General features: G+C 40.8%; 1 protein-coding gene across 1 annotated transcript; it reads left to right on the top strand.

The window, feature by feature from the left end:
• The first annotated feature begins 40096 nt into the window (after positions 1–40096).
• On the top strand, positions 40097–92093 carry atp8b3 (ATPase phospholipid transporting 8B3). Its single transcript, XM_061887788.1, has 27 exons — positions 40097–40127; positions 40306–40397; positions 40477–40590; positions 52925–53023; positions 53522–53583; positions 62220–62292; positions 62376–62446; positions 62519–62610; positions 62676–62834; positions 66276–66364; positions 69599–69792; positions 69885–70093; positions 74025–74056; positions 74143–74299; positions 76778–76966; positions 77046–77158; positions 78591–78758; positions 78910–79021; positions 79101–79176; positions 79259–79382; positions 82594–82780; positions 82853–83076; positions 83213–83296; positions 85971–86195; positions 86275–86413; positions 91700–91830; positions 91905–92093. The coding sequence occupies exons 1-27, from the start codon at positions 40097–40099 to the stop codon at positions 92091–92093; spliced, it is 3435 nt and encodes a 1144-aa protein (XP_061743772.1).
• The last annotated feature ends 52086 nt before the right edge of the window (positions 92094–144179 follow it).

Below are 144179 nucleotides of genomic sequence, written 5' to 3'. Positions count from 1 at the left end.
TTTTTACTAAATCTTTTCAGCAAAGGATTTAGTAGAGAACATCCACAATAAAGTTTGCAACTTTTGGTCGCTAATAAAAAAGCCTTGCCTGTACTGGATGCAGCAGACGATGTACGCGTGACGTCACGGGTTGTAGGGCTCCTCACATCCTCACATTATTTACAATCATAGCCACCAGCAGCTAGAGCAATTCGGACCGAGAAAGCGACAATTTCCCCATTAATTTGAGCGAGGATGAAAGATTTGTGGATGAGGATAATGAGAGTGTGTCACACCGCGATCACGGGTCCTTCCTCTTGTGTCACCAGTCTGACGTCTTCCTTGATTCCTGATTGTTTCCACCTGTTCTCCATCACTCCCTCATTCTATTTAAGCTCACTCCTCCGTTTGTCCTTTGCCAGATCGTCTCGTCTATCGTGCCTTCAAGCGTCCATGTTCATGTCCACGTCCATGTCCTTGATTCCCTCCTTGCCTTGCTCCTGTTTTTTCTTGTTCTCCCTAATTTTTGATCATAGCAGTTATTTTTTGCTAAAATTTTGAGTTTACTTTTTTCCTCCTTCGAGCGTCCTTAGTTTTCCTACGTCGACCTAATTGGTGAGTTTTTTGTTATTCCAAATTTCGTTTTATTTCCTCATTGATTGAGTGATGTTTTGTTTATTCACAGATATTGTATTTGTATATATTATTAGAGTTTATTTTTCCTCCTGTTGGAGCGCTTTTTGTTAATTCTTCTTGATATTCTATTTTTGTTAGGTTATTTTCTTAAAGTAGTATTCCTCCTTATTTTTTGGAGTGATTTTTTTGAGTTAAGTGTTTATCCTCGGGATTATTTTCCGTACGTTGTATATATTTTGTGAAATACTTTTTTACCGGAAGTTAAAAAGTTATTTCAAAATAAAAGCTGTTATTTTTGGAAACTTCCTCTCTGCATCTGGATCCTCTCATTTTCAAGTCTTAACAGAGTGAAGGACTAGAAAAAAAAAAAAGTAAAAAAAAAAATGGCGAGGGCAGTGAGAGCGATTCAGTTGTTCTTAGACACATTTACTAGGATAATTCTGGAAAATTCCTTATCTGCCTATTGTGTTACTAGTGTTTTAATGAGATTATAAAGTACCAGAAAGTCGGAGGGGTGAGGCCACGGGTGTGGTGACCGCCAGTGTCTCTGAGGGAAGCCACGCAGCTGCAGCAGGACGCAAGCTCCGCTGATGTCTACGGTAAGAGCCGACTTATTACCACAATTTTCTCACCGAAACCTGCCGGGATCCACGTTCACTTGACCGCTCCGTTCCATAGTAAAGCTTCACCTTCGGGAATTTTAAACAAGGAATCACCGTGTGTTTGTGTGGCTAAAGGCTAAAGCTTCCCACCTCCATCTTTCGACTAAGTTTGACACCCCTTAGCTAGAGCGATTCGGACCGAGAACGCGACAATTTCCCCATCAATTTGAGCGAGGATGAAAGATTCGTGGATGAGGATAATGAGAGTGAAGGACTAGAAAAAAAATAAGTAAAAAAAAGAAAAAGAAAAAAAAGGCGAGGGCAGTGAGAGCGATTCAGATGTTATTAGACACATTTACTAGGATAATTCTAGGAAATCCCTTATCTGCCAATTGTGTTACTAGTGTTTTAGTGGGATTAAATAGTACCTGAAAGTCGGAGGGGTGTGGCCACGGGTGTGGTGACCGCCAGTGTCTCTGAGGGAAGCCACGCAGCTGCAGCAGGACGCAAGCTCCGCTGATGTCTACGGTAAGAGCCGACTTATTACCACAATTTTCTCACCGAAACCTGCCGGGATCCATGTTCACTTGACCGCTCCGTTCCATAGTAAAGCTTCACCTTCGGGAATTTTAAACAAGGAATCACCGTGTGTTTGTGTGGCTAAAGGCTAAAGTTTCCCACCTCCATCTTTCTACTTTGACTCCTCCATTATTAATTGAACAAATTGCAAAAGATTCAGCAACACAGATGTCCAGAATACTCTGTAATTATGCGCTTTAAGCAGACTACTTATAGCTTGGATCGGGCTGGAAAAAAAATGTCCGCTACAACCCGAGACGTCACACTCACGCGTCATCATTCCGCGTCGTTTTCAACAAGATACCTCGCGGGAAATTTTAAATTGCAATTTAGTAAACTAAAAAGGCCGTATTGGCATGTGTTGCAATGTTAATATTTCATTATTGGTATATAAACTATCAGACTACGTGGTCGGTAGTAGTGGGTTTCAGTAGGCCTTTAATGATTATTTGCAACAACAAAAAAATTAGTTCCTCAGTTCAAACGTTAAATACTTTGTCTTTGCAGTCTATGCAATTGAATTTTAGTTGTAAAGGATTTGCAAATAGTAGTATTCTCTTTTTACACAACGTGCCAACTTCAGTGGTTTTGGGTTTTGTAAATGGTTTTTGCAAGGGTCTGTTATGTCATACAGTATGCAAGTCATACTGGGGGTGATAATATAGCTTTAATGTAGCAAGCTACTTTTGTTGTGTCGCTTGCAACAAATCTCTATGGATAGTTACATTTAATCAAGAGTAACTTGTAGCTTGCTTACTACATTCTCCAATCCAAACCAATCCACTTTATTTATATAGCACATTTAAACACCAATAACGTTTCCAAAGTGCTGCACAGCCATGTTAAAAACAATATTAAAAAAACAATACTATGCTCCACCAATGACTGAATAAAAACAAAATATAAATAAATATAAAACCAATAAAAAAAAAACAACAATATAAAAACAAATTTGATTAAAAACTATTTTAAAGGTTAAAATCAATTAAAAGAGTAGCTACGAGCGAGCAGGCTCTCAACGAAGTAGCCCAATGCATTTTTAGCTTCTCGATCGACTATTTGCGGTACAATGAGAAAATTTCACACCAGCACAATGTCAGAGTGAGGACAAACACACCTTCCGGCGGAACCTTTGCGATTAAATAACAGTAGCGTTATAATTACTCTAAATTGTTAAACCGGTTAATAGTTGCATCCCTGTTTACACATATTGCGGTTCATCACAGCGCCACCATGTGGTGTATATTTCAGCAAAAAATAATATCACAGGCAAAACAGTACATGTTTTGACAAAATGTTCACCCTTTTGTGTGATTTACTAGCTTTCACTGAAAAATGCATACAGCGGGCATTTCAAAAGTGCGGCCATGTATGGACAGCAGCTAATTTTTCAACGGCCCACGGCACATTCTAAAAATACTAATACCAAAAACAGGTATTACAGGTGCCGCCGGCAGCTCTACATTCTTTTTGAATAACCCTGTATTAGGGTTGTGCAGTCTACCGGTATTAGTACAGTACCGCGACACTAATGAAGCATATTCGGTACTATACCGCCTCTGAAAAGTACAGGACCACCACCCGCCCCCCGACCCCACGGGTCCCCGTCATCATCACGTCGTGTCATTGCTGGTTTACGTGCAGACGAGCATGTTCGGCAGTGCACAATCACGGAGTACTTATAAAGAGGCAATGTGTGTGGACAGAAAAGGGAGAATGGACACATTTTAGCTCAAAAACTAATGATAAAGGTGAAGTTATAACACTGAAAAGCCCTCAGGAAGAGGTGCTTTAAAATTTTGCTGGCTAGCTAGCGGCTAAGTCCACCTGCAGTCGGCAGTGTCGTACCTACTTTTAAATCACTAATCCTCGGATTGAAAACTAAAGACGAAGGTGAAGTTATAACACTGAAACTGTGTGGGGGGTCGCATCTTTCTGCGGGGATTGTTCTCCCGGGATGCAGACGGACTACTACGGACAAGGTGTGCAGGTAGGAACATAATTTAGTTTTCGAAAATCAAACACAAAACAGAAAACAAGCAGAAGGAAAACGTGCCGATCGCACAGGAAGCTAAGGTTAAGTCTTAGCACAGGAAGCATAAACTTGGAGACAAGAAATACTAACACAACTGTTGCATGAAGCAAACAATGAAGCCAGACTGAGCGTGGCGAGAAGGTTGAATAAATAGGTGTCCGATTAGTGAACCCAATTAATCCCCATGGAAACTAAAACAAACCCGGAGGTGCACAAACAGGAACTAAGGGAGTCCAAAACTAACAGAAAATAACAAAACATGATCCGGGCCATGGATCATGACAAAAACGCCCTCAGGGAGAGATGCTTTAAGACTTGGCTTGCTAAAGTCCAGCAGCAGTGTTTTAGCTACTTCTAAATCACTAATCCTCGCCTCCAAATAAAGTAAGTTTCTTACAAGTATCATCCCTGCAGGGCGAGGAATAGCTGAACATGCTTCACTTCACACCATAGCTCACCGGCTTCAAAATGTAACTAAACGCCATGGGTGGATTTACACCTAAAATCCACTGTAATGATACCAAGTACAGGCACGGATCTAGTTATACTTCTATGATTACGTCGATATTTCTTGGCATCACAATATCTTCATTTTTTTTTTATTTATATTTTATTTGTAAACTCAGGAAATACATTTCTGGACACATGAGGACTTTGAATATGACCAATGTATGATCCTGTATCGACTTGGTATCGGATTGATACCAACATTTGTGGTATCATCCAAAACTAATGTTAAGTATCAAACAACAGAACAATAAATGTGTAGATCATATATTATTTGGATTTTGAGTTTGTTTGTGCACTTCCTGGTTTGTTCTGTCACCATGGTTGCCTATTAGTTTCACCTGTCGCTTGATTTTGACGCGCACCTGCCTTGTAATTACGTTCCTTATTTAAGCCTGCCTTTTCCGTTCACTCTGCCTCGCGTCCTAGCTTTTGTTTGCACGCAACTAGTGACGACGCTGCTTCTGTATTTTGGTAAAACATGTTTAATACTTTCTAGCTTCCACGCTATCCTCTTGTATTTTTCTAGCTCCCATGCTAGCTCTTTGTTTTTGCCTTTTTGTGCCTTGAGCAAGTTTTCTATTCTTAGTCTGTTTTTAGTTTTAATAAATCAGTATTTCTTACCTCACGCTGTGTCCGAGCCCAAACTGCATCTTGGAAGAACGCACCATCACCACCATGCCCAGCAATCGTCACAGAAGTTGCCCTCTAGTGGGTTCCTCAACACACACTGCCAGGGGAGCCCGGAATTCTGCGTATAACACTGTTTTATTTTCATCCAATGGTGCAAAGTCTTTTTCTTTTCAACACAGTGTCTTTTCTGCCTCTGTGTCTCTCAGCAGCACCCTCAACTACCTCACGGCTGCTGCTAATAAAAGGCGACAGGTGATCATATCAAAATTCCCACCTGGGCCATCTACGCACCTGTCGCTGTCTTTGAGGCCGGTCCTGACACACCCCGTTTCGCGGCAGCCCCGCAGGCCACGTCCCCCTCCACAAAATGAGTATTACTTTTAAACAGAAGTGTAGATAGAACATGTTAAAAGAGAAAGTTAGCAGATATTAATAGTAAATTAACAAGTACTGTGCGTTTGTAGATTAATAATTCATTTTCTACCACTCGTCCTTAATAATTTTAACAAAATAATGGAATGGAAAATGACACAATATGTTACTGCATATGTCAGCAGACTAATTTAGGAGCCTTTGTTTGTTTACTTCCTAATAAAAGACAATTTGTCTTGTATGTTCACTATTTTGGTTAAGGCCAAAATGCAATAAGAAACATATGTTTAATGCACCCTAAGATTTTTTGGTAAAATAAATTCAATTATGCAATTTTTGTGGTCCCCTTTATTTAGAAAAGTATCAAAAAGTACCAAAATATTGGTATCGGGATAACACTCTATGTATGTTGTATAGGTTTTGATCATGAAAAATATCAAAATGGCCAGTCTTTGTTTCAGTGTGTGCGACCCTCGGTAGAAAAAGTTTGGACGCCCCTGTCTTGGGAAAATAACAAGATTAAGTATGTCAGAAAGTATTTCAAAGTTGGCTCTGAGTTCTGCTTCGAAAAAACTATCTGTCCTTTTTCATTTGAAATGATGTTCATGAAACTAGATCATCCAACCACCTCTTAACCCAAAGTATTGAGAAGACATGGGATGACCACATTAAAGTGTGAAAAAAACACACAAAAATGTGTATACAATCGTTCTTCCGAGGTTTGAGTGGAAGATTTTCTTCTGTGTGTACGGTGTGGGAGGCTGCCCAGGTTAGGAGCGGGGGGGGAGTCTCGGTTCTCCTGCTTCAACCGATGTTTCTTGTTCTTGTTTGACTCACTCTAACCACAGAGCCCACATTCTTAGTAAGTTCCAACAGTCTACGAGCTCATGCATTGCATTTGTTTTCTTAATGTTATGCCATGTTTTTTTATCTTTTTTTATTTGTCCGTCCAGGGCTTGTTTTGATGGTGCTATTTAACTTCTTAAGGCCCAAGCTGTTTGTTTATTTCTCTTTGCTATTTGGGCTTATTGTTCCCTAATTAGAGTAAAATCCAAAAATCATCTTTTGATATGATGTACTTAGTCCATAAGTACACAAACGTGTACTTCATGTGTAGTGGCATTCTCATTTTTATTTTTACACTTTTTTTTTCTCCAAATTCCTTTGTATGTTATACTCTTCTGACACCACCAGATGGCAGTATAAGTGTCCATATGTTGGCATAAGACCCCAATTCAGTAGTGTAAACAATTTTGGAAATAAAAGCTAACTTTATCGTCAGTTTTTCACATGTACAAGACATATAAGGAATCAAAATTATGTTCAACTCAAGCGCATACAAACTTTACAGGGAGGCAGAACAAGACCGTTGACGGGTCAGCCAACTTCCAGCGCACCTTAAAAAGTTGGGAAACAGGTAAACATTGGGGGTGAGGGGATGAGTAAAAACAAAAAAAAATCAGTCTGAGGCTGGACTATCAGGGAGTGGGCCAGGGAAAGAAATTTCAATAGCCACAGCACACATAAACAAGTTACAAAGAATTCACAAGACTTGCAACAGAGGACACTTATTTATTTGTTCGCTGTTCTGTTACAGAGAACCAAAAAATTGGATAAAATTGCTAAGGTGTGAAAAAGGGGTAGGATTAAATAAGCTTGGCTTCTTCCTACTCCTTTTCGGACGTGCTGTAAAGAAACAACTGGAATTGTGTGATGCATTACATTGTATCGTATGCATGTTCCAAATAAACTGAAACTGAACTGAACTAAACTGAAGACATAAGTAAAGGACATTAAATGAGCTCAAATATACCTACTAATGAAATATGTATATACAGCTAGTGAGTCATGCACTCACCAAATATGCCTGATTGTCACTCCACACAAGTCAATAACATCAACAAAGCTCACCTTTGTGCGTTCACGCACAGATTAAAATGTTTGCTTGACAAAATGAGACAAAGAAGAAGTGGCATGAAACACGTCTTTCTGAGGCAGCATTGAAGAATGTTGTACATGTAAACAAACTACGGTGCGTCCAAGGACCGCCGCAATTAGTAAGCTAAAACGGTTTGCTGTTCTGTTACAGAGAACCAAAAAATTGGATAAAATTGCTATGGTGTGAAAAAGGGGTAGGATTAAATGAGCTTGGCTTCTTCCTACTCCTTTTCGGACGTGTTGTAAAGAAACAACTGGAATTGTGTGATGCATGTTCCAAATAAACTGAAACTGAACTGAACTAAACTGAGGACATAAGTAAAGGACATTAAAAGAGCTCAAATATACCTACAAACGAAATATGTATATACAGCTAGCCTAAATAGCATTTTAGCATCGATTAGTTGTAGTCATGCACTCACCAAATATGTCTGATTATCACTCCACACAAGTCAATGACATCAACAAAGCTCACCTTTGTGCGTTCACGCACAGATTAAAATGTTTGCTTGACAAAATGAGACAAAGAAGAAGTGGCATAAAACACGTCTTTCTGAGGCAGCATTGAAGAATCAATCAATCAATGTTTATTTATACAGCCCCAAATCACAAATGTCTCAAAGGACTGCACAAATCATTACGACTACAACATCCTCGGAAGAACCCACAAAAGGGCAAGGAAAACTCACACCCAGTGGGCAGGGAGAATTCACATCCAGTGGGACGCCAGTGACAATGCTGACTATGAGAAACCTTGGAGAGGACCTCAGATGTGGGCAACCCACCCCCCTCTAGGGACCGAAAGCAATGGATGTCGAGCGGGTCTAACATGATACTGTGAAAGTTCAATCCATAGTGGCTCCAACACAGCCGCGAGAGTTCAGTTCAAAGCGGATCCAAGACAGCAGCGAGAGTCCCCGTCCACAGGAGACCATCTCAAGCGGAGGCGGATCAGCAGCATAGAGATGTCCCCAACCGATACAGGCGAGCGGTCCATCCTGGGTCCCGACGAGCGGTCCATCCTGGGTCCCGACTCTGGACAGCCAGTACTTCATCCATGGTCATCGGACCGGACCCCCTCCACAAGGGAGGGGGGGACATAGGAGAAAGAAAAGAAGCGGCAGATCAACTGGTCTAAAAAGGAGGTCTATTTAAAGGCTAGAGTATACAGATGAGTTTTAAGGTGAGGACTTAAATGTTTCTACTGAGGTAGCATCTCGAGTACTGGAGCCCGAATGGAAAACGCTCTATAGCCTGCAGACTTTTTTTGGGCTGTAGGAATCACTAATAAGCCGGAGTCTTTTGAACGCCGGTTTCTTGCCGGGACATTACAATCGGCAAGATAGGATGGAGCTAGACCGTGTAGTATTTTATACGTAAGTAGTAAAACCTTAAAGTCACATCTTAAGTGCACAGGAAGAATGTTGTACATGTAAACAAACTACGGTGCGTCCAAGGACCGCCCGCAATTAGTAGGCCAAAAGGCGCTCGCAAGCTTAAAATATACAATGGGATTTCTAACAATTAGAAGGTTTGTGTCAAGTTTATCCTCCTACAGAAAGCATATTAAAACAAAAATAGATTTGTTTCTCTCATCTTTTTTCCTATTTGCATACATTTTTGAAAAAGCTCCATGGAGCCACTAGGGCGGCGCCAAAGATGGGTACCAGTTTGACAACCCCTGCTCTATAACACGAGTGCTTTACTAGTCAAAGATGGTCCGTAGGACAGGATTTCTCTGCTGGTTTTAGGAAAATGATGACGACAAAACACAGGTCAAATTATACTAGATACAATATTGTGCAAGTGTACCTAATATTGTGCATCCACACTTTCAAAGAGAATGCTGTTTTGTGTTTTCTGCTGACGTTGCGGTGATACAGTGATAGTGTGTGTGTTCAGTTAAAGTTTAACTGTTAAACCATGTCTGGCCTAGAAAAGACCACCACACACCATCTTTATAACCAGCAACCACTCAGAGAGCTACCATCAACTCATATATTCTCTATTTAGGTCTGATAATGAACACACACACACACACACACACACACACACACACAACACACGCACACACACAACACACACACACACACACACAACACACACACACACACACACACACACACACACGCGCACACACACACACACACACACACACACACACAAACACACACACACACACACACACACACACGCACAAACACGCACACACACGCGCACACACACGCACATACACGCACACACACACTTGTACTTCTTGCCTTCTTGAGACTGACGAAAAATGCCTAACTCTTTAGGACCACCCTTTCTAGACATATACATTAATATTTAATAATATATACATTCTATGCAAATATAAAAAAGCTTGTTGTAAAACATTCATAGAAAAAGGTCGCAATTTCATAAAAAAAAGGTCACAATTTCACAAGAACGACTTGTTATTTTGGCAGTATTATAATAAAAGTCGTAATTTTACTCAACGCAAGTCAAAATCATACGAGAAAAACTGAACATTTGTCCAATAGTATGATAAAAGTTGTAATTTTACTCAACAACAGTTGCAATTTTACGAGAAAAGCTTTCAAATTTGGGCAAATTTATGAAGAAGAGTCCTAATTTTACTTAACAAAAGTCACAATTTTATAAGAAAACTTTAAAATGTTGGCAATATTAGAAAAATAATCAGAACTTTACATTGCAAAAGTCCTAATTTTACAAAAAAAAAATGCCACTATTTTACGAAAACAACAATAAATGTGGTAATATCGTGATAAAAGTCAAACTTTGGAAACATTTATGAAAAATAGTCCTAATTTTAATTGACAAAAGTCACAATTTTATAAGAAAACTTTAAAATGTTGGCAATATTAGGAAAATAATCAGAACTTTACATGGCAAAACTATGACAAAAGTCCTAATTTTACTCAAAAAAAAATGCCACTATTTTACGAAAACAACAATAAATGTGGTAATATCGTGATAAAAGTCCAAATTTCGGCAAATTTATGAAAAAGAGTCCTAATTTTACTTGACAAAAGTCACAGTTTTATCAGAAAACTTTAAAATGTTGGCAATATTAAGAAAATAATCAGAACTTTACATGGCAAAACTTTGACAAAAGTCATAATTTTACTCAAAAAAATTTCACTATTTTTCGAAAACAACAATAAATGTGGTAATATCGTGATAAAAGGCCAAATTTGGGCAAATTTTTGAAAAATAGTCCTATTTTTACTTGACAAAAGTCACAGTTTTATGAGAAAACTTTAAAATGTTGGCAATATTAGAAAAATACTCAAAACTTTACATGGCAAAACTTTGACAAAAGTCATAATTTTACTCAAAAAAATTTCACTATTTTTTGAAAACAACAATACATGTGGTAATATTGTGATAAAAGGCCACATTTGGGCACATTTATGAAAAAGAGTCCTCATTTTACTTGACAAAAGTCACAGTTTTATAAGAAAACTTTAAAATGTTGGCAATATTACAAAAATAATCAGAACTTTACATGGCAAAATTATGACAAAAGTCATAATTCTACTCAAAAAAACGCCACTATTTTACGAAAACAACAATAAATGTGGTAATATCATGATAAAAGTCAAAATTTGGGCAAATTTATGAAAAAGAGTCCTAATTTTACTTGACAAAAGTCACAGTTTTATAAGAAAACTTTAAAATGTTGGCAATATAACAAAAATAATCAGAACTTTACATGGCAAAACTATGACAAAAGTCATAATTTTATTCAAAGAAATGCCACTATTTTAGGAAAACAACAATAAATGTGGTAATATCGTGATAAAAGTAAAAATTTTGGCAAATTCATGAAAAAGAGTCCTAATTTTACTTGACAAAAGTCACAATTTTATTTGAAAACTTTAAAATGTTGGCAATGTTAGGAAAATAATCAGAACTTTACATGGCAAAACTATGACAAAAGTCATAATTTTACTAAAAAAAAATGCCACTATTTTACGAAAACAACATTAAATGTGGTAATATCATGATAAAAGTCAAAATTTGGGCAAATTTATGAAAAAGAGTCCTAATTTTACTTGACAAAAGTCACAATTTTATGAGAAAACTTTAAAATGTTGGCAATATTAGAAAAATACTCAAAACTTTTCATGGCAAAACTTTGACAAAAGTCATAATTTTACTCAAAAAAATTTCACTATTTTTCGAAAACAACAATAAATGTGGTAATATCGTGATAAAAGGCCAAATTTGGGCAAATTTTTGAAAAAGAGTCCTATTTACTTGACAAATGTCACAGTTTTATAAGAAAACTTTAAAATGTTGGCAATATTACAAAAATAATCAGAACTTTACATGGCAAAACTATGACAAAAGTCATAATTTTATTCAAAGAAATGCCACTATTTTAGGAAAACAACAATAAATGTGGTAATATCGTGATAAAAGTAAACATTTTGGCAAATTTATGAAAAAGAGTCCTAATTTTACTTGACAAAAGTCACAATTTTATCAGAAAACTTTAAAATGTTGGCAATGTTAGGAAAATAATCAGAACTTTACATGGCAAAACTATGACAAAAGTCATAATTTTACTCAAAAAAAATGCCACTAGTTTACGAAAACAACAATAAATGTGGTAATATCATGATAAAAGTCAAAATTTGGGCAAATTTATGAAAAAGAGTCCTAATTTTACTTGACAAAAGTCACAATTTTATGAGAAAACTTTAAAATGTTGGCAATATTAGAAAAATACTCAAAACTTTTCATGGCAAAACTTTGACAAAAGTCATAATTTTACTCAAAAAAATTTCACTATTTTTCGAAAACAACAATAAATGTGGTAATATCGTGATAAAAGGCCAAATTTGGGCAAATTTTTGAAAAAGAGTCCTATTTACTTGACAAATGTCACAGTTTTATAAGAAAACTTTAAAATGTTGGCAATATTACAAAAATAATCAGAACTTTACATGCCAAAACTATGACAAAAGTCATAATTTTACTCAAAGAAATGCCACTATTTTAGGAAAACAACAATTAATGTGGTAATATCGTGATAAAAGTCAAAATTTGGGGAAATTTATGAAAAAGAGTCCTAATTTTACTTGACAAAAGTCACAATTTTATCAGAAAACTTTAAAATGCTGGCAATATTAGGAAAATAATCAGAACTTTACATGGCAAAACTATGACAAAAGTCATAATTTTACTCAAAAAAATGCCACTATTTTAGGAAAACAACAATGAAAGTGGCAATATTGTGATACAAGTCAAAATGTCATATGACAAATGTCATCATTTTGCATTACAAAGTAGTAATTTTACATAAAAAGTAATACTTTTACAAGAAAACAATTACAGAAACAGAAATAATGAGAAATTGTTCCCAATGTTATACAAAAAAAGTCAACACATTGTGAGAAAAATACTGCTTTGAGCAATTTTTATTTATTTTAAATGTTTTTGTTTATAATTGTTTTTCAATCTTCATTATTTACTTCAAGTTATTACAGTATGCCTCTATCTCCATCTACATATTTTTTTTAATTAATTTTGGCCAAAGCATTTCAATTTCTTACACACACTTGTTATATCATATGTTGACCAGAGAAGAGCACTTTTAAAACCGACACAGTCAATTTGAAAAATCCCTTCTTTTTGGGACCACCCTTATTTTGATAGATTTCACCACCAGGGGTGCAAATGAGACATTCTCTATAAGATGCAATGGTTTTCTGTATTTGGGACCATGATGCCCTGTGATGAGGTGGCGACTTGTCCAGGGTGTACAATGCCTACCGCCCGAATGCAGCTGAGATAGGCGCCGGCGACTCCCCACGAGCCCAAAAGGGACAAGTGGTACAAAATGGATGGATGGATGGATGGGACCATGATTTCGGTCCTATCTTGTTCACCGGTCCTCATATGGAAGGTCCTTTTCTTTGTTGATGTCTCAAAAAGGGTAAAAATACAAGCACACACACACAAAAGAGTGTCTTCAACCTCACTTGAAGAGCAGGAATGACACCTAAAAACCACAAGTGACCTGTTTGACTGGCACTGACAAAAGACATAAATTGGGGCATACATATTTATTTTTTCCCCCACAAGCCATTGTTATACATTGTAGTGGCAGCTTATGTCCACTAGAGGACGCTAAATATCAAAGACAAACATGAGAATGTACTGTACTGCTATAACAGGTAGATAACCGATGATGGACAGAGATAGAGACAAAAATAGAAGTTCATGTTTAGATGTAAATAAACAATATTTCATCTTAAAAATATGTACTTTAAAAAAATTTTAAATTTAATTTTAGCTGAACTTTTAATTGTATTTTTTTTTTAGTAAATGCACATTTTTAGTTAGACGGCATCTTGATATGATCAAAGTTAATATACAAAGACAAAAAAATATATATATATATATTGAATAATGTACAAATTTGCCATTTGAAAATGATAATAATAATAACAATAATAATAGATACATAGATAGATAGATAGATAGATAGATGGATAGATAGATAGTACTTTATTGCTCTATTTATCTGTCTATAATTATTATTATTATTATTATTTAGATAGATATATAGATAGATAGTACTTTATTGATATATCCATACATATTTTGTTATTATTGTTATTATTATTATTATTATTATTATTTTTGTTATGATTATTATTTTCCAATTGCATGGTAATAATAATAACAATAATAATAACATAGCTGAGATAGGCGCCAGCGCCCCCCGCGACCCCGAAAGGGAATAAGCGGTAGAAAATGGATGGATGGATAACAGTGTTTTTATTTTATTTGGAAAAACTAGAAAAATATTTGATACTTTAAAGTTGATGTTTTGGACAAAAAAGAAAGGGGAAAAGCGATAGAAAATGTTGAGATGTTATTATTTTATTGGGAAAAACTGGAAAAAAATATTTGATACTTTAAAATACATTTTTTTGGGAGTAAAAAGAAAGAGGATAAGCGGTGGGGAATGGACGGATGGATGGACAATAATAATAACAGGGCTTTTATTTTATCTGGAAAAACTCGACAAATATTTGATACTTTACAGTTGATTTTTTTGGAGTAAAAAGAAAGAGGATAAGTGGTAGAAAATGGACGGATGGATGGACAATAATAATAACAGGGCTTTTATTTTATCTGGAAAAACTCGACAAATATTTGATACTTTAAAGTTGATTTTTTTGGAGTAAAAAGAAAGAGGATAAGTGGTAGAAAATGGACAGGTGGATGGACAATAATAATAGTTTTTTTATTTTATTGGCAAAACTGGAAAAAATATTTGATACTTTAAAGTAAATTTTTTGGGAGTAAAAAGAAAGGGAATAAGTGGTAGGAAAATGGACGGATGGATGGACAATAATAATAACAGGGCTTTTATTTTATCTGGAAAAACTCGACAAATATTTGATACTTTACAGTTGATTTTTTTGGAGTAAAAAGAAAGAGGATAAGTGGTAGAAAATGGACGGATGGATGGACAATAATAATAACAGGGCTTTTATTTTATCTGGAAAAACTCGACAAATATTTGATACTTTAAAGTTGATTTTTTTGGAGTAAAAAGAAAGAGGATAAGTGGTAGAAAATGGACAGGTGGATGGACAATAATAATAGTTTTTTTATTTTATTGGCAAAACTGGAAAAAATATTTGATACTTTAAAGTAAATTTTTGGGGAGTAAAAAGAAAGGGAATAAGTGGTAGGAAAATGGATGGATGGATGGACAATAATAATAACAGTGCTTTTATTTTATTTGGAAAAACTCAACAAATATTTGATACTTTAAAGTAGATTTTTTGGGAGTAAAAATAAAGAGGATAAGCGGTAGAAAATGGACGGGTGGATGGATAATTATAATAACAGTGTTTTTATTTTATTGGGAAAAACTGGAAAAAATATTTGATACTTTAAAATACATTTTTTGGGGGTAAAAAGAAAGGGGATAAGTGTTAGAAAAATGGACGGATGGATGGACAATAATAATAACAGTGTTTTCATTTTATTTGGAAAAACTCGAAAAATATTTGATACTTTAAAGTTGATGTTTTGGACTAAAAATAAATAAAGAAATGCGGTGTAGCCCGCCTTCCGCCCGAATGCAGCTGAACATGTTAAAAGGGACAAGCGGTAGAAAATGGATGGATGGATTGATATACATGCTTTTTGTGTATCCACTTTGTATGTGTTCTGAAAAAAAAATACAATCTAAAATCTCTATACCCTATAAAATTAAAACTAGTATCTTAGTTTTTTTTGGGATAAAAACAAAAAAAAAAAAAAATACTGAGGCGGCATAGCTCGGTTGGTAGAGTGGCTGTGCCAGGAAACTTGAGGGTTACAGGTTCGATTCCCGCTTCCACCATCCTAGTCACTGCCATTGTGCTTTGGGCAAGACACTTTACCCACCTGCTCCCAGTGCTACCCACACTGGTTTAAATATAACATAGATATTGGTTTCACTATGTAAAGCGCTTTGAGTCACTCGAGAAAGGCGCTATATAAATATAATTCACTTCACTTTAAAACCGATTTTGTTTTATTATTTTCCATCCATCCATTTCCTACCGCTTGTCCCTTTTGGGGTGGCGGGGGTCACTGGAGCCTATCTCAGATGCTTTCGGGCGGAAGGCGGCGTACACCCTGGACAAGTCGCCACCTCATCACAGTGTGTTATTATTGCGTATGTTAAAAATATAGAGAAAAATGAGAGATCTTATTTTATTGTCCAATAAAAACTGTAATCCTTTTTTACTTTTGATATGAAAAAAAAGAGTGTGGAAGCTCCTGCATGTTTTATTTGAGACATTTTCATTGTTTGATTTCAAAGCATGAAAAGAATGATATTTTCCAGCCACTCCTGCACACCTGTAAGCTGACACTTACTCCCACCGATGTGCTGTGATCCTCTGCACATGCCCACGACACTCCCTAAAAACTGCTTCCAGCTGGCTGAAAACGGACGACATTTTTGGAATGCCCGCTTTGGAGTCTGCTTGGCGCTGGATAACATTATCTTTGTGTGTGTGCATGCCACTGGCGCTCCAGGGCGATGTGCATGGGGAGTAAGGCAGTGTTACCAGAGTCCTCACCTGGGAGCTGAGACGGAAGGCGGGGTCAGGGGGCCATGTTGCACCAGCCTGAGCCGAGAGAGGGAAGCGGGTTGAAAAGCCGTGCAGGTGGTGGAAAAACATGTCAACAATGCTCGTGGTTGAGCAAACACAGCTTTGCGGTGCTTTGTGAGCATCTGCTTGCACGATGGCACTCTGCTGAGGAAGGCCTGAGGCAATCACTGCAGGTAAATTAATGCACAACTTGTTATTGTTATCCATGTTTTTGCACAATTTACACCGGTTTGCTCACATGTGGTGCATGTTCTGTATTTCTCGTGTTTTGTTAATTGCTGGTGCACATAGTGTTTAAGCGTCTGTGGTGAGATGTAAACACAGCGTGCATGCAGCAATGTGTCGGCATGGCAACGCAATGTAATGAGTTACAATATAACTGAGTAAGCAGCCGCGTCTCCTTCCAGCAGGCATTGGACGTCTCATCAACACCATGGACGCAGAAAGTGCCGAATCAGGTATGTTTGCTTTGGAATGAACTAACTTATGAAGGAATCATGAGCCCCTTTCACACAACGAGCCTGCAAAATAGCTGCTATCAGTGATCAGAACATCTGATATTTATCCATTTTTGCCTTTCACACAGACACCATATATCCGCCTTTTTTCTGAGTGACTGATTTGTTTAAAAGGCACAATGGCTCTTTTCCACAGAGACTAGGGTTGTCCAAATACCAGTATTTTGGTGCCGTTTTTTTTTTTTTTTTTTAATTGATTGCACAGTTCAATACATATTCCGTACAATCGACCACTAAATGGTAACACCCCAATAAGTTTTTCAACTTGTTTAAGTCGGGGTCCATGTTAAACAATTCATGGTACCAATATATACTATCAGCATAATACAGTCATCACAAAAGTTAATCATCATAGTATATACATTGAATTATTTACATTATTTACAATCCGGGGGGTGGGATGAGGAGTTTTGGTTGATATCAGAACTTCAGTCATCAACAATCGCATCAACAGAGAAATGGAGATTGAAACAGTGTAGGTCTTATTTAGTAGGATATGTACAGCCAGCAGAGAACATAGAGAGTTCACATAGCATAAGAACAAGTATATACATTAGAAGTACATTTGAGTTGTTTATAATCCGGGGAGATGGGATGTGAATGGAGGAGGGTATTAGTAAAGTGTTGAAGTTGCCTGGAGGTGTTGTTTTAGAGCGGTTTTGAAGGTCTGGTCCGCATTGCTGGCAGTAAGTCGGACACGTTTCCAGTGAGGGTTGGACTCCGCCAAGGTTGCCCTTTGTCACCGATTCTGTTCATAACTTCTATGGACAGAATTTCTAGGCGCAGTCAAGGCATTGAGGGGTTCCGGTTTGGTGGCCGCGGGATTAGGTCTCTGCTTTTTGCAGACGATGTGGTCCTGTTGGCTTCATCTGACCGGGATCTTCAGCTCTCACTGGATCGGTTCGCAGCCGAGTGTGAAGCGGCCGGAATGAGAATCAGCACCTCCAAATCCGAGTCCATGGTTCTCTCCCGGAAAAGGGTGCAGTGCCATTTCCGGGTTGGGGAGGAGACCCTGCCCCAAGTGGAGGAGTTCAAGTACCTAGGAGTCTTGTTCACGAGTGGGGGAAGAGTGGATCGTGAGATCGACAGGTGGATCGGTGCGGCGTCTTCAGTAATGCGGATGTTGTACCGATCCGTTGTGGTGAAGAAGGAGCTGAGCCGGAAGGCAAAGCTCTCAATTTACCGGTCGATCTACGTTCCCATCCTCACCTATGGTCATGAGCTTTGGGTCATGACCGAAAGGATAAGATCACGGGTACAAGCGGCCGAAATGAGTTTCCTCCGCCGTGTGGCGGGGCTCTCCCTTAGAGATAGGGTGAGAAGCTCTGTCATCCGGGAGGAACTCAAAGTAAAGCCGCTGCTCCTCCACGTCGAGAGGAGCCAGATGAGGTGGTTCGGGCATCTGGTCAGGATGCCACCCGAACGCCTCCCTAGGGAGGTGTTTAGGGCACGTCCAGCTGGTAGGAGGCCACGGGGAAGACCCAGGACACGTTGGGAAGACTATGTCTCCCGGCTGGCCTGGGAACGCCTCGGGATCCCCCGGGTAGAGCTAGACGAAGTGGCTGGGGAGAGGGAAGTCTGGGCTTCCCTGCTTAGGCTGCTGCCCCCGCGACCCGACCTCGGATAAGCGGAAGAAGATGGATGGATGGATGGACGGTTTTGAAGGAATATAGAGATGCACTTACTTTTATATTTATTGGGAGTGCATTCTACATTGATGTGGCATAGAGAGAGAATGAGTTAAAACCTTTGGTAGATTGGAATCTGGGTTTAACGTGGTTTGTGGAGCTCCCCCTGGTGTTGTGGTTATTGCGGTCATTTACATTAATGAAGTAGTTTGACATGTACTTTGATGTATTTCTAAATTATACGTTTTTCTAAATGAAGGTGTCCACAAAAAATTGCATTATTGGCTTTGTTTGAACAAAAAATCTTGGGGTACATTAAACATATGTTTCTTATTACAAGTGTGTCCTTAAATCCCTGCCATGAGGTGCCGATTCGTCCAGGGTGTACGCCGCCTCCCGCCCGATTGTAGCTGAGATAGGCACCAGCGCCCCCCGCGACCCTAAAGGGAATAAGCGATAGAAAAGGGATGGATGGGTGTCCTTAAATAAAATAGTCAACATACTGGAAAACTTGTCTTTTAGTAGTAAGTAAACAAACAAAGGCTCCTAATTTAGTCTGCTGACGTATGTAGTAACATGTGTCATTTATCATTTTATTATTTTGTCAACATTATTAAGGACAAATGGTAGAAAATGGATTATTAATCTGCTTTTTCACTTACTGTTAATATCTGCTTACTTTTCTCTTTCAACATGTTCTATTTACACTTCTGTTAAAATGTAATAATCTCTTATTCTTCTGTGGTTTGGTACTTTACATTAGTTTTGGATGATACCACAAATTTAGGTATCAATCCGATACCAAGTAGTCACAGGGTCATACATTGCTCATATTCAAATTCCTCATGTTGTCATGATCCGCTACTTGGATCATGTCATGTTCTGGTTTAGTTCTGTTTTTGTATCACATCTGGTTAGTTTGTCTTCTTTAGTTCCTGGTGGCACTTCTTGTTTGATCCGTTTCCTTAGCAACGCATTTGTGTCACCTGCCTTCTGTTTGTCACGCGCACCTGCTTTTTGATTATCCCCTGTATTTAAGCCTGCCCTTTTTGTTCCTTCGGTCTCGCAATGTAATTTGCTCTTGATGCAACAGGTGACGTCACGATCCCGCATTGTGGTAAATACCCTTTTGAACTCGATCAGCTTCCACGCTATTTGTTTGTTTATTTCCCTAGCTCACATGCTAGCGTCTTTTGTTCCTTCTAGCTCACATGCTAGTTCTGGTGGTTTTGTCCATAGTGCCTTTGTGCAAGTGTTTTGTTCTTAGTTTGTTCTTTAGCATAAATAAATCATTTCTTACCTTTACGCTGTGCATAATTGAGAGAACGCAACCGCATCACCACAATGCCAGCAAAACGTCACACATGTGTCCAGGGAAATATTTCCTGAGTTAATAACATAATATAAATAAAAATAAAACATTTTGTGATGGCAAAAAAATATTGATGTAATCATAGTACTATCGGACTAGGTACGCTCCTGTACTTGGTATCATTACAGTGGATGTTAGGTGTAGATCCACCCATGGCATTTGTTGTCATTAGCTTAGCTTAGTCTTTATTTGAAGGGACAATGCATAGAAACATTAAGCTCAAAGACAAATATGTTCTGTACCAGATATAATAATTATAATAATAATGGATTAGATTTATATCGCGCTTTTCTATTGTTATATACTCAAAGCGCTCACAGAGAAGTGGGAACCCATATTCATTCACACAAAGGTGGTGGTAAGCTACATCAGTAGCCACAGCAGCCCTGGGGTAGACTGACGGAAGCATGGCTGCCAGTTTGCGCCTACGGCCCCTCCGACCACCACCAATCATTCATTCACCGGTGTGAGCGGCACCGGGGGCAAAGGGTGAAGTGTCCTGCCCAAGGACACAACGGCAGCGACTTTGATGTCCATAGGTGGGAAGCGAACCTGCAACCCTCAGGTTTCTGGCACGGCCGCTCTACCCACTACGCCATACCGTATGTAGGTATAGCTTGGTTGGTAGAGTGGCCGTGCCAGCAACTTGAGGGTTGCAGGTTCGATTCCCACTTCCGCCATCCTAGTCACTGCCGTTGTGTCCTTGGGCAAGACACTTTACCCACCTGCTCCCAGTGCCACCCACACTGGTTTAAATGTAACTTAGATATTGGGTTTCACTATGTAAAGCGCTTTGAGTCACTAGAGAAAAGTGCTATATAAATTTAATTCACTAAATATAATTCACATTAGAGCTAAATAGCTAATTTCCATCTTCAGTCCCTGGCTACCTAAATTATAGGGATACAAAAACCATGCAATAAAATTATGACAATAAAATCGTACTATAGCATGTAATCAAATTAATAAAAGTCATAAAATGCCCTTTTTTGGACACGTACTTAATAAACAGCACAACCACACCTCATTTACATTACCACGCAAAGACAATACATGCTCTTGTTCACATCTGTCATCATTTGTAAAAACAACCATGATTTTAACACACTCACCTCACAATTTACAACAAAAATGCTCTCATGGATAAATATAGTACACTTTGAGTTGATGTGTCAAACATAGTGTCCACCTTAGTGACCGTGTGAGCAGCTCTGAATGCTCCAAAGCCACTTTTTAACTTCAATTATGAATGAAGAGTAATCTATCTTCTTTTCAAGTTTGTTGTGAGGTCGTTCCATTCCTTTATGGTTTTATATTAAAAAGGCTGATTGTGCAAAAGATGTTTTACATCTGGGTACGATACACTGCCCTCTGGTGGAGGCCCGTGTGTTTCTAGTTATCACAGCAGATGTAAACTGGACAAAGTGCTTAAGTGGCGCTGATGCAGTGTCATTAAGGATTCGCATTGTTGCTAATCTTTAATCGTTAGCTAAATTTAATAAACTATATTTTTTGGAGAACTAAACAGTGATGGTGGTGTTGTGGTTCTCAGTCAAGTATTTGGAGCGATTGTTTGTGCAAAATTTCCAATGGCCTCAGTGTCATCTTGCTTGCCTGCGACCAACATGTTATACAATAATAAAAACGAGACATAATCATTGCATTAAAATAAGTTTGAGCTGCCACCTGGTCATTAGCGGCGTGCGGGTGAGCTACGGTGTGTAGTGAAGCATGTTTAGCTATTCCTCATCCTGCAGGGATGATACTTGTAAGAATCTTACTTTATTTGTCGCCGTGGAGGTGAGAATTAGTTATTCAGAAGTAGCCGTAGTCAACACTGCTGATTGCGGGTGGACTTAGCCGCTAGCTAGCTAGCCGTGTTTTAAAGCACCTCTTTCTGAAGACTTATCAGTAATATAACTTCACCTTTATTGCTAGTTTTTAAGCCAAAATGTGTCCGTTCTCCCTTTTCCGCATACACACATTGCCTCTTTGTAAGTACTCCGTGATTGTGCACTGCCGAACATGCTCGTATGCTCGTAAAACCTGCAATGACACGGTTTGATGACGAGGGGCCGGGGATATGGTGGACCGTTAATTTTTAGAGGCGGTATAGAACCGGATATGATTCAATAGCGTCGCGGTACTATACTAATGCCGGTATACCGTACAACCCTAACTGAGACCTCGAACAAATTGTCAAATGTCCACTGCAACTATAAGTCGATCCACTACACCACCTTTTCAATTTCCCATTTTTCCACCATGGGAATTATCATCTCCTTTGCCACAGAAAAAATTGCTTCAACGGCTTTTTGCAACGTTGTTTCAAAGTCAGTTTTAGAGGAGACGTATGAAAAATCAACATTGTATCAATGTCCGGTGCCTACTGGGAAAAACAATTGTTCGAAAAGTATTTCCTTTTTTAAAGGGCACCTATGATGATTTGCCAAGGCGTGAGCGTGAACACACTTTTGGATGTTTCTATTAGTGCATTGCAAAAAGTCAGTGTTCAAAAACAAGAAAAAAAAAAAAATACAAACATTTGTGGTATTTTATTTAAACTAAGCAAAATTATCTGCCAATAGAACAAGAAAATTTGGCTTGTCAAGACTTTCCAAAACAAGTAAAACTAGCTAACTTCAATGAACCCAAAAATACATTAAAATAAGTATATTCTCACTAATAACAAGTGCACTTTTCTTGGTTGAAAAAAAAATGAGACCTTTTTGATCAATATGTTGAAAAATATTCTTAAAAAAAGTAAATGCTGGTGCCATTATCTCGACATTACATTTCTTGAAACCAGCAAACTCATACTAAAAACAAATTTATTTTTCTTAATGGAAAGGCAACAAGGCAACCGCTTGTTACTCTCGGGGTCTCCTAGCCGCTTAGGCGAATCATATAGTCTAAAAATGTATTTTTCCATCCATAACATACATCATTTCACCAAGTGCTCGCACATTCAGTCAATTAGTGCGCATATTTACAGCCCAGCCCCTGGCCAAAATTGTAATTTTGAAGAATTAATCCGAATGTGCATGGACTATTTCTGTACAAATTGTTAGAAATGTCACATGTTAAATGTTAACTGTCAGTTTACTGGACTGTGCCAACTGTACTAATATGAGTACGTATTTTCTATTGTTACATTGAAAATAAAACAGAAAAGTCCATTTGGTTGTCATCTGTTTTAACTCTGACACACAATTGTGTCAAAGTCATGATTTTGTTTATCAATCAATCAATCAATGTTTCCTTATATAGCCCTAAATCACTAATGTCTCAAAGGGCTGCACAAACCACAACACAAACCACTACGACATCCTCGGTAGGCCCACATAAGGACAAGGAAACTCACACCCAGTGGGACGTCGGTGACAATGATGACTAAGAACCTTGGAGACGACGAAATCAATGGATGTCGAGCGGGTCTAACACGATACTGTGAAAGTTCAATTCATAATGAATCCAACACAGTCGCAAGAGTCCAGTCCAAAGCGGATCCAACACCGCAGCGAGTCCCGTTCACAGCGGGGCCAGCAGGAAACCATCCCAAGCGGAGGCGGATCAGCAGCGCAGAAATGTCCCCAGCCGATACACAGGCAAGCAGTACATGGCCACCGGACCGGACCAGACCCCCTCCACAAAGGAGAGTGGGACATAGAAGAAAAAGAAAAGAAACGGCAGATCAACTGGTCTAAAAAGGGAGTCTATTTAAAGGCTAGAGTATACAAATGAGTTTTAAGGTGAGACTTAAATGCTTCTACTTATGCTTCAAATAAGAAATTATTACTTTAAAAAAGTAGTTTTATACTAGTGAGTGTTGATGACACAGCTTTGCAACAGTTGATATTGTAGTTTCAAGCATGTTTTACTCAATGTAGTGTCAGTGCGTGGGCTTTGTTTTCCCGGAATGCAAAGGGAAAAGTTGGAGCGGGCAAGGCATAAAGGTAAGGACATATTTATTCATTACTATAATAAAGGAACAAAGGTGCGCACAAGGCGGAAGCACAAAAACTTGACCAATGAATCAAAAACTTGCACAAAGGCAAGCAAAACTCGTTAACTGTGACATGAAAAAACAAAACTTACGTGGCATGGCGGGAAGCATAACTATGAAAAGGCATGAGTATCAGAAGAAGCATGGCATGAAATGAGCACAGGTAGTGTCGCCAGGCTGACTTCCTGGCAAGTATTGGTTTAAATAATAGTGACATGATTAGTGAAAACAGGTGCGTGACTCAAAATGGGAAACAGGTGAAACTAATGGTTGCTGTGGTGACAAAACAAGAGAGTGAAAAAGCAGGAAGTGAGTGACCAAAAACCAAACAGAACATGACTTAAACAAAACATGTGTTATTATCTTATTCCCGGATCATATTATGTTTAGGTTCTTGAGTCTTTGTGTATTATGTTCTGTTAGTGTTTGACTTCTTTAGTTCCTGGTTGCACTTCCTTGTTTATTTTGTCACCATAGTTACGTATTACTTTCACCTGCCGCTTGCTTTAGACGCGCACCTGCCTTGTGATTACTGTCTTGATTTAAGCCTGCCTTCTTCGTTCATTCATTCTGGCTTCGTAATTTGTCTTCGCACAAGTAACAACGTTTTGTTTGCTGCCATCTACCTGCTAGCTTCCACGCTAGGCTATCTTGTTTTCTAGCTCTCATGCTAGCTGTTTTGTTTTGCCTTTTATGCCTTGTGCAAGGTTTTTTTTTTTTCATAGTCTGATTTAATTTTAAATAAATCATCTCTTATTACCTTCACGCTGTGTCCAAAGCCCGACTGCATCCTTGAGAGAACGAACCCGCATCACCATGCGACTCCTTCGTTACAACATGATCACAGACATGACATATAGGTCATTAAGCTGTTATATCTTACTAAGATAATTTAGGAGCAAAACCCTTAAAACAAGTAAAACTCTCGGATATAAATTCTGCTTAGTGAGAAGAATTATCCTATCAGAAAAAAAAATAAGCAAATGTCACGCCTATGGATTATGTTTTGTTTTGGTCATGTTATGTTTTGTTTTTTGGACACTCAGTTCTGTTTTTGCACTTCCTGGTTTGTTTTCGTCTCCATGCCAACTCATTGATTTTCACCTTACCCTCAAGTCACGCCCCTGTCTTCAGCCCTCACACCTGTTAGTAATCATTATAATCATTATTTAAGCCATTCTGTTTCTGTCTTCGTTTTGGCAACTTTACTTTACCTTCTGATACCTTTACCACATTTCAATGAATCGCCCTTCATGCCTTGCTGTTCGTTATCTGACCACGCCACGTAAGTTTTTGTATTCATGCCTCAGTGCAAGTTTTTGGTTTATTATTCATGGCGCAGCGCAAGTGTTTTTGTTTCACGTTTTTAGTTTACAGCCTTTATTCTAGTCATTTGTTTTTGTAGCCAAGTATTTGTTCTCCGCAACTGTGCACGTCCTTTGTTTGCCTTTTTGTGTTGTTTTGTTAGAATATCAATAAATATGTACTCACGTTCACGCCTGGCTCGTCCCAAATATTTTCTGCATCGAAAAAACAACCCAAGTCCAAGTCCTTGCCCGACACCAAATATCACTGTGGTGATATCCTTTTGATGATATTATGGACCGTAGATGTTGAAAGCCCTAAATCTCTTGCAATTGCACTTTGAGAAACGTTGTTCTTAAACTGTTTGACTATTTGCTCACGCAGTTGTGGACAAAGGGGTGTACCTCGCCCCATCCTTTCTTGTGAAAGACTGAGCATTTTTTGGGAAGCTGTTTTTATACCCAATCATGGCACCCACCTATTCCCAATTAGCCTGCACGCCTGTGGGATGTTCCAAATAAGTGTTTGATGAGCATTCCTCAACATTATCACTATTTATTGCCACTTTTTCCAACTTCTTTGTCACTTGTTGCTGGTATCAAATTCTAAAGTTAATGATTATTTGCAAAAAATATTTGTTTTATTAGTTTGAACATCAAATATGTTGTCTTTGTAGCATATTCAACTGAATATGGGTTGAAAATGATTCGAAATCATTTTATTCCGTTTATATTTACATCTAACACAATTTTCCAACTCATATGGAAACGGGGTTTGTAGATGCTACATATGTAAAAAAAATAAGTAAATAAACCACATGATGTTCGTCCACCAGTCAATGAAAATGAGCAAACTACATAAATATCCATCCATCCATTCATTTTCTGCCGCATATTCCCTTCGGGGTCACGGGGGGGCACTGGTGCCTCGCTCAGCTACAATCGGGTGGAAGGTGGCGTACACCCTGGACAAGTCGCCACCTATGTATGTTTATTGTTCTTCGGTCAATGGTCAACAAAGCAAACAAACAGTTGTACATTCATAGATTGAAAATAAAAAATGTTGCAGACCGAAAGGGTTTAGGCTGAAGTTAAACACTTATTGCGCCTAACCCTATAAACAATTTCAAGTACAAAATAAACTTCCGAAAATTATAAATTACCTCATCGCAGACTACATAAATAATATCCTGTAAGTTGATTTTGATATTATTTGTTTATTTTGATGAATTGAAAAATAAGACCAATGCGATGAGGCGGCAACTTGTCCAGAGTGCACACCTCCTTCCGCCCGAATGCGGCTGAGATAGGCTCCAGCGACCCCCCGCGACCCCGAAAGGGACAAGTAGTAGGAAATGGATAGATGAATGGATGGAGTTGACTGATGAACATGATCACATCATTTATTCAGAATGTATAAATAACCACAAGTAAAGATAGAATACTATTAACCACAACATGTAAGTGTAAGAAAACCTTAACAACATTATGATTTGAACATTTTCAGAATGTGCTTGTTCTATTTTTAAACAAAGAAAAACAATCCGAAACATCCATCCATCCATCCATTTTCTACCGCTTATTCCCTTTCGGGGTCGCGGGGGGCGCTGGCGCCTATCTCAGCTACAATCGGGCGGAAGGCAGGGTACACCCTGGACAAGTCGCCACCTCATCGCAGGGCCAACACAGATAGACAGACAACATTCACACTCACATTCACACACTAGGGCCAATTTAGTGTTGCCAATCAACCTATCGCCAGGTGCATGTCTTTGGAAGTGGGAGGAAGCCGGAGTACCCGGAGGGAACCCACGCATTCACGGAGAGAACATGCAAACTCCACACAGAAAGATCCCGAGCCTGGATTTGAACCCAGGACTGCAGGAACTTCGTATTGTGAGGCAGACGCATTAACCCCTCTGCCACCGTGAAGCCCAAATCCGAAACAATGTGCCGTAATTTTACCAGTCCGGCCCACTTGGGAGTAGATTTTTCTCCGTGTGGCCCCCGATCTAAAATGTATTCGACACCCCTGTTCTAATCAGTCACAGAGCTGGAACTGGCTAGGAAAATGTCTATGGTAAAATTTATTCTGAAGCGCTCTGTCATTCATAACTTTACATTTTACAGGACCCAACACAAATTACAGGGCCCTATGTATGACACCTGGTATGCTCGTTACGGGACAAGACAGGAAGGGTGTCACACTTCACCCCATACACACAAGTGTCATCTGGCCTTCGTTACGACTCTAATCCTAAAACCCTTCTGAGCTAAAAGCAAACATTAGTCCGCCTTTTTCTTGTTGCTATTCTCTTTAAACAGCACCAACATGGAACGGGGGTACGAAGTTGCCCCGACAATAGCCAACCGTCGGAGGTAGTATCAGACCCATAACAACTGATCTTGGTTTATAAACCAGCAACCAGGGGCCTATTTAGTCATTTGTAATATTGTCGTTCCTTTTCAACCTGAAGAAGAAGGCCTTGAAAGATGCTGACACACAGGAACTCACAGAACGAAGTAAGAGTTCATCTCAAGGAGGCAAAGGAGCGACACAAGAAGAAAATGATGCTGAACAACAACATGAGGAAGGTGTGGTGGGGGATGAAGTCCATCATTGAGGGGAATCTGGGGTAAGCAAACCAGTTGAACCAGTTTTTTAACAGGTTTGACCAACCCATCCCCTTTGTCCCTCTGAACCCAACAACTCTCACCCTGACAAGCCATCATCTATCCCCCCCACACACACCCACACGCACACACAATCCGCCATAACAGCTTAAGTGTCACCTCGACTCCTGAAGGCTTGCTAAAGGAATTAGAAGACCCCCCCCCCCCCCCTTCCCCCCCAGAGCGCCTTTTTGACGTTGTCTTAGATCTGGGGAGGGCCACGCCCATGGATGTTCCCTCTCCGCTGCGGGCGCACCTTCACACGGTTGCAATCAATTGGAAATCAGCACACCTGCCAGGGATGAACGAGCTGCCTTCTTAAGCCCGCACAACCCGCCATGCCATGCCGGATTATAGTCTTCTGTTCCTTTGTAAGCATCCCGTGTCTGGCTTCCATTCCCCGAACTCGCCCTTCCTCTGTGACTTCCGTGTTTTCGTTGTGTCTGACGTTCCGGTTGTCTACCCGCAGCGCTTCCCGTGTTTTCTCCCGCGATCCCTCGTTGTTCCCCTTGCCTCCCGGACTGGCCTTTTGGATTCGCGACCTTCCGGTTGGACACATTTCTCTCGACGCCTCTCGCTCGCCTTGGATCATCTGCCTGGCCCACAGACTTCCGTGTTCCTACGCTTTCGTTCAACATTTACGGTAACACTTAACAGCTAATCTACACACATAGTCTTACACTATACACACTCTTGGATTTTGTCACGCTCCATTTCCTTGGTTAGTTTAATTATCATTGGTTGTTTATTATATATAGTATACATATATATATATATATATATATATATATATATATAATAAATACTTAGAACTATAAAACTCTCTGGTGTCTGTTGCTGTCACCTCCCCTCAGTTCTTAGTAAAACACAACACCAGTCCCAATAAGACCACATCCTGGCGAGCCGAGGGCCGGTAGCCCTGACCTTGCTTGTGATGAAGACCATGGAACAACTGCTGCTCCATAACCTGGGATCACTGACTCTGCACCACACCCTCAACTTTGCAGTTTGCATACCAGGAGTAAGTGGAAGTTGAAGACGCCATCATTTTCTTGCTTCACTGATCTCTCGCTCTCACCTGGACAAAGGCGGTGGTGCTGTGAGGATTACATTCTTGGACTTCTCCAGCGCATTTAAAACCATCCTTCTATTGTTCCTCAGGGACAAACTGAAAAAGATGGGAGTAGGATCACAAATGTTGAAATACTAAAAAACACCAGTATGTGTGACTGGGGAACTGCAGGTCTGACACTGTGACCATCACCACGTTGTACTTTGCTCTCTCCACTTCTGTGTAGGGCAGCAAAGTAGAACAGGGGCTAGTGTGTATGCCTCACATTACAAAGGTCCTAAGTATTCCTGAGTTCAATCCCGGGCTCGGGATCTTTCTGTGTGGAGTTTGCATGTTCTCCCCGTGACTGCGTGGGTTCCGTCCGGGTACTCCGGCTTCCTCCCACCTCCAAAAACATGCACCTGGGGATAAGTTAAATGGCAACACTAAATAGTCCCTAGTGTGTGAATGTGAATGTGAATGTGTGAATCTATCTGTGTTGGCCCTGCGATGAGGTGGCGACTTGTCCAGGGTGTACGCCGCCTTCCGCCCGAGTGCAGCTGAGCTAGGCTCCAGCACCCCCCGTGACACCAAAAGAGAAAAGCGGTGGAAAATAGATGGATGGATGTTTGGAGGAGAAGAGTGGAAGCCTTTAATCCCGGGAACACCAATTCCTACCGTCAAGCATGGTTGTGGTAATAGTATGCTCTGGGCCTGTTTTGCTGCCAATGGAACTGGTCCTGTTTACCGTGAACACGTCTGACTACAACTCTGAGTTCTGTCACATACTTAAATTTGCATCGATCTTATATACAAGCTTTCAGCACATACACAATGTTGACATCCACAGTTGTATTTTGATAAAGACGGGCAAAAAAATGGTACTCGTAAGCGGCGCGTACAATATAAAAAAACAAACATGGCTGTAGACGTGACGCTATATCATGAAATGCAACCTTACCTGAGCAAAAATAATGCATGATTTATCCTGGAAAGTCTTGATAACGATTTCCTTGACCCAGCCACACATAAAGAAGTTGTAGACCTCCATGCTTTTCCACCTGTTGTGTTGTGTAGAATGATGTCTGGAGCACCAGATAGTCCGACATGTCTGGGAACGCGACTGACTGATGATCCTGGGGATAACTCAACAAATCTTGTTTTTTTTTTGATAACGTATAAGGATGGAGTCCATTGCATTGTTTGATTTTCTGCTCGTATCTGATTTTAATGGTAAGATCTAGGCCCTTTGCGTACACTTTTTTTTTTTTGATCTCAACTCTGTACACTGCTGCTGGAATTTTAATTTTCCTGAAGGAACTCTCCTGAAGGAATCAATAAAGTACTATCTATCTATCTATCTATCTACTCAGTTTTCACTGTAGCCATGTTGGTTTGGTGGCCCAGAGCTTCGTCTACTTCCTTTCAAAAGTCATGTGACGGAATACAACCTATAGTTTACCATTTCGAACGCTTTGATACTCGCATGTTTGTGATAAGAGTGTCACTCTTCCCTTGCATCTTACACTGACAGTAATTCTTGCTGTGTTGATCACATAAATTCGGTGTCCGTCACTGAGAAAAAGGTTGACACATCGGGTAGTCTTAATTCAGTTGTTTTGCTTTCTGCTCTTTTCCGCTCCACTTAGGCTCCACTTCATCTTTATAAAAAAAAAAAAAAACTCATTACCACGCCAACATGTTTGTTTTGGTCTCTCTTCTGCAGTCAAGTCTTAGCCTGGAACAGTCCAACAATTGTGGAAAGGGATCATGATCAGAAATTTTAATACAAAACCCAAAACCAGTGAAGTTGGCACGTTGTGCAAATGGTGAATAAAAACAGAATACATCCATCCATCCATTTTCTACCGCTTATTCCCTTTTGGGGTCGCGGGGGGCGCTGGCGCCTATCTCAGCTACAATCGGGCGGAAGGCGGGGTACACCCTGGACAAGTCGCCACCTCATCGCAGGGCCAACACAGATAGACAGACAACATTCACACTCACATTCACACACTAGGGCCAATTTAGTGTTGCCAATCAACCTATCCCCAGGTGCATGTCTTTGGAAGTGGGAGGAAGCCGGAGTACCCGGAGGGAACCCACGCATTCACGGGGAGAACATGCAAACTCCACACAGAAAGATCCCGAGCCTGGATTTGAACCCAGGACTGCAGGAACTTCGTATTGTGAGGCAGACGCACTAACCCCTCTGCCACCGTGAAGCCTAAAACAGAATACAATGATTTTATTTTCAACCTATACTCAATTGAATAGACTTCAAAGACAATATATTTAACATTCAAACTGGTAAACTTTGTATTTTTTTGCAAATATGAGCTCATTTGGAATTTGATCCCTGCAATATGTTTCAAAAAAGATGGCACAAGTGGCAAAAAAGACTGAGAAAGTTGAGAAATGCTCGTCAAACACTTATTTGGATCATCCCACAGGTGAACAAGCTAATTGGGAACAGGTGGCTACCATGATTGGGTATAGAAGTCTCTTCCATGAAATGCTCAGTCAGTCGGAAAGAGGGATGGGGCGAGGGTCACCACCTTGTGAACAAATGCGTGAGCAAATCGTCCAACAGTTTACGAACATTTTTCAATGAGCTATTGCAAGGAATTTAGGTATTTCACCATCTACGGTCTGTAATATCATGAAAAGGTTCAGAGAAGCTGGAAAAACCACGGCATGTAAGCGGCAATGCCCGTGACCTTCGATCCCTCAGGCGGGACTGCATCAAAAAGCGACATCAGTGTGTCAAGGATATCCCCATATGGGTTCAGGAACACTTCAGAAAACCACTGTCAGTAACAACAGTTTGTCGCTACATCTGTAAGTGCAAGTTAAAACACTACTATTAAAAAGCGAAAGCCATTTATCAACAACACCCAGAAACACAACCAGATTCCCTGGGCCCGAGGTCATCTAAGATGTACTGATGCAAATTGGAGAAGTGTTCTGTGGTCTTACGAGTCCACATTTAAAATTGTTTTTGGAAACTGTGGACGTCATGTCCTCCGGAACCATGCGGACTGTTATAGCAAAGTTCAAAAGCCAGCATCTGTGATGATATAGGGGTGCATTAGTGCCCAAGGCATGGGTAACCTACACATTTGTGAAGGCACCATTCACTAACAGCGTTACAAAAAAGAACATACAAACCCTTTATTTATTGAATCAAATATACTGAAATTCCACGACATAGTGGAATTGCAAACAGCTAAGATTATACACAAAGCAAACTATAACCTGCTTCCCAAGAATATACAACAATTCTTCTCAACAAAAGAAGAGAAATATAATCTTAGAGAAAAATGTAATTTAAAACATTTGTATGCACGTACAACACTTAAGACCTTTAGTATATCAGTATGTGGAATTAAATGATGGAATGGATTAAACAAAGCAATCAAACAATGTACTAATACGATCCACTTCAAGAAACTCTTCAAACTGGAAGTGTTTACAAAGTACAAAAATGAAGAACCATGATAAACATTCTGATTTTACTCACCCATTCATTCTCAAAATAATCCGACTTATCTCATCGTATGGAATAAAACTTACTTAAGCAATTATTTATTTATTTATTTATTTGTATTGTGATTACTTATTACTTATGGAGTATACATTGTGAATACATTGAGAACAGGAAGTGAACAAAAGTTTTAGCAACTGTTATATAAAGAAAAGGGGTAGGATTGAATAAACTCTGCTTCTTCCTCCTCATTTTCGAACATGTTGAAAAGAGAAACTGGAAATTGTGATGTATCATGTTGTATGCTTGCATGTTCGAAATAAACTCAAACTCAAACTCAAACTCAAACCATTAACGCTAAAAGGGACATACAGGTTTTGGAGAAACATATGTTGCCATCCAAGCAACGTCTTTTTCATGGACGCCCCTGCTTATTTCAGCAAGTCAATGCCAAGCCACATTCTGCATATGTTACAACAGCGTGGCTTCGTAGTAAAAGAGTGCGGGTACTAGACTGTAGTCCAGACCTGTGTCCCATTGTAAATGTGTGGTGCTTTATGAAACGTAAAATACCACAACGGAGACCCCAGACTGTCGAACAACTTAAGCTGTACATCAAGCAAGAATGGGAAAGAATTCCACCTGAAAAGCTCCAAAAATACGTTTCATCAGTTCCCAAACGTTTACTGAGTGTTGTTAAAAGGAAAGGCCATGTAACACAGTGGTACAATGCCAACTGTACCAAGTGTTTTGCAATGTGTTGCTGCCATTAAATTCCACATGAATGATTATTTGCAACAACAACAAAAAAATAAGTTTCTCAGATCGAAAATCAAATATCTTGTCTTTGCAGTCTATTCAATTGAATATAGGTTGAAAAGGATTTGCAAATCATTGTATTCTGTTTTTATTTACGATTTACACAACGTGCCAACTTCACTGGTTTTGGGCTTTTTTATATTTTGAAGAGCACAAATTAAGACAAAAAAAGAGAAAATATTCTTTGTTTTTTATGATACATTTTGAGGCTTCAGGCAACTGCCCCTTGTTTGCCTAATGACAGTGTTGGGCAAGTATTGCCGCTACTAGTTTAACTACATTTCTTAGTAGCCTGGTCGTTAAGTCGCTATTTTCAACATCAAATATCGTTTCAGTGTTGAAGTTACTTTTCTTGACCAAGTAGCGCCACATCAGGTGCATTTCCACAGGTATTTTCTAAGCTCTAAACGTATCGCTCCCTTGTGGTGTCACTTATCCTCCCGCTCATAACAACTGAGACTGAAGTGTGTAAAAATATTCCCGCAAATATCAAATATCCAACATCCAACATGAATTTGAGGACACACTTTCAGGTATTTTCCAAAGTTAACACAATAATCACTAGCTAAGCCAATCCTTACAAATTACTAAGGAAACAAACACAGCATTAGCATTGGCTGGCAACTTTTATTATGGAAGAAATATTTTAACTTAACATTAATCAGACGACAACAATGAGGTAGATAAAAAAAATCAATTACAACATGAGACTGAATTACAATGACTAACTCATACTAAAAACAACAATGGTAACTTTTATAGAGAAATATGACAAAATCATACAATAGTTATGTTGGTGAAACTTTAGTATGGGGAACATATTCACCATTAATAAGTTGCTTATTAACATCCAAATTAGAAACATATTGGCAGAGGTGGGTAGAGTAGCCAGAAATTGTACTCAAGTAAGAGTACTGTTACTTTAGAGATGTATTACTCAAATAAAAGAAAGGAGTAGTCAACCCAAATATTTACTTGAGTATACGTAAAAAGTGTGTTGTGAAAAAACTACTCAAGTACCTGTTCGTTTAAAGATGACGGCAACAAGTAATGCACAAAAACATAAAAATGGCAATGAACAAATTCAGAGCCAGGAATATCTCTTAAGCAACTAAAACAATAATATATATTAAATAATAAATATTTGGTGTTACACTGTATTGAAAAAAAAAAATTGAAAATGAATTTGACCTTTGCAACCTCATTATAATATTGGCTAAGTTTTATATTCATAAATGTAAGTTTCTCAATACCCGACCTGTTTTTTGTGCCTTAAAAACAGATTTAGAACTCTACATTAAAACACTCTATCTCTAACAACCAAAAGCTGTGAAAACGATGATGCTGTGTTCCAAATTTAAGTTATTTACTGAGATTGAGTGAGCCTATGACTTTGCACTTTGTTTATTTTATATATATATATGTATACATATATATATATATATATATATATTGTTTGCATTCTATTTTAGTTACTTTGAATTTACAACCCCCTGCCGCTGTTTTGTACGGTTTTTCTGCTGTTTTTGTACTTACTATGACTATTATTTTCAACTGTTTGTAAATGTTGAAATTTATAAATAAAGGTTTATAAAAAAAAAAGTGAGCAGTTAATCATGTGACCGCCTGGCTCTGTTTGATTGGTGAAACGGAGTCAAACTGTTGCGATCCGTGACTCGGATCTTCAAATATTATTGTTTATTTTTCCATCTTTGTTGTCATTCTGCGTCTGATCCGTTTATTTCCCGTTTAGTCCATCACCATGGTTACTTATTAGTTTCAGCTGTTACTCCCGGTTCCTGCACACCTGTTCACTGCTAATTACCTTCCCTTTATAAGCCAGCCTCTTCTGTTTATTCTTTCTGGGACTCTAATTTGCTCACATGCAACAAGTAACGTCAGGTATGTTTTTCTCGCTAGCTCATTAGCCAAGCCACTTTGTTGTCATCTTTAGCTCACATGCTAATCATCTTTGTTTTCATTTTTTGTGCCATCGTGCCAAATCTTAGTTCTTTATATTTCCTAGCTTTCACGCTAGCGTCTTTTGTTTCCCTTTTTATTAGCTCCAGTGTTTTTGTTCAGAGCTCACTTTTTGTTAATAAATTTGTTAGATATTACCTTTGTTGTGTTCTTCGTTTGACGCATCCTCGAGGGAATCGAACCCGGTACCACGATGCCGAACCGGCGTTACACAAACTTCACCAATGACTGCATTTGATTGGTGAATCGGAGTCAAACGTCACCAGTGACTGCATTTGATTGGTGAAACAGAGTCAAACGTCACCAGTGACTGCATTTGATTGGTGAAACGCAGGCATGTTATAGATCCTACTTTGAAGGTCTGTCTGACAAACCAAAACAAACAAAGCGTGCATTAACAGATCGATAAAAATCAGTAGCGAGTAGCGAGCTGAATGTAGATAAATGGAGCGGAGTAAAAGTAGCGTTTCTTCTCTATAAATATACTCAAGTAAAAGTAAACGTGCATTAAAACTACTCTTAGAAGTACAATTTATCCCAAAAGTTACTCAAGTAGATGTAACGGAGTAAATGTAGCGCGTTACTACCCACCTCTGCATATTGGCTCTTAATTAGTAATTATTAAATACTTATTAATGCTTATTCTGCATGGCCTTATTACACAACCAGTAAGCCATTAACCTCAATAACCTCAGAATTATTGCTTATTAGTAACCCTAACCCTTATATGTTCCCCCACTGTCCAAATAACTCTAAATTAAGTATTTTTTACTTTAATAAGCAACTACTTAATGGTTAATATGTTCCCCATACTAAAGTGTTACCGTTATGTTTAATATTTATTCAGTAGTAATGTTCATAATGTGACAGTAACTCACTGTCAATTGCTGTATTAGTCCAGAAATGTTGCAGTGTCGGTAAGAAATGTTATCCAGATAATTGTGTCTTCATTTATAACTGAATGATACAGCTACAAAAATTGGAAAATAAATTAAACTGACTTGATCTGTTTGTATCAGGCTTCACGGTGGAAGAGGGGTTAGTGCGTCTGCCTCACAGTACGAAGCTCCTGCAGTTCTGGGTTCAAATCCAGGCTCGGGATCTTTCTGTGTGGAGTTTGCATGTTCTCCCCGTGAATGCGTGGGTTCCCTCCGGGTACTCCGGCTTCCTCCCACCTCCAAAGACATGCACCTGGGGATAGGTTGATTGGCAACACTAAAATTGGCCCTGGTGTTTGAATGTGAGTGTGAATGTTGTCTGTCTATCTGTGTTGGCCCTGCGATGAGGTGGCGACTTGTCCAGGGTGTACCCCGCCTTCCGCCCGATTGTAGCTGAGATAGGCGCCAGCGCCCCCCGCGACCCCAAAAGGGAAAAAGCGGTAGAAAATGGATGGATGTTTGTATCAGCGTTTTATTAATCATATAGCAGATCTACTATCAGATCAGCCCCAGTTCAAAACCTGTGACAGACTGACATTCTGAGTTTCACTTTCATACTCGAAATATTCCACATGCACATTCAGTATCAGGCAGCTGAGTAGGAATGGGTATTGTTTACATTAGAACAGATACGGTACCAATTCCCGCTACCTGCGAATTGACAGTGCTTATTTGTTGGTACGTTTGTGTGTGTTAAAAAATGTTAAGGGCCTACTGAAACCCACTGCTACCGACCACGCAGTCTGATAGTTTATATATCCATCCATCCCATTTTCTACCGCTTATTCCCTTTTTCAATGATGAAATATTAACATTGCAACACATGCCAATAAGGCCTTTTTAGTTTACTAAATTACAATTTTAAATTTCCCGCGAAGTATCCTGTTGAAAACGTCGCGGAATGATGACGCGTGAGCGTGACATCTCGGGTTGTAGCGGACATTATTTTCCAGCCCGATCCAAGTTACAAGTAGTCTGCTTTAATCGCATAATTACACAGTATTCTGGATGCTTGTGTTACTGAATCTTTTGCAATTTGTTCAATTAATGATGGAGAAGTCAAAGTAGAAAGATGGAGGTGGGAAGCGGTGCACTGCAGCTGCCTTTAGCAACACAAACACAGCCGGTGTTTCCTTGTTTGAAATTCCAGAAGGTGAAGCTTTACTATGGAACAGAGCGGTCAAGCAAACATGGTGAGAAAATTGTACTAATAAGTCGGCTCTTACCGTAGACATCAGCGGAGCTTGCGTCCTCCTGCAGCTGCGTGGCTGCCTCCCCTCAAAGACACTGGCGGTCACCACACCCGTGGCCTCACCGCTCCGACTTTCAGGTACTATATAATCTCGCTAAACACTAGTAACACAATAGGCAGATAAGGGATTTCGTAGAATTATCCTAGTAAATGTGTCTAATAACATCTGAATCGCTCTCACTGCCCTCGCCTTTTTTTTCCCTTTTTTTTTCTAGTCCTTCACTCTCATTATCCTCATCCACAAATCTTTCATCCTCGCTCAAATTGATGGGGAAATTGTCGCTTTCTCGGTCGGAATCGCTCTAGCTCAGGCGTGTCAAACTCAAATACAGAGTGGGCCAAAATGTAAAACTTAACAAAGCCGCGGGCCGAGGTTGAACAAATTATTAATAGGGACCCAAACAAGTTTTGCATTGAATATTGAACAAAGCAAGGCTTATATAACTTTATAGTGACATGAAACATCTAGTTTAAAATAATAATAATAATAATAATAACAATTTAAAAATATCAATGGCATATCAAACTAAAATTAAATAAAAATTGTATGCCTCTTTTCTATTTGCAGCCTTCTGATGTACATATCAAAAATAAACTTTTTCCACAGGCTAACAATAAATTTGAAAATAAAATAACAACAATGAATCAAACATTGAAGCCTTGAAGTAGCAAGAGAGAGTGCATGAATAAAACCTTAATTATTGCTCAGTTTGCTACACTGATTTGCTTTAACACTGAATATGGAACAATCAACGCTTACATAACTTAATCATGCAAACGCAACTATCAAAAAACAAACGAAAAAACATCATTGTTACATTAAATTAAAAAATGAAAATAAAATAATAATGCCTCTTTTCCATTTGCAGCCGTCTGAGGTAAATATCAACATTAACGTTTTCACAGGCTAATGAATTCGAAAATAAAATAATGAGGTGGGCGGGGTTGGAGGGACGGGGTGTGTATATTGTAGCGACCCAGAAGAGTTAGTGCTGCAAGGGGGTCTGGGTATTTGTTCTGTATGTTGTGTTCGGTGCGGATGTGTCTGTCATTCTTGTTTGGTGTGGGTTCACAGTGTGGCGCATATTCGTAACAGTGTTAAAGTTGTTCAGACGGCCACCCTCAGTGTGACCTGTATAGCTGTTGACCAAGTATGCATTGCATTCAATTAAGTGTGTGTAAAAGCTGCATATATTACGTGGGTGCGCCGGCACACAGTTTGTATGGAGGAAAAGCGGACGTGACCACAGGTTGTAGAGGATGCTAAAGGCAGTGCCTTTAAGGCACGCCCCCAATATTGTTGTCGAAGTGGAAATCGGGAGAAATTTGGGAGAATGGTTGCCCCGGGCTTCACGGTGGCAGAGGGGATAGTGCGTCTGCCTCACAATACGAAGGTCCTGCAGTCCTGGGTTCAAATCCAGGCTCGGGATCTTTCTGTGTGGAGTTTGCATGTTCTACCCGTGAATGCGTGGGTTCCCCCCGGGTACTCCGGCTTCCTCCCACCTCCAAAGACATGCACCTGGGGTTAGGTTGATTGGCAACACTAAATTGGCCCTAGTGTGTGAATGTGAGTGTGAATGTTGTCTGCCTATCTGTGTTGGCCCTGCGATGAGGTGGCAACTTGTCCAGGGTGTACCCCGCCTTCCGCCCGATTGTAGCTGAGATAGGCGCCAGCGCCCCCCGCGACCCCGAAAGGGAATAAGCGGTAGAAAATGGATGGATGGATGGTTGCCCCGGGAGATTTTCGGGAGGGGCACTGAACTTCAGGAGTCTCCCGGGAAGTATTAGCGGTGAATGCGGTGTTACAGCGGCACTGCCGCTGTATAATACCGGCGGGCCAGCTCTAATGTTAATTTGATATTGCCTCAAGGGCCAAATTAAATCACACGACGGGCCAAATTTGGCCCGCGGGCCAGAGTTTGACACCCATGCTCTAGCTGCTGGTGGCTATGATTGTAAACAATGTGAGGATGTGAGGAGCCCTACAACCCGTGACGTCACACGCACATCGTCTGCTACTTCCGGTACAGGCAAAGCTTTTTTATTAGCGACCAAAAGTTGCGAACTTTATCGTCGATGTTCTCTACTACCAAGCATACCTGCTTTGTTGGTGTTGAAAATTGCAACATCACTTAAAGAAAGTTTTGCTGAGTTCGCCCGGAGTACTGCTTGAGTGATTGTTTCCTTGGGCTAGAGTTTAGTCTGCAACCGGACGTGATAAGCAACAAAGATATCGAAATATGGCACATTTCGATTTTACGTGACTCGATACCTGATAACAGAATTTGATCGTTGCCTAAAAAAGTTCTGAAATCAGTACCCCTCCCTACATGTGTTAATAATACTAATAGTTTTTAATCATATTTGTTTTTATATTGTTTTTATTGGTTTTATATGTATTTATTTTTTGTTTTTATTCAGTCATTGGTGGAGCATAATATTGTTTTTTTTTCTGTTTTTTTTTTTTATATTGTTTTTAACATGGCTGTGCGGCACTTTGGAAACGTTACTGTTGTTTAAATATGCTATATAAATACAGTGGATTGGATTAATAAGGGAGTTGGATGTGAAATCAACATATGACATTCATACCTCAATGTATTCTCAACATCACATCAAAATCTGTGTGAAAAAACCCACAATGCCGCAACGTCCCTCTGTGCCGGACACAGGTTGATACAAATAAACGACCCATTGCTTATGCAACCATTTTGCGGGATCCCTGTGTGACAGAGGTCAGTGTTGGGAAATTGCCAGGTGCCTTGCTGGAGCCCTTTTTATACAGAAAACGGCATGATGATGACAGTGTCGTGAGAAACTGAGAGCTGTTGTGTCAATATGTGGTCTCAGGCCTCACGTGGGAGGTGAGGGCCAACCAGCATCACTACCACAAACGACAGCAGAAGAAATCCTTCCTGTTCTTCCGTTGGGGACGATCATCGGTGAGTGACACCTCATTCCCGTCTATGGCGCTGACGGATTCGGCTTTTTAATCGTATGCTGTAATTTTCCTGTTGCCAGGACAACGTGGTGCGCAGCTACAAGTACTCCGTGCTCACTTTCCTGCCCCTGACGCTGTTTGAGCAGTTCCAGCAACCGGCCAATCTCTACTTCCTCTTCATGGTGGTGTTGCAGGTCGGTTCGGCGTCTCCTCCAGTGTCTGTCACCTCCTAACTATGGCAGGGGTGGGCAAACTACAGCCCGAGGGCCGCATACGGCTCGTTTGGTCCCTTTAATCCGGCCCCCAAAATTAAGCAAAGATCTGTTTTGAGAATTGCCACAACAAAACTGATACTAGACTTCAATGCACTGGCGAAAAAGGGTGATCAACAATCACTCAATCAATCAATCTATGTTTATTTATATAGCCCTAAATCACAAGTGTTTCTTCATATTCATTTTCAAGAATTTGAAGAAAACAAAAGTTATGACAAATTCCATGGTACCTCATGGACCTGTGACTGTTAATGGAAATGAAATTGATGAAGTTAATGAATACATCTATCTGGGACAGAGATTTAGCCTGAAAGAAAAGAGTCAAGAACAGGAGATAGGGAGGAGAATTAGATCGGGCTGGTGCCAATATGGAAAACTGAGCAACATCATGAGAGGAGGAATATCGTTAAGCCTAAAAAGAAAGGTCTTTAATCAATGCGTGTTACCAACCATGACATATGGAGCTGAAACCTGGGCATTGTCGAATAAAATGGAAAAGAAAATAGCAGCAGCACAACACAACATGGAAAGAAATATGCTCGGAATCACACATAAAGACAGAAAAACAAATGAATGGGTGAGAAAACAAACGCAAGTCCAAGACATTATGAAAACTATCAAATTAAATAAGTGGAAGTGGGCTGGGCGTATCAGTAGGAGAATAGATAATAGATGGACTTCCCTAATGACATCATGGAGACCCATGGATGGGAGCAGAAATAGAGGAAGACAGAGAGTGAGATGGCGAGATGAAATAGACAAATATTGGGGAACAGTGCAGTGGCAGGGAGCAGCTGGAGATCGTTCACTATGGCAGAAACATGCTGAGGCTTTCGTCCAGCAGTGGACTGACAACGGCTGATGATGAAGATGATGAAATCACAAGTGTCTCAAAGGGCTGCACAAGCCACAACGACATCTGCGGTACAGAGCCCACATAAGGGCAAAGAAAAACTCACCCCAGTGGGATGTCGGTGACAATGACTGAGAAACCTTGCCTGAAGGAACTCTCCTGAAGGAATCAATAAAGTACTATCTATTTATATGTGCATGAACACCCCACCTGTCTAGGGGAGACCGAAAGCAATGGATGTTGAGCGGGCCTAGCATGATATTGTGAAAGTCCAGTCAATAGTGGATCCAAGATAACAGTGAGAGTCCAGTCCATAGTGGATCCAGTATATTAGCGAGAGTCCCATCCATAGTGGAGCGAGCAGGAGACTATCCCAAGCGGAGACGGGTCACCAGCGCAGAGATGTCCCCAATCGATGCACAGGCAAGCGGTCCATCCCAGGTCCTGACTCTGGACAGCCAGAACGCCCACCCCCCCCCAGCCCACCTCCACAAGGGAGAGGGGGGCAGAGGAGAAAATAAAATAAACGGCAGATCAACTGGTCTAAAAAGGGGGTCGATTTAAAGCAGGGATGCCCATTACGTCGATCGCGAGCTACCGGTCGATCGTGGAGGGTGTGTCAGTCGATCGCAAAGCAAGCATTAAAAAAATAAACCTAAACATTTGTGATCACCAATCTTTACTACGACGTCACTTTCGTCACTTGATTGACATTCACGGCACCCGAGGGTCTTCTGAGATGACGCTGGCTGCTGCCAGATCATTATTAAGCAAACATGAGCGAGAGGAGGGCGAGAAACACTTTTTATTTCAACACTGTCGCGCCGTACCTGCTGTCAAAACCCCTAAAGACAGACTGCACAGTTGCTGTCTTCACGATAAAAGCCATGCTTCATCCTGCCTGGGCTAACTTAAAAAGAGTCTCAGAAAGCTAGCGTGCACAAGTTAGCAAGCTACGGAGTTGGCCGCCAATGTATTTCTTGCAAAACGTATAAAAAGGAGTATGGAAGCTGGACAAATAAGACGCCAAAGACTAACCACTTTCATGTGGTATTGGACAGAGAGGAGGAATTTTTTTCTCCTCCATTCGAAAACGTGGACGTTATCAGCACTACTGTCTGATTCCAAACAATGTGAGTCATCAGAATCAGGTACTACACCAACTTATATTCTTGTCTCCATAAAACAAAATAAATCTATATGTGTTAAACATGCTTGTGTTATCTTTAAACACCTTTAACGTGTTAACAAAAACGTCTCTTTCATAAATAATTTAATATAAATTGCATACATGAATGAGGTAGATTCCTTGGACTCGGTCAACTGAAAAGTAGCTCGCCTGCAGAAAAAGTGTGTGCACGCCTGATTTAAAGGCTAGAGTGAATGAGTTTTAAGATGGGACTTAAATGCTTCTACTGAGGTACCATCTCAAACTGTTACCGGGACGGCATTCCAGAGTACTGGATCCCGAATAGAAAGCGCTCTATAGCCTGGGCTATGGTAATCACTAATAAGTCGGAGTTCTTTGAACGCAGATTTCTTGCCGGGACATATGGTACAATACAATCGGCAAGATAGGATGGAGCTAGACCGTGTAGTACCGTATTTTTCGGACCATAAGTCGCTCCGGAGTATAAGTCGCACCTGCCGAAAATGCATAATAAAGAACGAAAAAAACATTTATGAGTCGCATTTTTGGGTAAATTTATTTGATAAAACCCAACACCAAGAATAGACATTTGAAAGGCAATTTAAAATAAATAAATAATGAACAACAGGCTGAATAAGTGTACGTTATATGACACATAAATAACCAACTGAGAAGGTGCCTGGTATGTTAACGTAACATATTATGGTAAGAGTCATTCAAATAACTATAATATATAGAACATGCTATACCTTTACCAAACAATCTGTCACTCCTAATTGCTAAATCCGATGAAATCTAATACGTCTAGTCTCTTACGTGAATGACCTAAATATTATTTGATATTTTATGGTAACATGTTAATAATTTCACACATAAGTCGCTCCTGAGTATAAGTCGCACCCCCGGCCAAACTATGAAAAAAACTGCGACTTATAGTCCGAAAAATACGGTATTTTATACGTAAGTAGTAAAACCTTAAAGTCACATCTTAAGTGATGAAACTTTCTTGTTCTGGTCAAAAGTCTAGCAGCCGCATTTTGTACCAACTGTAATCGTTTATTGCTAGACATAGGGAGTCCAGAAAATAATACAGGTTTCAACACTGCTCCCCTAAAAGAGAATGTAAGAGTTAACCCTTTAATACTATTTGTATGTTTATTTGATGTTCTGCCATCAGTGTGTGAATGTGTGTGTGAATGGGTGAATGTGGAAATAGTCTCAAAGTGCTTTGAGTACCATGAAGGTAGAAAAGCGCTATACAAGTATAAACCATTTACCATTTAAAATATATGGATTATGATTGAAATAGCCCATGTTTGAGAAGCTCGCTCTTAGTTTCAACAGATTTGATATGCTTTGAAATTGTCACATGCTTGCCTGGCCTGTCTGTCGAATTGCCAAAGCCAATGTGGCCCCCGAGCCAAAAAGTTTGCCCACCCAACCCTGAATTATGGTAATCAGTTAGGTTTATATCGAACATGCATACGGTTAAAATATGGTACATCACACATTTCCAGTTTCTGATTACAGTCGGTCCAATAAGGAGTAGGAAGAAGCAGAGCTTACTTAATCATAGCCCATTTCCATTTCAGAGCATATTTAAAAGATTTGTTGGTTCTCTTCCTGTGCTGAATTTGAATCAAACAAATTATATAATAAAAGTTAGTTAAAGTACCACTAAGTCACACACTAGGTATAGTGAAATTACCCTCTGCATTTGACCCATCCCCTTGTTCCACCCGCTGGGATGTGAGGGGAGTAGTGAGCAGCAGCAGTGGCCATGCTCGGAAATCATTTGTGGTGATTCAACCCCCAATTCCAACCCTTGATGCTGAGTGCCAAGCAGGGGGATTAATGTGTCCCATTTTTTGGTACGACTCGGCCGGAGTTTGAACTCACGACCCACTGATCTCAGGGCGGACACTCTAACCACCAGGCCACTGAGCAGCTATATTAAATGAGTAAATAAAAAAATACATGAATAAATAAATGACCATTGAATTACAATGGAAATGACAAAAAGGGGATTTGAAGAGATTTCTGAACCTGTACCATTGTTACGTTCCCTGATGGCTCTGAGTCTAGGGATCGTAGTATAACGCATCATAAAAGTGCATAAAGTAAATGAGGTGTACTGTATATTAAAGACAACGAAGCCAAGAAATGAAAACAAAAGTAGTGTTATGGAAAGGTAACCATGGGATGGGGGTTAAAACAAAACACAACACTAGCCTAGCTTGGGAATACATGTGCTGTCAAACGAATGAATAAAACATACCAAAAGACACCTCTGACAATGAAAGGTAAACTTACTAACTAAAGCTATTTAATATTTAATTAGAATTAACCAAAAAGCAACCTACCAACTATAGCCAGAGAGGGAATCCAAAACCTACAAGCTTCAATGTCTCTATACACAAACAAGGTCTACATGTGTAGTGTTTAGAGGCCTCTGTCTAACCTTTCCCAAAACTAGGCTGCACACTATACAGTAGTGATTGGTCCGGCAAGCAGGGGTGGGTAGAGTAGCCAGAAATTGTACTCAAGTAAGAGTACTGTTACTGTTACTTTAGAGATGTATTACTCAAGTAAAAGTAAGGACTAGTCACCCAAATATATACTTGAATAAAAGTAACAAGTATGTTGTGAAAAAACTACTCAAGTACTGAGTAACTGATGAGTAACTTGTTTGTTTTATGATGACGGCAACAAATAATGCACAAAAACATAAAAATAGCAATGAACAAATTCAGAGCCAGGAATATCTCTTAAGCAACTAAAACAATAATATATATATTAAATAATATATATTTAGTTTTACACTGCATTGGAAAAACATTTGAAAATGAATTTTATCTTTGCAACCTCATTATACTATTGGCTAACTTTTATATTCATAAATGTAAGTTCCTCAATACCCGACCTGTTTTTTGGGCCTTTAAAAAAGATTTGGAACTCTACATTAAAACACTTTACCTCTAACAACCAAAAACTTGTGAAAACAATGATGCTGTGTTCCAAATTTAAGTTATTTACTGAGATTGAGTGAGCCTGTGGCTTTGCAATTTGTTTATTTAATATATATGTATATTCTTTTCTGCATTCTATTTTAGTTACTTTGAATTTTTAACCACCTGGCGCTTTTTTGTACGTTTTTTGTACTGTTTTGTACTGTTTTTGTACTTACTTTGATTATTATTTTCAACTGGTTGTAAATGTCGAAATGTATAAATAAAGGTTTATTTAAAAAAAAAAGTGTGCAGTTAATCATGTGACCGCCTGGCTCAGTTTGATTGGTGAAACAGAGTCAAACCTCACCAGTGACTGCATTTGATTGGTTAAACGGAGCCAAACGTCACCAGTGACTGCATTTGATTGGTGAAACAGAGTCAAACGTCACCAGTGACTCCGTTTGATTGGTGAAACGCAGGCATGTGGTAGATCCTACTTTGAAGGTCTGTCTGACAAACCAAAACAAAAAAAATTTGCATTAACAGATCGATAAAAATCAGTAGCGAGTAGCGAGCTGAATGTAGATAAATGGAGCGGAGTAAAAGTAAAGGTTCTTCTCTATAAATATACTCAAGTAAAAGTAAAAGTATATTACATTAGAATTACTCTTAGAAGTACAATTTACCCCAAAAGTTACTCAAGTAGATGTAACGGAGTAAATGTAGCGCGTTTCTACCCACCTCTGCCGGCAACACCTATGCATCGGCGCATGCGTCCAGCTCATAAAGCAAAACCCTGTGTCGGTGCGCGTACCGCTTCTAGAAAGTCACGTGACCGATCATGAGCTGTTTCGGTCACGTGACCGATACGCGAACTGTGTCGAACTGACGCCTGCTCGCCAAACTATGTTTATAAGGAAGCGCATCTGTCAACGAGATGCTGCTGCCAACAGAATCGACGCACTTCTGTCGTTGGTCATTTGTAATTTATTGTCGTCGTCGATCATGGAGCAACCTCAAGCAAAAAGAAAGATATATGCCGTGAAATAATAACTAAGAAGAGAAATCGTCTCAAATGTAATACGTTGGAAAAACTATTTTTTTAAATAAAATGTTATGATACGTGTTCACATTATTTATTAACTGTATCTAAAAAAAATTAAAAATATTTTAATTTAAATGAATAGGCCCTGCGATGAGATAGCGACTTGTCCAGGGTGTACCCCGCCTTCCGCCCGATTGTAGCTGAGATAGGCGCCAGCGCCCCCCGCGACCCCAAAAGGGAATAAGCGGTAGGAAATGGATGGATGGATGGATATGAAATAATCCTAAATGAAATACATATATTATTGTACATACTAGGTCAATGGTTCTCAACCTTTTTTCAGTGATGTACCCCCGGTGAACTTTTTTTTTTATTCAAGTACCCCCTAATCAGAGCAAAGCATTTTTGGTTGAAAAAAAGAGATAAAGAAGTAAAATACAGCACTATGTCATCTGTTTCTGATTTATTAAATTGTATAACAGTGCAAATTATTGCTCATTTGTAGTAGTCTTTCTAGAACTATTTGGAAAAATGATATAAAAATAACTAAAAACTTTTTGAAAAATAAACAAGTGATTCAATTATAAATAAAGATTTCTACACATAAAAGTAATCATCAACTTAAAGTGCCCTCTTTGGGGATTGTAATAGAGATCCTTCTGGATACATGAACTTAATTTTAAACATTTCTTCACAAAAAAAGAAATCTTTAACATCAATATTTATGGAACATGTCCACAAAAAATCTAGCTGTCAACACTGAATATTGCATTGTTGCATTTCTTTTCACAGTTTATGAACTTACATTCATATTTTGTTGAAGTATTATTCAATAAATATATTTATCAAGGATTTTGCAACTGTTGCTATTTTTAGAATATTTAAAAAAAATCTCATGTACCCCTTGACATACCGTCAAGTACCCCCAGGGGTACGCGCCCCCCCATTTGAGAACCACTATACTAGGTCATAAAATCAGTTTCAGTTGAGCCGGTCCATAGGTTGCCTGTAGGGATTTTTAATTTCCAGCAGATTTCAGTATTTAGTGACACAGTATTGACACAGTATCAATACAGTTTTGCAATGTGTCGAAACGCTTCATGACACCTCATCAACCCATCGCTTTACAGATATTTACAACACACAGACCGTTGAAAGGTAAAAATAAAAGCAGACAAAAAAAAAACGGGTGACACAGGTTAAGCAAAGAGCTTAACAAAAACAAAGTGACGTCAAAGACAAAGTAGATCCCACAATAGCAAAGTCAAGTAAAGTCTATCAAGGCCACAACATAGCATGGCAGGAAAAGAATCAACCTGATCCAGTGGTGAGCAGGTGGTTTTAAGCAGGATGGGAGGTTGAATGTTGGACCGGGATTGGCTGGCTGATTAACAGGTGAAATCAGGAGCAGCTGGGAACAGAAACCAGTTGATTGGCACCAGAGGCAGTGAATGAGTGTGACCTGTAGAAAGAATAGGGGAAGAAACACAAACAAACCAGCACTACGTGGAACGTAACAACCAAACATTAGTAACCCATCAGTTCAAGCGAGTACATTTGCAAACAAAATGAAATATGCAAAAGTTGTACCATTTTGTAAGAATGGAGACAAACACCAACTTACAAACTACAGACCTGTTTCTGAACCTTCGCAATGTTAAAAAATGTATTAAAGAACTTTTTGATAACAAATTCGACAAATTCATAACCAGACAACCAATATGGAGACACAGCCAGCATTTCAATATCAATGGCATTAATGGTGTAGTGGCATAAAACACTGAAAGTGATTGTTCCTATAACCCCTTTGTTTCAAATGTTTGTTTCACTTGGGGCGCGGGCATCTTGTCTGACTCACACCTTTTACACAGCCTTCCTTGTCACGTATTCTTCCTTTTCCCGCTTTCCCTCCACTAATTCAAGCTGATCCAGCAGCGATATTGAAGATTGTTTTATTTACAATAATTAAGGAACAGAATACTCAGGAAACAAAATAAATGGTAGCTTATATAAAGCCGAGGTCTACAGACAGGTGAGGTCTACAGACAGGTGAGGTCAAAGACGGTATGCTGGTGCCCGACTGCCAATCACGCACCCAGCGCGCTCCTGCCCCTTATAGGCCTGCGTGGGAACTTTTCGCCACCTGCAAAGGGTGCACACTGACATACACGCATGAATCACTCAAAAACAATAAAATAAACATAAGTTCAAGTATGGCCCTCTATTTGGCTCCTACAAATGGCGATAACAGAATAGGAAATAACGGAAGAGGGCTTCACGGTGTCAGAGGGGTTAGTGCGCCTGCCTCACAATACGAAGTTCCTGCAGTCCTGGGTTCAAATCCAGGCTCGGGAACTTTCTGTGTGGAGTTTGCATGTTCTCCCCCTGAATGCGTGGGTTCCCTCCGGGTACTCCGGCTTCCTCCCACTTCCAAAGACATGCACCTGGGGATAGGTTGATTGGCAACACTAAATTGGCCCTAGAGTGTGAATGTGAGTGTGAATGTTGTCTGTCTATCTGTGTTGGCCCTGCGATGAGGTGGCGACTTGTCCAGGGTGTACCCCGCCTTCCACCCGATTGTAGCTGAGATAGGCACCAGCGCCCCCCGCGACCCCAAAAGGGAATAAGCGGTAGAAAATGGATGGGGATGGATGGAAATAACGGAAGATATTACCAATGCAAAAGATGGTAAACAGTGTGCAGCTGCTGTGTTTATAGGTCTAACAAAACACTTGACACAATTAACCATAATATCCATCCATCACACCCTGGACAAGTCGCCACCTCATCGCAGGGCCAACACAGATAGACGGACAACATTCACACTCACATTCACACACTTTGGCTAATTTAGTGTTGCCAATCAACCTATCCCCAGGTGCTTTGGGCGGTGGCAGGAAGCCGGAGTACCCGGAGGGAACCCCCGCAGTCACGGGGAGAACATGCAAACTCCACACAGGAATCCTGATATCTTGATTTACAAATCTACAAAATTTACAAATTTCCATCCATCCATCATCTTCCGCTTATCCGAGGTCGGGTCGCGGGGGCAACAGCCTAAGCAGGGAAACCCAGACTTCCCTCTCCCCAGCCACTTCGTCTAGCTCTTCCCGGGGGATCCCGAGGCGTTCCCAGGCCAGCCGGGAGACATAGTCTTCCCAACGTGTCCTGGGTCTTCCCCGTGGCCTCCTACCAGCTGGACGTGCCCTAAACACCTTCCTAGGGAGGCGTTTGGGTGGCATCCTGACCAGATGCCCAAACCACCTCATCTGGCTCCTCTCGATGTGAAGGAGCAGCGGATTTACTTTGAGTCCCTCCCGGATGGCAGAGCTTCTCACCCTATCTCTAAGGGAGAGCCCCGCCACACGGCGGAGGAAACTCATTTCGGCCGCTTGTACCCGTGATCTCATCCTTTCGGTCATGACCCAAAGCTCATGACCATAGGTGAGGATGGGAACGTAGATCGACCGGTAAATTGAGAGCTTTGCCTTCCGGCTCAGCTCCTTCTTCACCACAATTTTACAAATTTACAAAATAATAATAATACGACTCCTTTAATGCGCCCTATAGTCCGGTATGCTAATATAGTAATAAAAGATAAAGAATAGCCCATTCATCGGCAGGGCGCCTTTTAATCCGGTGCGCAACTGGCCTCCAGCGTATGTATCAGTGAGACTGCAAGTACGCGACTCTTACACCATTTCGTCACACCTAGTGTGACAAAATTATTCTCTGCCTTTAACCCATCGCTCTTGATCACCCCCTGGGAGGTGAGAGGAGCAGTGAGCAGCAGCTCTGCCCGCGCCCGGGAATCATTTTTGGTGATAAAACCCCCACGCTTGATGCGGAGTGTCAAGCGGGGGGGGGGGGGTATAAAGGATCCCATTTTTGTAGTCTTTGGTATGACTCGGCCGGGGTTTGAACTCACAACCTACCGATCTCAGGGCGGACACTAGCCACTAGGCCACTGAAAAGGTGGATAATTAAAAGGGATAGATTGAAATTGACACACCCATGGATCATGTTTTGTTTTGGTCATGTTCGGTTTGGTTTTTTGGACATTTGGTTCTGTCTTTTCACTTTCTGGTTTGTTTTGTTACCATAGCTACTCATTAGTTTCCCCTAGTCGCGCCCCGATCATCAGCCTCTCATTACCACTGCTACTATTTAAGGATTTTACTTTCTGTCCATCAGTCTGGGATTTTTGCATGTGCTTGCCTTCATGCCTTCACGATTACCTGCTACGCACCCTGCTATCCTAGTGTTTTTATTTTAGTTGTTCATAGTTCTGCCACAGTGCAAGTTTAAGTTTATAGTTTATCGTCTTTCATGCCATCGAGCAGGTGTTTTGTTTTCCTGTTTGTATTTTTGTAGCCAAGCTTTGTACCTCTTTGTGAGCGCCCTTAGTTCGATTATTTTTGTATTTAGTATTCAAATAAACCATGTACTTACACTCTCGTTTGGCTCGTCCCGTATCCTCTCTGCATCGAAGAAGCAAAAATAACCACAGTCCAGGCTTGACACAAATGTAGGGATGTCCGATAATATTGGACTGCCAATATTATCGGCCTATAAATGCTTTAAAATGTAATATCAGAAATTATCTGTATTGGTTTCAGAATTATCGGTATTGGTTTGAAGAAGTAAAATGTATGACTTTTTAAAACACCGCTGTGTACAAGGACATAAGGAGAGGTACAATAAACCTTAAAGGCACTTCCTTTGCATGCCGGCCCAGTCACATAATATCTACGGCTTTCCACACATACAAGTGAATGCATTGCATACTTGGTCAACAGCCATACAGGTCACACTGAGGGTGGCCGTATAAACAACTTTAACACCGTTAAAAATATGTGCCACACTGCGAACCCACACCAAAAACATTTCGGGAGAACATCCACACCGTAACACAACATAAACACAACAGAACAAATCCCCAGAACCCCTTTCAGCACTAACTCTTCTGGGATGCTACAATATACATCCCCCCCCGCCACTCCCAGGCTGCTGTTTTGAGGCATGTTAGAAAAAATTATGCACTTTGTGACTTCAATAATAAATATGGCAGTGCCATCTTAAAGTACCAATGATTGTCACACAGACACTAGGTGTGGCGAAATGTGTCCTCTGCATTTGACCCATCCCCTTGTTCACCCCCTGGGAGGTGAGGGGAGCAGTGGGCAGCAGCGGTGCCGCCCCCGGGAATCATTTGTGGTGATTTAACCCCCAATTCCAACCCTTGATGCTGAGTGCCAAGCAGGGAGGTAATGGGTCCCATTTTTATAGTCTTTGGTATGACTCGGCCGGGTTAGCATTTTTTTCCATAACTTGAGTTGAATTATTTTGGAAAAACCTCATTTCATTGTTTATTGCATCCAGCGGGGCATCACAACAATATCAGGCATAATAATATGTTGATATCGATATCGGTTAATATCGCAATCGGTAACTAAGAGTTGGACAATATCGGAATATCGGATACCAGCAAAAAAAAGTCATTATTGGACATCTTTATTAAAACGCATTCATTAAGATGCAGTCATCAAAAGATGGCGAGCCATATATTCCTTATACCTGTGCTCGATTGTGTTGGTTCAGTCCAGTATTTCGGTCAGGCTTTCCCCTGACAGTTTGTCCATGCTTTAATGTTTTCCTCTGCATTTGTCTGTTTCCTCTGTGTTTAGTATCTCCTGTCTTTAGTTCCTGTCTACTGCTCTTATTTTGTCAGCTTTCTGTCTTATTCCCTGAGTGCTGTGTTCCTCCTCAGCTGCGGCTGATTGGCACCTGGCCACACCTGTTGCCAATCAGCCTGCTCCTATTTGTACCTGCTTTGTCTTGTGTCAGTTGCTGGATCATTGTATTGTATTGTCATTTGTATTGTCGTTGCCTCATATCACTCTTGTGTCTTTGCTACTTGTCGTGTCTGGCATCATTTTAGCTATTACCTGTCGTGCTACATCTTCTTCTGGTCGTCGTAGCGGTAAGCTGTTTTTGTTAGCCATTAGCTATTCCCAGTTTTTCTGTTTGTTATCCTCTAGCTTCCATGCTAAAGTTCCGTTTTGTTTTCTAGCTTCCAGTGCTAGCTCCCTTAGTTTGTTATTCCGCCCACGTGCGTGCTTTTTGTTTGTTCTTGTGTAGTTTTAATTAAATCATGTTTTCCTGCTCAATGCCTGCCTCCTTCTCTGCATCTTGGGGTTCATCACCAACTAACTCTGACAATTTCACACTTTGCTTTGTTGTGTGTCTCCCAGTCTATTCCCATCATCTCGTCCATCGCGTGGTACATCTCCGTCGTGCCGGTGCTCATCATTCTCTCCGTGAAAGGCATGAAGGACCTCATTAACGACATGGTGAGACCGCCAGCTCTACTTGAATTCCCCTGGGCAGGTCCCTGAACACACCATCCAAAATATATGAGCACCGCCGTGCATGGGTTTACACACTCTTTTTTTTTTTTCCCTCTTCTCCCTCGTCCTCATTGACTCCTCGTCCTCTCCTCATTGACCAAACTAGTCATCCCAGTAGCATTACTTCCCTCCCCGCTCTCATTAAAGCTATTGCTCTTAAATGCAAGGGTGATGTTTTGCATGCAGAATTCTCCGGTTGAGTGCATCACTGAGTTACGGCCATTAGGAGCCCCGGCTGAAACGCTTGCTTGACCCCTCTCTATTGACTAATCATTTAGCAAGGGTGTAAATCTCCGGGCTGGTGTCACCGCCGGGCCGCCGTAATGGCGTCTCTACTTTCCCCTGTCCAGCCTCTTCTTTTCCCTCTGTGTCCATCACTACCTTTCCCCTCTGGTAATATCATCACCCTCTCTCACCTCACCTCTCCTCGGTGGTTTCCAGGCAAGGAGAGGCAGTGACTCTGCGATCAACTCCCGACCCTGTGACGTGCTCGTCTCCCAGAGGTGAGGACAAAGACGGAGGGGTGATCCTCCCAGGACTCGGCACTTTGAAACAGCCTTCTAATGAAGCTCTAATGAAGTGTGAATGAGTGAAACCGACGGTGGTCTCTCCAGAGCGCAGCGCCAAGCATTTTTCACGGAAAACAAGAGACGAGATCGAGCGATCTCTCGGCGTGACATTTGATCATTTGATTGATTCAGAGAGTGGTTCAGTGTCAATGCTGAACAAAAAAAAAAAAAAAATCACCTAATACAGGTGTCGGGAACCTTTTGGGCTGAGAGAGCCATGGAAGCCAAATACTTTAAATGTATTTCCGTGAGAGCCATATCATATTTTTTAACACTGAATCTAACTAAATCCCATCTTGTTATTTTTAATTACACTTTTGTTCTGAAACTAACCATCCATCCATCCATTTTTCTACCGCTTATTCCCTTTTGGGGCCGCGGGGGGCGCTGGCGCCTATCTCAGCTACAATCGGGCGGAAGGCGGGGTACACCCTGGACAAGTCGCCACCTCATCGCAGGGCCAACACAGATAGACAGACAACATTCACACTCACATTCACACACTAGGGCCAATTTAGTGTTGCCAATCAACCTATCCCCAGGTGCATGTCTTTGGAGGTGGGAGGAAGCCGGAGTACCCGGAGGGAACCCACGCATTCACGGGGAGAACATGCAAACTCCACACAGAAAGATCCCGAGCCTGGATTTGAACCCAGGACTGCAGGACCTTCGTATTGTGAGGCAGACGCACTAACCCCTCTGCCACCGTGAAGCCCCTGAAACTAACCAATAATAAATAAAATACTTCTTACCATGAATGCGACTTCTTGAACAGTAGATATTTTGACACTGTGATTACCAGCGTAATTAGGTAGGTAGGTAGGTATTGTTATTGGCCAAGTACAACTTTGTTGATTGACTGATTGACTTGATTAGACAAACAAACAGTGTTTAGGGTCACAGAACAGCTACGGGGGAAAAAAATCCAGAGCAAAGCATATATACGTATCACGACATACAACTCCAGACTTGCAACAGAGCGGGGGAGTGGGGGATACGGTGGCAGGCTGCAGCTCTTCAGGCACTGCCCAGCCATCCATCACCCCTAAGGGATTCGCATCAAGGGTGTTCAATGAATTATTCATTACTTATCGTGTTCAGGAATGTCAGCTAAGATTTATCTTGAGAGCCAGATGCAGTCATCAAAAGAGCCACACCTGGCTCGAGAACCATAGGTTGCCTACCCCTGACCTAATAAAACAACACAACACAATAAAACTACAACCCTGGCATTTAAGGATGGAACAAAACATGATATAATTGCAATCCTACTAATGCTACTTTGAATAAACAAAAAACGTGTAAAAGTCGAGACCACCACGTTATTGTGCCTTCCGGAAATAAAATACAAATATTTTGTGAATGCTGGGACACGGTTATGTAGAAATAGCGATGCATCAGCTCCACGCTCTTTTAATGTCTTCCATATCCTCTGTGTTCTTTCAATGTTTCCCTCTTGTTTTCATGTTGTTATGGTCTCCAAAAAAATAAGAATCCAAGTGCGGATCAGTAAAAAAACCTCTATTTAACAACCAAAAATCACTGGAGAAAATGCAAACCCCGTTTCCATATGAGTTGGGAAAATGTGTTAGATGTAAATATAAGCAGAATACAATGATTTGCAAATCATTTTCAACCCATACTCAGTTGAATATGCTACAAAGAAAACATATTTGATGTTCAAACTGATTAACATTTTATTTTTTTTGCAAACAATCATTAACTTTAGAATTTGATGCCAGCAACACGTGGCAAAGAAGTTTGGAAAGGTGACAAATACTGATAAAGTTGAGGAATGCTCATCAGACACTTATTTGGAACACCCCACAGGTGTGCAGGCTAATTGAGAACAGGTGGGTGCCATGATTGGGTATAAAAACAGCTTCTCAAAAAATCCAAAGTCTTTCATAAGAAAGGATGGGGCGAGGTACGCCCCTTTGTCCACAATTGCGTGAGCAAATAGTCAAACAGTTTAAGAACAACGTTTCTCAAAGTGCAATTGCAAGAGATTTTGTGATTTCAACATCTACGGCCCATAATATCATCAAAAGGTTCAGAGAATCTGGAGAAATCCCTTCACGTAAGCGGCGTGGCCGGAAACCAACATTGAATGACCGTGACCTTCGATCCCTCAGACGACACTGTATCAAAAACCGACATCAATCTCAAAAGGATATCAGGCTCAGGAACACTTCAGAAAACCACTGTCACTAAATACAGTTTGTCGCTATATCTGTTAGTGCAAGTTAAAGTTCAACTATGCAAAGCGAAAGCCATTTATCAACAACATCCAGAAACGCCGCTGGCTTCTCTGGGCCCGAGATCCCAACTCATATGGAAACGGAGTTTGTAACACAGTAGTAACGAAAAATCAGAAGTCTGTCCCCCACCTGAGGAAATACAAAAAACAGAAATCACACAGGGTTCAGGGCAAAGGTCAGAGTAAGTGAGCTCAGGCTGGATTGTACGGCAGGCAACTGGCTGGGTGGAGATCCAGGGTTTAAGTCAGGTGGTTGATTAGAAGCAGGTGGGCTTGGATGACTGGTAGCACACCTGCAACTGATGACGAGGTAGGGAATTTAGAGACACAAGAGGAGAAAAAAAAAGGCAGGAGAACTGCCCTCATGACGCATGAGTTTTTTTACTTTTTTTCTTGTGGACTTTTTGTTCCTGCACTGCAACCACGTCATGTGCCCATTGTGGCTTGAATAAAGTCCTTTCCTATTCTAAAATGCTACAGGACATCCACCCCTAATCTGTATTCCAGACCGCTATTGTACAAAAACAAAATATTTTTGTGCCAATGCTGACAGACAAATGTGCGTACTAATGCTGCATGAACTTAAAAAATGTGTGAATGTTGAAAGACGGCCACAACAAATATGAAGAGTAAAAAAATAAATAAATAAGTAGCTGTTTGACGAAAGATCAAGCATGTGTTAATGCTCAGAGTTAAGCATTTACAAAACCCCAAACCAGAGAAGTTGGCACGTTGTGTAATGAATAAAATAAAAACAGAATGCAATGATTTGCAAATCCTTTTCAGCTTATATTCAATTGAATAGACTGCAAATACAGGATATTTAATGTTCGAACTTTAATGGCAGCAACAAATTGCAAAAAAGTTGGCACAGGGGCATTTTCACCACTGTCTTACATGGCCTTTCCTTTTAACAACACTCAGTAAACCTTTGAGAACTGAAGAAACCAATTTTTGAAGCTTTATAGGTGGAATTATTTCCCATTCTTGCTTGATGTGCAGCTTAAGTTGTTCAAAAGTCTGAGTTCTATGTTGTCATATTTTAGGATTCATATTTTGTCCCCACATTTTCAATGGGAGACAGGTCTGGACTACAGGCAGGCCAATCTAGTACCTGCACTCTTTTACTATGAAGCCACGCTGTTGTAACACGTGGCTTGGCATTGTCTTGCTGAAATAAGCAGGGGCGTCCATGATAACATTGCTTGGATGGCAGCATATGTTACTCCAAAACCTGTATGTACCTTTCAGAACTAGTACACCCCCATACCATCACAGATGCTGGCTTTTGAACTTTGCACCTATAACAGTCCGGATGGTTCTTTTCCTCTTTGTTCTAGAGGACAATATGGCCACAGTTTCCCAAAAATATTTAAAATGTGTACTTGTCAGACCACAAACCACTTTTCCACTTTGCATCAGTCCATCTTCAATGAGCTCGGGCCCAGAGAAGCCGGCAGCGTTTCTGGGTGTTGTTGATAAATGGCTTTTGCTTTGCATAGTAGAGTTTTAACTTGCACTTACAAATGTAGTGACGAACTGTACTTACTGAAAGGTGTTTTCTGAAGTGTTCCTGAGCCCATGGGGTGATATCCTTTACACACTGATGTCGCTTTTTGATGTAGTACCACCTGAGGGATTAAAGGTCCGTAATATCATCGCTTACATGCAGTGATTTCTCCAGATCGTCTGAACCTTTTGATGATATTACAAACCGTAGATGGTGAAATCCCTAAATTCTTTGCAATAGCTCATTGAGAAATGTTGTTTCTAAACCTTTCCACAATTTGCTCAGTATTTGTTCACAAAGTGCTGACCATCGCCCCATCCTTGTTTGTGAATGACTGAGCATTTCATGGAAGCTGCTTTTATACCCAATCACGTCACCCAACTGTTCCCAATCCGCCTGTTCACCAGTGGGGTGTTCCAAATAAGTGTTTGATGAGCATTACTCAACTCTCTCAGTTTTTTTTTTTTTTTTTAATGTTGCAGGCATCAAATTCCAAATGAGCTAATATTTGCAGAAAATAACAAAGTTTTCCAGTTCAAAAGTTAAGTATCTTGTCTTTGCAGTCCATTCAGTTGAATATAGGTTAAAAACGTTTTACAAATCATTGTATTCTGTTTTTATTTACGATTTACACAAGGTGCCAACTTCACGGGGTTCGGGGGTTTGTATTATGTTGCATAAAAAAATAACTATTTAAAAAAAAGAAAATGCTGAAAGATGGTCACTCCAAAAAACAAACATAAACAAATATATACATCACGTATTGTGCTTAAACTAAATGTAATTGTGCCAATGCTGAGAGACAAACATTCCTACTAATGTGTGAATGCACAGAGACAAGCTTTATTAGTTATATATTTGTTCATAGATAATGGGGAAGAAAAGTAAATGTGGAGAGACGATAACAATAATCAAATACATAAAAAATAAATGGGCTTCACGGTGGCAGAGGGGTTAGTGCGTCTGCCTCACAATACAAAGTTCCTGCAGTCCTGGGTTCAAATCCAGGCTCGGGATCTTCCTGTGTGGAGTTTGCATGTTCTCCCCGTGAATGCGTGGGTTCCCTCCGGGTACTCCGGCTTCCTCCCACCTCCAAAGACATGCACCTGGGGATAGGTTGATTGGCAACACTTAATTGGCCCTAGTGTGTGAATGTGAGAGTGAATGTTGTCTGTCTATCTGTGTTGGCCCTGCGATGAGGTGGCGACTTGTCCAGGGTGTACCCCGCCTTCCGCCCGGTTGTAGCTGAGATAGGCGCCAGCGCCCACTCACGACCCCAAAAGGGAATAAGCGGTAGAAAATGGATGGATGGATGGTAACAATTTAACATGGGGGAACACAGATTAACTATTAATTAGTTGCTTATTAACATGCAAATTAATAACATATTTGCTCCTAATCAGTAATTAATGCCTTATTCTGCATGGCCGTATTAAACAACCAGTAAGCCATTAATTAAGAGTCTTCCCTCAATAACCTCAGAATTATTGCTTAATAGTAACCCTAACCCTTATTTGTTCCCCTAGTGTCCAAATAACCCTAAATTAAGTCTGTGTTACTTTAATAAGCAAGTAATAAATGGTGAATATGTTCCCCATACTAAAGTGTTACCAAAAATACACATTTTGCTGTTTGGCATGACTGCTGAGAGACAAACATTCTACTAATAACAATTGATGTAAACAATAGCAACTTTTTCTGTAAGAAAATCGTGTCCATTAGAGCAGGGGTCGGCAACCCGCGGCTCTTTAGCGCCGCCTAGTAGCTCTCTGGAGCTTTTTCAAAAATATATGAAAAATGGAAATGATGAGGGGGAAAAAATATATATATTTTTTTAATAACGGTTTCTTTAGGAGGATAAACATGACACAAATCTCCCTAATTGCTATAAAGCACACTGTTTATATTAAACATGCTTCACTGATTCGAGTATTTGGCGAGCGCCGTTTTGTCCTACTAATTTTGGCGGTCCTTGAACGCACCGTGATTTGTTTACATGTGTAACGTTCTCCGACTCTCTAAAACAGGGGTGCCCACACTTTTTCTGCAGGCGAGCTACTTTTCAATTGACCAACTCGAGGGGATCTACCTCATTTATATATATCATTTATATTTATTTATTTATGAAAGAGACATTTTTGTAAACAAGTTAAATGTGTTTAATGATAATACAAGCATGTGTAACACATATAGATGTCTTTCTTTCACAAAGACAAGAATATAAGTTGGTGTATTACCTGATTCTGATGACTTGCATTGATTGGAATCAGACAGTAATGATGATAATGCCCACATTTTCAAATGGAGGAGAAAAAAAGTTGTCCTTTCTGTACAATACCACATGAAAGTGGTTGGTTTTTGGCATCTAATTCATCCAGCTTCCATACACTTTATAAGAAAAACATTGGCGGCAAATTCCATAGCTTGCTTGATTGACATTCACGGCACCCGAGGGTCTTGTGAGATGACGCTGGCTGCTGCCAGTTCATTATTATGAAAAAATGACAGAGAGGAAGGCGAGAAACACTTTTTATTTCAACAGACTTTCGCGCCGTCCCTTCCGTCAAAACTCTAAAGGCCGACTGCACATTTCCTATCTTCACAATAAAAGCCCTGCTTCATGCTGCCTGCGCTAACAAAATAAGAGTCTCGGAAAGCACATCACTTGTGCACGCCAGCTTTCCGAGACTGTATTTAGTTAGCGCAGGCAGCATGAAGCAGGGCTTTTATTGTGAAGATAGGAAATGTGCAGTCGGCCTTTGGAGTTTTGACGGAAGGTACGGCGTGAGAGTCTGTTGAAATAAAAAGTGTTTCTCGCCTTCCTCTCGGTCATATTTTAATAATAATGATCTTGCAGCAGCCAGCGTCATCTCACAAGACCCTCTGGTACCGTGAATGTCATTTAAGTGATGTCTTGGTGAAGATTGATCATCACTAATTTTTAGGTCTATTTTTTTTAAAAGCCTGGCTCGAGATCAACTGACACACCCCCCGCGGTCGACTGGTAGCTCGCGATCGACGTAATGGGCACTCCTGCTCTAAGAGGTGTTTTATGCCACTTCTTTTTCTGTCTCATTTTGTCCACCAAACTTATAACGTGAGTTTTGTTGATGTTATCGACTTATGTGGAGTGTGCTAATCAGACATATTTGGTCACTGCATGACTGCAAGCTAATCGATTCTAAACATGCTAATTAGGCTAGCTGTATGTACACATTGCATCATTATGCCTCATTTGTAGGTATATTTGAGCTCATTTAGTTTCCTTTAAGTCCTCATAAAACTACACTGTCTGTATGTAATACTGATTTTAATGTTTTGCGGCTCCAGACGGATTTGTTTTTGTATTTTTTGGTCCAATATGGCTCTTTTAACATTTTGGGTTGCCGACCCCCGCATTAGAGGGATTTCAATGACATTTGTGATGTTTCATCCATGTTTTGTTTTTAAAGGCCTACTGAAACCCACTACTACCCACCACTCAGTCTGATAGTTTATATATCAATGATGAAATATCAAAATTGCAACACATGCCAATACGGCCAGTTTTTACGGGAGTTTTTTCTTGAATACGTCGTGTAATGATGACGTGTACGCTTGACGTCACAGGCTGTTAGAGAATATGAGCGCTGCACACACACACAGCTAAAAGTCGTCTGCTTTAACCGCATAATTACACAGTATTTTGGAGATCTGTGTTGCTGAATATTTTGCAATTTGGTAAATTAATATTGGAGAAGTCAAAGTAGAAAGCTTTAGCCTTTAGCCACGGTGATTCCTTGTTTAAAATTCACAGAGGTAAAACTTTACTATGGATCACAGCAAACATGGATCCCAACCGAATGTCAACCAGCAGGTTTCAGTGAGAAAATTGTGGTAAAAAGTCGCTTCTTACCGGATATCAGCTGAGCTTGTGCCGCCCATACAGCTGCCGTCGACTTCCCTGAGACACTGCGCGTCAACACACCCGTGGACACACCCCTCCGACTATCAGGTACTGTTAAACTCACTAAAACACTAGCAACACAATAGAAAGATAAGGGATTTCCCATAAATATCTTCGTAAATGTCTCTAAAAACATCAGAATTTGTCCCAATGCAATCGCGTTTTTTTTTTTTTACTTGTTTTTTTTTTCATTTTGTTTTTTTTTCTAGTCCGTCGCTATCAATATCCTCAAACACAAATCTTTCATCCTCGCTCAAATTAATGGGGAAATTGTCGTTTTCTCTGTCCGAATAGCTCTTTTTGTTGGAGGCTCCCATTAAAAACAATGTGAATATGTGAGGAGCCGTCAACATGTGACATCATCGTCTGCGACTCCCGGTAGAGGCAGGGCTTTTCTCTTAGCACCGAAAGTTGCGAACTTTATCGTGGATGTTCTCTACTAAATCCTTTCAGCAAAAATATGGCAATATCGCGAAATGATCAAGTATGACACATAGAATGGACCTGCTATCCCCGTTTAAATAAGAAAATCTCATTTCAGTAGGCCTTTAATACACCAATCAATTTTGGGGGCATGTTTCAGCATTCACACTAAATAGTCTTATAATAAAATATCTTTGATTGATTGAGTGATTGAAACTTTTATTAGTAGATTGCACAGTTCAGTACATATTCCGTACAATTGACCACTATACGTTTTTCAACTTGTTTAAGTCAGGGTCCATGTTAATGAAGCCATGGTAAAATTCATCTATAAACAATCACACCAGTGAGTTTTTCTATCACATTTTTGCCATTTTTTTCCGTTTTTTTTCTACCCATTTGTGTCTCATGTTTTTGCCGTCTGTTTGCAGTTTCATTACGGCACAGTGGAAGGATTTGTGTGTGGGAGACATTGTGCGCATCCACAAAAACCAAATCATTCCCGTGAGCTGCTCATTCCATAATAATAATTATTTCTAAAAAAAGACAGGACATAAGCACTGTTTGTTTATTATGTTGACTCTCAGGCAGACCTTCTGCTCCTGTGCAGTTCCGAGCATCAGAGTCTGTGTTATGTGGAGACAGCTGACATTGACGGGTAAGATTTGCATGCAAAATGTATTGAAAATAATAATAATGATAATTATATACATTATTTTTACTCACACAGCGAGACAAACCTGAAGTACAGACAAGCTCTGGATGGAACACACCACGTCTTAACCTCTCACCCTGCAGATGGAAGGCTGGCCAACTTCGACGGTAATAGACCATCCCCCCCTTTTATGGTTTAAAAAAAAAAAAAAAGTCATATTTTGAATTCCTAGGTGTCGTTCTCTGTGAGGAGCCCAACGATCGCTTGTACACCTTCAGGGGACAGCTCCACTGGCGGAGGCAATGTCTCCCGCTGGACAACGAGCACATCCTGCTGAGGGGGACGGTGCTGCGGAACACGCTGTACGCTTACGGCTTGGTCATATACACCGGTAAATGTACCCCGATTTCACCTCAAAGGACACAACATTAGGTACACCTCCCGCGGATCCCAGACGAAGGGCAACGCATCCTTAGTTCACCTCCAATCGCCTCAAAGGCAAATTTGAGTTGAATACATTACCCTGCTAATTATGCGGCCGACTGAAATCCGGGTCATCTAAACGTCTCGTACATCGCACACTTCTCCAGTCTTTTAAAGTGATCATTGATCGGATATTACCGCCCTGACCCTGTCACTTCTTCCATAGATGGCTTTTACACCATTTATTGCACACGTTACCTCTCCGTACGAAACCGGTTGTAAAAATGGATTGATTGTTGTGTATGAGTGGCAGGAAGAAAAGCTCACGCTCACTTGGGAGTGAAGTGATTTCACCCACCTGTTGGGTTACATGTATGCATGTTTAGACACAGTAGGAATGGAATTCATATGGCCCCATTGGTCACGGTTTACCTGACACATGAAACGTGACTGTGGAGGGGGGGCGTGGCCTGCTGACCAGCAGCGAAGCGGGGTGTGCCTGGACCGGCTGCGAGATCAGCGACAGGTGCGTAGATGGCCCTCCTGGGCCTGCTTGTCTGATCACCTGTCGCTCTGTTAAAAGGCAGCAGCCGGGGAGGAGAGTGTGGGGATGTTTGTTGGACCGAAGAACCCAGAGGAGGTAAACTTCTATGATGACGTAATTGGGGGAGGTGCACTATCCCCTTTAGCCGCCAGATGACAGTAGAGTGTTGGATATCTTGAAATGTGTTTTGCAGCATTCCCAACTATGACCAGAGTCAGTTGCTATGCAGTGTGGCTCTTTCCATCATTTTCAGTAGACTGTATTGCAAAATGACTACAGAGGAATGGAATTCATACGGCCCTATTCGTCAGGGTTTACCTGACGCACGAAACGTGACGTATTGGGAGTGGTGCACATTCCACTTTAGTCGCCAGATGGCAGTAGAGGGTTGGATATATTACAATGGGTTTTGCGGCATTCCTAACTTTGACCGCAGCGTCGGTTGCTATGTAGTGCGGCGCTTTCCATCATTTTCAATAGACTGTACTGCACAATGTTTACAGTAGGAAGGGAATTCATATGGCCTCATTGGTCACGGTTTACCTGACACATGAAAAGTGACGTAATAGGGGGTGGTCCACTATCCACTTTAGCCGCCAGATGGCAGTAGAGTGTTGGCTATCTTAAAATTGATTTTGTGGTAATTCCAACTCTGACCACAGAGTTGGTTGCTATGTAGAGTGGCGCTTTCCATCATTTTTAGTAGACTGTACTGCACAATGTTTACAGTAGGAAGGGAATTCATATGGCCTCATTGGTCACGGTTTACCTGACACATGAAAAGTGATGTAATAGGGGGTGGTCCACTATCCACTTAAGCCGCCAGATGGCAGTAGAGTGTTGGATATCTTAAAATGGGTTTTGCGGCCTTCCCAACTTTGACCACAGAGTCAGCTGCTATGTAGTGCGGCACTTTCCATCATTATCAGTAGACTGTATTGCAAAATGATTATAGTAGGAATGGAATTCATATTCATGTCAGGGTTTACCTGACACGCGGAACTTGACATAATTGGGAGTGGTCCACTATCCCCTTTAGCCGCCAGATGGCAGTAGTGTGTTGGATATCTTAAAATGGGTTTTGCGGCATTCCCAACTTTGACCACAGAGTCGGTTGCTATGTAGAGTGGTGCTTTCCATCATTTTCAGTAGACTGTATTGCAAAATAATTAACCCCTCCCACCCCATTTCTCTCACGCAAGATCCGCCCAGGAATGGGGTCAAATGAAATCCTTACCTATGAATAAGTACAAAACCCAAAACCAGTGAAGTTGGCCCGTTGTGTAAATTGTACATAAAAACAGAGTGGAATGTTTTGCAAATCCTTTTAAACCTATCTTCAATTGAATAGACTGCAAAGACAAGATACTTAATGTTCGAACTGGTAAACTTTGTTATTGAGAGCAAATATTAGCTCATTTAGAAATTTGATGCCTGCAACATGTTTCAAAAAAGCTGGCACAAGTGGCAAAAAAGACTGAGAAAGTTGAGGAATTCTCATCAAAAACTTATTTACAACATCCCACAGGTGAACATGCTAATTGGGAACAGGTGGGTGCCATGATTGGGTATTAAAGCAGCTTCCATGAAAAGCTCAGTCCTTCACAAACAAGGAAGGGGCGAGGGTCACCACTTTGTGAACAAATGCGAATTGTCCACCAATTTAAGAACAACATTTCTCAATAAGCTATTGCAAGGAATTTAGAGATTTCATCATCTACGGTCGGTCCGTACTATCATCAAAAGGTTCAGAAAATCTGGTCAATTCACTGCACGTAAGCGGGAACGCCCGTGACCTTCGATCCCTCAGGTAGTACTGCATCAAAAAGCAACATCACTGTGTAAAGGATATCACCACATGGGCTCAGGAACACTTCAGAAAATCATTGTCAGTAATTCTAGGTTTGTAGCTACATCTGTAAGAGCAAGTTTAAACTTTAATATGTAAAGCAAAAGCTATTTATCAACAACATCCAGAAACGCCGCTAGATTCGCTAGGCCCGAAATCATCTAAGATGGACTGATGCAAAAAGGAAATGTGTTCTGTGGTCTGACAAATTCACATTTCAAATTGTTTTTGGAAACTGTGGACGTCGTGTCCTCCGGACCAAAGAAAAAAAGAACCATCCGGACTGTTTTTTGGTGCAAATTTCAAAAGCCAGTTTCTGTGATGGTATGGGGGTGTATTAGTGCCAGAGGCATGGGTAGCTTACACATCCGTGAAGGTACCATTAATGCTGAAAGGTACATACAGGTTTTGGAGCAACATATGTTGCCATCCAAGCAACGTTATCATGGACGCCCCTGCTTATTTCAGCAAGACAATGCCATGCCATGTATTACAACAGCATCGTTTCATAGTAAAAGAGTGCGAGTACTAGACTGGCCTGCCTGTAGTCCAGTGTGTGGCACAATATTAAGCAATATTAAGCCTAAAATACCACAACAGAGACCCCGGACTGTTGAACAACTTAAGCTGTACATCAAGCAAGAATGGGAAAGAATTCAACCTGAAAAGCTTCAAAAATTGGTCTCCTCAATTCCCAAACGTTTATTGAGTGTTGTTAAAAGGAAAGACCATGTAACACAGTGGTAAAAATGCCCCTGTGCCAACTTTTTTTGCAATGTGTTGCCATTAAATTAAAAGTTAATGATTATTTGCAAAAAAACAAACAAGTTTCTGAGTTCGAACATTAAATATCTAGTCTTTGCAGTCTATTCAATTGAATATAAGTTGAAAAGGATTTGCAAATCATTGTATTCTGTTTTTATTTACGAATTACACAACATGCCGAACTTCACTGGTTTGGGGTTTTGTATTTTATTGGCTAGCGCTACATCAATATGTTTAATCCGTCCTCTCAGGTACAGACACAAAGATTCTGAGGAACTGCGGAAAACTGCGGAAAAAGGGAACTCGGGTGGAAAAAGTTCTCAACCGAGCGGTGATCGGGGTGAGTATCTTTTACCTGAAGGTAAACAATCGGGGTGGTGGAAAAATCGATTCGAATACGAATCGCGATTCTCACGTTGTGCGATTCAGAATCGATTCTCTTTTTTTTTTTTTTTATCTTTTTTTTTTTTTATCAATCCAACAAAGCAATACACAGCAATACCATAACAATGCAATCCAATTCCAAAACCAAACCTGACCCAGCAACACTCAGAACTGCAATAAACAGAGCAATTGAGAGGAGACACAAACACAACACAGAACAAACCAAAAGTAGTTAAACAAGAATTATTATCAACAACAGTATCAATATTAGTTATAATTTCAGCATAGCAGTGATTAAAAATCCCTCATTGACATTATTATTACACATTTATAAAAATTTAAAAAAAAGAACAATAGTGTCACAGTGGCTTACACTTGGATCACATCTCATAAGCTTGACAACACACTGTGTCCAATGTTTTCACAAAGATAAAATAAGTCTTGTTTTTCGTTTGTTTAATAGTTAAAACAAATTGACATTATTGCAATCAGTTGATAAAACATTGTCCTTTACAATTATAAAACCTTTTTTAAAATAATCTATTACTCTGCTAGCATGTCAGCAGACTGGGGTAGATCCTGCGGAAATCCTATGTATTGAATGAATACAGAATCCTTTTGAATCGGACAAATATCGTTTTAGAATCGAGAATCACATTGAATCAAAAAAATCAATTTATTATTGAATCGTGACCCCAAGAATTGATATTGAATCGAATCGTGGGACACCCAAAGATTCGCAGCCCTAGTAAACAACATTATGAATTATCTATTGAGATACTGTATGTACTGGGGCAGTCAAACGGGTGAAATATTTAATCACGTTTAATCACTTGTTTTACATTAACTCGAAATTAATCGCAGACAAATAGAAGTTTTGTGTCTTTAATGACCTTTTGAAGTTTTGACATGATCAACGTTGGACTCTACTCTATGCAAATGTATTAAACACAATACTTTTTTTAAACAGCGCAACACAAAATGGACACAAACACTCTCTATGTCCCACACTATGGTCGGAGTGGGACTCGTTTTCAGCCCTGGAATTTAATGCCTCACTTTGGATCATTAACTGACCTATTATAATAGGTCTGTCATATAATATAATATATTTGTCATGATCCGTGATCCGGATCATGTTTTGTTTAGTTATGTTCTGTTAGTTTTGGACTCCCTTAGTTCCTGTTTTGTGCACTTTGGGTGTTTGTTTTGGTTTTCATGGGTACTAATTGGTTTCACCTGCCTCTGATTAGTGCTGTGCATGTTCACCTGCTGCTGAGCACTAATCAAAGAGCTATTTATTCATATTGCTCGCCACAGTCGGTGTGGCTTCATTGTTTTGAAGGATGCAACTGTCACTTTGGTATATTCCTGTTCTTGATTCTGAGCTAAGTTGTTACCTTAGCTTCCCGTGCGATCGGCACGTTTCTCCTTTGTTTGATTCTGTCTTTTTGGTACCTCTATGATTAATAAATCATCTCCTACCTCACCCTGCCGCTCGGAGCCGTCCGTTTTGCATTCCGGTAGAACAAACCTCAACACAAAAAAACATGTCCAATTTAGAGAAAATGTGGTTTTCATCACATTGTAAATTTATTTCAACATGAGTTCAAGTGAAAATATTCAACATATCCAAAATAAAAGTTTCCCCAGACTTAACTGATTTTAGCACATTTGGTTGGTAAAGAATATTTTGCCAAGAAATTCAGATTGATTTAATGACGCAATGTGGAGGGAGTTATATCTCACAGTGTTGTCATCCTATTGCGCTTTATATTCTCTATCTACTTGTGTGCACCTATAGGCTGTAAACAATTCAGAATAAAATTAATTAAGTACTTAAAAAATTTGCATGAACTCGTTATTATTGCGTGAACTTGAACGGGCCTCTTATGTTCCAAAATATACCGCATAATCCACATGTGAATAATTTAAATACAGTCTATTATACAGCATTATTCACATGTGAATAATATAATTATAGTCTATTACTCAGCATTATTCACATGTGAATAATATAAATACAGTCTCTTTTACTATATATAGTCTATTTAAAGCAGGGGTGTCCAAAGTGCGGCCCGGGGGTCATTTGCAGCCCGCAGCTAATCGTTTACCGGCCCGCCACACATTCTGCAAAAATTGCAAAATTGATAGTATTGCAAAAATAAATAAAAGCACATTTAAAAAAAGTGGAATGAGGTGAAATCTAATTGGCAATGTTGACACAAAGCTGCTATGCAGGCATTTTTTTTTTTCCTTTTGCCTTTATTTTCCTTTTTTTTCCATTGCTCAAAAAAATAGTAATAAAAAGGACAAAAAAATCTATGTCATAATGAATTATTACTTAAAAATTGTCACTTTAAAATGTTTTATGTGGAAAAAATATGGCGTATGTTGTGTGGTTGCCATATAAAAACATCAAAGTTTTGACAAAAGAGCATAAAACACACAAAATAATAGTTCAAACTTAAAATCGACAGATATATCGGAAGTTTATCTTTAAATTTAAGTGTGCAAAGTAAAAAAAAAAAAAAAACGAATAAAAATGAATCACTTAATTAGTGGGGAACCTTTCGGATCTCAAATATATTTAGTAGGATTTTATTTAACTTTTCACTGTGATTACTCAAAAATATTAAATCATTAAAATCAATGGTGTCCTGCATTATTGATCTTTGAGGGCTTTGATTGCTAAATAAAGGAACTCTCCTGAAGGAATCGATAAATTACTATCTATCCATCTAAATAATATAAAAAAACAAAGTTGTCTTTGACAGAAAAGGCATAAAACCTTATTCGTTTTACTTTATATCAACCTCAAGTTTGATTGATTGATTGACTGATACTTTTATTAGTAGATTGCACAGTTCAGTACATATTCCGTACAATTGACCACTAAATGGTAACACCCGAATACGTTTTTCAACTTCTTTAAGTCGGGGTCCATGTTAATCAATTCATGGTAGTTGATAGAGTTTTACTGTAAGCATTAAAAAAAAATAATAACAATAATAATTTTACTTATTTTTAAAGCATAAGAATTAGCCGAGCGCCAAAACACTCTCACGTTGAGGTACCGCTGTATCTAATAGAATAGGAGGAACAAGCCTTACATGTTTAAAAAAATAATAATAAGAATCATTACGTTTATGACATCTAATGAAGTAGCCACTGTGTTTGGGATTCTCAGATAGTCGTGACCATGCTGCTGACTGCGCTCCTTATGGCCGTGGGGAACGGACTATTCGCCAGCCGGGTCATGACCCACACGGAGGTTCTGTCTTCTCTGGTCATCAACAACGACCCGGCCTACACAGGCTTCCTCACCTTCTGGAGCTACATCATCCTGTTCAGCCCGGCCATGCCTATTGCGCTCTTCTTCACGTCAGTAGTGACTGGTGTGGCGTCGCTTTGGTTTCATCTCGTCAGTGATCGGGTGTGTGTGTGTGTGTGTGTGTGTGTGTGTGTGTGTGCAGGTTTGAGATGATCCACACAATCCACAGCAAGTTCATCGGGTGGGATCTGGAGATGTACTGGGAGAAGACTGACAGCCCAGCACAGGCCCGCAACACCTCCTTGTGTGAGGAGCTGGGCCAGGTGGAATACCTGCTCAGTGACAAGACTGGGACCCTGACCCAAAATCGTCTTCTTTTCAGACAGTGCTGCATAGCTGGCAAGATTTATGGTAATTTCCATTTCCCCTCCTTCATTTCATTTATAATATATCAAGAGTTAATCTCTGAGGACTGCGTGGCATAACGATGCCAGATTTGTTCCTCCGGGGATGCGTCGAGCAAAAACACAGCTTGAGGTAAGAAATAAAGATTGAATACCTCAAAACAGGCTAAAACAAAACACTGGTGCTAAGCAGCAAGGCAAACAAATGGCGCTAGCATGGAAGCTAGGAATACAAACAAATAAACTAAACTTGGCACAAGGGCACAAAAAAGGGAAAACAAACCATTAGCATGAGAGCTAGAATAAACAAAACGCAGCGCGAGAGCTAGCGAGTATGGAAAGCAAGTTTTCGTCAGTTGCATGAAAGCAAACTAAGATTCCAGCCAGAAGAACGAAAAGGGGTGAGCTTAAATAAGGTAGCAATCAATAGTAACAGGTGTGCGGGAAGCGAGAGTAGCAGGTGGAACTAATAAACAACCATGGTGACAAAGCAAACAGGAAATAAGGACGTCAAACAACAGAGTGATACCAAAATGGAACAAAAACAATAATATGGGTATGATCCGGATATCGGCTCATAACAGAATCTGCAAAAATCAGCTGTTCTATAATTGTTTTCATCCCTTTCTGATCGGCATATATCAAAAGTGCAATAAATAAATACGTTTTAGTGCAATATAGAGTACAGGCCAAGAGTTTGGACACACCTATTCTAGGTGAAGTGAATTGTATTTATATAGCGCTTTCCTCGAGTGACTCAAAGCGCTTTAAATGGTGAAACCCAATATTTCAGTTACATTTAAACCAGTGTGGGTGGCACTGGGGGGAGGTGGGTAAAGTGTCTTGCCCAAGGACACAATGGCAGTGACAAGGATGGCAGAAGCGGGGATCGAACCTGGAACCCTCAAGTGTATGGCACCACCAATCGAGCAAAACCCCCTCATTTAATGCGTTTTTTTAATTTATATGACTATTTACATTGTAGATTGTCACTGAAGGCATCAAAACTATGAATGAACACATATGGAGTTATGTACTTAACTGAAAACATCTAGTTTCTTCAAAATAGCCACCCTTTGCTCTGATTACTGCTTTGCACACTCTTGGCATTCTCTCGATGAGCATCAAAGCACACCTGCGAAGGGAAACCCATTTCAGGTGTCTACCTCTTGAAGGTCATTAAGAGAATGCTAAGAGTGTGCAAAAAAGTAATCAGAGCAAATGGAGGCTACTTTGAAGAAACTAGAAAAATAAAACATGGTGTTACGTACGGCGGGGCAGGAGACGACACAACCACAGGGGTAAAGCTCAACAGGTTTATTTGAGCTTGATTATGCGGTGGAGTGTGTATGCTATTATGTGTGTGTGAAGTAGGGCGATGTGAATGATTAAACAATGAAAATGTTACCAGGGGTTTGTTGTATGTACTGTATATGTTGAATCAGAAGTCCAGTGGGGCCAGGCTGGAGGGAAGTCTGTGAAGCATGTGAGAGGTCCAGGGGCTAGAGAGAGGCATCAAGGTCCGTGTCCAAGCAGGGGTCGAGGATCCAGGGAGGCAGTCAAATTCTCGGGGGCTGAGAATTTGCGGGACAAAAGGGGCAAGTGAGGACAAGGGCAGAAGGAGTGTCTCACTGTGAGACAGATCGTTCTAGTACTGGATCTCAGGACACACTGGCTCTTAAGGTGTGTAGTCCCATCTGGAGCAGGTGCATTGATTTCTGATTGCCTGCAGCCGTATAGGGGGTGTGTCGAGCGGTGCCCTCAGCGGCGCTTGCAGAAGAATGAATGGCGGTATGCTCACGTGCTGTAACACATGTTTTCAGTTAGTTCACCGTTGTTTTGTCAAGTACATAACTCCACATGTGTTCTTTCATAGTTGTGCTGTCTTCAGTGACAATCTACAATGTAAATAGTTATGAAAATAAAGAAAACCCATCGAATGAGAAGGTGTGTCCAAATTTAGCCTGTACTGTATATTAATTTTTATCAGTTACATTTTCATATTTGTATTATCTGTGCAGCCATAGGGGAAATTAGCTGTATACATTGTGACTACAACAAATGTTCTATTCTTTATCAATTCAATTCAACTACTCTATTTATCCGTAGAGAATTTGAGGTGTGAAGCAGATTACCAAAGCACAACAACAAACATCCACTACACATTCAGATTAGGCAACACGGCACGGATCTCATAAAAATATCAAATATGCAATATGTCTGTTGGATAGCTAAAATGTCAAGAATGTGAGCCTTTGAATCCTTAATCAATTATACACTGGCGTCCACTGAGTCTACCGAGCTAAAATACTTGGAGTTAATCAATAACGCAATATATATATATATATATGTATATATATATATATATATATATATATATATATATATGTATATTTTATATCTATTCATTAGTAGTATTGGGGTGGTATAGCTCGGTTGGTCAGAGTGGCTGTGCCTGCAACTTGAGGGTTCCAGGTTCGATAAATGTTTCCGCCATCCTAGTCACTGTCAGTGTGTCCTTGAGCAAGACACTTTACCCACATACACCCAGTGCCACCCACACTGGTTTAAATCTAACTTAGATATTGGGTTTCACTATGTAAAAGCGCTTTGAGTCACTAGAGAAAAGCGCTATATAAATACAATTCACTTCACCAGCAATTGTAGTAGAAGTTATTATCGTTACAGTTATATTGTCATTTGTTACGTTTCGTGTTGTTCATGACCGCAGGCTGCAGAGACGGCAGGCGAAGTGCACAATAATGCATTGGGGACGTCCACAAAAAGGATAAACTTTCACAGGAAGTATAGAAAAAGAGGTACAAAGCTCTGTCCATAGGACATGGTGGGCATGAAAAGTGTCCACATTGGCAGCTAGGAACAGCTGTGTACTGGTTGCCAATCAGCATACTTGCCAACGTTGAGAGCTCCGATTTCAGGAGGTGGGGGGTGGTTGGTGGGGGGCGTGGTTGGGGGTGGAGTGGGTGGTGTGGTTGGGGGCTGGGGGCGTGGTTAAGAGGGGAAGAGTATATTTCTATTATTCATATATCATATATATATATATATATTGTATTATTTATTATTAGCATTGTTTATTGTGAGCGAACCGTGGTGCTGAATTCCCCCCAGGGATCAATAAAGTACATTCTATTCTATTCTATGTTTACCGCTAGATTCACCAAGTCAAGTATTTCACATATATATATATATATATATATATATATATATATATATATATATATATATATATATATATAAAATAAATACTTGAACTTACACACACATAACACTCATCTACTTATTGTTGAGTTAAGGGTTGAATTGTCCATCCTTGTTTTTCTAACCATATGCATGTACAGTAGATGGTAGTATTGTCCTGTTTAAGAGTGTCACAACATTGCTGTTAATGGCAGACAAACTGCTAAACGGACAGCTGTTGTTGTGTGTTGTTGCCACGTTGGTAGGACGTTAATGACACTGCCTAACAATAAACCCACATAAAAAAACAAAAACTCGCCCTTGATCATTCTACAGTTATAACATCATTGGGCAGACACGCTCTTTATACACGTCACTCAGGTCCGCATGAAGCTGGAGGGGGCGTGGCCTCCAGCTCCGCCTGAATTTCGGGAGATTTTCGGGAGAAAATTTGTCCCGGGAGGTTTTCGGGAGAGGCGCTGAATTTCGGGAGTCTCCCGGAAAATCCGGGAGGGTTGGCAAGTATGCCAATCAGGGATTGCGGAGGGGACCAGACCTCGGACAGGAGAAAAAGTGACGCAAATCTAAACCCAAATTAGAGCACTGAACAAGAAATAAAACAAAACAACAAAAACTAATAATAATTGTCACAAGAGATCATGATTCATTATTATATGCATTCTATTGGTGAGAACATGTGTGTTTTGTTTATTAATTTATCAATATCTTACCTCTAATAGGTGACGTTTCAATAAGGGCAGAGGACACAAAGGTACCTACAGTCACACCCTTAAGGAGTCAATATGATGCCATCTGCTGTATGTCTGTCATGTCAGTCGTGTTTTTTTTCTGGCATAGCCGATGGACCTCAGATGGAATCCTTTCTCCCGTGGGGGTCTGTTCATGTGGGCTCCCAGCTTGGTGAGGCGTCTCCGAGCACAGCAGTGTGAGACCACAAGACAATTCTTCACGGCATTGACCGTGTGTCACACCGTCATGGCCGAGTGGAAAAAAGGTGAGAGGTTTCTGTCAATGGAACACGGAGCGGCTTTTCTACAATAGTGTGCCGTCAGGGCCAGTAAGGCCTTTTTTTCTGGCCTAACATAACCAGAAATCCTGATCATAATTAAAATAAAAGTACTCTTTAATTTACTTTCCCTAAATATCTACAAGTATTCATATTCCATTCATGTAATAATATGCTCTTTCCAGTGCTGTTGTTTTTAGGTTAGAGTTTGTATCCAATCAGAATTCAGCTTGATATGTTGCCATGCTGTACGAAATCTGCCCGGGGCCTTCAGAATTAACAATGCAGGCATCTATGCACTGTAAGCGAACGGACACATACAGTTGATAGACAGTTGCGATAGCCAATCAGATCACGAGTTGTTGTCAGTAAGGCCTTCTAGCTGGCCTATGGTTGACCGTGACATGTACGCATTCTGTGATTAGATACTCACTAGGACCGTTGAATCGGTGAACACATACAGTTGATAGACAGTTGTGATGGCCAATAAGATCACAAGTTACCTATTCAGTTGCCTAGTGGTTAGGGTGTCCGCCCTGAGATCGGTAGGTCGTGAGTTCAAATCCCTGCCAAGTCATACCAAAGACTATAAAAATGGGACCTATTACCTCCCTGCTTAGCACTCAGCATTAAGGGTTGGTATTGGGGGTTAAATCACCATAAATGATTCCCGGGCGCGGTACGGCTGCTGCCCACTGCTCCCCTCACCTCCCATGGGGTGATCAAGGGTGATGGGTCAAATGCAGAGAATAATTTCGCCACATCTAGTTTGTGTGTGACAATCATTGGTACTTTAACTTTAAGTTGTAGACAGTAGCCTATCTACGTAGCCTGATGTTAACGTGACTGGGACGTTAGGGGACGGCATGGCGGGGTTGGGAGAGTGGCCACGTCAGCAACCTGAGAGTCCCTGATTCAATCCCTACCTTCTACCAACCTCGTCACATCCGTTGTGTCCTTGAGCAAGACATTTCACCCTTGCTCCTGATGGGTCTCGGCTAGGGCCTTGCATGGCAGCTCCCGTCATCAGTGTGTGAAGGTATGTGTGAATGGGTGAATGTGGAAATAGTGTCAAAGTACCGTGAAGGTAGAAAAGCGTTATACAGGTATAACGCATTTACCATTTACCATGACTGTGATTGGATACTCCCTCGTCATTCCAAAGTGAGTATCCAATCTCAAGTTGCAACTTAGCAGGAAGCAGGTAGTGTTGACCCACAAAAAAGGAGAACAGATATATATCAGTCAATCATCACCAATCAAAGTTTACTTATGTAGCCCTAAATCATGAGTGTCTCAAAGGGCTGCACGAACTACAATGACATCCTCGGCTCAGATCCCACATCAGGGCAAGAAAAAACTCAACCCAATGGGATGAGAATGAGAAACCTAGGAGGGGACCGCAGATGTGGGGGCCCACCCCTGGGCGACCGGCGTAGTGAATGCCGACTGGATACAGCATATTTGCAAGCCAATTTTCAAGAAGGATATTTAAAGAGAAACTACATCTTGTGAGATGATGTCGGAGATGAAATGGGGTACAAATATCTTATTTCTTAATGTTTTCACGTTTCATGTTATTTTGGCATTTTAATTTCGACAGTGCTACATAAGATATGTTTAAGTTGCTGATGCGGGTTTATTGATGCGGTTTTGTACACTGGTGAGTTGATTCAATGATTTCTCCAGCAATGGTCATGTTGTGACAAAAATGATGGTATTTTGAGAGGTAATCATTGAAGTCGGACATCACTGAAGGCCTAGGTGGGAAACGCACGACCCGTAACTGCTTTTCTAGGTCGTTTTTTGCCAAGCCTATGTAACGGTACAGCGGGAGAAGGAGACGCCACGGAGACAATGGCGTCGTTAGCTGGCAGCCTGTTTATTGGAATAAACAAAGGTGTGTGAAGTGTGTACATAATCCATATGAATATGATGTGACTATGTGAGGCAAGTATGTGAGGGTTGTTACCAGGGGGTGTTGAAGGGGCGTGTTGAAATCGAGGCGGAAGTCCAGAGACAGGCGGAAGGTCAAGGCCTGGAGCGAGGCATTGTGGTCAGAGGACAGGCGTGAAGTCGAGATCCAGAGAGGCAGCAGAGAGTCCAGAGGGGATCCGGGAAGACGAGACACACTGCTTGACAACGGGGAAGGAAGACTGGATGACGACACAACACAGGACGCAATGAGCATGACGGGGGGAAGAACAAAAATAGCGAGGAAGCACATAGGCAAGGAAATCTGGAGACGTAATAAGGCTTACTGTACGGGTATGAGGAGCTACGTTCTGGCCCGGAACGCAGGTTTGCACTCGCTTAAGAAGCGTGGCGTCTCATCAGCTTCAAGTGTGCAGATTGCAGATTGATTGCAGTCGCCTGCTGCAGCCGGAGTGGCGCGCGCAGATGAATGCGCATTGGAATCCGCCCAAGCCGTGACAGCCTATGCAGTGATCGCTCATCTACTTCCAGGCGCTCCAGTTTACCAAGTGGCATCTCCAGACGAAGAAGCTCTTGTTTGTGCCGCCAGGGAGTTGGGCTGGGTCTTCATGTCCAGGACCAGAGACATCATAGTTGTCTCCGAACTGGGAGTCACCCGTCACTATAAACTGCTGGCGTTGCTTGACTTCACCAGCCAGAGGAGAAGGATGTCCGTGCTGGGTGAGCGCAGCCAGCCATGTTTTATCATATCCACATTGGAGGTGGACCCTCATCCTGGTCCCGTTTCTGTTTGATCCAGTTCAGGAGCCAGGGGGAGCTTTGAAACTTTACTGCAAGGGAGCTGATATAGTGATACTGGAGAGGCTACAAAGGGGCTGTCCACATCAGGAGATGACTGAACAAGCCTTGGAGGTGATCAGGCTTTTCCTACACATTTAACACAACAACATTAGGCAAATAATGAAGGCCACAGTTGTAGCCGAGACCATTAGGTCTGAAAATCAACACATAGGGCTGGCTATATGAATACAAAATACCAGATTAGGCACACCTACACTATAAGCCAAAAGTTTGGACACACTTTCTCCTAAATCAATGCTTTATTTTTATGACTATTCACATTGTACATTGTCACTGAGGGCATCACAACTATGAATGAACACATGTGGAGTTATGTACTTAGCAAAAAAAAGGTGAAATAACTGAAAACGTAACGGCGCAAGAGCTTACCACCGTTCGTTCCTCATGCTTTTCCAGCCCTGCACGGCTGCAGACAATCAGTGATCAACGCACCTGTTCCTGATGAGACTCCACACCATAGGAGCCAGTGTGTTTTATATTCTAGTTTCTTTAAAACAGCCACTCTCTGCTCTGGTTACTTTTTTGCACACTCTTGGCATTCTCTTGATGAGCTTCAAGCACACCTGTGAAGTGAAAACCATTCCAGGTGACTCCCTCTGGAAACTCATCGAGAGAATGCCAAGATTGTGCGAAAAAGTAATCAGAGCAAAGGGTAGCTATTTTTGAAGAAACTAGAAACTGACATTGCTCATAAATAAGAATGAATTAAAATGAATGTTGATTTGAAAAATTGACCTATTTAAATATTCCAATTACTTCACGTCAAATATTTCACTTTGAACATTTTTCTGAAGAAAATATGCAATATTTTGTGGTTTTGCCATAGAAAAATAAGTTTTGACAAAAAGGGAATAAAACATAAAGAATTAAAAATAAACGTGTCGACAGATAAACCTTAAGTTGATGTGGAGATTTAAGCATTAAATAATAACATAACATTATATGTGACTTAATTTAAAAAAATTTATGACAGAGACCCTTCTGGGTCCCCAAGACCAAACTTGAGGTGAGCCCTAAATGTAAAAATATATAAATATTTATTAGTTTTCAAAATTGCCCCGCTATGCTTTAATTTTTCAGTGTGCGGCCCTCAATGGAAAAAGTTTGGACACCCCTGGTTTATCTAATCCTAGCGTCTCCTATCCGTTCCTATCGACGGAATATAGGACGATATTTTCCCCCCAAAAAAATGTTTGAAAATGACCATTCATGGTGAGAAAATTTTTACATGCAAAATTAAATGGGTGCCCTAAATCAGTTAACACACACATACAAAACATTTTTAAATTTGCGTCAAAATTGACGGTTTTCATTTAGAACGCTTGCTGGTTTTTTAGGTAGTTAGAAGTGTAACTCAAAACTACTCAACTGATAAAAAAAAAAAATGAGGTAACATTAATGCTGTCACAGTCCACGTGCACTGATCACATCCAACAGGACGAGGTCTGTGAGTCTCGACTGAGTGCTGTAGGTTTTCTTCCAGCTGTTTTCCCGGGCCTCTCTGAGAACTTTGTGTATTGCTGTCCGGTCGGTTGCTGAGGCGTCCTGGAAGCAGTGGCGCAAAACCCTGGCCAGGGCGGCGGCCATGGCGACCTGTGACCGCGGCAACCTGCTGGAGAAGCTTTATGAAGAGATGGAGCAAGAGCTTCAGGTAATTACGGGGCACTTAGGTCATTGGTGGATTATTATGAGCCTCTATTTTTTATTACACAAGGTGGCGGCTTTGACTAATGTGACGCTTGCATGTTTGTGTCATGGTCTGTTGGGAGTGAGCCCTAAAGCTTAATATTTATGATCTGTAGCTTCTGGGAGTTACAGGCATAGAGGACCGACTCCAAGAGGGCGTTCCAGAAACGATCGCTTTACTTACACAGGCTGGGATTAAAGTATGGGTGCTAACAGGGGACAAAAAAGGTATTTTGAAACACTTCATCCAATATAGCAGCCATGGGCAGTGTTTTCCCTAATTCCTTATTTGTTTCTGGCCTTGTAGAGACCGCAGTCAACATCGGCTATTCTTGTCAACTGCTGGACCCTGATACAAAATTACTTGAGTGGCAGGAGTTGAGGTTATCAGTGCTGGAAAATACCCACACACACAGTGGAACATGAATGCATCATATCAGTGATGTTTATTTGTTCGACCAACAGAAACATCCTGCAGTCCCCGGACCCTGAAGTCAGTTTCCTTAAGGCCCGTGAAACACAGCTGTGGGCTATTGAAAAGGACAAACCCGGATCAAAGACGGCGATGGTCCTGACCGGTCCCGAACTGGTAAACACAGTATCTCAACCAAAAATACTCTCCTTACATATCAGCAAGCCTTTTTTTCATATCTTCTCAAGGGATGATAGTAGAAAGCAAAGGAGTGTAGTAACGTGATCACTTAATTTGTGGGTTATTTAAAAGGACAAACCCGGATCAAAGACGGCGATGGTCCTGACTGGTCCCGAACTGGTAAACACAGTATCCCACCAAAAATACTCTCCTTACATATCAGCAAGCCTTTTTTTCATATCTTCTCAAGGGACAATAGTAGAAAGCAAAGGAGTGTAGTAACGTGATCACTTAATTTGTGGGTTATTTAAAAGGACAAACCCGGATCAAAGACGGCGATGGTCCTGACTGGTCCCGAACTGGTAAACACAGTATCCCACCAAAAATACTCTCCTTTCATTTCAGCAAGTCTTTTTTTCAAATCTTTTCAAGGGACAATAGTAGAAAGCAGAGGAGTGTAGTAGCGTGATCACTTAATTTGTGGGCTATTGAAAAGGACAAACCCGGATCAAAGACAGCGATGGTCCGGACCGGTCCCGAACTTGTAAACACAGTATCTCACCAAAAATACTCTCCTTACATATCAGCAAGTCTTTTTTTCATCTCTTCTCAAGGGACGATAGTAGAAAACAGAGGAGTGTAGTAGCGTGATCACTTAATTTATGGCTTATGTAAAAGGACAAACGCGGATCAAAGACAGCGATGGTCATGACCGGTCCCGAACTGGTAAACACAGTATCTCAACCAAAAATACTCTCCTTACATATCAGCAAGCCTTTTTTTCATATCTTCTCAAGGGACAATAGTAGAAAGCAGAGGAGTGTAGTAACGTGATAGTTTAATTTATGGGCTATTGAAAAGGACAAACCCGGATCAAAGACGGCGATGGTCCTGACCGGTCCCGAACTGGTAAACACAGTATCTCACCAAAAATACTCTCCTTACATTTCAGCAAGTCTTTTTTTCATATCTTTTCAAGGGACAATAGTAGAAATCAGAGGAGTGTAGTAGCGTGATCACTTTATTTATGGTTTATTTAAAAGGACAAACCCGGATCAAAGACGCCGATGGTCCTGACCGGTCCTGAACTGGTAAACACAGTATCTCACCCAAAATACTCTCCTTACATATAAGCAAGCCTTTTTTTCATATCTTCTCAAGGGACAATAGTAGAAAGCAGAGGAGTGTAGTAGCGTGATCCCTTAATTTGTGGGCTATTGAAAAGGACAAACCCGGATCAAAGACGGCGATGGTCCTGACCGGTCCCGAACTGGTAAACACAGTATCTCAACCAAAAATACTCTCCTTACATATCAGCAAGCCTTTTTTTCATATCTTCTCAAGGGATGATAGTAGAAAGCAAAGGAGTGTAGTAGCGTGATCACTTAATTTGTGGGTTATTTAAAAGGACAAACCCGGATCAAAGACGGCAATGGTCCTGACCGGTCCCGAACTGGTAAACACAGTATCTCAACCAAAAATACTCTCCTTACATATCAGCAAGTCTTTTTTTCATATCTTTTCAAGGGACAATAGTAGAAAGCAGAGGAGCGTAGTAGCGTGATCACTTAATTTGTGGGCCATTGAAAAGGACAAACCCGGATCAAAGACGGCGATGGTCCTGACCGGTCCCGAACTGGTAAACACAGTATCTCACCAAAAATACTCTCCTTACATATCAGCGGGTCTTTTTTTCATATCTCCTCAAGGGACAATAGTAGAAAGCAAAGGAGTGTAGTAGCGTGATCACTTAATTTGTGGGTTATTTAAAAGGACAAACCCAGATCAAAGACGGCGATGGTCCTGACCGGTCCCGAACTGGTAAACACATTAACTCAACCAAAAATACTCTCCTTACATATCAGCAAGCCTTTTTTCATATCTTCTCAAGGGACGATAGTAGAACGCAGAGGAGTGTAGTAGCGTGATCACTTAATTTGTGGGCTATTGAAAAGGACAAACCCGGATCAAAGACGGCGATGGTCTTGACCGGTCCCGAACTTGTAAACACAGTATCTCAACCAAAAATACTCTCCTTACATATCAGCAAGCCTTTTTCTCATATCTTCCCAAGGGACGATAGTAGTGAAGTGAAGTGAAGTGAATTATATTTATATAGCGCTTTTCTCAAGTGACTCAAAGCGCTTTACATAGTGACACCCAATATCTAAGTTACATTTAAACCAGTGTGGGTGGCACTGGGAGCAGGTGGGTAAAGTGTCTTGCCCAAGGACACAACGGCAGTAACTAGGCTGGCACAAGCGGGAATCGAACCTGCAACCCTCAAGTTGCTGACACGGCCACTCTACCAACCGAGCTATACCGCAGAGGAGTGTAGTAGCGTGATCACTTAATTTGTGGGCTATTGAAAAGGACAAACCCGGATAAAAGTCGGTGATGGTCCAAAAATAACGTTGCATGGATGGCAATTTGCTCCAAAACCTATATGTACCTTTCTGCATTAATGGTGCCTTCACAGATGTGTAAGTTACCCATGCCTTGGGCACTAATACACCCCCATACCATCACAGATGCCGGCTTTTGAACTTTGCGCCGGTCCAGATGGTTCTTTTCGTCTTTGTTCCGGAGGACACAATCTCCACAGTTTCCAAAAACTATCTGAAATATGGTCTCGACAGACCACAGAACACTTTTCCACTTTGCATCAGTCCATCTTGGGCCCAGTGAAGCCAGCAGCGTTTCTGGGTGTTGTTGATAAATGGCTTTCGCTTTGCATAGTAGTTTTAACTTGCACTCACAAATGTAGCGACAAACTGTAGTTACTGACAGTGGTTATCTGAAGAGTTCCTGAGCTCATGTGGCGATATCCTTTACACACTGATGTCGCTTTTTGATGCATTACCGCCTGACGGATCAAATGTCCATATTATCATCTCTTAAGTACAGGGAGTTCTTCAAATTCAGAGCTAATATTTGCAAAAAAATAAAGTTTTTCAGTTGGAACGTTAAGTATATTGTCTTTGCAGTCTATTCAATTGAATATATATTGAAACGGATTTGTAAATCATTGTATTCTGTTTTTATTTACGATTCACACAACGTGCCAACTTCACTGGTTTTGGGTTTTGTATATTCAGTGTAACAAGTGGCCCTCTGAGGGCAGCCAAAACTTCCATGTGGACCACAATGTGAACAAGTTTGACACCCCTACCTTAACGGTTGTAGTATAAAATATATTTCTCTTCAGACAGAGTTTGACCAGAAACCGGAATGGGGGTCCACGTTCATGAACCTGGCCAAACAGTGTCAGTCGGTGTTGTGTTGCCGGGTGACACCTGGGCAGAAGGCCAACATCGTCACTCTGGTCCAGAACCACACCAGCTCAATTACGCTGTCAATCGGGGACGGCACCAACGATGTCAACATGATCAAGAGTAAGTAAAATGTTAATATTGCAAAATGTTTTGATGGTGGTCCTGAATCTTGTTGTGCATTTGCAACATTAGCGGCTCAAGTTGGCGTGGGTCTGGTCGGAGTGGAGGGAGGCCAGGCTGTGCAGAACGCAGACTTTGCCTTGTCTCAGTTCAGGTTCCTGCAGAGGTTGCTCCTGGTCCATGGGCGCTGGTCTTACCGCCGCATCTCCCTTTTTTTGAGTTACTACTTGTTTAAGACATGCAGCTATACGCTTGTCCAAACATGGTTTGGCATCTTCAACGGCTTCAGTGCTCAGGTACGATATCCTTAACCCTTGGTTAACTTTTCCAGCGTAAAACAATGATATTATACCACCAGTAATAATTACGAGTCGGTTCCTATTTTTATTTTTTTTTGTATTGAAAATGCTTTTTAACTTTTCTCTCTTGCAGTCAGTGTATGAGGGATGGTTCATAACTTTGTACATTGTCTTCTACACGGCTTTCCATATTCTGTTTGTGGCCTTCTTTGAAAAGGTGAGAAAGTTCAAATGTTTTAATACAAGACTCAATTGAAAAAAGTAAGACGTAAAATCCAAACGAATACAGATTTCTACCAATTTAAACAGACGCGTTTGTGTCACGATGTGGTGGTGACGAACCCCAAGATGCAGAGATGACAGGCTTGGTACATGAAAACATTGTTTTAATTTTCAAATAAAAAAAGCAAGGAAAACACAAACCAGAAACCAGAAAACAGCAAACAGGGACAGGAGTCGGGATCCAGGGAATAGCTCACAGCATTAAAAAAAAATAAAAAAAACAGGCAATCCACAGCATACAGCAAACAATACTCCAGCACTGACTGGTGGGCAAGGCAGGTTTAAATAATGCCTCTGATTAGTGCTCGGGCAGCAGGTGAGCAGGCGAACACTAATCAGAGGCAGGTGGAAATAATAAGTAACCATGGTAACTAAAACAAACAAGAGTGGACAAAAAACAGGAACTAGTGGAGTCCAAAACTAACAGAACACAACAAAACATTAATATTAAGCATGTTGTTTAATATTAATAATTATAATCATTTTATTTTGTTAAATGTCATTTTGTGTATATATTTAAAAAAAAATTATATTTACAGTAATAATAATACTCAAGATGGGTCAATGAAGCTACTTGAAGAAACAAAATCATTGTAAATAGTATATTTTATATTATTATTATTGTATTATTTTAGTAACATAATGTGACTGTAAAACACATAATTTACTTATTTAAACCTGTTTAAAAATGTATGCGTTTGCTACAGTATAATTGTATTTTCATTAATATTTTAGTATATATTATTATATTTATTTATACAGTACTAATGATTATACACAATATTGCTAATTGTAGAAATACTAGAATGAACAAATAAATTGTATAAAATAATCAAAAAATAGTTAAAAAAATATATTATATTATATTAGTATCCATCCATCCATCCGTCCATTTTTCTACCGCTTATTCCTTTTGGAGTCGCGGGGAGCGCTTGTGCCTATCTCAGCTACCATCTGGCGGAAGGCGACGTACACCCTGGACAAGTCGCCAGCTCATTGCAGATTATATTGTTATGTTATAATAATTAACCATATTATTATATCATATTAATTATTATATTAATTATATAATTTATATAATTATAATAACAATTATTATACTATATAATATTTTTCTTATTTATGCCGGAAAACAAAAATGTTGTTAAATACAAAGAAAATGTACAAACCCCAAAACCAGTGAAGTTGGCACGTTCGGTAAATCATAAATAAAAACAAAATACAATGATTTGCAAATCCTTTTCAACTTACAAACGTATACTCAATTGAATAAACTGCAAAGACAAGATACTTAACATTCAAACTGGAAAACGTTTCTCATCAAACACTTATTTGGAACATCCCACAGGTGAACAAGCTAATTGGGAACAGGTGGATGCCATGATTGGGTATAAAAGCAGCTTTTATGAAATGCTCAGTCATTCACAAACAACAATAGGGTGAGGGTCACCACTTTGTGAACAAATGCATGAGCAAATTGTCGAACAGTTTAAGAACAACATTTCTCAACAAGCTATTGCAAGAAATTTAGGGATTTCACCATCTACGGTCCGTAATATCATCCAAAGGTTCAGAAAATCTGGAGAAATCACCGCACATAAGCGGTGGTATTACGGTCCTTCGATAGCTTAGGCAGTACTGCGTCAACAAGCGACATCAGTGTGTAGAGGATATCACCACATGAACTCAGGACCACTTAAGAAAACCACTGTCAGTAACTACAGTTCGTAGCTACATCTGTAAGTGGAAGTTAAGACTCTACTTGTGTGCTCCGGAACAAAGAAGAGAAGAACCATCCGGATTGTGGGTCTCTGTAGGTCGAAAAAGAGTACATTTGCAAAATTAATCATGAATGCAGCCCCAAGAAAAATACAGAGAAAAGAAGAATGTAAAACTTAAAAAGCAGTTAGTTAAGAATAAATAAACCCCATTTAGAAAAACATAAATACATGTACAAAACCAAACTCCCCTTGACACTGCAGACACTTCTCTGAACCTTTTGATGATATTACGGACCGTAGATGGCGAATTCCTAAATTCCTTGCAATAGCTCGCTGAGAAAAGTTGTTCTTAAACTGTTCGACAATTTGCTCACACATTTGTTCACAACGTAGTGACCCTCGCCCCATCCTTGTTTGTGAATGACTAAGCATTTAATGGAAGCTGCTTTTACACCCAATCATGGCACCCACCTGTTCCTAATTAGCCTGTCCACCTGCGGGATGTTCCAAATAAGTGTTTGATGAGTTCTCCTCAACATTCTCAGTAATTTTTGCCACTTGTGCCAGCTTTTGTGAAACATGTTGCAGGCATCAAATTCCCAATGAGCTAATATTTGCAAAAAATAACAAACTTTACCCATTCCAAGGTTAAGTAACTTGTATTTGCGGTCTATTCTATTGAATATAGGTTAGAAAGGATGTGCAAATCATTGTATTCTGTCTTTATTTACGATTTACACAATGTGCCAACTTCACTGGTTTTGGTTTTATGTTTGCATTATGAGAATGTTGAATTCCAAAATAAAGGTACATATGTCTTTCATTCATTAGCTTTGTGCCACTGCAGGTATTGCACTCTCAGTTACTTAAGGTTCTTCTTTCTTCTAGGATGTGAGTGCAGAAAACAGCCTAAAACAGCCCGAGCTCTACAAGTCTGGACAGAGGCAGCAGCTTTCCAGTCCACTGGTCATATTTGCGTCACTGGTGTACGCCATTTACGCTTCACTTGCTCTCTTCTTCATCCCGTATGGAGTCTTCTTCGACACATATTTCGACTACCAGACCATGGCGATCACTGTGTCCATGGCAGCTACTTTCACCGCCATCATTGAGGTCAGACTAGCGCACAATGCGATCCGATGAAAGACTATTTTACTTGTTGGCCCGAACTGTTTATTTTCTCTTCTATCAGAATGTGGTGATCAGCAGATATTGGACATTGTTGAACGTAGGAGCAGTGTGCTGTTCTTTGCTCATGTTCTTCATCGGCACCACGGTCACAAATTGCAAGTTCCTGTTTCTCAGAGCACCTCTGGACTACTTCTTTTACGGTACAATCTTTATTCAATTACATTTTTGAGTAATTTGTAGATACAGTTGAGCCACCAAAAGTTAAGATTATCGAGTGAAAAGTTAAGCCTGCTTCCAGCCAGATGGATTTGTTTTTAGTAGCGATCGGAGCCGATATTTGCTTTTTTCTTCACCGCAACTGTGCCCTAGATTTTACTGTTCATGGCTAAAGATTGTACTCATGTCAAAGATTCCTTCAAAAAGGAGACCCAGTTACATTTTCATATTCCTTGTTGCACATATGCAGGAGTTGCATAAATTCCAGTAGGGTGCATGTCTTGCCAGAACATGGACTAGAATTTGAAAGCAAGCTGCAACATTTTTTTTGTGTGTCTACAAAAATATGCATATACTGTACATTTTAAAAATACTATGCATCACTTAGTCCTAGTTTATCTTGCCATTTGAATGATTGGGTTGTTGGAGGTTACAGCGCGTGTATAGAAGCTGTTTTTAGTCTGTTTGGTTTGCTTTTTGCATACAGCGATTTTGATCCATTGTGATTGTCACGCTTGTCCCTGAAAGTTTTGTTTTGTTTTAGTTTTTCCTCTGTGTATGTCTTTGTTTCCTGTCAGCGCTTTTATTTTGGTCATTTCCTGCTTTTCTCCCTGAGCGCTGTTTCCCCTCAGCTGCGGCTGATTGACACCTGGCCACACCTGGTGTCAATCAGTCCGCTCTTATTTAAAACTGCTTTGTCCTCCAGTCAGTGCTGGATTATTGTCGTGTCAATGTCACCACTACCTGTCAACGTCATTATTACTTATCGTTGTAGCTGTGTCTACTTCTGTTCACTCTGTTCATGCCATAGGTCCTTCGTGTCACAGTAAGTGTTTTTGTTCATAGCCAAGTTTGTTATCCGCCTCGTGCGCGCCTTTTGTTAGTACCCTTTTGTTTGTTCTTGTTTTAGTGTTTAAATTAAATCATGTTTTCTTACTCAATGCCTGCCACCTTCTCTGCATCTTGGGGTTCATCACCAACAACACACCGTGACAGTGATGCTTTCTGGCCTTCTTTGTCAGGCAACCAGTATAAATGTCAGTATGAGCAGGGAGTGAATGCGATGCGTTCGGCAGTTTTCACCACCTTCTGCATGTGGTTCCTGTTCTCTTGAGTGCAGCAGTACAACAGCAGGCTTTCTATAACTGACCAGTAGATGTTTGTGAGCAGGGGTGGATGGAGATGGACCTGTTTCAGCCTCCTCAGGAAATACAGTCTCTGCTGGGCCTTCCCTAACTGACGTTTCATGTGCGTGTTCCACAAAAAGGTCTGCCGAAATATGCACTGCCAAGGAACCTGATATTGTCCACTCTCTAGACCTTCTGCCCCCAATTGCAGAGTTCAGAGTGTACACTCAGTTTGGATTTCCTAAAGTCTACTATCATCTCTTTTGTTTTAGTGATGTTGAGCTCCAAGTTACTTTCAATACATCAGTCTGGATCTCCTCTCTGTCGGCTGTCTTGTTGCTCTCTGAAATCAGTCCTGCAAAAGTGATAGCGTCAGCGTACTTAACAATGGTGTGAGTGGGGTGTGAGGGTAAACATTCATCCATCCATCCATCTTCTTCCGTTTATCTGTCGGGGCAGCAGCCTAAGCAGGGAAGCCAAGACTTTCCTCTCCCCAGCCACTTTGTCCAGCTCTTCCCAGGGGATCCCGAGGCGTTCCCAGGCCAGCCGGGAGACATAGTCTTCCCAATGTGTCCTGGGTCTTCCCTGTGGCCTCCTACCGATTGGACGTGCCCTAAACACCTCTCTAGGGAGACGTTCGGGTGGCATCCTGACCAGATGCCCAAACCACCTTATCTGGCTCCTCTCGATGTGGAGGAGCAGCGGCTTTACTTTGAGCTCGCCCCGGATGGCAGAGCCTCTTACCCTATCTCTAAGGGTGAGAAGGGTTTCCTCTGCCACTCGGCGGAGGAAACTAAATTTGGCCGCTTGTACCCGTGATCTTGTCCTTTCGGTCATAACAAAAAGCTCATGACCATAGGTGAGGATGGGAACGTAGAGCGACCGGTAAATTGAGAGCTTTGTCTTACGGCTCAGCTCCTTCTTCACCACAACGGATCGATACCGCGTCCGCATTATTGAAGACGCCGCACCAATCCGCCTGTCGATCTCGGGATCCACTCTTCCCTCATGCGTGAACAAGACTCCTAGGTACTTAAACTCCTCCACTTGGTGAAGGGTTTCCTCCCCACTCCAGAGATGGCACTCCACCCTTTTCCGGGCGAGAACTATGGACTCGGACTTGGAGTTGCTGATTCTCATCCCAGCCGCTTCAGACTCGGCTGCGAACCGATCCAGTGAGAGCTGAAGAGCCTGGCCAGATGAAGCAATCAGGACCACATCATCTACATAAAGCAGATCTAATCCTGCAGCCACCAAACCGGATCCCCTCAACGCCTTGATTTCACCTAGAAATTCTGTCCATAAAAGTCAAGAACAGAATCGGTGACAAAAGGCAGCCTTGGCGGAGTCCAACCCTCACTGGAAACGTGTACGACTTACTGCCGGCAATGCAGACCAAGCATTGAGGGTAAACAGTCATGGGTGAAATGGAGAGTATTGGACTCAGGACATATCTCTGTGGTGTGCCTGTGCAGAGAGTGAGGGTTGAGGAGGTATATTTTCCCACAGTGAACTGCCCAGGCCGAGGTCGATTTTCTGCACTAACTTACCACTCAATCAATCAATCAACGTTTATTAATACAGCCCTTAATCACAAGTATCTCAAAGCGCTGCAGAAGCCGTAACAACATCCTCGGCTTAGATCCCACATCAGGGCAAGAAAAAACTCAACCCAATGGGAGACAATGAGAAACCTTGGAGCGTTTGGGCTACCAGTGCAATGGATTTCGAGTGGATCTAGTTAATAGTGCAAGAGTCCAGTCCATAGTGGGGCCAGCAGGGGATCATCTTGAATGGAGAAAAGTTAGCAGCGCAGAGACGTCCCCGACTGATGCACAAATGAATATTCCACCCCAGGTCCTGACTTTGAACAGCTAGCGCTCATCTGTGGTCACCTAATAATCTCACCACGCAGGAGTGGTTGTATGAAATGACAGTACTGAAGGCTGATCTAAAGTCTACAAAAAAGCATTCTCACATATGTATTACGTCTGTACAGGTGTGTCAGTGCATGGCCGTTACTATAGCAGCCTCGGTTGCCCTTTTTGCTCCATCTGCAAAATAGTGAGTGCCATGGTTAGCAGGCAGAACAGATTTAATGTGGGTGACAATGAGTCTTTCCAACCATTCGGCGATCATTGGAGTTATCATTGGGGCTTCTCACTGCGTTCTTTGTGGGAACTGGAACTATTGTGGCAGCCTTCAAACAGGAAGTAAGAGTTCACAGAAACAGTGAAAACTAAAAATACAGGTGAACACCTCTGCCAGCTGGACAGCGCAGTCCCTCAGCATCCTCCCGGCGAAACCGTTGGGGCTAAGAGTGGGAGGAAGGGCTAAATATGTTCTTTTTCTTGACAGAAAATAATTGAGAAGCAGTTTATTGAACATATAAAACAGTACCGAAGTGTGCAAAATTTCTTCTTGGAACACACTGGATGGGACAGGAAGTATCATTGCCTCAGGATATTGACGCGATATTGTCTACTCCATTAGTAAATAGTGGCCCGCCCCAACTTTGGCGAAGGGGGGTCATGCCTAGCGACCGTGCAAAGGAAAAGCCACAGCCTGAAAAACCCTTCTTATTGTGAAAAGCCTTACAGGTAAAATACGTAAACGGACAAAGACAGGATTATTGTTCAGTCGAGATAGAGAACTAAGCTACAAGCTTAAACTTTTAATGAGGCACTTTGAGCAATAAGTTTCTTTATTCGACTTGTGCCTTCCGTCCAAGTGCTGCTGGGATAGGCTCCAGCGCACAAGCGGTGGCAAAGAGATGGATCGATAGAATTTCCTAATACAAATAGATCATTCACTGTTTAAACTGTTACTGTTGTACTTGTCTGCGTTGTTACACTTTCCTGAAAAGGAACCTTGTTTTTGAGCACAATCACTGGGAATTGCCAGCTACTGGTGTACAGTTTGTTTCATTTCAAACATTCTTAGAGTGGTATTACACTAAAGTTAAAGGCCTACTGAAATTAGATTTTCTTATTTAAACGGGGATAGCAGGTCCATTCTATGTGTCATACTTGATCATTTCGCGATATTGCCATTTTTTTGCTGAAAGGATTTAGTGGAGAACATCGACGATAAAGTTCACAACTTTTGGTCGCTAACAGAAAAGCCCTGCCTTTACCGGAAGTAGCAGACGATGACGTCACCCGTTGAGGGCTCCTCACATCCTCACATTGTTTTTAATGGGAGCCTCCAACAAAAAAAGCTATTCGGACCGAGAAAACGACAATTTCCCCATTAATTTGAGCGAGGATGAAAGATTTGTGTTTGAGGATATTGATAGCGACGGACTAGAAAAAAAATAAAAATAAAATCAAGTTAATAAAAAAAAAGGCGATTGCATTGTTTTTAGACACATTTACTAGGATAATTCTGGGAAATCCCTTATCTTTCTATTGTGTTGCTAGTGTTTTAGTGAGTTTGATATTACCTGATAGCCGGAAGGGTGTATCCACGGGTGTGTTGACGCCAGTGTCTGATGGAAGTTGACGGCAGCTGTACGGACGGCACAAGCTCAGCTGATCTCTGGTAAATGGCGACTTTTTACCACAATTTTTTTTACCGAAAACTGCTGGTTGACAAGTGGTCGAGATCCATGTTCGCCGGACCGCTCTGATCCATAATAAAGTTTCACCTCTGGGAATTTTAAACAAGGAATCGCGGTGTGTTTGTGTGGCTAAAGGCTAAAGCTTCCCAACTCCATCTTTCTACTTTGACTTCTCCATTATTAACTGAACAAATTGCAAAAGATTCAGCAAAACAGATGTCCAAAATACTGTGTAATTATGCGGTTAAAGCAGACGACTTTTAGCTGTGTGTGTTCAGCGCTAATATTTCCTAACAGTCCGTGACGTCACGCGTACACGTCAGCATTCTGCGACGTTTTCATTTTAAAATTGCAATTTAGTAAACTAAAAAGGCCGTATTGGCATGGGTTGCAATGTTAATATTTCATCATTGATTTATAAACTATCAGACTGCGTGGTGGGTAGTAGTGGGTTTCAGTAGGCCTTTAAGCAGTTTTATGTTTGTGTTCTTCTTCCTTACTGTACCCGAAAATGAACTGTAATGACAAATGTCAATTTAAGAAATAAGCAAACAACCTGATGTGTGCTGATTTTTCACCAGGTGCGTCCGACATGGCCTTCAGTGATCCAGTCGTATGGCTCACGGCTGTGCTCGCCGCCTGGACGGCCGTGTTGCCTTCAATGGTCTTCCATGCAGTCAGTGCCATCCGCCCCAACCAAGACAAACATAGGGTGAATAAATTGTACTTAATTTACATATATGGGTGACAGCCACTACTGATGTCTTACCTGGATGTGCGGTGCAGGTCCACAGCATGACTCCTCAGCCAGTAGAACTGAATTCAAGGTTCACACGGGGATCATCTCGGCGTCGTTCTTCATTTGCTGTCTCTCAAGGACCTGCGCCTGAACGCCTGATCTCTTCAGGCATCCAAAACACAGTTATGGATACCAACGGTGTGGACTCCAGCGATGCGATTTGGTCTCAAGTATAACACGAGTGTCATTTTTTCTGATTTTGGACTCATCTTGACAAAATCATGAAAGACTTGCAACTCGACTTGGACTTTTACAATAACTGACCCGGGACTTGACTCGGGCTTTAGCAATGCAACCTCATAGCACTTGAGAGATTAGGTAGGAGTGTTCAGCAAATGTGTCCTCAGCAGTTATACACAAAATGTAGTTTAAAGGGGAACATTATCACAATTTCAAAAGGGTTAAAAACAATAAAAATCAGTTCCCAGTGGCTTGTTGTATTTTTTTAAGTTTTTTTCAAAATTTTACCGGTCCCCTAATATCCCTAAAAAAAGCTTTAAAGTGCTTGATGTTCGCTATTTGCGATGCGACTATCCATTTCCCTGTGACGTCATACAGTGCTGCCAATGTAAACAAACAACGGCAAATACCACAGCAAGATATAGCGACATTAGCTCGGATTCAGACTCGGATTTCAGCGACTTAAGCGATGTATTGAAACGGATAGTTGGAGTATGAAAGTATTGAAGAAGAAACTGAAGCTATTGAGCGAATAGCTATTGACGCTATTCATAGCCATAGCATGGCCGAATAGCTGCGTTAGCATCGCCGGTAAAATGTGCGGACCAAACGATCAGGACTTTCGCATCTTGTGACACTGGAGCAACTTAAATCCGTCGATTGGTAAGTGTTTTTTTTCGCATTAAATGTGGGTGGAAGGAAACATAATATAGTTGCAAATGCATCTGCAGGTTATCCATACATCTCTGTGCCATGTCTGCTTTAGCACCGCCGGTAAATAGCATGTTAGCATCAATTAGCTGGCAGTCAACATCAACAAAACTCACCTTTGTGAATTCGTTGACTTTATAGTTGCAAATGCATCTGCAAGTTATCCATACATCTTTGTGCCATGTCTGCTTTAGCACCGCCGGTAAGTAGCTTGTTAGCATCGATTAGCGTAGCATGTTAGCATCAATTAGCTGGCAGTCAACATCAACAAAACTGACCTTTGTGAATTCGTTGACTTTATAGTTGCAAATGCATCTGCAGGTTATCCATACATCTCTGTGCCATGTCTGCTTTAGCACCGCCGGTAAATAGCATGTTAGCGTTGATTAGCATAGCATGTTAGCATCAATTAGCTGGCAGTCACGCCACAACCAAATTTGTCTGATTAGCACATAAGTCAACATCAACAAAACTCACCTTTGTGATTTCGTTGAATTTATCGTTGCAAATGCATCTGCAGGTTATCCATACATCTCTGTGCCATGTATGTCCTCGCCGGTAAAATGTGGAGACACTTTGGCACATTCAATGGGGGTCTGGCGGCAGACACTTTCGCATCTTCGGGCCAGTGGTGCAACTTGAATCCCTCCCTGTTAGTGTTGTTACACCCTCCGACAACACACCGACGAGGCATGATGTCTCCAAAGTTCCAAAAAATAGTCGAAAAAACGGAAAATAACAGAGCTGAGACCCGGTGTTTGTAATGTGTTGAATGTGTTGTTTTACCTCGGGGACGTCACGTTCTGACGTCATCGCAAAAAGAGCGAGAAACAGAAAGGTGTTTAATTCGCCAAAATTCACCCATTTAGAGTTCGGAAATTGGTTAAAAAAATATATGGTCTTTTTTCTGCAACATCAAGGTATATATTGACGCTTACATAGGTTTGGTGATAATGTTCCCCTTTAAAGACAAAATGGATGCAATTATGATTTTCTTGACCATGTGAAAAGTTTGCATTGCAGCTTATTCCCCGGGTTGTGTCCCAGCCACCGCATATCAATGTAAAAGGTGGCATGCCACTCAAATGTGCAAGTACTTCCTGTCACCATAATACGTTCTGTCTAGTAAGTATACTGAACAAAATATAAACACAACACTTGTTTTTGCTCTCATTTTTCATGAGTTGAACTGAAAGATCTAAAACTTTTACTGTATACACAAAATACCTATACCTCTCAAATGAGTGGGTCATTATGTTGGACCCACTCGACGTCCATTGCCTCCGGTCTCCCTTAGACGGGAGGTTAGAGGGGGTCACCCACATCTGCGGTCCTCTCCAAGGTTTCTCATAGTCAACCACATTGACGTCGCACTGGGTTGTGAGTTTTTGCTTGCCCTTTTTTGGGCTCTGAATCGAGGATGTCGTTGTGGCTTTTGCAGCCCTTTGAGGCACTTGTGATTTATGGCTGTGTACATAAACATTGATTGATTGATTGATGAAATATTCATCATTGGGAGTCTGGGGGGTCAGAAAAGCTTTCAATATCTGGTGTGACCACCATTGGCCTCACGCAGTTCAACACATCTTCTTGGCATAGAGTTGATCAGGTTGTTGATTTTGGCCTGCGGAATGTTGGTCCACTCTTCTTCAATGGCTGGGTGAAGTTGCTGGATATCGGCAGGAACTGGAACATGTTGTTGTGTACGTCGATCCCCAGCATTTCAAACATGCTCAATGGGTGACATGTACGGAGAATATGCTGGCCATGCAAAAACTGGGAAGTTTTCAACTTACAGATCCCTGCAACATGGGGCTGTGCATTCTCATGCTTCAACATGAGGTGATGGTCTCAGGTCAATGGCACAACAATGGGCCTTAGGATCTCGTCAAGGTATATCTGTGCATTTAAAATGCTATCAACAAAATGCACTTGAGCTTGTTTTCCATAACCTACACCTGCCCACACCATAACGACACCCCCACCATGGACAATTGATTCTTAACATCTCAGCAAACCCCTCTCCAACATGACACCCTACACGCTGTCTGCCATCTGCCCTAAACACTGAAAACCAGGATTCTTCCGTGCAGACAACACTTCTCCAAAGTGCCATACACCATGAAATGTGAATATTGGCCTACCCAAGTCAGTTACAAGATCAAGAGCAGTCAGGTTGGGACCGCGACGAGGACAACGAGCGTGCAGATGAGCTTCCCTGAGACGATTTCTCACAGTTTGTACAGAAATTATTTGGTTATGCAAACCAATTGTTGCAGCAGCTGTCTGAGTGGCCGGTCTCAGACAATCATGGTGGTGCATCGGCTGGATGGGGAGGTCCTGGGCTGATTAGATCACACATGGTCTGCGATTGTGAGCCCGGTTGGATGCGCTGCCAAATTCTCTGAAACGCCTTTGGAGACGGCTAATGATAGAGAAATGAACATACACTTCATGGGTCACAACTCTGGTGGACATTCTTGCAATCATCATGCCAACTGCACTCTCCCTCAAAACTTGTGGCATTGTGCTGTGTGATAAAACTGCACATTTCAAAATGTCCTTTTATAGTGGGCATCCTAAAGCACACCTGTGCAATAATTATGCTGTTTTATCAGCATCTCGATGTGCCACACCTGTGAGGTGAGATCAATTATCTTGGTAGAAGCATTTAAGTCTCACCTTAAAACTCATCTGTATACTCTAGCCTTTAAATAGACCTCCTTTTTAGACCAGTTGATCTGCCGCTTCTTTTCTTTCTCCTATGTCCCCCCCTCCCTTGTGGAGGGGGTCCGGTCTGATAACCATGGATGAAGTACTGGCTGTCCAGAGTCGAGACCCAGGATGGACCGCTCGTCGGGACCCAGGATGGACCGCTCGCCTGTATCGATTGGGGACATCTCTACGCTGCTGACCCGCCTCCGCTTGAGATGGTCTCCTGTGGACGGGACTCTCGCTGCTGTCTTGGATCCGCTTTGAACTGAACTCTCGCGGCTGTGTTGGAGCCACTATGGATTGAACTTTCACAGCATCATGTTAGACCCGCTCGACATCCATTGCTTTCGGTCCCCTAGAGGGGGGGGGGGGGGGGGGGTTGCCCACATCTGAGGTCCTCTCCAAGGTTTCTCATAGTCAGCATTGTCACTGGCGTCCCACTGGATGTGAATTCTCCCTGCCCACTGGGTGTGAGTTTTCCTTGCCCTTTTGTGGGTTCTTCCGAGGATGTTGTAGTCGTAATGATTTGTGCAGTCCTTTGAGACATTTGTGATTTGGGGCTATATAAATAAACATTGATTGATTGATTGATGGTAAAGAAAAAATCTCACTAACACAGATTTAGACAATTTTCTGAACAATATTTGTGATTATATGATAAAAGTTTTAGATCTTTGTAGATCTTTGAGTTCAACTCATGAAGAATGGGAGCAAAAACAAAAGTGTTGGGTTTATAATTTATGTTCAGTGTAAATCATTTGCAATCTTAGTTGACTTAACTTTTTCTCTTGCTGTTGAAAACCGGCAGGGAATTGACTAAAAAGCAAGCTTTAGAACCAAATTAGAACACCTAAAAACCAATTTAAGTAAGACACACTAACTACTGTATTTATAGCATTAATAACTGACAGCTAACTATAGTTTATGCTGCACTGGACTCAAGGAGAAAGTTTAATGTAAAACAAAAACCAAAGATGGCAGTAATGCAACATATATGGATGCAAACTGCAGTAAAACTGTAAAGGAGAAAAAGAAGCTCATGCTGCACGGTAGCATTAAGCCGGAGATTCCCTGTTTGCTGCCGTTCCTACTACTTCTGCATCGCATCAATTTTATTCTAGATTAGAAATCATGCCTCTTATATGTATATTAGGAGCATTTTGCCGAATGTCACTGATGACCAACTTTTAGATTTACGGCAAAATTCTCCTAAGGAAGATATAAACATTGTAACAGTTGTCATCCCAGTGAGAGCAGACATTGTACAGTAAGCAATTATTTTATCATGTTTGCAGTTTGTATTTATTTAGCACTTAGCTATACTGCCACATGATGCTTAGTGTTTTCACAAAAGCCTGGTTTCTAAAACATGTAGCTCACATTCCTTATATTCAGGATGAAAAAATTTAAGGTTCCGGACCATCATTTGTCCAAAAGTAGTCGCCACTGGCTCCCGCAAAGTCTGCATGATTTCTATTGTTGTTGGTAGGGAAGGCATACGCGGCCCCTACCAGTACGTCATGCCAAAGAATCTTAATGAGATTGATACTATTTTAATCATAACAAGCAGTTTTGTCTGTGTTTTCTTCCTGGAAGCAGTTTTTTCTGTGTTTTATTCAAAAATTGCTCTATAGCGCAATTTTGAGTTGTATTAATTTTTTTTTTCATTAGATCGCAATTTCTGCCAGTCCTGATGTGTCTGCCAAGTTTGGTGAGTTTTGAAGCATTTTAAGGGGGTCAAATTACAGCTCAGAGAGGCAAAAATGGCAATTTTTGCGAAAATTTTGCTTTGAAAGAGTTTTTGCAAAATTTCTGTTGATTTTAGGTATAGGAGTTTCTAATGGGGAATTTAGGTCTAAGTCAGTTCTACATAGAGGATTTCATTTCATGTCTCTACGACATTCCTAACGGAAGTTACAAGCAGTCCGTTTTTTGTGTCTTTTTAGGGGGCGCTAGCGCACAATTTTCATTTTTGGGGTTTGGTTGCTTAATAAGTTGGGAAGGTTTGCCGGACCGACGTGTGTGTCAAATTTGGTGAGTTTTGAAGCATGTTAAGGGGGTCAAATTGGGGTGCGAAGGAGCGGAATAATAATAAAGAATAAAGAATAATAAAACGCACGAGTTTCAATAGGGTCCTTGCCTATGGCAAAGGACTCCTGTGGAGTCCTTTGCCATAGGTAGGGCGGACCCTAACTATTATACTCGCAAGCTTGGTATGTCTTTCGGTGTAATATATCAAATATAGGGCTTAAACTTCCTTTTTATTGTCGTTCAAATTTGAACTTTACACTACAGATAAGAACAACATGTTGTTGCGTCAGCTCATTGTAGTGCAGGATAAAAGGGCAATAAGGTGCAGATATAAATAAATAGATTACTGTACAGATAAATGTATTGCACTTTTGCATATGCATCCACATTTATGGATGTATGTTGTATTGTCTTTATATTCCAGAGAGTTAATCCATTTTGGGGGGGGGGAATTGAGGGGATTATTATAATGCGTTCAAGAGTTTTATGGCCTGAGGGAAGAAGCTGTTACAGAACCTGAAGGTTCTTCTACGAAGGCTGCGGAACCTCTTATTTATATATGTATATATATATATATATATATATATATATATATATATATATATATATATATATACATACAGTATATATATAAAAAAAGTATTTAGTCAGCCACCGATTGTGCAAGTTCTCCCGCTTAAAATGATGACAGAGGTCTGTAATTTTCATCATAGGTACACTTCAACTGTGAGAAACAGAATGTGAAAAAAAAATCCAGGAATTCACATTGTAGGAATTTTAAAGAATTTAATTGTAGATTATGGTGGAAAATAAGTATTTGGTCAACCATTCAAAGCTCTCTTTGATGGAAGGACGTTTTGGCTCAAAATCTCACGATACATGGCCCCATTCATTCTTTCCTTAACACGGATCAATTGTCCTGTCCCCTTAGCAGAAAAACAGCCCCAAAGCATGATGTTTCCACCCCCATGCTTCACAGTAGGTATGGTGTTCTTGGGATGCAGCTTAGTATTCTTCTTCCTCCAAACACGACGAGTTGAGTTTATACCAAAATGGATACAAGGATGATACAGCAGAGGATTGGGAGAATGGCATGTGGTCAGATGAAACCAAAATAGAACTTGTTGGTATTAAGTGGGAGAACTTGCACAATCGGTGGCTGACTAAATACTTTATATATATATATATATATATATATATATATATATATATATATATATATATATATATATATGATAATAGCTTCAATATAGAGGCAACTTGTTTTTCCATTTACTGGTACTTTAAAGGAATGTTTCGGCACTTGGTTGTAGTGTCGCTTGAGTACTTCCTGTTGTAAATAATTGCTAAAATTATGGGTTTTTTTGGTCAACATATATGCTGTTGTTTGCATCTGGAAAGCATTTACACATTTTATGTTAGAGGCTTATTCCGAAATGTAATACATTCATTTTTCTTGCTCTAAATTCCACAGACATTAGCCCATACTGACAATGTGATTTTTTTATTTTATTTTTGCAAATTTATTATGGATGAAAAAGCTTAAAAAAAATACCATATATAAAAAAAGATTCACAGCATTTGCACCAAATATTTTGTTAATAAACTTTGGAAGCGATTACAGCCTCAAGTCTTTTTGAATATGATGCCACATTCTTGGCACACCTATCTTTAGGCAGTTTTGCCCATTCCTCTTTGCAACACCTCTCAAGCTCTATCAGGTTGCTTGGGAAGTGCCTGTTTTCAGCCAGGATGTTGCTGCATTCATCTTTCCTTGACTACCAGTTCCTGCTGCTGAAAAACATCCCCACAGCATGATGCTGCCACCACCATGCTTCGCTGCAGGGATGGTGTTGACCTGGTGGTGAACAGTACCTGGTTCCTCCAAACATGATGCTTGGCTTTCACACCAAAGCCTTCAATCATGGTAGTCTTAAGTTCTAGTGTATTGTTGTCTCTGTCCTCACACCTGTTCTCACTCTCTCTCCCTCACACACACAGCTGGCTCGAATCAGCAGGGCACACCTGATCGTAATTAAGGGTGGGCCGACCTGTCTGACAATCCTGTAAATGTGTTGGTCATGTATGACCCAGCCATTCCACGGGTAGACACAGCACCGGAGCCAAGCGTGCAGTTTTTGACCTAGTTTTAATGTACAAACCCCGTTTTCATATGAGTTAGGAAATTGTGTTAGATGTAAATATAAACAAAATACAATGATTTGCAAATCCTGTTCAACCCATATTCAGTTGAATGCACTACAAAGACAAGATATTTGATGTTCAAACTCATAAACTTTCTTTTTGTTTTGCAAATAATAATTAACTTGGAATATCATGGCCGCAACACGTGCCAAAGTAGTTGGGAAAGGGCATGTTCACCACTGTGTTACATTACCTTTTCTTTTAGCAACACTCAATAAACGTTTGGGAACTGAGGAAACTAATTGTTGAAGCTTTGAAAGTGGAATTCTTTCCCATTCTTGTTTTATGTAGAGCTTCAGTCGTTCAACAGTTCGGGGTCTCCGCTATCGTATTTTAAGCTTCATAATGCGCCACACAAAAAATGGTTATGTTTTCTAATATTTTTCTCAATTAGTTTACAATGGATAAACTTAAGATGTTTTTAGTTAAACTATTTTTTTTTCCAATGTGAAAAAGCATTGAAGGGATTGCATATACTTACAATGTATCTTGCCCATCTTATTTTCCTTCATGGCTTAGTGATTTTTTTTTTTTGTCCATATGGATGTGAAATGGTCTTAAATCATTTTCGATATGGTCTTAAAAAAGTATTTAAAACAGTGCTTCTTAACCTTATTGAAGGTACCGAACCCCCACCAGTTTCATATGCGCCGAACCCTTCTTTTGTGAAAAATAGAATGTTTTTTTTTTTTAAAATGGGTGTCCGCTAACTTTTTGCAACTCAACGCCAAAAAAACGGAAATGCTGATTATCGGTCCTGCTAGACACCGAACTCTATTTAATAATACAACTCTAACATTTGACAACCAAACAATTAAACAAGGCGACACAGCTTATTAGTGATTCCCAAAGCCCAAAAAAAGTCTGCGGGCTATAGAGCTTTTTCATTTCGGGCTCCAGTACTCTGGAATGCCCTCCCGGTAACAGTTCGAGATGCCACCTCAGTAGAAGCATTTAAGTCTCACCTTAAAACTCATTTGTATACTCTAGCCTTTAAATAGACTCCCTTTTTAGACCAGTTGATCTGCCGTTTCTTTTCTTTTTCTTCTATGTCCCACTCTACCTTGTCGAAGGGGTCCGGTCCGATCCAGTGGCCATGTACTGCTTGCCTGTGTATCGGCTGGGGACATCTCTGCGCTGCTGATCCGCCTCCGCTTGGGATGGTTTCCTGCTGGCTCCGCTGTGAACGGAATTCTCGCTGCTGTGTTGGATCCGCTTTGGACTGGACTCTCGCGACTGTGTTGGATCCATTATGGATTGAACTTTCACAGTATCATGTTAGACCCGCTCGACATCCATTACTTTCCTCCTCTCCAAGGTTCTCATAGTCATCATTGTCACCGACGTCCCACTGGGTCATTATTGTCACCGATGTCCCACTGGGTGTGAGTTTTCCTTGCCCTTATGTGGGTCTACCGAGGATGTCGTAGTGGTTTGTGCAGCCCTTTGAGACACTAGTGATTTAGGGCTATATAAGTAAACATTGATTGATTGATTGATTGAAGACAAAGTTATATGTTGGTTTTTTTTTACTGGTGCACAAAATGAACCGTGCATGAACATCACCTAGTTTGAAGAACCAAACCAACACAGTGCATGAACTCACAACAAATCACACACTTGCAAATGAGATGGAAAATTAGAGGGAACATCGTTTTTACACCGATAGGGAGAAGTTTTTATTTACACGATGAGTGGGGTTTGTCTTGACCTCCGCGGTGGAGGATCCGCTGAAACCCTGAGGCCGACTCACCGAACCCCTAGGGTTCGATCGAACCCAGGTTAAGAACCACTGCTTTAAAAGTATTAAATTAACTTGCTGAAACCTGCAGAGACTCTGGCTTGCAAAACTGTAAACGCCATGTTCAAAGGATCAACATTTGCAATAGAACATTTGTGTTGTAACGCATTGATTAGTTCCAATTTGTTCTTAGAAAAAGGAAGCCAACAAGCTAAATTGGCAGACGTTGTGGTTGCTTACTGAATAATTGGCACACCATGCATTCAACCCAGATGTAGGGCTCAACAAGCAGGGGTGTCCAAAGTGTGGGCAAGGGGCCGTTTGTGGCTTGGTTTTAATTGGACCATTGCAAATTGTAGTATTAAAATAAAAATAAAAAATAGCGAAAATGTACAAATAAACAAAAATACATTATATATAGCAAAAAATGTGTGTTTGTGTATATATATATATATATATATATATATACATACACAGTGTTTCCCCCAGGCCAGGCATCTATTTGTGGTGGTGTGGTCGGGGGGGATGGGTGGCAGCGGCGGCGGCGATGACCAAGAAGAACGCGGAGTTGTAATTATATTCCAACACTTTATGTACATATTTATAAATGATAAATGGGTTGTACTTGTATAGCGCTTTTCTACCTTCAAGGTACTCAAAGCGCTTTGACACTACTTCCACATTTACCCATTCACACACACATCCACACACTGATGGAGGGAGCTGCCATGCAAGGCGCCAACCAGCACCCATCAGGAGCAAGGGTGAAGTGTCTTGATCAAGGACACAACGGACGTGACGAGGTTGGTACTAGGTGGGATTTGAACCAGGGACCCTCGGGCTGCGCACAGCCACTCTTCCACTGCGCCACACCGTCCCTTATATACATATTTATAAAATATTTACATATTTATATAATATTTAACTACAAGCTCCATCCACAGACAGAGTCCCATTGCTTTTATGAGCGGTCGAGCGAGTTAAAAGCCAAAAATAAAATAATAAAAAATAAATATTTTTTTTTGTTTGTTTGTTTTTTTTGTATTTGTGGCGGCCGTAATTCTTTCGTGGCGGGCCGCCACAAATAAATTAATGTGTGGGAAACCCTGATACATACATACATACATACATACATACATACGTGAATGTACATATAAATGTGTGTGTGTGTTTGTCTGTGTATACATATCTATAAATATGTTACGTGTGTATGTATATGTGTGTATATGCGCATTTCCGAGCACAAGAAACCACAAGAGACAACTCTTATTTGTTTTTACAATCGTTTTATTTTCTTAATTTATTTCAAAACACGCAATTTGTACCCATATTATCCTTTTTCCAGATGTTATTTTTCTGTAACAGTTATTACTCAGATTTTTTTTTTTTTTTTGTTCCCTTCCTATTTAAAAAAGTTTCAGCTAGAGTGAAACTGCAAAGTCCTCCACAGGCTCTCCGGCTTCTGCAGTGGGTGGAGGTAGGGGGGTGGGGGCGGGCGGGAAGAGGCTCTCTGAGCGGACGTTGCGCGTGGGTGTATCCCTCGTCTATTGATGATGTGTTGTCTGTTTGTGTAAGTGCACGAGGTGGCTGCTATATATATATATATAATACATCACATGACCCGTAGAGCAGCCCTGGAGAGCTGAACATTGTCTTGGTTAGATTGCTAGCCAGATTGTCATACCTCTGATTTCTTTTTTTTTTATTATCTTTGGTTTCAAAGGGCAGACGTCGCCTTCTTTCTGTCCACGCATGTGTGTTTGTGGAATACTGTGTGAGTGTGCCTGTCAGTGCTGTAGAAGCCACCATCTCCAGACCACTTTGTAAACTTAAGAGTGCAATGTCAGCGTCTTTGCATTGATTGTGGCCCATCCTTGGCGCTTGGGGGTAAAGGGGGGAGGTGTCGCAAAGACGGTGAAACATTGCCAAACAATGGTTCGTCCATTTTTGGGTGGCAGTGGCATTTTTTTGAGCGGTGTCGTGCAGCCTCGCCCGGTGCATTGTACTCCTCCACGGCCACTCGCTACTTTCAACCCTGAGTGGCTCGACAGGCCCACTCCGGAGGGATGGATCATGTCCATGGAGGTCAAAATGAGGGAGATGAGGAGGGGTTCTGTACACTCTGACCCAGCAGCAACGATTAAGATTGAGTGGGGTCAGGTGTTTGCATAGTTTTGTGTGCAAAAGCCACCAACTGCAGCCTTTTTTTTTTTTTGGTTTTCTTTTTTGTTTTTCAGCAGGTAGTAGTGTGGGTGGAAAAAGATGCATGGCCTTTGTGCCACAGCAGTGTACTACACCTTGTACATTTGTTGATAGCCCTCAAATTTCACCAAACATTTGTATTACTGTATATCTCAAGGGACAATACTAGAGAAATGGAACTCAAGTACACTTTAGAGTAGTCAGGGTACAGCAGGGGTGCCCATTACGTCGATCGCGAGCTACCAGTCGACCGCGGGGGGGGGGTGTGTGTCAGTCGATCTCGAGCCAGGCTTTTAAAAAAAATAGACCTAAAAATTTGTGATCATCAATCTTCACCAAGACGTCACTTAAATGGCATTCACGGTACCGGAGGGTCTTGTGAGATGACGCTGGCTGCTGCAAGATCATTATTATTAAAATACGACCGAGAGGAAGGCGAGAAACACTTTTTATTTCAACAGACTCTCGCGCCGTACCTTCCGTCAAAACTGTAAAGGCCGACTGCACATTTCCTATCTTCACAATAAAAGCCCTGCTTCGTGCTGCCTGCGCTAACTAAATACAGAGTCTCGGAAAACTGGCGTGCACAAGCGATCCCTCAGAAAGCTGGCGTGCACAGCACTTGTGCACGCCAGCTTTCCGAGACTCTTATTTTGTTAGCGCAGGCAGCATGAAGCAGGGCTTTTATTGTGAAGATAGGAAATGTGCAGTCGGCCTTTAGAGTTTTGACGGAAGGGACGGCGCGAAAGTCTGTTGAAATAAAAAGTGTTTCTCGCCTTCCTCTCTGTCATTATTTCATAATAATGAACTGGCAGCAGCCAGCGTCATCCCACAAGACCCTCGGGTGCCGTGAATGTCAATCAAGCAAGCTACGGAATTTGCCGCCAATGTTTTTCTTGTAAAGTGTATGGAAACTGGATGAATTAGATGCCAAAAAACAACCACTTTCATGTGGTATTGTACAGAAAGGACAACTTTTGTTCTCCTCCATTTGAAAATGTGGGCGTTATCATCATTACTGTCTGATTCCAATCAATGCAAGTCATCAGAATCAGGTAATACACCAACTTATATTCTTGTCTTTGTGAAAGAAAGACATCTATATGTGTTACACATGCTTGTATTATCATTAAACACATTTAACTTGTCTACAAAAATGTCTCTTTCATAAATTAATAAATATAAATGATATATATATAAATGAGGTAGATCCCCTCGAGTTGGTCAATTGAAAAGTAGCTCGCCTGCAGAAAAAGTGTGGGCACCCCTGGTGTACAGCTTGTATAGATTTACAATACAATTAAAATGACTTAAAAACCATCAAGCTGGTAGCACATTTCGGTAGCAATTATTTTGGTTTCCTCTTGTCTGGCATTCGGATTCTGAGGGTAAACATGCGTTCCAACACACCCGGGACATTGTGTGTCAGACAAGATCGCCTCCCTTGGGAAACTAAGGTCACATTTTTCCAACATGATATCAAAGCCCCCAAAACACCTCCAAGAGGACAAGTGTGTCTTTTTGAGGACGGTGATGGTCTCGCCCAGACCTGAACCCGACTGAGAGTCTGTGGGGCATCCTCAAGCATGATAGGAGGACTGCAAGAGCACACCGATTACATGTGGCGCTCTAGTCAATTCCATGCCTAAAATGAATGAAGGCGGTGCTAGATAACAACAGAGGTGGGTAGAGTAGCCAGAAATCGTACTCAAGAAAGAGTACTGTTACTTTAGGGATGTATTACTCAAGTAAAAGTAAGGAGTAGTCACCCAAATATTTACTTGAGTAAAAGTAAAACGTATGTTCTGAAAAAACTACTCAAGTACTGAGTAACTGATGAGTAACCTGTTTGCTTAATGATGACGGCAACAAGTAATGCACAAAAACATAAAAATAGCAATGAACAAATTCAGAGCCAGGAATATCTCTTAAGCAACTAAAACAATAATATATATTAAATAATATATATTTAGTTTTACACTGCATTGAAATAAAATGTTGAAATTAATGTTACCTTTGCAACCTCATTATACTATTGGCTAAGTTTTATATTCATAAATGTAAGTTTCTCAATACCCGACCTGTTTTTTGTGCCTTTAAAAAAGATTTAGAACCCTACATTAAAACACTTTACCTCTAACAACCAAAAAGCTGTGAAAACGATGATGCTGTTTATTAAGTTATTAAGTTATTTACTGAGATTGAGTGAGCCTATGGCTTTACACTTAGTTGATTTCATATATATGTATTTTTGCATTCTATTTTAGTTACTTTGAATTTACAACCCCCTGTTGCTGTTTTGTACGGTTTTTATACTGTTTTGTACTGTTTTTGTACTTACTCTGACTATTATTTTCAACTGTTTGTAAATGTTGAAATTTAAAAATAAAGGTTTATAAAAAATAAAATAAAAAAACGTGCAGTTAATCAGGTGACCGCCTGGCTCTGTTTGATTGGTGAAACGGAGTCAAACGTCACCAGTGACTGCATTTGATTGGTGAAACTGAGTCAAACGTCACCAGTGACTGCATTTGATTGGTGAAACTGAGTCAAACGTCACCAGTGACTGCATTTGATTGGTGAAACTGAGTCAAACGTCACCAGTGACTGCATTTGATTGGTGAAACGCAGGCATGTGATAGATCCTACTTTGAAGGTCTGTCTGACAAAACAAAACAAAGCGTGCATTAACAGATCGATAAAAATCGGTAACGAGTAGCGAGCTAAATGTAGATAAATAGAGCGGAGTAAAAGTAGCGTTTCTTCTCTATAAATATACTCAAGTAAAAGTAAGTTGCATTAAAACTAATCTTAGAGGTACAATTTATCCCAAAAGGTACTCAAGTAGATGTAACGGAGTATATGTAGCGCGTTACTACCCACCTCTGGATAACAATGGTTCTCACAATAAAGTTTGACGATGTGGGCCTGATCTACTAAGATCCACACAACGTGCTAAACGGCATGTACAATTAGTGGCTGTATTGCGTGTGATCTACTGGGATTGCGTGTATAATTGACAACTAGTGCAGATCGCCTTATTTAAATGAGAGTTTTGGGTGTATTTTGATGCGTTCACCATGGAGACACTCATTTACTGCACATCTATGTTATCATGCTCCAACCTGTGGCGTTTTGCTATTAATAAATAAATAAATAAACTAGATTTATATCGCGCTTTTCTAAACACTTAAAGCGCTCACAGAGAAGTGGGACTCAACCTTCATTCACACCTGGTGGTGGTAAGCTACATCAGTAGCCACAGCTGCCCTGGGGTGGACTGACGGAAGCATGGCTGCCAGTTTGCGCCTACGGCCCCTCCGAGCACCACTTATCATTCATTCATCATTCATTCACCAGTGTGAGCGGCATGTTTTGAAACGTGCTGCAGACAATTCTAATAATAATATGCAACGCTCTAGCTAGGCATTTTAGAAGCAGTCTTGCAGTGCATCTACAATGGAGCCCACTTGTTTAGCCCTCTGAAGGTGCGCCCTGGATAATACTACCACTACCTGCAAGTGTGCCTTGAAATTTTCCAGTTGCAAGAAATAGCGTAATGCAAGAATGTTTTTAGATATTTTTCAAAAATAAACGCACCAATTTAATTTGTTTTAATAAGCCCCTTAAGTCATCAAGCAGCTATAAAATTATAAAATGATATTGCTGAATAGACGATATGTCTGATGTTTTCAATTTTGCCGGTTCAAACGAGACGGAGCTGCAGGGCGATCGCCTCCTTTGCACGTCTTTTCTAGACGTACTAAATATAGACGCAAAACAGCACCTGTAGAACACTTTCAGTCTTGAGGAATCACACGTCCATCCATCCATTTTCTACCATGTGTCCATTGTGGAGTTTGCATGTTCTCCCCGTGAATGCGTGGGTTCCCTCCGGGTACTCCGGCTTCCTCCCACTCCCAAAGACATGTACCTGGGGATTGGTTGATTGGCAACACTAAATTGGCCCTAGTGTGTGAATGTGAGTGTGAATGTTGTCTGTCTATCTGTGTTGGCCCTGCGATGAGGTGGCGACTTGTCCAGGGTGTACCCCGCCTTCCGCCGATTGTAGCTGAGATAGGCGCCAGCGCCCCCCGCGACCCCAAAAGGGAATAAGCGGTAGGAAATGGATGGATGGATGTCCATTTTGGGGTGGCGGGGGGTGCTGGAGCCTATCTCAGCTGCATTCGGGCAGAAGGCGGTGTACACCCTGGACAAGTCGCCACCTCATCGCAGGGCCAACACAAACAGACAACATTCACACTCACGTTCACACACTAGGGCCAATTTAGTGTTTCCAATCAATCTATCTCCAGGTGCATGTCTTAGGAGGTGGGAGGAACCCGGAGAACCCGAAGGGAACCCACGCAGTCACGCTGGGAACAGGATTGAACCCAGGACATTCGTATCGGTGAGGCACACGTACTCACCACTGTTCCACTTTGCTGCCCGTATTGCAGGAATGTTTTTAGATATTTAAAAAAATAAACAATCAGCAGGCACCAAAACGCATCAATTTAATTTGTTTTAATAAGCCCCTTGAGTCATCCAGCAGCTTAAAAAAATTATAAAATGATATTGCTGAATAAAAGATATGCCGGTTTAAACAAGACGGAGCTGCAGGGCGGTCGCCTCCTTTGTCACGGCCATTTCAGTTTGCACGTAATTCTAGGCGTACTAAATATAGACGCAAAACAGCACCTGTAGAACAGGGTTAGTCTTGATGAATCACACTGCGTGTGCTAAATGGTTGCATTTGCATTTACCCTCCCAGTATTGTGGATGTAAAGTTTGCATATTCATGAAGACGTACCTATTTAATCAGGGGTGCACAAACTTTTTGACTGGGTGGGGCCGCATTGTGTTAAAAAAAATTGGCTGGGGGCCAGGTTGTGTAAATGTGTGTGTTCTTGTATTGCAACCCTTCTTGAGACATCAACAAGGAAAAGTACCTACCCTGTGGTGAACAAGTTAGGAAATCATGGTCCCAATACGGAAAACCATTGCATCTAATAGGGAATGTCTCATTTGCACCCCTGGTGGTGAAATGTTTAAAATAATGGTGGGATTAAAATAAAGGAGGGATTTTTCAAATTGACTGTGTATCCCTTTTAAAAGTGCTCCCCCTCTGGTCAGCATATGAAATAACAAGTGTGCGTAAACATTTGAAGTGCTCCCTCTCTGGCCAACATATGTAATGAAAGTGTAAAAAATGTAAAAGGGCCCTCTTCGGACAAAATTAATAAAAAAAAAAAAAAAAATTATGAAAATAAAATAATTATATATATATATATATATATATATATATATATATATATATATATATATATATATATATAGACATATTGTAATAACTTAAATTAATAATGAAAATCAAAAACCAATTACAAACAAAAAAATAAAAATTAACGACAATCTTACCTTTTTAATATGTGCATAGTATGTATATATTATTAATGTTGTAAATACTAATCTTTATATATCCAAAAAGGGTGGTCCTAAAGAGGGAGGCATTTTTCGAAGGTCTCAAGAAGGTTACACATACAAGATTGTGTGTGTCTTTGTGTGCGCGCATATATATATATATATACCGTATTTCCTTGAAATGCCGCAGAACATATATTATGCGCCTGCCTTGTATTACTGCCGGGTCAAACTCGCGTCACAAAATAATTAGCGCATTCTTAGTATTACCGCCTGGTCAAACTCGTGACGTCACGAGTGACACTTCCCCTGTCATCATTTTCAAAATGTAGGAGGCTGATTTCAATACCGGTAATTTGAAATCGCATAAAGGGAAGAATATTAAGAGCTATTCAGTAGGATTTAAGGTACAAGCTTACATCACACTCAAATTTTTACTGCATACCTTTGGTAAGTGCTGGAGTGAGAAGAGGTTTTTAAATAATTAGCGCATGCTTACTTTTACCGCATGCCTTTGGTAAGCGCAGGAGTGAGAAGAGGTTTTAAATTAATTAGAACGCCGGCGGCAATTCAAGGGAATACGGTATATGTTATTCCTCACGCACTAATTGCCTAAAAGAGTGCACACTTGCTGCACGCTCGCCCAACACTGCGGCGCAAGCGCGATGATGTCACGTTTGATGGGAAAATGCATTTTTGGACAATATGATTTGCCTGAGATTACAAGTGTAACAAGCGGTATAAAATAAATTAGAAAGGACACATTTACAAAAAAAAAATTGAGACTTCCCGCGAGCCGTAGTTTGGGGACCCCTGTATTAGGAGTCTTGTTCACGAGTGGGGGAAGAGTGGATCGTGAGATCGACAGGCGGATCGGTGCGGCGTCTTCAGTAATGCGGACGTTGTACCGATCCGTTGTGGTGAAGAAGGAGCTGAGCCGGAAGGCAAAGCCCTCAATTTACCGATCGATCTACGTTCCCATCCTCACCATTGGTCATGAGCTTTCCTCCGCCGTGTGGCGGGACTCTCCCTTAGAGATAGGGTGAGAAGCTCTGCCATCCGGGAGGAACTCAAAGTAAAGCCGCTGCTCCTTCACATCGAGAGGAGCCAGATGAGGTGGTTCAGGCATCTGGTCAGGATGCCACCCGAACGCCTCCCGAGGGAGGTGTTTAGGGCACGTCCAACCGGTAGGAGGTCACGGGGAAGACCCAGGACACGTTGGGAAGACTATGTCTCCCAGCTGGCCTGGGAACACCTCGGGATCCCCCGGGAAGAGCTAGACGAAGTGGCTGGGGAGAGGGAAGTCTGGGTTTCCCTGCTTAGGCTGCTGCCCCCGCGACCCGACCTCGGATAAGCGGAAGATGATGGATGGATGGATGGATGCATTAAACGGCTTGTACTTCTCATTTAGGAGACGCAATCCTCCACAAAGTGGATCAGCTTTGCGTGTGCAATCACATGCCAACATTTAGTCGATCAGGCCCATAGAGGTGAGCTGGGGTGATGGTACTGTAAATCCATGTTGCTATACAAGCTGTGCACTGACTACTCTAAAGTACATGCGAGATAAAATCAAAGTGTTGTCCCTTGAGAAGATAACAAAAATGGTCGCTGCAATGTAAGGTGTACTCTCTTTTGTCACTGTCGATGGTATGAAGAGGGATGCATCACCTTTTTTTTAAAATTTTTTTGGCAGTTCGGGGCACAGCATCGCGTCACGACTCAGACAGCCTCGTTTGCCCCCCCTGGCCCCTCCCCCACGCCCGTTGTGTCCTCCCCACTGGCCTGCCCCTCGCTCTACCTTCATTTCCTTGTTTTGAAACTGATTGTCTTCTACCATCACAAAGACACTTGGTTCTGATTGATCAACAGGTAACAGAAGAGGGAGAGCACAGTGTGACTGGGGGTGTCTACATCAAGAGGGCGGGGGCCCCCTCCGGCTGCCCCTCCTATCGACCAACCGCCCGTACCACCTAGGGGCTGAACGACGCACACATATAAGACTGTTTGACAGGAAAAATGCCGAATGTCGTTCTGCAGCAGGGGCCTCGGGGTGGGGGGGGGGGGGGGGGGTACTGTCACGGGTTGTTTTTGGTCAATCGTAATGGTCAAATATTGCAACTCATAGCCAAAAGAACAAACTTTCTTCCACAAAAGGTTCAAAAGCAAAACACTCACATGTAGATCGAAGAGAAGCAGGTGGACAGACGTTTGGCTGCGTGGAAGGCCGGCCCGGGCCTGTGCACGTCCCTCTGATTAACTCCAAGTAAACAGCCTTGTCTTTGGAAAAGCAAGACGCGCGTTTTCCAGGACCCGAGCCAGGCCAGCTAGCTGAGGAATGAATGATAATTGATTGAGAGGAGTTTTGACCTCCCCCCCAGCGCACACTGCCCCCTACTGTCTGGAGTTATATACATCAAAGAAACATGGGGAAGGGTCGGTTGGTTTGGGGACGGGGGACGGGGGGGTTGCAATAGCACATGCACACAACCAGTGACGCAAAGTCTTAAAAACGAGGACCCTTCTGTTGAAAACTCAAATAATCCTCCTTTTTTTTTTTTTCTTTTTTTTTTTTTTAAAGTTAAGCAAAATATTCCCACCCGCTCCCAGGTCAATTTCTTCCTTTTTCCCCCCCAAAGCCCCCCTCCCCCACAAAAAATCACAGGTCATTCCTGTTGGTTTCTATACAGTTATACAATATCCATGCACAAAAGAAAAACAAAAAAACCCAAACAAAAGACAGCGCACCTTCTTTTCAACAAAAGGTGCACATCACGTCATTATTCGAAGAACATCGGGAGCACTTGAACGCTCACCGTAATTTTGCCCCGCCCCCTTCCCTCTCAAGAAAAGACAACTTAAGGGACAGAAGAACGCTAACAGTGAGTAAAAGGTTGTCCTTTGGTTTTGTCGTGTTTGTGGTTTGCTAACGACCCTATCAGGCTACTTCCTGGTGTGCTGCGTCCCGTGGAATAAGACATGAACAAATAACGGTGTGTAGAGTAAGAAAAAAAGAGGTAGTTTCGATGAGAAAGTGCGCATGGTAACGCCGGCTAAGATGCTAGCATGCTAATGGCTAAATTATCTTGTCAAATAGTCGCCATTCTGCTTGAATTTTTTTTTTTTTTTAGCCAGTTACAGGTACCTAGGTATCTTTTATAATACAGTAAAAAAAAGGGATTCGTCACACATGTGGATTATGTTGGGTTTTTGTTATGTTTGGTCATGTTATGTTTTGTTTTTTGAACATTCAGTTCTGTTTTTGCACTTCCTGGTTTGTTTTCGTCTCCATGCCAACCCATTACTTTCCACCTGGTCTCCAAAGCACGCCCCTGTCCTCAGTCTCACACCTGTTAGTAATCATCATCATAGTCATTATTTAAACCATTCTGTTTCTGTCCTCGTCCTGGCAACTTTACCTACCGACCTACCCTAATGACCACGCACCTACCTGTCCCTCATCTACCTTCATGCCTTGCCACGCTGTTTGTTATTCGGTCCATACTACATAAGTTTTTGGTTTGTTTTGTGCCACAGCTAGTATCTTTTGTTCGTTTGTATATAGTCATGCCATTGTGCTGTTTTGTTTGAGTATAGTCTAGTTTGTTATCCGCCACTGTGCGCGCCCTTTGTTTTCCTGTTTTGAATTATAGTGTTTAAAAAAATCAAAAATGTACTCAGACTCTCGTCTGGCTCGTGCCAATCATCCTTTGCGTGGAAGAAGCAAAACAAATCCAAGTCCATGTTTGACAGGATTCATATTGGTCTCGGTTTGCCTGATACAAATTGGATCAGGGGTGAACTAGCCACTTTAGCTTTCAGACAGCAGAAGACTGTTGAATATCTTAAAATGCGTTTTGTGGCAATTCTAAACGTGTCAAACGTACGAATAGGTTTTGTCCGGCCCGCGAGATGAGTTGGCTAAGTATAAAAACGAGATTACATTTTCGAATTAAAATAAACTGCTGTTCTAAATGTGTCCACTGGATGTCACAATAGCAATTCTCAGTACCCGCAGAGAGGGCGGCGCTATGTGCTGTGTTAAGATAGAGATAGTGTTTGGACATTACGTATTTACGCTGCTTATTAGTGATAATATTCAAAGTATAAATTGTTACGTTCATGCCTTGATTTTCAAAGTTGTTGTTGTGACATTTCTACCCAAATCAATGTTTTTGATTATCTGTACATTACGTGTTGTACTTACGACTATGGAAACATTATCTTGGCGCACATGAATATGTATCCCCTTTTTAACTTCATGTGTGTATAATGAAATTAGTTAGAATCCAATTTGTATTAGACGGTGCTACATATTGATATTATTAATAATGTTATCTTCCGATACATTAAAATATAATACTTTTGGGAGCATTTTAAAACTATGTCAGACTCATTTCCACCTACTTGACTGATGAATATTATCATTTATTCAGAAAGTATAAATAACGACGAATAATGATAGAATAGTATTATTCGCAACATGATTTTTATATATTCAGAATGTGATTGTTCTATTTTTAAATAAGAAACCCTTTATTTGTAAGTCATCACGCCATGATTTTACCGCTACCATTTGTAGAAGTTTTCTTTTTGTCACCAGTGTTTGAATAGATAATTCATTACCTTCTAAATTGAGTTATTCCGTTACATCCGTCCTTCGTTTATTGCTTTTAATTGGTTCCGGAGGTGACATGATTTTCCGCGAAGTAGAAAATTTGAATTACCGTATTTCCTTGAATTGCCGCAGGGCATACGGTATGCGCCTGCCTTGCTTCCCAAAATAATTAGTGCATGCTTAGTATTACCGCCTGGTCAAACTCATGACGTCACGAGTGACACTCCGCCTGTCATCATTTTCAAAATGAAAGAGGCTGATTTCAATACCGGTAATTTGCAATCGCATAAAGGGAAGAAGATCAAGAGCTATTCAGTAGGATTTAAGGTCCAAGCTTACATCACACTCAAATTTTTACTGCATGCCTTTGCAAAGTGCCGGAGTGAGAAGAGGTTTTAAAATAATTAGCGCATGCTTACTTTTACCGCATGCCTTTGGTAAGCGCAGGAGTGAGAAGAGGTTTTAAATTAATTAGCGCCCCTGGCGGCAATTCAAGGAAATACGGTATGAATCAAATATTTTAATAGCGAGGGCAAAACATATTGTTTACTACCTTCTAGATACATTATTCAATATAATTACAGAGGGCTACAATCACGTAATAACACTCCTTATGGGGGCGGTATAGCTCGGTTGGTAGAGCGACTGTGCCAGCAACTTCAGGGTTGCAGGTTCGATCCCCGCTTCCGCCACCCTAGTAACTGCTCTCCCGTCCAAAGGCAAAACCTAGTAACTCACTTTTAGCTGATTTTGAGAAAACAAAGGAAAACCAATCTATATTGATGCTGTCTTACAAAGATCTACAAAGTCATCAAACGTCTAGATGTTTTCTTGAGCTTTCATTTTCTTGCCGATTGAGCCATGGATTGAATCTGCTCTCATGAACGTGTGCCCTTTCTCCAGATATTTTATCACAATCTCGGGTGGGCCCCATTCTGCGTTTGCACATTGGGCAAGAGCCGTGTACAGCGTCCAGTTTTTATTTTGACCTCCACAGTTATCTGCCCAAAAGAGTATGGAAGGGGAAGAATCAAGAACAATACATTTAATGAAGGTGCTTGCAACGTCCTGGGCCAATCTTCCAAATATCCCCTCGTGCCATAATATCACATAATCAGGTTGACCGTCGGCCCCCATTCGTGCAAATGTCTCATTAAAGACAATAAGGCGACTGACAAAGAAGCTCCGATTGGTCCCTTGAGATACTAGGTTTTTCTGTTGTATCTACGCGGTTTATGTGGTAGTTGCTAGGTCCTGCCATGCGCGTAACAGCTTACTTACGGAACAAATTACAATATCGCATACACTAATGTAAAGCATATCACCTAGGAACTCCAAAATTATTATCAGCTCAGTTTTGACCTACATTGAGTTACTGGGTTTTACCTTTGGACGGGAGTGCCGTTGTGTCCTTGGGCAAAACACTTTACCCACACTCGTTTAAACGTAACTTAGATATTGGGTTTCACAATGTAAAGCACTTTGAACTCACTAGAGAAAAGTGCTATATAAATATAATTCACTTCACTTTAGTCGCCTTTACGCTCTTTTAATCCAATAAAGTAATGCTGCCTTAGGCTGAGCCAATCAGTGAAAATGCTGTTTTTGAGAATGCTTAAATTAGGACAATATGCTCAAAGGGGAACTTCCAAAATGTCTTGGAATGATGCCAATCATTCACAATCCTGCTATACGACAAGAACACGTGTTTTTCGTTTTTTTTTATGCATTTTAGTCAGTAAATTAATGTGAGCAAAATTTGTTTGCAATGGAGCCTAGGAGAATCGCTCAATTCTGCATAAAAAAACACGCTTCAAAAACATACCAACTCTATTCAGGTTTTATAGACGAGCTGTAAATATATATGTAATGCAGGTACGTTATTTATAATAACATGTAATATCCACACATTTTGCACAGCTTAAGCACATTAGTTTCATAAACACATCACAACGTTGTTGTTTTTTTTGACATCGCTGATTACTGCTCACTGCAAACTTCATGAGAGCCAACAAACATAGATAAAACATCACTTACTGTACAATGTTTGCTCTCACTGGGATTCCGACTGGTATTCTCGTTTAGACGAAGAATGACTCGTAATCTACGCGGGAAAAAAGGGGGGGTTGGAACCCAGCGTATTGTTGCCTTTCTTAAGGGGACGGCGTGGCTCGGTTGGGAGAGTGACCGTGCCAGCAACCTGAGGGTTCCTGGTTCAATCCCCACCTTCCACCAACCTCGTCACATCTGTTGTGTCCTTGAGCAAGACACTTCACCCTTGCTCCTGATGGGTCGTGGTTAGCCCCTTGCATGGCAACTCCCGCCCTCAGTGTGTGAATGTGTGTGTGAACGGGTGAATATGGAAATAGTGTCAAAGCGCTTTGAGTACATTGAAGGTACATGATTTAACATCTCTGGGTCTGAATTGTGAAGTGAATTATATTTATATAGCACTTTCTTCTAGTGACTCTAAGTACTTTTACATAGTGAAACCCAATATCTAAGTTACATTTAAACCAGTGTGGGTGGCACTGGGAGCAGGTGGGTTAAGTGTCTTGCCCAAGGACACAATGGCATTGACTAGGATGGCGGAAGCAGGTATCGAATCTCTACCAATCGAGCTATATCACTTGATTGTTTGGCTGTCAAAGTTGATCACCTTGTGGGATTACGTCCTCATCCTTCTACTATCCAGGTGAGGGACATTATTTATGATATAGAATAAACTATCACAGGCTCCAAGGCGAGAAAGCAGCTCACTTGATGATGTCATAGCCATATCACTAATAATTGGTTGATATTCAGGTCAAAAAAATGTAAACGGAGTATTTTGGGAGGTTTGGGGATGGTTAGAGGACTGTATAGGCAGAATAGAGGTTCTCCCATTGACTCTATTGTACAAATTTGAATTTATGTTTATTTACGTGTTCGAATGCATTTTTTTTTAAACTAAAAAAAACGTGTGTTCCTGTTTCTCATTAGCAAAATTCCCAAAAAGTACAGTTCCTCTTTAAAAAATAAACTATTTAATTCATGATAATGTGAAGCAGCAATGTTTTTTAGCGCCATGTGGCGAGGGACGAAAGTACTTTGTTCACGTCTTATTTCGTCACAGGGAACCAAATGAACTACACAAAAGAAGATAGTCTGATATCTAACTTGAATAGTCTCAACTTAGTCTCTCAGCATTGTCTTCTGTCTCTTGTCTTGTGTCGCCCCCCACAGAAACATTCACAATGTCTTTTTCCTTTATGGAAAACGGTTAAGTACATGCCGTAGCAAAACAACAAAACACAGGAGAGGAAAAAAAAAAAAAAAACCAACAAAAATGAGCAAAAAGAAAGAAAAGAGGATTTTTTTTTTTTTTTTAACAGTATAAAGCTTCAAGTCACAAGTTCCAAAACTAACTATCATAGTATCATAGTTTCATAATCATCATCGTTAGCAGTTATTTTCACTTTTAAATTACATAAAGTTTACATGAAAGGTTTTTGAGGTATTTCAGAATTAATTGTCAAACACACGCCTACCGGCTCTTAGCACTATAGCCAGGAGTGGGGGTGGATGGACAGACAAGGTCAAAAAGGGGGGGAGGAGAGGTTTTTGTGTTTATAACCAGTCTTCCACACTTTTAATAGCGCAGCCTCTGTGCTTGCACAAGTGGAGAGCGATGCTAAGAAAACGACTACAATGCAACCCCTCTGGGCGCCCGGCACCTCTTTGCCTTTTTGCCTCCCTCTTTCACTGTTACACAAAAATATCTCTGATGCGAGAGAGGCAAAAAAAAAAAAACAAAAAAAAAAAACTGAGAGGGACCGGGCGGGGAGTGGGATGGGATTCTTCTTTAAAAAAAAAAAAAAAGCTACAATAAGAGACCGTGAAAGATAACATATCATTTAGATTGAAATAAATAGCGTACAGCGATTGTTTTATAGACTTTCTACATGATAAAGTGCTTGTATTCTAGTGTATCAAGATGGAAAGTCAATATAGGGAGAAAACGCTGACACAGCCTGTGTCCCTCTCCCACCTCCCCCTTTACTGTCCATCCAATTATGGGAGCATTGTTTGGGGGAAAGGGCGTGCTGCTCTGTTCATGCACCCTCTTGCATGTGTGTGTATGTGTATATATATATGTATATATATATATGTGTCCAGTGCAGTCCCACCCGTGGTTGAAGGGAAAAGGCACTCAACTCTGTCCTGCGAGCTGGCCACCCTCCTATGTGGCCAACTGCAGTCTGACTGCGCTGTTATTATTATTATTATTATTAATACCGTAAATGCTCCAAATAATATTTCGAATCAACAATTTCCCTACAGCAGTGAGTGTCAAACTGTGCTACGGTACACAGGCTCCATCTAAAGCACGGGTGTCAAACTCCAGTTCTGGCCCGTGACATCATTCTACGTGGCCCGCAAAAGCCTGGAAAAAATGGGGTTTTAATAAAAAATAATATTTCTTTTTTTAACTACATGCATTCATTCTTTCAATTTTGACAGAAAAAAAATGCACATTATAAACTTTAATATCCGATCAAGCCAATTATATACTGTATTGCGACACTATTTGTGTGAGATAAAAACTGTTAAATATCCGCTTGTCGCCTTCATGATTTTAAAGCAAGTTATACATTAAAAAAAAAAAATATTTCGATTAATCATGATTATTCTCATGGTGTAATTTTTTTTTTTTTTTAAATCGGGCTTTAGAAAGCAGTCATTACTACTGAAAATTATCTATAGCAGGGGTCGGGAACTTTTTCGGCTGAGAGAGACCATCCATCCAACCATTTTCTACCGCTTTTTCCCTTTGGTGCCTATCTCAGCTACAATCGGGCGGAAGGCGGTGTACACCCTGGACAAGTCGCCAGCTCATCGCGGGGCTGAGAGAGCCCTGAAAGCCAAATATTTCAAAATGTATTTCCGTGAGAGCCATAGAATATTTTTTTCAACACTGAATACAACTAAATGTGTGCATTTTTAAGTCAGACCAACATTTTTAGAGTATAATAAGTCTCTCATTCTTTTTAATAACATTGTCATTCTATAGTTAACCAATAATAAATTAAATATTTCTTACCATTAATGTGACATTTTGAACCGGTGCGATAGAAAACGGATGGTTGGATTAAAATGCATGAGAATGTTTTATAATTTGAATGTTATTTTTAATTAATTATTAATGTGGGTTCTTCCAAGGATGTCAGTGGTTTGTGCAGCCCTTTGAGACACTTGTGATTTAGGGTTATATAAATAAACATTGATTGATTGACTTATCGTGTTAAGCAATGTCAGCTTAGATTTATCTGAGAGCCAGATGCAGTCATCAAAAGAGTCACATCTGTCTCTAGAACCATAGGTTCCCTACCCCTGAGCTAAAGGTACATCAAAGAATCACTTAATTGAATATTCAAACACAGCGTTACCGTTCAAACTGTGTGTAGTGTTAGTGGCCAAATATACTTCTTCAAATGAAACATCTGCCTTGTTTTTAATGAATACTTAAGCCCACTACGCTACTGTGTTTTACTGTTGGTCATTAGTGTGGTACTTGGATAGCCAAGTGTTTTCTGGGGTGGTACTTGAGAGCCTATGTAAGCAAATAAAGATTGGCATTAACAAAAACATACTTTATTTATACTTTACGTGCTGTCAATGTTTACAATTTGGAATTTTATATTAATCACGATTAATTGCAGGTTATTATGTGCTTGCATAATTTAAATCAGCTTTAAAAGAAAACACAATATTTAAGTTAAAGTACCACTGATAGTCACACACACACACTGGATGTGGTAAAATGTGTCTCTTTGCATATAGAGCCATCCCCATGTTCAACCCCTGGGAGGTGAGGGGAGCAGTGAGCAGCAATGTGCGCCGCACTCAGAAATCATTTTGGGTGATTTAACCCCCAATTCCAACCCCTGACGTTAAGTGCCAAGCAGGGAGGCAATGGTTCCCATTTTTTGTAGTCTTTGGTATGACTCCGCCGGGGTTTGAACTCACAACCTTCCAGTCCAACCACAAGGCCACAGAGCAATATTTGGACCCAAATGCAATTTTTCTGTCAAAATGTCACATTAATATTTTACAAATGGTGTGATTAATCTACATTTATACATGGTTTATGCAATTTTGGATTTTTCTGTGATTAGTCGTATGAGTTAATGAAGTATAGGAAGTGGTCTGCATCTTGCAGATTTATTTACCTTTCAAATCCTGGTTGCTGTTGGCGTGAAACTCATGCATTGTCATGTCTGGAATCATGTTTTGTTTAAGTTATGTTCTGTTTGGTTTTTGGACTCTTTTTAGTTCCTGCTTTTTCACTCCCTTGTCTTGTTTCCACGGTCACCCATTAGTTTCACCTGTTCCACAATTGGACTCACACACCTGTAACCAATCATGTCACTGTCATTGAAAGCCTGTCTTTTTCTGTTGGTCGGGGTGCCGACATTAACTCTGTTGGACTTCTGCTACCGATGTTACCCATGCTACCATAGTTCCATGCCAGGTGAGTTTTGTCTGTAGTTTCATGTCACAGTAAGTGTTTTCGTTTTCACGTCCATAGTTTTTGCCCAAGTGCTAGTTTATTGTTTTCAAAGCCAAGTTTGTTCTCCGCCTTGTGCGCGCCATTTGTTTGCACCCTTTGTTCCTTTATTTATAGAAAAATTCAATTATGTTCTTACCTTCACGTCATGTCCACTCCAATTTCTTTGCATCTCGGGAAAACAAATCTTGCCATAGTCCACGTCTTGACAGATTGTCGCCACCCCGACCAACAGAAAAAGACAGGCTTTAAATAACAGTGACATGATTGGTGACAGGTGTGTGAGTTCAAACGTGGAACAGGTGAAACTACGCACCTGTCACCAATCATGTCACTGTTATTGAAAGCCTGTCTTTTTCTGTTGGTCGGGGTGGCGACATTAACTCTGTTGGACTTCTGCTACCGATGTTACCCATGCTACCATAGTTCCATGCCAAGTGAGTTTGTCTAGTTTCATGTCACAGTAAGTGTTTTCGTTTTCATGTCCATAGTTTTTGCCCAAGTGCTAGTTTATTGTTTTCAAAGCCAAGTTTGTTCTCCGCCTTGTGCGCGCCATTTGTTTGCACCCTTTGTTCCTTTGTTCGTAGTAAAATTAAATCATGTCCACTCCAATTTCTTTGCATCTCGGGAAAACAAATCCTGCCATAGTCCACGTCTTGACAGATTGTCGCCACCCCAACCAACAGAAAAAGACAGGCTTTAAATAACAGTGACATGATTGGTGACAGGTGTGTGAGTCCAAACGTGGAACAGGTGAAACTACTGGGTAACCATGGAAACAAGACAAGGGAGTGAAAAACCAGGAACAAAAAAGAGCCCAAAAACCAAACAGAACATAACTTAAACAAAACATGATTCCAGACATGACAGAAAAGAGTCCAAAAACCAAACAGAACATAACTTAAACAAAACATGATCCCAGACATGACATGCATGTTACGGTTTACGTAACATCAGTGGTATCAATGCTGGCTGGGGAAGTTTGCTCCTTCGCTCTATTGCAACATTGGTTCTGTTGCAGCGGTGTTGCGCAATAGACTTGTTGATAAACGGCCATTTGGTCAAAGAGTGCTATTTTCCACTTTTTCACTCATTCCAAATCCATCCATGTTCTACCGCTTGTCCCTTTTGGGGTCGCAGGGGGCGCTGGAGCCTATCTCAGCTGCATTCGGGCGGAAGGCGGAGTACACCTTGGACAAGTCGCCACCTCATCGCAGACACTCCAAATCATTATTATCAAATAACTTTCCAATTATTATCTTAGTGGTGTTGGTAAACAAACAACCCTGCCGTAATTAGAGCATTTACGGTATGCGTGTGTGTTCAATGTGTGTTTTTTGGGTAGTGGCGGCCCCCCCTCAGGCATAGTTTTTTTGGGGGAGCGGTAGGCTGCTTTATCTTTGGTATCAGTGGCGGTTTTACAAACCACCCAGCTTCGTGAGGTAGCCAACATTGGTTTTCTCACTACAAACATTGTTGTCAGCCCGAAAAAAATCGAGCCGATTCTTCGCTTATCCCGACCCCCCTCCCACCCCCAAAAAAAACACTTTCGTACCACGATTTTAGCTCGTCGTCCTTCGGCGGCTTTAACTCACTGCTTACAGCAACGTGAAGTTAAGTGGAGAGCGCCCTCTCTGCACAAGGAGTCTGACTACATAGTTGGAAATGCTACAATTGCATCTTACGACCATACAGATAATCCCCCTTGAAGGACCTTTTTTTTTTTTTTTTTTGGTCTCCCATCAGTTTTAGGGCTCTAAAAATACCACAGTTGCTGACATAAAAATGCCGAAAAAAAGAGTCACTTCTTCTTCTCCCTGTTTTCCCGTGGTAAATGTCTCATCAGAGTCCCGTTGAATGCCAAAAATGTCCTTCATCATCCACCATCCTTGCACCCCCAGCACTCCCATTTTTTGTTTTTGTTTTTTTCTAAGAAAGTCCTACCTTTTTTTTTTTTTGTTTAATTCATCGACAAGGTGCCTTACTTGAATGCACACAACAGAGCACAACAGTAACAAGAAATAGAAACTTTGTGTCTATGGTACTAATCGAATACCCGCATCGTTGTAGAGGAGAAAAAGGTTCAAAGGGAAGGGTTTGAGGAGGTAGAAAAGGGGTAAAAAAAAAAAAAAAAAGACAGACTTTTTCTGTGTTTGTATTTGCAACATGTACGGCTCTCGTCTTCTGCGGTTTTGCCTCAATTGGAAGGGAGGAAAAGCTGATTGTTGGTTGCCATGGTGACACACACCAAATGTCACTTATGTGTGAACCGTGTTGTCTGATTGGAATTAAGGCAGTAAAGAATTGGCACAAATTAATTCTTTAGCATTTTGGACAGCTTGTCTCGGCTACGGCTAACCTTACTTGGTTTGGAACTATGAGACGACGACAGGCCAAAGAAGCCTCTTGTATTTGTTGCTCAGTCCCTACGGTTTTAGGATTGCTTTTGTCCACCCCCCTCTGCTTTAGCCTGGACAATTGCTAGTTATTGATCAGCCTGGGCCTGAATGCGTCTATGCTTTAGCCAGCAGGGGGCACTGTGACTCTACCAGTAAATGATCTTTGGAAGGGAGGCACCCGCTCTGAGGCCCCTTTGTGTCCCCGTCTCCGCTGGGTGCATTCCCTATAGCAACTGGACGGATGCCGGAGTTTTTGTCGCTTTAACCGTCGCTTTCTGGGTTATCAATCGGAGGAAAAGCTCCTGGCAGAACAAAAGAGCGCGTCCAGACGTATCACCCGCCTCTCTCGGTCAAAGAACCTCTCGGTCGGGCTCGCAGTGACACGTCTCCGCTTTTGCAGGCCTCCAACATCTGTGCAAAAAATATATATCGAGACCTGCGCTTGGAAGACCTGCCGCTGCTGAGCGTCTTGGTTTTTCACCTTGAGGGAGAGGTCAAGGCCCTGCTCGCTCTGTCTGCATCGATTAATTTTTCAATTCATTAGCTCGCCGTATGATCGGGCTCGAGCTTCTTTCTGCAATGGGCGGCCATCAGGGAATACCTAAGGCCGAGGAATGAGGGAGATTATAGGATGAGGGGGCGGAGGGAAGTGGAAAGCCTTGTTTTTTTTCCTTACAGACTACGTTGGTTCCTAGGTTTTGACGGCCTTGTGTGTGCGGTATAGGGCTAGGATAGTAAGGCTGCTCCGTCCGATTTATTGCCGTTCTGTTGCTTCTGTTGAGGGGTACGAGAGTGGACACAAAGAGGTGAGTCGAGAGGGGGTAAAAAAAAGCAAGACCAGTGGCTACGTCGGTGGTGAAAAGAGGCTAACTCGTGCCCGGTGTACCGTCCAACAACAAAATCTTTGGTGTCTCTTTACTTTGTCTGAAACAAAGATGCCCTAAGGATGATTTTCTTTTAAAAAAGACAGAATCAATGATTGTCCTTATGTGAGTAATGCAGACTAGACCTGACTTCACCTTTTTAGAGCTTGAACTTTTGACCGACAAAAAAAGATGATTGCATGGCACAAAGGATTTCTCGGGCAGACGACGCTGTCAGATCGGTCCAGGTCAGGAATGGTTGTCATTGGCAGGGTCTCAGTGCCAGTTTGCTACACCTGCCCTTCCAACCAGGACGCCCGGCCATCTGCAGGCCCTCTCCTCCAACTCCTTCTTCTTTCAGGCCTTGGAGAAGGTGGTGGCAGATGTGCCCGGCTGCCCTGGGCTGGTACCGTGGTCGTCGTGCCAGCGGTCCACGCAGCGGCGCCTGGCGTTCATGAAGAAGTTGCTGACGGTGCTGAGCTCCAGGCCCAGCTGCTGGGAGATGGTGATCTGCATTTCCTTGGATGGTCGCTTGTTCTCCTTGAAGATGGCGATGAGCGTGCGGCGCTGCAGGTCGGTGAAGACCAAACGCTGCTTCTTGGGCGCCGTGTTGCGGTCCTTGTGTTGCTCCTGTTCTTTGCGCTTGCAGGCTTGGCGTGGATGGCAGCAGTGGGAGGGATCGGGATGAAAGTGGGAGGCAGAGAAGGGAAAGAACACAAAGCAAGGTAAGTATACAAACGTGGCAAAGTTGGCTACAGTAAGTCCTGAATGGACTTCATTGTAACAAAGGAAAGTAATTAAAGACAATAGAGAAGGGGTGTCAAAACTCATTTTAGATCGGGGGCCACATGGAGAAAAATCGACTCCCAAGTGGGCCGGACTGGTAAAATCACGGCACGATAACTTAAAAATAAAGACAACTTCAGATTGTTGTCTTTGTTTAAAAATAGAACAATCACATTCTTAAAATGTACAAATCATAATGTTGTTGGTGTTTTTACACTAAAATGTTGCTTATAATTGTATTCTATCTGTATTTTCCGAATGAATTATGTGATCATCGGTCAACTCATTGGTGTTCATTTTCAATCCATCAAGATAAAAAAATAATATCAAAATCAAATTACAGGATGTTATTTATGTAGTTTGCTCATTTTCCTCGACTGGTGCACGAACATCATGTGGTTTATTTTTGTTTACATTCGTAGCATCATCTATAACAGGGGTAGGGAACCTATGGCTCTAGAGCCAGATGTGGCTCTTTTGATGACTGCATCTGGCTCTCAGATAAATATTAGCTGACATTGCTTAACACGATAAGTAATGAATAATTTCGCTGGTAATCACAGTGTTAAAAATAACGTTCAAATTGGAAAACCTTCTCATGCATTTTAATCCAACCATCTATTTTCTATCGCACCTGTTCAAGAAGTGCATCAATTGTATTTATCATTGGTTAGCTTTAGAATAACAATGTTATTAAAAAAAATAAGAGACTTATTATACTCTAAAAATGTTGGTCTTACTTAAAAATGCACGTATTTAGTTGTAGTCATCCATCCATCCATTTCCTACCGCTTATTCCCTTTGGTGCCTATTTGGGCTAAAATCGAGCGGAAGGCGGTGTACACCATAGACAAGTCGCCACCTATATGGCTCTCACGGAAATACATTTTGAAATATCTGGCTTTAAGGGCTCTCTCAGCCAAAAAGGTTCCCGACCCATTGATCTATAACGATACAAAGGATTGCTATTGCGACATCTAGTGGACACATTTACAACAGCAGTATCTTTCATCCCAAAATTTGGGCTCATTTTTATACATAGGCCAGATAAAACGTCATCCCGGGACGGATAAAAACTGACACCACTGCCATAAAGAATAAATATTGAAGACTTTTAGCACTCGGTTATTAAAGAGAGCTTATCAACCGATCTCTCCTTGCTGGCATGGGATAGGTGAATCTCTAACGCTGAACGTTCGGAAGTCTGAACTTGTGTAAATGTAAAGGCCGAGCTGACATCATCTTTTCCGGAGCGAGTAAAGCCAAAACGAACAGCGCCTCTGCTGGTTGCAGCCAAGTACAGTAGTGCACACCGCTTTGGTGATTCAATTATACACAATTGACTGTCAGTCCACTGTTCTGTATTCAACCAAGCTAATTAATATCAGTTGTTGGATTTGGTTGTCTTTTTATTTCCTCGTCAGATTTTAGAACAGCTAAAGTGTGAGCCTTTTACATAGACCTTGAATTTGGAATGTTGGAATGAAGACATAACAATCTGTTATCTCAACTGAGGAGAAGAAGAGGGGCGGGTGAGAGTGAGTGAGGAGGGAGAAACTGCCATTTTAGGATTAGATCAATTTGGGCCGTGCATTGAACTGTTGTATCTAGATTGATCTCCCAAAGCGCTTTGGTTATAAAATATCAAAATGAGCAACCTCTGTCTCTGATTGATTTAAAACCAGCTTATGTGTCATAAAAGAACCGGGGGGCGTTGACCGAAGGAAGAACAGGTCCAAACGCAACACAGTTTAACATGTACTGTTTTGCCGAGTCAACCCTGATCTCCTGAGTCCATGGTTCTCGCCCGGAAAAGGGTGGAATGCCATCCCCGGGTTGGGGAGGAGACCCTGCCCCCAAGTGGAGGAGTTCAAGTACCTAGGAGTCTTGTTCACGAGTGGGGGAAGAGTGGATATTGAGATCGACAGGCGGATCGGTGCGGCGTCTTCAGTAATGCGGACGTTGTACTGATCCGTTGTGGTGAAGAAGGAGCTGAGCCGGAAGGCAAAGCTCTCAATTTACCGGTCGATCTACGTTCCCATCCTCACCTATGGTCATGAGCTTTGGGTCATGACCGAAAGGATAAGATCATGGGTACAAGCGGCCAAAATGAGTTTCCTCCGCCGTGTGGCGGGGCTCTCCCTTAGAGATAGGGTGAGAAGCTCTGTCATCCGGGAGGAACTCAAAGTAAAGCCGCTGCTCCTTCACATCGAGAGGAGCCAGATGAGGTGGTTCGGGCATCTGGTCAGGATGCCACCCGAACGCCTCCCTAGGGAGGTGTTTAGGGCACGTCCAACCGGTAGGAGGCCACGGGGAAGACCCAGGACACGTTGGGAAGACTATGTCTCCCGGCTGGCCTGGGAAAGCCTCGGGATCCCCCGGGAAGAGCTACACGAAGAGGCTGGGGAGAGGGAAGTCTGGGTTTCCCTGCTTAGGCTGTTGCCCCCGCGACCCGACCTCCGATAAGCGGAAGAAGATGGATGGATGGATGGAACCCTGATCTCATTTCCACAACACTCTGTGTAGGCAAGATGGCAATAGCTGTGTTAGTGATCTAAATAGCTTAACACAGCAATTTTTAAACTGTGGTACGCGGGCTCCATCTAGAGCGGGGCTTTGGAGCCACAAGCGGCTCCTAGCCGCTCCCTGGAGCTTTTTCAAAAATGTATGAAAATGGAAAAAGATGAGGGAAAAAAAAATGTTTTCGTTTTAATATGGTTACTGCAGGACAAACATGACACAAACATTCCTAATTGTTAGAAATCCCACAGTTTACATTAAACATATTTCACCCATGAGAGTATTTGGCGTGCACCATTTTGTCCCAATTTCGGAAGTCCTTGATCGCGCCATTGTTTTTTTTGCATGTTCAACTTTCCTTAATGCTGCCACAGAAAGATGTGTTTTTTGCCACTCCTTCTTTGTCTCATTTTGTCCATCAAACGTCTTATGCTAGAGGGGGGGGGGGGGGGGTTGCCCACATCTGAGGTCCTCTCCCAGGTTTCTCATAGTCAGCATTGTCACTGGCGTCCCACTGGATGTGAATTCTCCCTGCCCACTGGGTGTGAGTTTTCCTTGCCCTTTTGTGGGTTCTTCCGAGGATGTTGTAGTCGTAATGATTTGTGCAGTCCTTTGAGACATTTGTGATTTGGGGCTATATAAATAAACATTGATTGATTGATTGATTGATTGATTGATTGATTGATTGATTTAAAGCATGAAAAAAAATCATGATGCTGAGCGCATATTGTGTCAAAATAATGGCACTCGCATTTATTTAATTTAAGGATATTTTCCAACATATTGAGCAAAAAGGTCTCTTTTTTCCTGCCAAAGAAAAGTGAACTTGTTATTAGTGAGAATATTCTTATTCTAAAGTATTTTTGGGGTCATTGAGGTTAGCTAATTTTACTTGTTTTGGAAAGTCTTGACAAGCCAAATTTTCTTGTTCTATTGGCAGAAAATTTGGCGAATGTAACGATTGCTGGGCATGGTGATGCCGGATTCATTCTTCCAAGGATGCAGTCAGGCAAGAACACAGCGTACGGTAAGAAACAAAGATTTATTTAACTAATAAAACAAACTACGAACAGAAAAACTGGCACAAGGGCACAAAAGGCGAAACAAAAACTACTAGCATGAGAGCTAGAAATAAACAAGGCCTAGCGCGAAAGCTAGCGAGTAGAAACATAGAATTGAAGTAGTCGTCACTTGTTGTGTGTAAAGCAAATTAGGATGCGAGAAAGAATGAACAAAAGGGGCAGGCTTCAATAAGGACGGTGATTAGCAAAAACAGGTGTGCGTCGAAAGCAAAAGGCAGGTGAAACTAATAAGCTACTATGGAAACAGACTAAACAAGGAACTAAGGCAAAGTTGGCAGACTATAATCCAAAAACGGAACAAAACCAGAATATGAGATGATCCGGGCAGCGGATCATAACAGCTTAGTTCCAATGAAATAGCCCTCATTTTTGTATGTATTTTTCTTGTTTGTGAACACTGACTTTTTGCAGTGTAGTGTAACGAGCATGTGCAGTCAACATCAATTGTGTGATTAATGTACGTACATACATGATTTATCTGATAATCTTTTGTGATTAATCACACGAGTTAACTTGTTGTTTTTGACAGCCCTAAAAATCTATAACATAATAATTCTTCCTCTTGTTTGCCAACTAGCTAACAACCTCTTTTTGGAATGGATACCAAAACGCCGCCCTTTATTTCATTGAGCTGTTACCTGGTTGTTAAATTTTGTGCAAATAACGTTTTATGTTACAGACTTGTTCCAAAATGGACTCAATTCATTTTCGTCCTCAAAATTCTACAAACAATACCCCATAGTGACAATGTGAAAATATTGTTTTATTTGATTTTATTTTTTTGCAAATTTACCAAAGATAAATAAGTAAATAATCATACATAAATAATTATTCACAACCTTTGCTAAATACTTTGTTAAAGCACCGTTGGCAGCAATTACAACCTCAAGTCTTTTTTAAATATGATGCCACAAGCCTGGCACACCTATCTTTGAGCAGTTTTGCCCAATCCTCTTTGCAGCACCTCTCAATCTCCATCAGGTTGGATGAGAAGTGTTGATTTTCATTTAGAATTTGTCTTTGTTTCTGCATCCATCTTTCCCTCTATCCTGAATCCATCATTCATCCCCACATCATGATGCTGCCACCGCCATGCTTCACTGTATTAGTCTGGTGATGAGCGGTGCCTGGTTTCCTACAAACATGATACCTGGTATTTACGCCAATTAGTTCAATATTTGTCTTATCAGACCGGAGAAGTTTATTTCTCGTGGTCATAGAGTCTTTCAGGTGCATTTTGGCAAACTTTTTACTAAGAAATGGCTTCCGTCTGGCCACTCTACTGTACCATACAGGCCTGATTGGATGTTTGCTGCAGAGATGGTTGTCCTTCTGGAACGTTCTACTCTCTCCACAGAGGACTGCTGAAGCTCTGACAGATTGACTATCAAGTTCTTAGTCACTTCTTTGACTAGAATAGGATGAATGCAGCAATGTACAGAGACATCCTGGATGAAAACCAACACTTCTCAGCCAACCTGATGGCGCTTGAGAGGTGCACTTGGAAGACTCCCAGACCATGAGGAACATAATTCTTTGGTCAAATGAGACAACAATTTAAGTCCTTGGCGTGAACATCGGACATCATGTTTGGAGAGAACCAGGCACCGCCCATCACAAGGCCAATACCATCCCTAAAATGAAGCATGGGGGTGGCAGCATCATGCTGTGGGGTGGTTTTTCCACAGCAGGAACCAGGAAACTAGCCAGTATAGAGGGAAAGGTGAATGCAACAATGTACTGAGACATCCTGGATGAAAACTAACGCTTCCCATCCAACCTGATGGAACTTGAGAGATGCTGCGAAGAGGAATGGGCGAAACTGCCCAAAGATTGGTGTGCCAAGCTTGTGGCATCGTATTCAAAAAAGATTTTAGGCTGTAATTGCTGCCAAAGGTGCATCAACAAAGTATCAAAAAAAAGGCTGGGAATGCTTTTATTACATTTTTTACTGGTAATAAATTTGCAAATATTAAAAAAATAATACATTTTCCTATTGTCATTATGGGGTATTGTCTGTAAAATGTTGCGTACAAAAATGAAAAATTGCATCTTGGAATAAGTCTGTAATACAACTAAATGTGGAAAGGTCTGTGAATACTCTCCGGATGCACTGTAGTTTTGTTAGTTATTTTTTTTGGCTCATGTCGAACCAATGTTACAATATACCGAGTCGGTATATTGGAATATTTTAAGCTAGCCTAAACACTAAAAGTAAAACTTTATTAAGAGGGAAACATCGTCATCTAAAGTGTGCCAGCTTTAGGACAGCTCGAGTTTTAAACAAAAAATGATGAAATAGTCTTCTAAGACAACCTACACAGTCCAGTTGTAAAAGATTCATTAGCGGCTTCATCTGATCTTTATCATGACTGGATAGGACAGCTCGAGTTTTAAACAAGAACCGATGAAATAGTCTGCTAAGACAACCTGGACAGTCCAGTAGTGATCACTTCATTAAAGGCTATCCATTATTTTTCATGACTAGATAGGCCAGCTCGAGGTTTTCAGCAAAAACCAATAGAATAGTCTTCTAAGACAACCTGGACAGTCCAGTTGTGAACGATTCATTAGAGGCTTCATCTGTTTTTTCTCATCACTACATAGGACAGCTTGAGTTTTAAACAAGAACCGATGAAAATTCTCTACTAAGACAACCTGGACAGTCCAGTAGTGATCACTTCATTAAAGGCTATCCATTATTTTTCATGACTAGATAGGCCAGCTCGAGTTTATCAGCAAAAACCAATGAAATAGTCTTCTAAGACAACCTACACAGTCCAGTTGTGAACGATTCATCAGAGGCTTCATCTGTTCTTTATCATGACTGGATAGGACAGCTGGAGTTTTAAACAAGAACCGATGAAATAGTCTACTAAGACAACCTGGACAGTCCAGTAGTGATCACTTCATTAAAGGTTATCCATTCTTTTTCATGATTCGATAGGCCAGCTCGAGTTTTTCAGCAAAAACCAATGAAATAGTCTTCTAAGACAACCTGGACAGTCCAGTTGTGAACGATTCATTGGAGGCTTCATCTGTTTTTTCACATCACTACATAGGACAGCTCGAGTTTTAAACAAGAACCGATGAAATAGTCTTTTAAGACAACCCGGACAGTCCAGTAGTGATCACTTCACTAAAGGCTATCCATTCTTTTTCATGACTAGATACGACAGTTCGAGTTGTAAACAAGAACCGATGAAATAGTCTTCTAAGACAACCTGGATAGTCCAGTTGTGAACGATTCATTAGAGGCTTCATCTGTTTTTTCTCATCACTACATACGACAGCTCGAGTTTTAAACAAGAACCGATGAAATAGTCTTCTAAGACAAACCGGACAGTCCAGTTGTGATCACTTCATTAAAGGCTATCCATTCTTTTTCATGACTAGATGGGACAGCTCGAGTTTTAAACAAGAACCGATTAAATAGTCTTTTAAGACAACCTGGACAGTCCAGTTGTGAACGATTCATTGGAGGCTTCATCTGTTTTTTCTCATCACTACATAGGACAGCTCGGGTTTTAAACAAGAACCGATGAAATAGTCTTCTAAGACAACCTGAACAGTTCAGTAGTGATCACTTCATTAAAGGCTATCCATTATTTTTCATGACTAGATAGGCCAGCTCGAGGTTTTCAGCAAAAACCAATGAAATAGTCTTCTAACACAACCTGGACAGTCCAGTTGTGAACGATTCATTAGAGGCTTCATCTGTTTTTTCTCATCACTACATAGGACAGCTCAAGTTTTAAACAAGAACCGATGAAATAGTCTTCTAAGACAACCCGAACAGTCCAGTTGTGATCACTTCATTAAAGGCTTTCCATTCTTTTTCATGACTAGATACGACAGCTCGAGTTGTAAACAAGAACCGATGAAATAGTCTTCTAAGACAACCTGGATAGTCCAGTTGTGAACGATTCATTAGAGGCTTCATCTGTTTTTTCTCATCACTACAAAGATCAGCTCGTGTTTTAAACAAGAACCGATGAAATAGTCTTCTAAGACAAACCGGACAGTCCAGTTGTGATCACTTCATTAAAGGCTATCCATTCTTTTTCATGACTAGATAGGACAGCTCGAGTTTTAAACAAGAACCGATAATATAGTCTTCTAAGACAACCTGGACAGTCCAGTTGTGAACGATTCATTAGAGGCTTCATCTGTTCTTTATCATGACTAGATAGGAAAGCTCGAGTTTTAAACAAGAACCGATGAAATAGTCTTCTAAGACAACCTGGACAGTCCAGTAGTGATCACTTCATTAAAGGTTATCCATTCTTTTTCATGACTCGATAGGCCAGCTCGAGTTTTTCAGCAAAAACCAATGAAATAGTCTTCTAAGATAACCTGGACAGTCCAGTTGTGAACGATTCATTGGAGGCTTCATCTGTTTTTTTACATCACTACATAGGACAGCTCGAGTTTTAAACAAGAACCGATGAAATAGTCTTCTAAGACAACCTGGACAGTCCAATAGTGATCACTTCATTAGAGGCTATCCATTATTTTTCATGACTCGATAGGCCAGCTCGAATTTTTCAGCTAAAACCAATTAAATAGTCTTCTAATACAACCTGGACAGTCCAGTTGTGAACGATTCATTGGAGGCTTCATCTGTTTTTTCTCATCACTACTAAGATCAGCTCGAGTTTTAAACAAGAACCGATGAAATAGTCTTCTAAGACAACCCGGACAGTCCAGTTGTGATCACTTCATTAAAGGCTATCCATTATTTTTCATGACTAGATTGGACAGCTCGAGTTTTAAACAAGAACCGATGAAATAGTCTTCTAAGACAACCTGGACAGTCCAGTTGTGAACGATTCATTGGCGGCTTCATCTGTTCTTTATCATGACTAGATAGGAAAACTCGAGTTTTAAACAAGAACTGATGAAATAGTCTTCTAAGACAACCTGGACAGTCCAATAGTGATCACTTCATTAAAGGCTATCCATTCTTTTTCATGACTAGATAGGCCAGCTCGAGTTTTTCAGCAAAAACCAATGAAATAGTCTTCTAATACAACCTGGACAGTCCAGTTGTGAACGATTCATTGGAGGCTTCATCTGTTTTTTCTCATCTCTACTAAGATCAGCTCGAGTTTTAAACAAGAACCGATGAAATAGTCTTCTAAGACAACCCGGACAGTCCAGTTGTGATCACTTCATTAAAGGCTATCCATTATTTTTCATGACTAGATTGGACAGCTCGAGTTTTAAACAAGAACCGATGAAATAGTCTTCTAAGACAACCTGGATAGTCCAGTTGTGAACGATTCATTGGAGGCTTCATCTGTTTTTTCTCATCACTACATAGGACAGCTCGAGTTTTAAACAAGAACCGATGAAATAGTCTTCTAAGACAACCTGGACAGTCCAATAGTGATCACTTCATTAGAGGCTATCCATTATTTTTCATGACTAGATAGGCCAGCTGGAGTTTTTCAGCAAAAACCAATGAAATAGTCTTCTAAGACAACCTGGATAGTCCAGTTGTGAACGATTCATTAAAGGCTTCATCTGTTTTTTCTCATCACAGTCCAGTTGTGATCACTTCATTAAAGGCTATCCATTATTTTTCATGACTAGATAGGACAGCTCGAGTTTTAAACAAGAACCGATGAAATAGTCTTCTAAGACAACCTGGACAGTCCAGTTGTGAACGATTCATCAGAGGCTTCAGCGGTTCTTTCTTATGACTAGATAGGACAGCTCGAGTTTTAAACAAGAACCGATTAAATAGTCTAGCCTGTAGAGGCCTAATTATCTGGAATGAGATTGATAGCTCTATAAAAGAATCACATTCTTTAAACATTTTTAAAAAGCGTCTTACGCAAAATGTATTGCAACGTTATGCTTTGTGCATTTTATGTTTGAGGAATCCACATTAGTCGCATAATTTTGGTCTTGACCTCTGTATGTATGATGAGAATATCTCAGATCTTCAAGATGCAACATTTTAATTACATTTGAATAGGATAGTAGTAGGATATTGAGACTGATTTGGTGGATTTATAGATATTTTTTTTATTTATAAATGAAATTGTACATGGGTATTTGGTGGGTAGATTTCCAAATGTATTGCATTGTACTGTATTTTGTATATTATATGATGATGTATATTTTACCTCTTTCCATAAGCTGTGTGCTTCTAGGGATGACCTTTTTGGAGAAGGGACTCTGATATTAACAAAAGAAACAATAATGTAATACAAAATTATGTCTGTCTGCAAATAAATAAATGATAAACAAAGACAAGTTGCCAGTTCACTTATGTGTGAGTGACAGACAGAAAAGCTTGGGGAGAAATGGTTGGGTCACATGTATGACTCCAAAATATATCACCATAAAATACCATCTGGGTCCCATGAATTGCCTTAAAACAACAAAATCTCATTGTTGTAATGCTTTTTTTTTTTTTTTAATTATATTTACGATTTTTTCCCTTCGTTCCACTTTCAACCAGAGCAATGCGGAGCACCAACGTAGGATTGATGGAAACTTTCAATCTTTAAAGTAATTTTTGATGAATCAATCTTGTTGTTGTTAATTTTGTGGTGAGTTTTGTCCGCTTTACATAATTAAAAAGTCACAAATCAATTAGTTTATAATTAACAAAGCCTAACCAAGTCATCATTGTGCCCAATCATGAACTAATGGCACAATCATCCATCCATCCATCCATTTTCTACTGCTTGTCCCTTTTGAGATCACCTTAACTTTAAATACACTACACACGAGTGAATGAAGGGCATATTTACTCAACAGCCATACATGTCACACCAAGGGTGGCAGTATGAACAATGCCAACACTGTCATAAACATGTGCCAAATAGTGAAACCACACTTAACAACAACGACAAACACATTTTGGAAGAATATTTGCACAGTAACACAACATAAACACTACAGAACAAATTCCCGGAATTCCCGGCAGCACCAACTCTTCCGGGACGCTACAGTATAAACAAACGCCATTGGTGTATCTACACCTAACATCCAGTGTAATGATATCACTTACAATAGCTAGCTTGTCAATGATTACATCACTATTTTTTAACATCACAAAATCTTCTTTCGTTTTTTTATAAACTCGGGAAATATGTCCCTGGACACATGAGGACTTTGAATATGACCAATGTATGATCCTGTAACTACTTCGTAACGGATCGATACCCAAATTTCTGGTATCATTCAAAACTAATGTAAAGTATCAAACAACAGAAGAATAAGTAATTATTATATTTTAACAGAAGTGTAAATAAATCATGTTAAAACAGAAAAAGAGCAGATATTAACAGTAGAGATGTCCGATAATGGCTTTTTTGCCGATATCCGATATTCTGATATTGTCCAATTCTTAATTACTGATACCGATATATATAGTTGTGGAATCAACACATTATTGTGCCTAATATTGTTGTGATGCCCCGCTGGATGCATTAAACAATGGAACAAGGTTTTCCAAAATAAATCAACTCAAGTTATGGAAAAAATGCCAACATGGCACTGCCATATTTATTATTGAAGTCACAAAGTGCATTTTTTTTTCAACATGCCTCAAAACAGCAGCTTGGAATTTGGGAAATGCTCCCCCTGAGAAAGCATGAGGAGGCTGAGGTGGGTGGGGTTGGGGTGGGGCCGGGGGGCAAGGTTTCTGGGTATTTGTTCGGTTGTGTTTATGTTGTGTTAAAGTGTGGATGTTCTCCCGAAATGTGTTTGTCATTCTTGTTTGGTGGGGGTTCACAGTGTGGCGCATATTTGTAACAGTGTTAAAGTTGTTTATACGGCCACCCTCAGTGTGACATGTATGGCTGTTGACCAAGTATGCCTTGCATCCACTTGTGTGTGTGAAAAGCCGCAGATATTATGTGACTGGGCCGGCACGCAAAGGCAGTGCCGTCAAGGTTTATTCGCGCTATGTACGTCGCCCTACGTCCGTGTACACAGCGACGTATTAAAAAGTCATAAATTTTACTTTTTTAAACCAAAACCAATAATTTTGAAACCGATACCGATCATTTATGATATTACATTTTTAAGCATTTATCAGCCGATAATATCGGCAGCGCGATATTATCGGACATCTCTTATTAACAGTAAATGAACAAGTAGAATAATAATTCATTTTCTACCACTTGTCCTTAATAATTTTGACGAAATAATAGAATGATAAATGACACAATATGTTACTGCATATGTCAGCAGACTAAATTAGGAGTCTTTGTTTGTTCACTTAATACTAAAAGACAAGTTGTCTTGTATGGTCAATATTTTATTTAATCAATCAATCAATCAATCAATGTTTACTTATATAGCCCTAAATCACTAGTGTCTCAAAGGGCTGCACAAACCACTACGACATCCTCGGTAGGCCCACATAAGGGCAAGGAAAACTCACACCCAGTGGGACATCGGTGACAATAATGACCCAGTGGGACGTCGGTGACAATGATGACTATGAGAACATGATACTGTGATACTGATGATACTGATGACTATGAGAACATATGAGAACATGATACTGTGAAAGATCAATCCATAATGGATCCAACACAGTCGCGAGAGTCCAGTCCAAAGCGGATCAAACACAGCAGCGAGAGTCCCGTTCACAGCGGAGCCAGTAGGAAACCATCCCAAGCGGAGGCTGATCAGCAGCGCAGAGATGTCCCCAGCCGATACACAGGCGAGCAGTACATGGCCACCGGATCGGACCGGACTCCCTCCACAAAGGAGAGTGGGACATAGAAGAAAAAGAAGAGAAACGGCAGATCAACTGGTCTAAAAAGGGAGTCTATTTAAAGGCTAGAGTATACAAATGAGTTTTAAGGTGAGACTTAAATGCTTCTACTGAGGTGGCATCTCGAACTGTTACCGGGAGGGCATTCCAGAGTACTGGAGCCCGAAATGAAAAAGCTCTACAGCCCGCAGACTTTTTTTGGGCTTTGGGGATCACTAATAAGCCGGAGTCCTAATGACAAACTTACAATAAGAAACATATCGTTAATGTACCCTAAGATGTTTTTGTTCAAATAAATGGGTTATACTTGTACAGCGCTTTTATACCTTCAAGGAACTCAAATCGCTTTGACACTATTTCCACATTCACACACTGACGGCGGGAGCTGCCATGCTCAAGGACACAATGGTCGTGAAGGGGTTAGTAGAAGTTGGGGATTGAAGCAGGAACCCTCAGGTTGCTGGCACGGCCACTCTCCCAACCGCGCCATACCGTCCCCTAAATAAAGCCAATAATTACATTTTTTGTGGACCACTTTATCTAAAAAAGTACCGAAATACTTTTGATACCGGTACCAAAATATTGCTATCGGGACAACACTAATACACACACACACCGAGCAACCACCGGCAGAAATGTAGTACGGCGCCTATGCTATGAGGGGCCATTAGGGACATTATTCAGAATTACCTCTTACATACACTACTGAAATGCTCTTACATACACCACTGAAATGCTCTTACATACACTACTGAAATGCTCTCACATAAACAAGTACAATGCTCTCACAAACACAGGTAAGATGCTTTCACACACACTGGTAAGATGCTCTTATACATATAACTGAAATCCTTGCACACATACTACTAAAATTGTTGTCTCTCACACGCAAATAGTGTGTGTGTGTGCGTGAGAATAAAACATTTTAGTTGTTTATGTGAGAGCATTTCAGTGGTGTATGTAAGAGCATTTCAGTAGTGTATGTAAGAGGTAATTCTGAATAATGTCCCTAACGGCCCCTCATATATGCTCTCAACCCTCACACAGAAGTGAACTGTTTCATACTACCGCCACCACTACCCCAACACTTAAAATAGACATTTAATGACAAAAAAAATGCATGCCGAACCGAAGAATGGCCAGAAAAGAGTAAAACCTACTCATGTCTGTAGATTTCCCAACTTTTGCAAGATTGTATAAAACTTTGTCGCTAAACAATTCCACGCATACGCCAGAAGAAGAGCTCCTGCAGCTCCCACTCTTATCGCCATATAAAAAGTTGATTTAAAGCTAATCCATGCGCCCTGCCCAGTGGGAATATTCCTTCCATCCTGCAGAGTGCAGACAGGGAGCCAGCCTGCGGTGAGGAGGGGCGAGACGGGCGGAGTTGAAGATGGTGTTTGATTCAATATTAATGCAGTTTGAGTCGCAACAGGGGGGACACACACACCGGGTGGCTGTTGCACAAAACTAAACATTTTATGGGCAAAAATGAAGGGGTTTGAAAAGATTGTGGAGGACGTGCATGGATGAGAAATTGTGTATTTTGGATCCAAGAAGAGAAAGAATAGAGGGGAGGGAAGGGACGCAGGGGGCTGTTGTGAATGGAGGAGAAAAGCAAGATATTGACCGACTTTGCTGTAGGAACTGGACGGGAAGGGGGGCTCTCTGTTGGGACTGAGGTCAGACTATCCCCCACTACCCACCCCGAGCAGGTCTGCAGTCTGCTACTTCAAACACGGCCCACTCTATTGGGCTCTGAGAGGGTATTTATAACCCAAGCCAACCTTCCACTCCAGCCCCTAAACACAAACACTTGAGACCGGCTCCTCTTCCCATACACGAAGCCTATTTCAAAACACTTTTACACGAGGGAGCGGGGGGCGGGGGTTGGCGGGTGCAGAAGGCCGAGGGGGATTAATAGTTAATAGAGTGGTGCATTGTGGGTTTGTTTCTGGTAAGAGGCAGACAGGTGTAGCAGTGCAGTGAATGGAAGGTTAAGGCGCCTCGCCACCTCCGCAGCCGCCATCCTCCCCCTGCCGGCCGGGGATCGAAATCCGCCGGCGTGTCCCGCTCAGCCCCACTTCCCCCCCACCATGTCCCACCAAAAGGGGGAAATTTTCGAAAGAAGGGAGAAGGAAAGATGGCGTTCACTTGCTGGTCCCCACATTGTCTGAAAGCTGCTTTCGATCATGTCCAACTCACGTGCTGCATGGTCTGTTTAGAGATAGAATTTGTACAACTTGTATGCAGGCTGCTGTGTGTGTGTGTGTGTGTGTGTGTGTGTGTGTGTGTGTGTGTGTGTGTGTGTGTGTGTGTGTGTGTTCTGGCAATGCCGACTTAATGGGGACATTGCTCTGTTTACACCTTCAGGGGACCTCTGACGATATGGGGACAAAAACACAGGTCCTCCTAAAGCAGTGGTTCTCAAATGGGGGTACGCGTACCCCTGAGGGTACTTGAAGGTATGCCAAGGGGTACGTGAGATTTTTCTAAAATATTCCAAATATAGCAACAATTCAAAAATCCTTTATAATTATATGTATTGAATAATACTTCAACAAAATATGAATGTAAGTTCATAAACTGTGAAAAGAAATGCAACAATACAATATTGTTGACAGCTAGATTTTTTTGTGGACATGTTCCATAAATATTGATGTGAAAGATTTCTTTTTTTGTGAAACAATATTTAGAATTAAGTTCATGAATACAGATGGAATCTCTATTACAATCCCCAAAGAGGGTGTCACGACTCGGACTTGGGCGTGGATTGTTTTCCCGAGGCAAAGGAAAGTTGTCACGAGCAAGGCGTGAATGAAGGTACATCTTTTTTATTTTAACACTAACTAAAAACAGGAACCAACAAAAAGCGCGCACAATGGCGGTACAAAAACTGGGCTATGAAACAAAAGACTAGCACAAAGGCAAATAACTATAAACATGAAACAAAAACTTGCACTGTGGCATAAATAATGAGAAAACTTACTGTGACGAGGAAACGTGAACTAGACGTGGATCATAGCATAGGTAGCAAGTTGAGTAGCTGGTGATCGAGGGCGTGAAGGAGGTGATGTTGCCAGGACGAAGTAAAGAAACAGAATGGCTTAAATAGCAGCTATGATGATTAGTGAAAACAGGTGTGAGACATGAGGACAGGGGCGTGACATGAGTTCAAGGTGAAAATTAATGAGTTGGCATGGTAATAAGACAAACAAGGAAGTGCAAAAACTAGAAACAATGGAGTCTTAAGCAAAACAGATCATAACTAAACAAAAACATGAACAGACGTGATAGAAGGCACTTTAAGTTGATGATTACTTCTATGTGTAGAAATCTTTATTTATAATTAAATCACTTGTTTATTTTTCAACAAGTTTTTAGTTATTTTCATATCTTTTTTTTCCAAATAGTTCAAGAAAGACCACTACAAATGAGCAATATTTTGCACTGTTATACAATTTAATAAATCAGAAACTGATGACATAGTGCTTTATTTTACTTCTTTATCTCTTTTTTTCAACCAAAAATGCTTTGCTCTGATTAGGGGGTACTTGAATTAAAAAAATGTTCACAAGGGGTACATCACTGAAAAAAGGTTGAGAACCACTGCCCCAAGGGGAAACCTTTTTAAATGATAGTCACATCCATTCTGAAAATGTCAGGACTGTGACATGGATTTGTTTTGCTCCTTCGACGCAGAGGGAATACGGGACGAGCCTGGCGTGAATTCAGGTACATGATTATTTATTTATACACTAAACAGAAAAATAAGAAAACTAAGGGTGCTCAAAAGGAGGTATAAAACTTGGCTACAAAATACAAACAGGAAACAAAAACACTTGCACGATGGCATGAATGAACTATGAACAGAAACAGCACGATGGCATGACTATAAACAACTAAAACAAAACACTTACTGTGACAAAAAAAACAGGAGGCAAGTGTGCATGGAGAATGAGCAGCAAAGGTACGCAATGCAATGCAGGCATGAAGGCAGAAAGCAAATAGCAAAGTTCCCAGGACGAGGATAGAAACAGAATGGTATAAATAGCAGCTATGATGATTGGAAACAGGTGTGGGACTGAGGGCTGGGCGTGACTTGGAGACCAGGTGGAAACTAATGGGTTACTATGGAAACAAACAAAACCAGGAAGTGTAAAACGGGAAACAAGAGTCCAAAAACAAAACAAACATGATCAAACTTAAAACTGAATTACAGGCATGACAGAAGATGCCTAAGTAAAAAGTGAAACATTTGTTATGCTCGCATTAATAGTACTGTGATTCTGTATGGTATCAGTGGTGACACATCCCATAAGAGGACATTCTGAGGATCATTTCATATTTAATTTGAACTTTTTTTTTTTTAAATGGTCCTCAGTAGTCACGTACACATTTGTGTGAATTATGCAAAATTATTTAAATTTGGTCCCCATGAACCATATGAACTCTTTTTTTTCCCCAGGGTCCCCAGTAAGAATGATCAGCACATTACTTCATAAATCCAGAGATTTAAAGACGTGTATGAGCTAACTGGCCTGTGGCCATTTTACCTCATTTCTTTTATGCCTCCACAACCCGTAGAAAGGGTGGTCCCCACAAGTGATGATCAAAAACGTGGTCCCCATTCCAAGCGATAACCAGTGTGTGTGTGGGGGGGGGGAGGCTTGTGAATGTGCTGAAGTGGCTGGAGTCAAGCAGGGCGCTGTGTGTCTAATTACAGTGGAACAGAGCCCATTGATCAGCCATTGCAGTCCAATCTGTTTACTACAGATGTCTAACCCGCACACGGGCTCATCCATCATATTCACATTTCACATCAGCACTGCAGCTTCAAGAAGTGTGTGTGTGTGTGTGTGTGTGTGTGTGTGTGTGTGTGTACACACAGTGTATATACGCAAGTGAGTGTAAAATGTTATATGATAGAGATGGTGTATGACAAAAGAAATCTGAACCGTATGGTTGACCTGACACAGTTCGGTCTTGTTCCATCAAGTTTTTTTTTTCTTTTTTTTAGTTATCAGTTTAAAACACCAGCGTCAAACTCAAGGCGCGGGGCCCAGATATGGCCCGCAAAAGCCTGGAAATAATATTAGTAAATAAAGTAATTGATCTTTTCTTACTAAATGTATTTGGGGTTTTTTTTTATATTGTGACGGAACAAAAATACATGTACTGCATGCAATCGCATATCTTTTAAACTTCAATATAATGTAATATTGCGGCAAATATTTTTTCATGCATTTCCCAAAAATTGTATTGTCAAAATAAAAATGAATGCATATATGTCTGCATGACTTATGATTTCAAAGCAAGTTATCCATCAAGGTGTTCAATGTGAAAATCACTATATATTTTACGATAAAAAAAATAAATTTAAAAAAACCTGGTAACAGACCAAGAATTTTTGTGGAAAAAAACATTGTACCGTTTTTCCATATGCTCTCAAAAGTACCATAAATTGTACAGTAAAATTTATGACGACTGAGCTGCCAGGTTTTTTGGCTGTAAAATATACAATTTTTTTGTTTACAGTGTACCTAAAAATATCCATATATATATATATATATATATATATATATATATATATATATATATATATATATATATGCATTAGGTCAGGAAAAAACACAGAGGCTATTTGATCCCTACAGATGCTATTTCATCCCTACAAGCATGGGTAACCTACGAAACAGATTTTTATAAGTAAAATCCCCTGAAGAGCAGGATAACCAGCGAAACAGGCTTGTAGGGATGAAATAGCCTCTGTGTTTTTTCATGGCCTAACATATATTCCGCTCTATCCCAATATTGAGCACTGTATAACAGATAAACCACAGAAACCTCAGAAAACTTGAGTGTATATATATATATATATATATATATATATATATATATATATATATATATATACATGCATGTATATCAACAATCTATTTTTTATCCAAACAACACAACTTTACAGCAAGCTTAAATGTCAACACGCACACACACGTCTTGTTTGTGCACTCCAAAATTTCAACCATCATGTTGCTAGAATAAAAAACAAAAAAAGGGAAACCATTTTACCTTGTGTTGGCTAATATTTGTGGCATTGTTGAGCACTCTGGGAGTTTCGAAGTGAGAAACAAACAGTGGCTTCACGTAGTCACCGCTGGCATTAGCACAAACAAGCAGTGTGAGGCGATCCTTTATAGGTTTGTGTCCTGGTAGTGCCTTCTCTTTTGCTGGGATAAACGTCTGCTAAATCGAGGTTCTGCTGTATTCATTAGGGCTGTACCGATCAATCGGACGGATCAGTATGGGCCATTTTTTGTGAAAAAGCACGTGATTGCCATTTCTGACTAATGCAGATCACAAACATTGATCCCCTCTGGCTGATATTATTTATTTTTAGTCCTCCAACTGACAAGTGGCTAGCAACTAACTATGTGTCTTCTTACACAGCTAATAATAATCACCTATTTTACCGTAAATTAACTGCATTTCTTCGTATCTTATTTATCAAAATCAATTATTATCACTGGAGGGCAAGGGTAAACATGTTACACACCGAGAGCAAGCCAGGAGCAGACATCCTAAAAACTAAGCAACACCAATAAATACATTATTTAGTAAAGTTTAAGAAGTTTAAATGGAAACGCAGAAAGTAAGCAGATATTAACAGGAAATTAACAAGTAGAGTCAAGAGAGAGAATAATATAACAACTCTGTCAGCATTGTCACAGTCAGTAAACAACACATAAGAGGATCCATAAATTGGTAGTGCCGATACCAAGGGTGGTATCGGTATATTAACGATACTAGAGTATTTAGGTTGGAAGTTTTATTTTCTCAAATTACTTTGTTTTTGTTGTTTTTGTTAATGGTTACAATCTCGGGAAGACTTAAGCACCAAACAATTAAAAATGAGAAGTAGATTGAGTGGTAGTTTTGGCTTTTTTTTTTAGTTATTATGTACCATGGACTTTGAATTGCTCAAAGAATTGTATGTAATAAAAGAGAATAAGGATCTAGTTTAAATATAGTTGTCACGCCTGTAAATCAGGTTTTGTTTTGGTCATGTTATGTTTTGTTTTTTGGACACTCAGTTCTGTTTTGCACTTACTGTTTTGTTTTCATCTCCATGCCAAGTCATTAGTTTCCACCTGGTCCCCCTAGTCACGCCCCGATCCTCAGCCTCTCACACCTGTTTCCAATCATCACAGCTACTATTTGAAGTCATTCTTTCTCTGTCTTGGTTCTGGGATCTTCACACTCACACACCCTACCCATGCTGTTCTAACCTTCATGCCCTCGTTACAGTTCCGTGCCTTGTAAGTTTTGTTGTTTATGAAACAGTGCTAGTTTTGTTTTTTAATGCCAGAGTGCAAGTGTTTTCTTTTCATGTTTGTAGTTTGCAGCATTTATGCTAGTCTTTTGTTTGTTCATAGCCAAGTGTTTGTACCTCCTTGTGAGCGCCTTTTGTTTATCTTTGATTAGT

The sequence above is a fragment of the Nerophis ophidion genome, linkage group LG26 (genome assembly GCF_033978795.1).
Source record: "Nerophis ophidion isolate RoL-2023_Sa linkage group LG26, RoL_Noph_v1.0, whole genome shotgun sequence".
In the NCBI taxonomy this organism is placed as follows: domain Eukaryota; kingdom Metazoa; phylum Chordata; class Actinopteri; order Syngnathiformes; family Syngnathidae; genus Nerophis; species Nerophis ophidion.
The sequence above is the reverse complement of the archived record's forward strand: the minus strand, read 5'-3'. Positions and strand labels throughout refer to the sequence as shown.

Excerpts from the sequence above, each read along its gene's own strand:
- atp8b3 (XM_061887788.1), top strand. The coding sequence starts at position 40,097 with ATGCCGCAACGTCCCTCTGTGCCGGACACAG. Across the intron at positions 86,196-86,274 it reads CTTTCACCGCCATCATTGAG|AATGTGGTGATCAGCAGATA; the intron begins GTCAGACTAGCG and ends CTCTTCTATCAG. Across the intron at positions 86,414-91,699 it reads TCTGGACTACTTCTTTTACG|GTGCGTCCGACATGGCCTTC; the intron begins GTACAATCTTTA and ends ATTTTTCACCAG.